Genomic DNA, 144179 nt, shown 5'->3' with positions numbered 1-144179 from the left:
TTCTAACCAATTTTTTAAGTACTTGCAAATTAGGGATTTTTTGGCAAAACATTCAATTTGTATCAAGAAGGTTGAAATTGTTGAATCCATTAGACGACATGCTAAGATTGGGGTCGTTTATAAAGTATTGCTAGAGGGCAGAGCAAATGACTTAGAACAGTACAACTTGAAATGGCGAACTTGGCTGGGGAACACCGGAATCTCACTGGAAGAATCTATCGAGTTGGCGGGAAAGATCCTGGGTGCAGCCAATCTTCGCAGTCAACATTATAAAACGATATTCAATTTATATCACACTCCGCTAAAAAGGAAGTGGGGAGCGCAGTATGATGGGAGGTGTTTCCGCTGTGGTAAAGATAGTGCTGACATTGTTTATGTTTTTTTTGCATGTCAGGTCTTGGATCCCTTGATAGATTCTATCGAGAGGTTTCTGACAGAAATAACTGGAGTTGGGGTAAAAATTTCTTCTCAATCTATGATGCTACTTGGTATAGGGGAGGAGGTCAGGGATCGGCAGCCATTATACAGGCACCGGTATTTAATGTTTATGGCTATGGCCGTTGCACGGCTGACAATTGCATCTTTGTGGCTACAACAAGAGGCCCCATCCTTTGAGCTTTGGCGGGCTAAGTTTTTTAATGTTTATAATTTGGAATATAGTCTATATGCCTTGAAGGGATATAGGAAAAGACAGCTCGGATTATTGATATGGGAGTATATGGCTGGGTAATTTAGTTTATTATGTATAATATTGGGAGGATTATGTGTATGTTCATGTTCAATTGCAAACCCAGGATACAGGTTTTTTTTTCATATCTGTATTTACTTGGAACTTATGTGTTTGTTTATTTGTGCTGTTATATTTGGTGCTGCTATGGAGCTTCAATAAAAAAATTAAAAAAATAAAAATTAAAAAAAATAAAAGTATTTGAATACAACGAAATGTCATCCAAGAAAAGCAAGACAAACAAAGTTAAGATATAAGAGAATACTGAATCCACAAAGCACTGAAAAATGGCAGGAGCTATGCGTAACCCAAACAGCATCACACAATATTCATAATGTCCAAATGGGGTGTCGGAGGCCACCTTAAACTCACTGCCTTCTTTGATATATAGCAGGTGATAGGCTCATCATCATACGTCTATAGCTTTGTAAAAACCTATGATTCATGAACTGATTCCAAATTGTCTTTTATAAGAGGCAAATGATATCTATTGTTGACTGTGATGTTGTTCAAACTCATTCCTCTATCATTTCTTGAAGGTGTTAAATCTTGAACCTTCTTCGGTACAATAAACAAAGGTGCCCCAGCAGTTGATGAAGGGGGAACAATCATAAATTTTGTAGAGTCACCTGTAAATTGTGGAAAGCACACTCCTGCGTCCTGGATAATACCACTCTTGTCCACTTAAATCCAAAGGAGTACAGGTAGTAGGAGGTAAAGCAGAGCAGTTTAATCACACTTGAGCAGGCATAAACCAACATGGGAAAAACATGTCTGTGAAGGGAATGAACAACTGAAACAATTCTCCTTTCATATTTATACTATATTACAAACAGGTCTCCATTCCCCTCCCCATGTCCATTGGAAATTCCCTTCCAGTTATACGTACAAAAAAACTGAAAATAGCTAACCACACTACATTTTCAAGGTAAATAATGGGAGCATAACTTGCAGGGCTTGACTAACTGCAAATTGGATGGAAAAAAGTGTGGTTTTCCATCTTAAAGAAGCACAAATGATTAACAGGTACTTTCCAAGGGCATGGAGAACAAGAAAATGCACAATTCAGCACGTACATGGAAAAACTTCTCCAACGTACAAAGTTAGGTAGATACAAAAATGACTGTACTCAAGTTTATATCATACAACCTTTTCCTCCAAATGAGCATTTGAAATGCCCTACTTTCTTTCTAATAGAGACTACGTGCATCCAACAGGAGCAATTACATCAAATCCAGCTGAAATAGCGTCATCATACTCCCTATGAGGAGAAACTGAACAGGCTTTAGAGTTAGGGAAAACTGGAGAAATTGCATGCTACTGCAAAGGCACTGTAGACAGACTAGCCTCTATATTCTTAGATATGGCATCTCCTTATTTAGCAGACAGTGTCCACTAACTGCCTGAGGCATAACAATGATCGCAACAAAAGCTTGGTGACCAATTCACATAAGGATTATATATTTTCAATCAAGGAATTCTAAAAATTACTGCATAATATGGATTCACTGTATGGTCAAAAGATTCAGGGCCTGATTTAAATTTTGGTGGATGGGTTACTCCGTCACAACAGTGACGGATATCCTGTCCGGTGAAATATAAATTGGAATGATATTGTGGCGGACGGGATATTTGTCACCATTGTGACTGAGTAGCCCGTCCACCAAGATCGAATTCAGGCCCAAAATCTCAGTATGATCACTAAAACGTATGTGCCACAGAGAAGAAATGTCATGCATAGGGCGTAAAATCAATGGAAACCCATCACCAGTTCTAATAATGTCAGGGTTTTTCTTACATATTTTAGAAATATTTTTCCTTATGATCCAATCTTGATCAATGAACATTACACAGGCACCACTATCCACCAAGGCAAAGGTGTTAACAATCTTTTCCTCTTCTGTTTCTGTTCCTATTACGATTATTAACAGGAACAAATTATTATTAGCATTATTCTCAGAAGACCCGATATAAGGGAGAAGCTTGAAAACTTCCAGAATGCTTCACAGTCTGTTTAGAACAAGTCTAGATCATGTGTCTGCCATTTTCACAATAAAGGGCAACCAAACCAGCACTCCTTCTCACTCTCAGACCAGAGACCACTTAATAATCCAAATTATATAAGTTCTTCATGGGATAATGGGTCCACAGGAATCTCTGATTTACTAAGCAAAAAGACTATAGGGAATGGTGAGTGGCCAACTCAACACTTTCTACTTTCCCTACGTCTTTCTTATTGTTTTTTTAAAATTCTTTTTATTGACATTTTCAATAACAAACTTAAAACATTGCTTCATACTGCTGCGTATGTATTTCAGGCAATGACGACACGCCCCCCCCCCCCCAACAAGGCACAAAGTACGGAATGTAAAGGACATCAAGTCAGTATTACATGGCAATCTCTGCTTTAGCCAACCGTCAATCCGCCACATCTGCCCATCCGTGTTTCCCACCCCGACAGCCACCAACCCGCCCCACGAGCAGCAGCTAGTATTAACGTTCCCCTCCCTCCCGAGGGGATAACAGCGTGCTACAGCATTTGTAGCGGAGTTTGCTCCAGCCAGTGTATGAAGGGCCCCCATATATCCCTAGGCCTAGATCGCATCGGCATAAGCTCCCAGTACAGGGCCAACTGGGTCTGGCAATAAACAACGCTCTGAACCCATACCTTAATGCTAGGGGACGTGCCAGCCCCCCAATGCATAGCAACTTGTCTCTTAGCCAATATTAATAGCATTGCTGGCAGTTTACGGTGTTTGGGCTCAATCATGTGCAAAATCCCCAGCAATGCAACCTGGGGTGTGCAGGGGATCTGTAGGCCCGTGATAGTGCATATTATCTCCATTACCCTTGTCCAGAACAATGCTATTGCAGTACAGCCCCACGCCATATGTATAAAGGTGGCCCCCGATGTATGACAGCGCCAGCATTCATTGGTATCCCTTAGACCCATGCGGTGCAACCGGCTTGGTGTGCGGTAAACCATGTGTATGTACTTGAAGTGGATCAGGCGCAGCCTGTAGTTGGGGGATAGAAGCTCAAGTAGCCTACAGCACAGATCCCAATGTATATCAGAAATATCCGCTCCCAATTCCGCCGCCCACATGCCCCGCGCCGCCGGAAGCATCACGGGTGGTTAGCCTGCATTCGCACATACAATCTGGAGACCAGCTTGCGGCCAGAATCCACAGACAACACGTTCTCCAGAGCAAGCAGATCCGGCGGTGGCGCCGGGAAAGTGGGGAACAGCCTCCGGCTTGAGTGGCGGAGCTGGTAATAAAGAAGCGTGTCCAGTAGCGTCGGTGCCTCCGATCCACACATCTGCTCCAGCGTGAGGAAGGTGTCACCCGGAAATAGATCGCCTCCAGTGTGGAGGCCCAGCTCCGCGGCCCACTCCCCGGTTCGCATAGCCCGCAGCGGCGGCCACATCGGGTTCCCGCGTAGGGGCACAGAGCGAGTATAGATCATATCTAATCCGGCCCTACGTCTCAAACCATTCCAGGCCCACCTGAGCGCGTGCACCGGGTCGATTTCCGTGCACCTCCGGACGTGCGGCGCGTAAAGGGCAACAGTCAGTGGCAACGGTGCCGCCCTGTCGGCCTCGATCGCCACGTGCGGTTGAAACGGTGTAGGGTGTGCCCAGTAGTGCAGGAATTGTGCCTGAGCACAGCACGCATATAAGGAGAAGTCCGGCGCAGCCAGGCCACCCTGTCTCTGTGGGAGAGTGAGGGTCTCCCAGGACACCCTCGGCTGCTTACCCCCCCAGGCCAGCTCCACCATCAGTGATCGCAGTCGTCGCAGAAAATGTGCGGTCAGGGGCAGCGGGATATTCACGAACAAGTAGAGGAGTTTAGGCAGGATCACCATTTTAGCCACAGCAATCCTGCCAGCCAGCGAAAGGGGCAAATGCTTCCAGCGACCAACCCTCTCCTCCACCCAACCGGTCACGCGCCCATAATTTTCTGTCCATATCTGCTGCATATCTGTGCTCACCCAAATCCCCAGGTATCGCACCGGCCCAGTCGCCCATTTCAGCGGGCAGTCCGGGGTAAAGCGGGGAGTCCCGGTGGTCAGGGGCAGAATGACTGATTTCTCCCAATTGATATTGACACCCGACAACCGTCCATAATCCAGCAGTTCTCGTGTCAAAGGGGAGAGGTTGACCTGAGGGTCAGAAACATAGAGCGTAATATCATCAGCATATAGCGATATGGTCAGCGCCCTTGATGAGAATCCAATGCCCCTGGCCGCATGATGTTGTCTAATACGGGCAGCCAGGGGCTCTGTGGCGATGGCAAAAAGCAGAGGTGACAGGGGGCAACCCTGTCTCGTGCCTCTCCGAATGGCAAACGGCTCAGAGATCAACCCATTTACCCTTACCCTGGCAGTAATGTCGGTATAAAGCAGTCGTATGTAACCGATAAAGGCCTCACTTACCCCCATGCGCTGCAGCAGAGGGAACAGGAATCCCCATTCCAGGGAGTCAAACGCTTTGGTGGCGTCCAGTAGCACAGCCGCAGCTTTAACATGTGGGGCCAAATAGTGCAGTACTCCGAAGAGGGTGCGGAGGTTATGGGACGTCGATCGGCCCGGTATAAAGCCCGACTGATCCGGGCGGATAATCAGGGGTAACACCGGCTGTAGGCGAGTTGCAAGCATTTTCGCAAAGATCTTAGCGTCAGTATTGATTAATGATAATGGCCTATAAGAGCCGCACTGCTGGACATCCTTATCTGGTTTCAGGAGGGTGATGATGACAGCCTCCCTCATGGAGTCGGGGAGTATACCCGTCTCAACCGCCTCCGCATATACCGCCAACAGGCGGGGGGCCAGGAGATCCACATATTCCTTATAGAACTGCGCCGGGAGGCCGTCCGGCCCCGGCGCCTTTCCAGCTGCTAATGACCCAACGGCCTCCCGCACATCGTCCGCCTCAAATGGTCGATCGAAATAACCTTTCTGGTGTGCATTAAACCATATAAGCTGTATAGTATCAAAATATTCAGACAGCTCCGCCTGAGGGTGGGCTGCCCGAGACCTGTTCAGATCCTTGTAAAAAGTCCGGAAGGTATCTAGTATTTCCGGGGGGGTATATACGGTATCACCTCCCCCAGTCATCACTGCGGAGACAAATGTAAAGGGCCGCTGTGAGCGCAGCAGGAGGGCGAGCGTCCTGCCAGGGCGGTCCCCCTCCCCATATCGGCGGGCCATCGCATGTTTAGTCAGGAATTTGAGCTCCCTGTCGGCCTCCGCTTGATATTCAGTGAGCGTGGCGCGAGTGGCCGCCAACGTGGCAGCCGAGGGGTCCGAGCAGTACTGCACCTCCAATGAGTGCAGACGGTCTTCTAATTTACCGAGCGCATCCCTTATGGTCTTTAGGACTTTGGCCTGTCCCGCAATGCAATGGCCCCTTATCACCACCTTAAACGCGTCCCACAGGGTGCCCAACGACGTCACGGAACCCTCATTGTGCTCAAAGTAGTCAAGTATGTGTTGGTGGATATCCTCTCGAAACACCGGGTCCAACAGGGCCTGTGTCGGCAGGCGCCACGTGAAGGGCGTGATGTATGGCTTGGGGACTTTCAGAGTCAGCTCAACAGGGGAGTGGTCTGAGAGGGTACGCGCCTTATGAGCAACTGCAGACACCCATGCATGGGCCTGCGGGGTCAAGAGCCAGAAGTCCAGGCGGGACCAGGCTCCTTTGTGTGGGGTGAAGCATGTGCCCTCCCTAACCGCAGGATGCAATACCCTCCACGAGTCCAGTAGGTTATAATCATCCATTAGGCCGCGTATAAGGCTTGCAGCCTGTGGGTGATGTGTGCGAGCAGCCCCCTCCCTATCCAGGTCCAGCGACAGCACGGCATTGAAATCTCCTCCCCACACGCAATCCCCTCCACCCAGTGATTGTGCCAAGTGCCAGACGTGACGGAAAAACCCAGGGTCATCCGAGTTGGGGCCATATGTATTAACTAACGTCAGCGGCATGTGAAATAGTTTCCCGCTCAGGATCATGTAGCGCCCCTCTGTGTCAGCATTTACCTTAAACGTTTGCCAGGGAAGGCCTTTACGGATAAGAATGGCCACTCCCCGGGAATAGCTGGAGCAGCCGGAAGTGTGTATCTCGCCCCATCTAGCACCTCGCAGCTTGTTTCCGGTGCTTCGAGGCAAATGAGTTTCCTGTAGGAAACATATGTCAATGTGGTGTCGTGACAGATAAGCATGCGTCAGGCGTATCTTGCGGTGGTCGTTAAGACCGCGGATATTCCATGTAAGTCAGCGCAACTCGGTCAGGGAGGCTTATATGCGCGTGTCCCATACGGTGGCAAGGATATCAACGTCCCACGGACCAGGGGCCGTCGGGGATCCCCCCGCCACCCAGTCCCCGGGATAATCAATAGTATACAGTCAGCCTGCTGTAAGGGTGCGACGCCATTTCGTGGTGCATTAAGAAACCGCAGTGAGATAGCAACAATCAACAATAACCAAAACCCTTCCCCACCCACTCCAACCCCCCAAACAGGTTGAGATACAGTCCCTCCCCACTTCCCCACCCAACAAGAACTTTCATGTACCAATGTCTCGGGAATCATCCCACAGGGCGTGGGGTCACCGGCTCACACCCCCGTCGAAAAGCGACAGGGTGGCCGAACAGTGCTGCCTTAGGTAAATACAGTACAATCAGCCACAGCGTATGGCGGCCCAACATTCCTCCCCCCGCAGCGCTCCGTAGGGTCCCAGCGGCGCGGGCCGCGGCAAGTCGAATCAGTTCGCACAGGTCCGGGACAAATCCCACGGCCCTCAAGGGCCCCATGGACCCCCATCCGCGGCTACAGGCCGTGTACCTTACAGTCACGGTGTCCAGCATCTCTGCACATCTCAGAGGGATAGCGCGCTGTGTCATTCAGTGTCGCTCAACTGGCCCAGCGGAGGAGTGCCTTGCTCAGCTCCTCGCCCACGTTGCGAGCGCTCCGCCTGCCTCGCAAATTTGAGCGCATCCGCTGCGGCCGTAAAGATCATTGGCTTCCCTTTGTGGTGTATCCGCAGCTTGGCCGGGTATAACATGGCATATTTAGTCCCCACCTTCTGAAATATTTTTTTAGCCGGTATAAATTCTCGCCTTGCAGCCTGCACCGCTTGCGTAAAATCCGGAAATAAGGAGATGGCCATATTTTGGAATCGGAGCTCACCTTTTTCACGCGCCAACCTCAGGATGGTATCCCTGTCACGGTAGTTCAGAACTCGTGCCAGGATCGGCCGCGGCGGATCCCCAGGCACGGGCCGCGGCCCCAGTGTGCGGTGCGCCCGCTCTACCAGGAACATGGCCGACAGGTCCGCCCCAAACAGGTCGCGGAACATTCCTTCAATAAATTGTTCCATGTTACCAATATTCGTGGATTCTGCAATTCCAATAATACAAACATTGTTCCTTCGGGAGCGGGCCTCCAAATCCTCATTGCGCCCTCTGATCACCTCCAGGACCTTGTCCATGCGGAGTAGCCTCTCCTGGGTGTCTCCGAGGCACTCCTCGCAGTCGGTAATCCGCGCCTCCGCCGCAGCGATCTGCTCCTCGTGCTGGTCGACTTTATGAGATATGCCATCAAGCCGCTGGGCCATGGAGTCGAGCTTGCCATCGATTTCCTTGAGGCACCCTTTAAGGTCGCGGAACATACTTCTAACATCGTCCTCCGGTGTTGGGTCTAGCTGCGTTTCAGGGACCACATTTGGCGATGGCGGAACCGCCACTGCGCCGCGGGAAGCCTGCTTCTCAAAGTTGAGCTTCCGCTGCTTGGTGTCGGATTTCCCCATGCCGCCCCACGGGCCTCTACACACCGGCACCAAGGAAAAGGGGCAGTCGGCACTCCGCAGGCCTCGGGCCCCAACCAGCGCCAGACCGCATAGGCCCGGCAGGTGCCTCTCCAAGTGGCCCTCACGCGTCTCCGGGGGCCGCTCACGCTCCACGTGCCACCAACTCTCAGTGCCGTATGTCAGTCAAAGGCCTGGGCACGGATCAGCATATGCCAGTAAACTGGGGTCGCCACATCGCAGGTATGGATCGGGCCTCGCAGCGGCCGTTTCCCGCCGCCCTAGTCCAGCAGGATTACCGGCTCAGTCAGCAGCGCCAGGCCGCGGCCCCGCCGGCAAGGCCCAGGCAGCCAGATCGTCAGGCCAGCACACAGCGCGCTCCGGAGCCGCCGCGAAGGCCGCACACAGCCCAGCAGGGGCCCGCCGCCACACCTACGGTTACAGTCGTCGGGCATCCAGCACTCTGCAGGAGTCCACGCCAGTCCCCGCTCGCCAAACGGCCAGCGACCCCCGACCAGGGCCTCGCGCGGCAGATGCCGCCGCCCAGCTCGGCACGCCCCAGCAGCCGGAGTCACGAGGGCCCGTAGCTCCGGATTTCCGCAGCCGATTTCTGTCGCAGGAGCACCGTCGGGATCCTCGGCGTCAGGGCATCTCCCGCCGTAGCTTCCCTGCACGGAAAATCAGGCAGAGGCAGGATGGGCTAACGGATTGGTTGTTCGGCCGGCAGAGCCCCGTTACACGGCGGCCATCTTGCAGCTCGGCTCGGCCACGCCCCCTCGTCTTTCTTATTGTTAACGTCCAATCAAAAGTGCCAAATCAAAAAGTTCAATAACATAGATAGGACACTGTGATCAAAGTAGCTCATCTTTAAAAAAATCCTTTAAACCACAACAAAATAATGTCATCTGAGTTAATTCAACCCAGGTAGTTTGTGAAGCGAGTTGGAGGAACTGAGTCCCATAAACCTATACATAATTTCCTGCATGCTGAACATCACAAGGCCATTCACACTAGGATATTCAATGATATGCTTGAAGGCTGACAAGAAGACATCATAGGACTCTAGGCAAGAATCTGCATTGGTTACGAACAGGGTTGCCCAAGCTGATGTAGATCCAGTTAGGCAACTAATCAGGTTACTCTCTCTGATTTCATCTTTTATTAACTGAGCTGCTTAAAAGACTAATGCACTGTAGGAGAGTAAAATAAAATGTCATAATTGAACAGGATCACCAGAAACATGTGGGTCACTGGGGGGTACTACTGAGATGTCTGTAGCCTGAAACACTAAGGTTTGCTTTAGAACTGAATTCAAAAGGTGCAGTTGTTCTAACTCGTGTTCCAGGTCCTCAAATGGATTCACAACAGTACCAAACCCACAGAGTTGGTGGCGCTATCACAATCCGTCAAGGACTGGATGCCGAGAATTGTGTTGAGGGCCCTGCTAGACTGCCTGAGCAAAGAGTAACTCCTCCCAGTAGCCACGGTGCCACCATTTGCTGAAAGATATATATCTCAGCTGACAAGTGTCTCATTCAGATGGCCACAGCTTGGAGGTAAACCCCACAAAGAGGAAAACACTTGCTTCAGCTATCTTACTAAATCTCGATTGAAGATGAAGAGAGCAATAGTAAAAAGAGCAAGACACCAAACTCCTGCTGAACATCAGTAGGAAGAGAAAAGTCAAAGAGAACAAGAAGAGCCAAGGGGTGTTCCACAAGGAAGATGGTCCAACCAGCTAGAGAGAAAAATGACGGACAAAAATATATATCAAATGGATGGTGAGAGGGATAAAAATTGGGGAATGAAATATGCTGTGGTGCATTAGACCATTCCATGTGCTGCCTTTTGTACACCTAAAAGAGGATCTGACATCACAAGAAACATTTTTGCAACACCTTGGATTGGGATACTCCAATACCTACCAATAAACTGAGGACCATCTTGGAAAGGACATTTTATGAGGCTGAATTCTGCCGCTCTTTGAAAATTCATTGTGTTCCTTCCATTTCGGAGAAGCACTTTGAAATCCAGTACGCCATTGAGCATTCTGAAAGTCTGCAGCCACCCACGTTGTATGATGTCTGCAACCCACAAAAAACACAACCAGGTCACAAAAAACTATAAAGAAGTGGAGCAGATGTAGTGGCAAGGGAGCTCTGCCACCCATATGGGACAAGGCCTTCTGCAAGGCAGTGAAATGAAGCACATATGAGATGTATCCCTCTTCTGAATCTACATGACCTCAAGTGAGTTCTTGGAACTGTCTTCCTCATGAATGTTGCCGCTGCCCCCTTTCAGTAGCTTTGTTTAATATCTACACCACCCACCTAATTAGCCTCTTCAAGAACTTTTAAGTCAACATAATGACACTCAGCACTCAGGTGCACATTTGGATCCGGTAACCAATGATTTCAGGGCAATTCATTTCCTTCGGGCATATCAGTCCACCATGGAAACAGCACCTGCTCCTGGAGTTTCGAGACCCCCTGTGATACCCTGCTAGTACTGATAATCATGATGTAAAATCCAAAACATACGTGTGGTCCTCGTGTGCAATAGAGAGAATCTCTTATATATCTTTCCGTGATGCTCTATATAGATACCCAGCTGGCACTATAGCTGTGATGCAGATTGGTTTATTTGTTTTATATTTCATATCATCAGTATTATCTATATGACCATTTCCTATTGCGAAAAAGTACTCTTCAAATACCATATTCTGTTCAACGCATGATTGGGTAAAATTGATGGACTGCAATACAACCCAATGAACTGAAGCCCCTTCCCGTGGCACATTAGCACTGACCCTGCATCTCACTACGGGAAGAGCTCAGTATCTTCACACTGCACGCTCCTGTGGACACACATGCATCACTGCACCACGGCCCGAAGGTCCCACCGATGACATTCAAAGTCATAAGAATTCAGAATAAGATCATAACTAAAAGGCGTGAAAGCCATGCCTGGTGCCAGGGACGGGCCACGGCCGCTATATTTGCATACACTCCCGGCGCTGGCCTTTAAACACAGCTTTTTCTTCTTCAACTTCACCCACTGAGTCTGGGTCATTTTACTGTTTTGATTGGTGTGCGCTTGACACTTTTATTGTAAAATACCCATCAGAAAGTCTCCTCTGGGAACATGACGCGTTTCCTCGCAATAAGACTTTCATTTTCTGATAAGCAGCAGGCGAGCACTTTTCATGCATTTCAAATGGTTTTCTCTGCTTGCGTTCGGCTGCGGAGCACTGTCTCAGATGGCAGCGTTTGGAAGTCGCCTCAAACTCCGATTGCGTTTCCTAATCTTAGTGTAATGTAGAGTGTTTATTTCTGCAAGTGGGGAGAGACGTGGACACCAAGCAGCAAGGAAAGCCATTAACATCTGGTTAGTATATCCTGTATGTGGGAACTTCCTTTGTATACAAATCAAAATCACCTTTATATCATACCATATATCATATCATATCAATCATTGTATGGGGTAATATTCTGTTAACATCTCATCTTCAGCGCCAGTGGCGGCTGCCATGCACCAAGGGTGGTGATGCAAAAAAAACCACACAAAAAAACCACACTTCACTTGACAAGCGATGTCCTTCTCCACCAGTTGTCTCTCATCCACGGGACCCAGCCACCTCCCCTAACCAATCCTAGCACTCCTCTCACCAGCATGAGAGCGGTGCCAGGATTGGTTGGAGCACTGAAGGCCTGTGCTTTCTCTAACCCAGCTAGGACAGCTAGGTTAGTGAAGTTTAAACTATGCATGTCTGGGTGGCCATCGCTAGACGGCCGGCCAAAGAGACATGTGTATCTTAACCTCTTCTGTGCCCATGACGAGATAGTCTCGTCATGGAGCACGGTCGCGCTGTACCCATGACGAGACTATCTCGTCATGAACCCCACCCACTAATGTAACGCCCGGCACAGGAGGGGGAAAGGGCGTGGCACTGAAGGGGTTAAAGCGCACAGCTCCCTGCTGCCACTCGGCAGCACTGGCCCCGCCCCATCCTGTCACTCAGTTCAGGACGGGTGGATTGTTGAAAAATAAAATGGTAAGAAATAAACTTTATAACCATTTTATTTTTCAGCTCTGGCCTGGGGCTTTTCCATGTGGGGCGACACTCCTCCGCTCAAATGGAGGAGCTGCCCTTGTTCAGTGCCGGGACAGTCTCTGAGTAGCCGCACACTTTGCAAGTCTGCTCATTCATTCAGTACTTTTGTATACTCATAATGTCAACATTATATTAGACAAAAGTACTAGGAATGTGGCTTACTACACCATGCAGCTGTATTACTGAGGGCTGGCTCCAGTGTCTCCCATTTGCTGGTCTGATTATAAATTTTACATCAAGGAGCTTTAAGATCCATAAAATGTATCATCGCCTTGTAAAACACTCATGAAAACACTATCCCACTGAAGGAGCGCTATTGCCCAAGTGCAGTGGTTACAAGGTGTGAAAATAAAGAAAAGAGTGCAAAGAGAATTACAAAGAGCAGAACATCCATGCTTACTTAAAGAAGTGACAATTGTTTAAATTACCTTCCATTACAGAAGTCCTAAAGTGTCAGACCAGGCAGCGAGGCTTTGTCAAATTCCATATTTCAGATATATCAACACTATGTAAAACTCGTCATTAAGTGCCAATGTAGCACTTCCATCCGAGAAGGAATAGAAAACCTTTCTAGTTTTAATACACATCACAAGAAAATATGATACTTATTCACACAAAGAAAAGGTACTATTGGTGTTAACTTACTTTGGGGCATATTATCAACGGCCAGCGATAATTATCGCTGGCCGTACATAGCGATAGAAATATTATCGCCGGCCATTGCTGAATATTATCGCCATGATAATGCTATATTTACAACGCATAGCGCTATGGCGATAATATTTCAGCGACAGCGGTGTTTTCAATGGAACATCGCTGGTTTTCCAGCGATGTTCCTTTGAAAACAGCGATAACATTGCTGATACGACCTTGTGGTCCTATCAGCATAATCCATCTCCCATTAAAAGTATGCCTTAGTCAGGAATTTAACAGACGTTAAATTCCTGAGTTAAGGCTGAGGTAGCGTGATTTTTTTTATCGCTGCACCTCCTTGTTAATATCGCAAAGCTGCTTTCACGATATTGACATGTGTTGTTTTCACAGCCACGCCTTCTTTGCATCTCACTAGCAATGCGAGGCGAGGCTGTGAAAACACGGGCTCTACGTCAAGGAAACACGCGCTAGCGTGTCCTTGATGATATTGCGATATAATTATCGCTGTTTTTCGCCCAAAAACGAACGCTAAAGTGGCGGTAATTATATCGCCAGCCCTTGCTAATATGCCCCTTTAATCTTAAAACATAGTTTAACACACACAGATGAAGATGAATAAATAAAAAGAATGATAAAGAATAGAAAGAGAGAGTATTTTGGCACATTAAAGTATTGGCCCACCAGCACTGGCATTGAAGTGTAATTCTTTGTAGAAGGATAAAAAAATGTGTTTAGGAAAAAACTCCTTAAGATGCAAAAGAGCCAATGGTTGAAGTGGGCTGAACCATTGACCTATACTTCATGCTGTGGTGACGGAAGCAAAATCTGAATGACAGCTGAACAGACCAATGAATGAAGAAAGGTGACCCAAAGCTCTATGTAACGATATGTGCATGCATTTTTTTAATGTATTTTTTCTATTACATGAGGCTGATGAGAAATTCTAAAGCTTTCTCGAGGCGAGACCTGGAAATGTATACTTTTTAACATTAGTGTTTGCGAGTGGTCTGTCATATAATTCCTGCCTGAATTAAAATCACATGTAACATCACTGATAACTAACTAGATCAGGATCTCTTGGGTTCACCTCCATGCATGAGGGTCAATATAGAGAGGTGGCGTGGCTAGGAGGCCAATATGACGGATGCAGACTGATTGAGCGACGTTCCTGCGATCCCACCATCCAGTTAATGATCCTCGGGTGGGTGGCCATCGGGACCCCAAATTATTCAACGATTTTGGGTGCACCGCTGCGGAGCCAACTGGACTGACATTGTGAGCCTTCTGTGGCCGCAGAGACAGACATTGGTATCGGCATTCTACTTTCTACATGCTGCTACTAGGCAGTGCCTTTGGGCATCGACTGCTACTCTGGCAGCTGTGAGCCAAGCACTCGGGGGGTTCACGCTGCCACCTCTGCTTATGCTTACATCGCGAGAAAGCAAAAGACACACAATTGATGGACAGAATGCAGAACAAATCAAAACATTCAATCCCAGTCAAGAGATATGGGTTACATCCATCATTCTTTTGCTCACCATGCCACGCCAGTTTAGACCTGGCCATATGCAAATCAGTCTTGACCCTGTGCCTCATGGGAACAGTCCAGCCCGAACTGCCAAGCCAGGTTCTCCCTGGACCGGAAACAATCATCCTAAGGCCGGTTTCGGGGTTTCACCCCTCTTCAGCCAGGATAGCTTGATTCTAGTGGCACAGTGAGCCCAGGACCCACGTCTGGGCATACCTGGCAGACTTAGGGTGAGAAAGCGAAAGACACACAATTGATGGACGGAATGCAGAACAAATCAAAACATTCACCCCCAGTCAAGAGATCTGGGTTAAATCCATTATTCTTTTGCTCACCATGCCACCCCAGTTTAGACCTGGCCATATGCAAATCAGTCTTGACCCTGTGCCTCATGGGAACAGTCCAGCCCGAACTGCCAAGCCAGGTCCTCCCTGGACCGGAAACAAGCATCCTAGGACCGGTTTCGGGGTTTCACCCCTCTTCAGCCGTGATAGCTTGATTCCAGTGGCACAGTGAGTCCAGGACCCACGTCTCGGCATACCTGGCAGACTTAGGGCGAGAAAGCAAAAGACACACAATTGATGGACAGAATGCAGAACAAAACAAAACATTCACCCCCAGTCAAGAGATATGGGTTAACTCAATCATTCTTTTGCTCACCATGCCACCACAGTTTAGATCTGGCCATAGGCAAATCAGTCTTGACCCTGTGCCTCATGGGAACAGTCCATCCCGAACTGCCAAGCCAGGTCCTCCCTGGACCGGAAAGAAGCATTTTAGGACCAGTTTCAGGGTTTCACCCCTCTTCAGCCAGTACAGCTTGATTCCAGTGGCACAGTGAGCCCAAGACCCACGTCTCGGCATACCTGGCAGACTTAGGGTGAGAAAGCAAAAGACACACAATTGATGGACAGAATGCAGAACAAATCAAAACATTCACCCCCAGTCAAGAGATATGGGTTAACTCAATCATTCTTTTGCTCACCATGCCACCACAGTTTAGATCTGGCCATAGGCAAATCAGTCTTGACCCTGTGCCTCATGGGAACAGTCCATCCCAAACTGCCAAACCAGGTCCTCCCTGGACCGGAAAAAAAGCATCCTAGGACCGGTTTCAGGGTTTCACCCCTCTTCAGCCAGGATAGCTTGATTCCAGTGGCACAGTAAGCCCAGGACCCACGTCTGGGCATACCTGGCAGACTTAGGGCGAGAAAGCAAAAGACACACAATTGATGGACAGAATGCAGAACAAATCAAAACATTCACCCCCGTCAAGAGATCTGGGTTAAATCCATCATTATTTTGCTCACCATGCCACCCCAGTTTAGACCTGGCCATAGGCAAATCAGTCTTGACCCTGTGCCTCATGGGAACAGTCCAGCCCGAACTGCCAAGCCAGGTCCTCCCTAGACCGGAAACAAGCATCCTAGGACCGGTTTCGGGGTTTCACCCCTCTTCAGCCAGGATAGCTTGATTCTGCATTCTGTCCATCAATAGTTCTTTTTGCATTCGTCACCCCGAGTGGGACGGGTAAGCTCAGACGTGGGTCCCGTGCTCTCCATGCTACTGGAGTCGGACTATCCTGGCTGAGGAGGGGTGAAGCCCCGAAACCGGTCCTGGGATGCTTGTTTCCAGTCCACGGAGATCCTGGCCTGGCAGTTCGGGCTGGACTGTTCGCATTGGGCACAGGGTCGAGACTGATTTGCATATGACTGGGTACAAGCTGGAATGGCATGGTGAGCAAAAAAGCAATGGATTTAGTCCCAGATCTCTGTACTGGGGTGAATGTATGACATTGTTTTGCATTCTGTCCATCAATAGTACTTTTTGCATTTGTCACCCCAAGTGGGATGGGTATGCTCAGACGTGGGTCCCGTGCTCTCCATGCCACTGGAGTCGGGCTATCCTGGCTGAGGAGGGGTGAAGCCCCGAAACCGGCCCTGGGATGCTTGTTTCCAGTCCAGGGAGGACCTGGCCTGGCAGTTCGGGCTGGACTGTTCCCATTGGGCACAGGGCTGAGACTGATTTGCATATGGCTGGGTCCAAGCTGGAATGGAATGGTGAGCAAAAAAGCGATGGATTTAGGCCCAGATCTCTGTACTGGGGTGAATGTGTGACATTGTTCTGCATTCTGTCCATCAATAGTTCTTTTTGCATTTGTCACCCCGAGTGGGACGGGTATGCTCAGACGTGGGTTCCTTGCTCTCCATGCCACTGGAGTCGGGCTATCCTGGCTGAGGAGGGGTGAAGCCCCGAAACCGGTCCTGGGATACTTGTTTCCAATCCAGGGAGGACCTGGCCTGGCAGTTCGGGCTGGACTGTTCCCATTGGACACAGGGTTGAGACTGATTTGCATATGGCTGGGTCCAAGCTGGAATGGCATGGTGAGCAAAAAAGCTATGGATTTAGGCCCAGATCTCTGTACTGGGGTGAATGTATGACATTGTTCTGCATTCTGTCCATCAATAGTTCTTTTCGCATTTGTCACCCCAAGTGGGACGAGTATGCTCAGACGTGGGTCCCGTGCCCTCCATGCCACTGGAGTCGGGCTATCCTGGCTGAGGAGAGGTGAAGCCCCGAAACCGGTCCTGGGATGCTTGTTTCCAGTCCAGGGAGGACCTGGCCTGGCATTTCGGGCTGGACTGCTCCCATTCGGCACAGGGTTGAGACTGATTTGCATATGGCTGGGTCCAAGCTGGAATGGCATGGTGAGCAAAAAAGCGATGGATTTAGGCCCAGATCTCTGTACTGGTGTGAATGTATGACATTGTTCTGCATTCTGTCCATCAATAGTTCTTTTTGCATATGCTTACATCACAGCATCATCCCTCTGGACTCACATTGTGAGCTGCTGGGCCCCGGGGAGAGACATTGTTAATGATTTAGCGCAAAATTCATTTTTATTTGTAGGGGTGCATTATAATCATGAGTAGTCCACACCCAAACATGTAATCCTTTGTAGTATTAACCTGGGGCAGTGGAACATGAACTGTAATGACATGAATTGTGGTGTATTAGGGATGTTTTGTATAAACGTGAAGAAATTAACATTAAAACTGGATGTGTTTAGCTGAAAACATGAACATGTTGAATTCGTACTTACTGCTGACAATTTTTTTTTTTTTTTTTTCAAAAAACCTTTATTGGCAAAAGAAGAATACACAGGGCAATGCCCGCCGCTTGATGAACACAAACAAAGGACCTCCAAACGGGCAGGACCCTGAACAGTCAATAACACAGCCGTTCAGCCGACATCCCGAAGGACCGGCGGCATCTTGATTACCAAATGCAAGTCTAGAACACTCTACCAAGCCTGACTGCGAAATGCCACAGCAAGCCTATATAGTGGTCCCAGTGTACCCCGTAGAGCCGAAGGCTGTCATCCAGAACTGTTGGACCCAACCACTCCCTTAGGAGGTCCTATCACAACCCAATCACCCGCCCCCCCACCCGCCCCACGCACGCACACTGTCGATTCTGACTTACTGCTGACAATTAATTACATATATATTGATGTGCTTATGTAACGTGTTAATTTAGAAGTGCTCAGTAAAAGTGTTCAAGTTATATGTAATTTTGTGAGGCCTTTGTGCTACTCTTTTATGTTGGCTGATTTCTGTAATGTATTTACCCTGGGAGCCTTCGCATTAGATTTAATAGTCAAATTTCATGTGCATGCTGGATGTGTTCTTTCTTACGTTTCTGTTGCAGGTGGAAAATTCCTCTTTGTTAGCTAGAATAATGTCTTTGATTTAGGAGTTAGGCTTAAGGAGAAGAGGATACATTGAGTGTTGATACTGATAATGGAGAACTGTTGTACTTTCTCCTCGGAGCAAGCCTTTGAATCAAGGTCATTTTGCCAAGGCCTGGTAACATGTCTAATGGAAAATCACCTACGAGGAGGTGACTTGACTGGATGAGGTGATACTGCAATGTATCATGGGATAGTCCCTGTGGTATTGATGTTTTTAAGTTAGGGAAAGTATCTCAGGGTCTTCCACCTTGCCTTGAGAGAGAGAGCATATTAGAACGAGCTCTGTAGCTTCATGCTACTTGACCCATCTAATGGGAAGAGACTTCTTAGGAAGGCTTCACATGCTGACACCTTAATGGATCTTGCCTTGGGAAATGCTATGTAGGGATGTCATGCAAGTGGTAGTGTAGGGACAGAGTAATGCTTTATACCCACAAACTTCCAATGAAGGGGAATCTCGATGTCTGCACTGTTATTTTCGGTATTCTGATTCTCAAACTGATCATCCTGTGCATACTGCACCGCCTTAACGTAATTCGTAGATTTGGCTTTGTATTAGTTCCAATGTATTTCTACACCCTCACCTTGAGATGTCTGTACGTCCAGCTGTTTTTGGCTTTGTAATAAACTAACTAAACTTAACTGGAAGTCTGTGATTCTTAGGAGTCATGGTAAATTGGGACTGAATTGTTTGATTGGTTAACGATTTTTCTCCCTTCCACGCTTTCATGCTGATAAAACGTACCAGTGACCTGGAGTTCCAGAGCAGATCTAGAACATGCTCCGGTTGGTAGTGTGGAAATATGGATTTTTCTGATCAGTTATGTCCCCTATCTTGGACCCCAACGGTTTCATGTATGAATCACAAGTACATGTATGTTCCCTCCAGTTCCAGTTATGAAGACGCAAACACATGTGCGTCCACCGTCAACATGTCCTCTTTCAGATCCGCCATGAATAGGCCGGATATTCCATTCCTAAGTATGAAAGGCCACCGGCTTTATATGGTTCACTTATGCCATTTTACAGTCCAGGCAAGTAGGCCCTGATTCTGTCATCAAGCTTTTCTTGCCTTCTGCCTCTGAAAGCTCCAGTCTGAGCCTGCATCTGTGACCATGAACTTTGTCTCATTCCCTGCGCGGCTCACGATGCCTGACATCAGCCTGTTGCCTGCCAAAAACTGTATTTCACCTTCGAAATTATCTGCTCCGCTCCCTGCCCAATGCATTCCTGTCTAGTAGTTTAAGTAAACATTCTTCCAGCTACCGAGCAAAGGCCCGGCTTCTCTGTCTTTATGCAAGTAATTCATAGCCCTATTATTATGGAAGACTTCTGCCCTCGCATCTAGTATAGACACTTAGACGCTTGTACACGCACTAACAGTCAGTATAGTCAGTATAGAATAAGATTCTACTCTAAGAGACCTCTCTTTTGGATAACATAGTTCTTTAAACATAGGATGTTAGATATGATTAGGCTGTCCGGATTTCGGTTTAAACCGAATCTGACTGACACTACACTACCGAATGAAAATCAGCTGACCCGGTTTAAACCGAGTGTCACTGATTTTCATAGTTGACGGGGGAGAGCAGCTGTTGTGGTCTGCCGTCTGTCTGACTGCGGCCGCGGCCGCACCCGAGTACTTCACAGGTCTTTAAAAAGACCATTTACATAACGAGGCTTTGTTCTTCTTTCGCCCCCTTCTCAGAGCCCCTGGGGGCGGGGCTGAGCGCAGAAACAGTGTTCGTTGCTTGCAGTTTTGGCCTGTTTCAAGTATACTGCTGTAGCCTGCCAGCCTCGAGCGGAACAGGACACTTCCTTGTTCAATACTGAACAGAACTAGTTGCTGCTGGATGGAGCGTCTGGAAGTGAACCCTTCAAGAAGGGGCAGTCTAGTAAATTAAGCTTGTGGCTGAGGTTTTACAAGTAGCAGCAGATTTAAATGCATGTTTCTGACAGTGGAGTAAAGGACTGAAAGAAATTTAAAATATCCCACTTTCTGATTCAGTAGCTACATTGACAGCAAGTGCACATAATAAGCAGGGGCGTGGCGATCACTAATGCAGCAGGAGCAGTGGCACCGAGGCCTCGATGGTTCCTGCCTTTCTCTGTCCGAACGGCAGTCAGGGACCGGGGGTTCCCTTGCCGGAACTACGGCGCGTGAGTCGTGACGTGGGCCTTTATGCCACTGGTAACAAATGCGTGTCTGCTTGTAGCACACTCACAACGAGAGCTCGGGGCGCACTGCTCGTAGCCACGCAGTTCCGTGAAAGGGGAGGGCCCTGGCCTTTGTTTGGTAACATACTGGGGAAGTGTAGGGGGACGGGGAATGACAATGGGGGCATGCCACCAACAGCCGCGAGGTGTTCGGAATACACGCTTGAAAGGGATTAGCAATGGATGCCCCTGGAGGAATGCGTGGCATCGGGCAGTGTATACGTAGCAGCAGGGCGCAGACTAACCTATTCACAGCTTTTCCTCAAGTGCTCAAGTTCAAACGGCCGACCTTGTTCCTTAGGATAATGAATATCACAACAAGTGCAGATTGCAGCCACATGAAAGTGTGACAGTGTGTTCATTGTTTAAATAAAATTAGCTTGGCGACAGAAAGACTTCCTAGGTGTGAAGCTTAAGGAAATGCTGACCTCTCCTCACTGTACAGGTCCTATCGAAAGATGTAAATGCATTTCCTGTGCCCATCACGTGGATTTATAAGAGGCACATAGAAATATATCAGGATTGATACGTGACAAGGGACGAAAATTGTTTTCAAAGTTCGACTCTTATTTTGCAGAGCTTCTACTGTATCATTTAAAATTTGACTGAGGGTTCCAACTCACTTTTGCATTGCAATGCATTGAACACAATTACCAAGTTAAGGTCGCTACGGAAGACAAGTTGGTTATCTGTATGAGGTAAACGAAAGAAAACCATTTTTGCCGACAAAACAGGGAGGCCCCGCCGAAAAGAGAGCTTGGGCGTGTGCGGGGTCGTCTTTCCAGCGTAGAAAACCTGTGACACAATTTCTCCGAGGCTCTTGGAAATGGGGTTACAGCCTGCCTGATCCCTCTGACAGGGGATGCGCCCTCTCTCTCTACTGAAGAAGAAGCTGGCTCGAGTCCCAAAGGACAGGCAAGAGGTGTGATGTGCTATAAAGCTCGACCTACTCATTTCAGCCATGAGCACTGATAGATTCTCACATCGGGACTGGACCAAAAAGTACTTAAAACTAGAGACAGAGCATACAGAATGAACTAAAACGTGCAGACTAAAACAATAACGATGAAACTGTTTGTTTGGAAACCACGTTATCTTCCACTAAATATGCATTTAACCATCGGGAAAAATGTATGCATTCCATGTACTGTAAACCTCTGTATCTATAAACCAATGTTATACAGTAAACAATGTGTTCTTTTATAAACCAATCAAAACACATTGTTGACTTTTGCCTTGTGCTCTGACACCTTTCCTCTGTAGAGTGCTCTGAAACAGCATTGGGTGGAGTTTGCGATCTATAAGACAATAAATAAGAGGTATATTATCAAGACAGGCGATAAAATTATCGCCGCTTTAGCGGCAGAAAACTGCCGCTAGAACGGCGATAATGGGTTTGATCATATGCTCTATGGAATTCCAATTGAAGCTCAGGTTAGACGTCCTTCACATCTAACATGGGCTTCAATTGGAATTCCATAGAGCATATTATCAAGCCCATTATCGCCGTTTTAGCAGCAGTTTTATGCCGCTAAAGCGGCGATAATTTTATCACCTGTCTTGATAATATGCCCCAAAATAAGGGGCATATCTACAAGGTGGCGATATAAAATTATCGCCGCTTTTGTGGCCGGTTTCGGCCGAAAAGCGGCGATAATTTTATCGCTATATTAGCAAGGTCACGCTATCGCGTGAAACCTTGCCTTAGCGCCTGAATTCCTAACGCCCATCTTTGCATCTCTAATGAGATGCAAAGTGGGCGTTCCTCCCCAGGATAACGGGAGAAATGTCACTAAGGACATTTCTCCCATTATCAAGCCTCACGCAAAGCAGCATGGCGACAAGATATGTAGCGATAACCTCTGTTATCGCTAATTTCCTTACGCCTGCTTTGAAACTGACTTAGCCATGATATCCTATGTAAGGTGGATATCATGGCTAAGTATGTGAGGCCCTATCAGCAAGCTATCGCCAAACTTCGTGGGATTATCGCTGGGTTTCCAGCGATAATCTCACGTTTGACAATTAGCGCTAGGATTTTTTATTGCTTTTGAGATAAGCGTTGCTAATAGCACGCTATCTCAGCAATAAAAATCCACGCTAGCCGGCGATAATTATCGTAGCGCTTCCATAAACCTTGAACATAACAGCAGGAGAGGATGTAGTCTAATGATTAGGGCGGTGGACCTCAAATCTGGCGAACGGTGGTCAGAGTCTCGGCAATGACGCTCAACATCCTGTGATTCTGGGCAAATCATGTAATCTACCCGTCCCTAACAAAAATGAATGTGCCCTTGTATAACGCAACAGGTGCTCATGTGAAGCGCTTCAATACCTTCAGGTCAAGTTAGCACTATATAAATCTCAGAGTGGAAAAAAAACAGCAGTGAAAACCAGCCTAGCTTTAATCAGAGCCGTGCCATCATGCTACATGATTTGTGAGGAGTGCCCAAAACCATGAACATTTCACCAAGCTCTCACTTTCTTCAAATGACAACACATTGATTCTAAATGAACTATGAGAACTGCCTGCCTTGCCTACAACGCCCAACACCCCCAGAAATCTCTCATTTCCAAAACGTTCTCTCTGTACCCCGCAGTTCAAGAGGTGTGCCTTGCACAGAGCCACCCTTTTCAGGCAAATTTCTGAAAGTGCTGACTTAACCTTCGAGTTGTAAAAATGTATTTGGACCTCATCTACACTGTACGTACACTGTCTATATACCATGCATCAATGAAGAAAGCAAGCAATAATAAACGCAAAGCGTTCCATAATCACCGGTAAAACACCGTTTCAGTTGTTTTTTATGGCGCGAAAATGAGTAACCACTGAAAAGCACAGTTTTTTTGAGGTTTTGAAATCACTGGAAAACACTGAAAAAACACCACCAGAATTCACCAAAAATAGAAACTGAAAACAGGAAAGCCTAGATATGATTTAGGATTAGGTTGACTTGACCCTCCAGACTTCTGTCGCCACATGTAGAGCTAAATGTCAAGTCCCCTTCACCCCCTAGTTGCACGTCAATCACACGTCATGCTGCTGCGCGCGCATTTCTGCCAAGTATTTCTGCTGACATTGCGAAATTCTTTCATGGAACCACCCTATTATGACATCACACCTGATGACGTTCTTAGTTACACCTAGTTACGCCCACTTTTGCTACGTATGTATGTTTTATCTTCACTATCAATTGTTACGCCTCCTGCATTTGCTTCACTGTAATGCCTATTGTATAAAAGTGATTACTTATCAATAAAGTATGTACTTCACTTCCTGAACCTCCGTGGTGATGGAACTTGGAGTCAACGATTCGAATCGTCCATTGGAATAAAGCCCATTCCGAACCTCTAATACCACGGATTTTGCCTCTTATTTACTGAGCTATTTTTATTATGTTTCTGTATCAAATTAAGTCCCGGTAATTAAATTATTTACCACAGTAGCAGAGGATAGTTTTCACAAGAAGCGGGAGGAGAGTCTAGAATAATCTAGAAAAGACCTAGACCCTTAGAGCCCCAAATTAGAGCCCAATGATCGAGAGTGGAGAACCACGAACTTTGGCGGAGACCAATGGAGCTTTATGGTGCGGTGAGAACAGCAACGAATGGAGGGATGTGTTGTGTGTTAGATTGCAGGAGTGTGATGGCTGTATGAGGTCTGGCTGAGTTTGTGTGAAAGTCGAATGAATGTGGTTTCAGGCCGGACGTGGTCCAAGGATTGAGATTTGAGTTTCAGGTCCCAAGGATATATTAAATGGTATAGAAGACACCAAGGGCCAGATGTACGACCCTTACATTTTGCGACTCGTAAATTGTGTTGCTATGCGACTCGCAATTTGCGACTCGCAAAATGCAATTTACAAGTGTCTCAGATGCTGTTTGCGAGTCCTAAAGGGGTCGCAAATTGCCTGCCCCATTAATATTCATGAGGCATGTGCTATTTGCAACCCCATTAGGAATGGCTAGCACTCCCAGGGATGGTGGTCTGCTGGAGTCAGCAGACCACCGTCTCTGTGACTGATTTTTTAATAAAGCACTTTATTTAAACGCATCCCCTTTTCCTTCAAACAAAAGGGGATGCATCTAAAAAAGGAAAAATTGAACATTTCAGTTTCGCTTTTTTAAGAGTAAGGCAGTGATCCCTGGGACCACTGCCTGCTCTTAAAAATAATATTTTCACACACACTCACAAAGGGGAAAGGGTCCCCTGGGGATACCTTACCTTTCGAGAGTGGCTTACCAACTACTTCAAGTAGATGGTACACTGCGAGTGTTTTGCGGCCGTAAATGTGGTCGCAAAACAATGGTACATTCCATTGTGACTCTCCATTAGGAAGGGATGCCCCTTCCTAATAGTGCGATTTGCAACATGCTATTTTGAGAGTCACTGACTCACAAAATAGCATTTGTACATGCCAGGTCCCTTTATTGCGGTCGCAAACGGGCCAAATTTCCTTTGCAACTGCAAAAAATGGTCATACATCTGGCCACGAATTATTGTGATTGTCGGACAACAGATTTGAGGAATTGTCATGAGACGTCATCAGCAGTTCCACCTCAGTCAGGGAACTTTGTGTGAATGGGACGTGTTGGAATCATATGGTAAATCTTGTGTACAGGGGTGGACTATATTGATTCAGGTGACCAGCGAGGGCGAGGGTCGCTGCGTGTGACTGTTCTTGAGTGATTGAATCTTATTGTTCTTTTAGAAAGGCAGAGAATTACGGAGTGGTGATTGTGTGAGTGAAAGACGAGGAAGAGATTGTGAAGGAGGGTGAACCGCTGCAAGGAGGAAAAAGGTGACGTCAGAGTGTGCGGCGCTGCGATAGGTTGGTTGGTGTAACGCCGCATTGGGATTGGTTGGTAGTCAACAGAAAGTTGTAACTGAGAAAATCTTGTATATCGGAGGGAAATTTTGATTTAACCATGCGATGTTTTAGGGTATTGTGTGATCTGTTCAGAAGAGATCAGGGAGTGGTTACTTAAGTGGGTGAGGAAGCACCACCCGAGGATACTCCAGCACACTAAATGGCCACAAATGTTGGACTCCATACTATAGTTTGGCTTCAGAATTGGCATAAAATCACTGAAAAAGAGGGGGATTTGTCATATCCACGTTGTGGCTCATTCAGACTGGAGGTATTGTATCAGTTGAGGGGAGTGATGTCGTCGCTATGGCCGCTGCCCATACCAACACAGTCTGAAGCATTAGATGCATGGATGTGAGTAGTATATGCAAAAAGTAGGGAGAGATTCCATGGAACGATGAAAAAAGGCAATGAAGGCATATCAGGATGCATGATGGGACGCACAACTTAAAAATGGAGAGTAGAAACCTTTGAGGGAGATAAGTTGTCCCCAATGCTGGTGAGAGAGGGGGGATACTCAGAATGGGAATAGAGGAGAAAATATAAATTTTGGGAGTGAAATGGATGACAGCTTGTAGGACAGGTTATTGTCAGAGCGTCCTTCAACTTACAATCCACATTCAGAGGAAGGAAGACGAGAACTGGCAAATGCAGCAAATACGGAAAGAGCTCTAGGGCAGGGATAGTGGGAAGGATTTCCACAGGAGTAGAAGGAACAGGAATACCTTCCTTGGGGGTGCAGAGTCAAATGGAGTCAACGCTGCATTACGGTTACCGGAAGCTCTTACCGGTCACCATTGTACCTGTAGTCTCTGTGTATGACCCAAGCTTAGTGGAAAACTCTAGTCAGCAACAGTAAGGGTTAGAAGAAAGGTTCAGCCCAGGAGGGAACATGACCATGACCAAGAATAATCAGTTTCTGGTGCCTGTAGAATCTAGTACCCTGTTGCCAGCAACTGCAGATCCTTAGAGAGTACATGTTGGGTCTAGTACCTTACGATCTGTATCCTTGGTGATTCAAATCCCAATTTGAGGATGTGGGAACCCCCAGTCAGGGGACCCATGGGAAGAATACCAGAAGCAGGCGCAGTTCAGGGAACATCTGGGAACCAGCATGTTTTAGAGACCCCCAAATTCGGAGAACTGGCAAAGAAATTGGAGCAGTGATAGAGAAGGACAGAATAGCACGTCCAGTCAGGGCACGATCAAGGCTGCGGTAAAGGCAAAGTTGATGGATATAGTGAGGTTGAAGACTGAGGTGAATGAAATAATCAGTGGGAACTTGGCTTTGGAGAGAATAGAGATCTATGAGCAGGACGAGTTTTTGTTTGTGGCAAAGGATGTTCCTCGTAAGGTAAGACGAGCACATGAGAAATTGACAGAATTGGTTCAGAAATATGATGTAGACTTGTCTAAAACAAAACTGTTTCAAGCAATCCATAGGTTGAACTACAGTGATCAGGAGATTGAAGAGAAAAGAGTAACAGTTTTGAAAACACACATTTGAGAACTGATTATAGCGATGCGCGCATAGAGCATGCTTGACAAATGGGAAGAAAGATGGTCCAAGAAAAAGAGCATTAGGAAGGTGACAGGGGAAACGCTGCCTCCGGGAGGGGGAACAGCAGGGGTTGAGGTTTACCCACTGAGAGAGGTGCCTACCGGAGGGTATGTGCATGTTCCTTGGAGTAGGGGTGATTTAGCAGCCTTCACAAATGATTTTCCTTGGCTGGGGGAGAAGCCTGCTGAATGGTACAAGCAAGTTGATTGTTTTGTAAATATCTCAAAGTTGCTGCGGATTGATCTGAACACTGGAGGTGGACTTTCTGTCATCAAGCGAGCCCTAAGGAATTGTAGCCCATGACACTGCTTGTTATTATTGCCACAAAATCGGTCATTGGAAGCGCGAGTGTCGATCAAATCCAGCAAATCAGTTGTAAGAGGGAGAGTCAGTGCAAGTGCCCGATGTGATAAACACCATGACATGAACCAGGTCCTACAATTGTGGAAGTCAGAATCTGTTAGTGCAAGTACCCCAACCTTTGAGAGTTCCACAGAATAATCGAGCGTTTCATAAAATGCTTTTTATGGAAACGCTAGATGGATTCTATCAGGACCTGCCACAATGACAGTACCGGAGGGGGGAGGAAGACTGTACCCTTGGAGCAGTGTTAGAGTTAGACCAGAGTGGACCGTATGTGGAGGCAGATGTAGGTGGTCATCCCAATACATTCTTTATTGATATTGGTGTTACCCATTCTACTGATCCGTAGTAGTCCCAAACCTACCCCACTTGGAACAATCGATCCAAGTTGTAGGAGTTGCCAATAAGAGAATGACCAATCCATTAACATGGTATCGTACCTCACAAGGGTATCCTGAAAGTCCATCTATCTTTAACCAGATTTTGAAAAACAATCTTGAGAGCTTGGTGCTGCCACAGAATTCAGTGCTTGTGCAGTATATTGATGATCTCTTGATTGCATCGGAGATATAAGAGGCTTGTATGGATGATACCATTGCTTTGCTGAACCATATAGCTGAAAATAAACACAAGGTGTCGCCGAGCAAGCTTCAGTACTGCTTGACAGAAGTTCAGCACTTGGGTCATCGCATTGAAAAAGGCAAGAGAATGGTGTCACTAGACCGCACTGAGGCGATCATGAAAATTAACGCGCCCACCACTCAGAAGGAAGTCAGGATGTTCTTGGGAATGGTTGGCTACTGCTGACAATGGATCCCAAACTTTTCATTGGTGATGCCTTTACAGAGATTGAAGCACAAGGATGTGAGTGATCTGGTACCCTGGGATAACGATTGCTTGGTTGCCTTCTTAGAGCTGAGAGATTGTCTTGTCGTGCTCCAGCTTTTGGAATGACCGATTACAACAAAGCATTTGTGCTATTCTACTGCGAGAGGGAGGGTTGTGCTCTATCTGTACTGACCCAGACACATGGGGGTGTCCGTAGACCAGTGGCCTATTTCTCAGCTACATTAGAACCTGTAGTTTCAGCGTTGACCGGATGTCTCAGATCCATTGCTACAACAGGTGTCAGCATTGAACGATGTGAAAGTATTGTGATGGGTCATCCTGTTACTGTAAATGTAACACACTCAGTTGAGCTTCTGATGATTAGAACCAAGGCACAGCATTTGATGAATAACAGGATGACAAGATACGGACAGATACTGCGGGACGCTGAGAATATCACCCTGAAGCAGTGTTCTTTGTTAAATCCTGCTACCTTGTTGCCTATTCCAAATGCTGATGGGGAAGATTGTGAGGGCCATGACTGTCTGGATGTGACTGAACTTTGCATCAAACCGAGCTCCGACATTGTCGATGAACCACTGCCTGACTCTGACCAAATCCTCTTTGTGGCTGGTTCATGCTTAAGAGACAATGAGGGTTACGTAAGAGCAGCTTTTGCTGTATGTACCATTTCTGGAGTTGTGGAAACTGCTTGTTTACAAGGCGTATACCCCACACAAGTAGCTGAAATCATTGCTTTGACCCACGCATGTCTTGCTTCTGATCAGATCCGAGTCACCATCTATACCGATAGCCAGTATGGTTTCGGTGTCGTTCATGACTTCGGACAGCTATGGTCACAGAGTGGGTTCTTCACATCATGAGGATCTCCCATTAGGAATGGAGAGGACGTCAGCGAAGATGGCGGCATGAGCCTTCGTCTCCTCCCAACTAGAATTGTAGCAAACCAGAAAACACCAAGGCCAGTTTATGCAAACCTCTCCGTTACCAGCATGTAGAACAGATCCTTGCCTTCATGCGCAAAACAACCATATCCTGTGGAAAAACAACAGAATTTTTATCTATCAGACTACAGCAAAGAAACTGTGGGCACTAAAAAAGGGTTCTTAGCACTTCGACCAAGACTACGAGCCTTGAACTATCAATATGTCTTCGCGGGTCCAGCAAGATTCCGCGTAATGATCCAGGGGACTCCGCACTTTTCCACGGACCACCAACAACTAATAAGATTCCTTGATGGGCCAGATGATCCCTTTATGGACACGGTGACCCCGGGGCCTTCTACCACAGGCTCTTAGATCGCTTTAACCTAACTTGTTGGTTTGATGTGATAGTCCACAAGCTCATAAGCTAGTATTTTCTATCCTTAAGAAGGGTATTTCCTTCTGGATACGGCGAATTCCGAACTATGCACCGACCAGTACAATGTTGTTCCGTTGATCCGTACAGCAAAATTTTGTCTGCACTTAACCTCACTCAGTTACCTAGTATTCACTTAATCCTAATTTGAATATGCAGACGTTACTTTAGACTGTCTTTTACAACGACAACTTGAACTCTACCATACTCTTCTAGCTTCATTGACCTCATCTGAATGCTGGCCTCTACTGGGGTTTCGTGGCCTTTCTTGGCCATCGTCTGATTTATATAACATTTAAGTCTCTTAAAGCCAGTTTAAGCTGATCTGATATGTAACTGCATTCTGTTCTTGCTTATTTCATACTTATCAAACTTGACCTCTACCTAGGCCTTAAACTCAGGTAGCCAGGTAACTTGTTAATGTTTAGCCAAGTAGCTATCCCTAAATGTCTTCCATTAAATATTGCTAGATTATTGGGTAAATCACACTTGCTTCACTATGTGTCATACTGTTAATTTGCGTAATGCATACACTAACAGTACGTTATGTATTGCAATGATCCATACTACAATCTAACCGCACTCAGTTCTTGTTTCTTAAACATTGACGTTTTTCACTCCTTAAGCCACACAATGGTCCCATGCGTCCAATACACCCTTGTCTGGCTCCCATGGGAGGGAAGCTCTCTTTCCTTGTCACCATGCCTGGTATGTACCTTCAGGGTGGGGTGGGAGGGTTAGGGATGAGGGTGGGTAGGGTTTTGGATCTTGTTTTTCTTACATTATTTTTCAATGTTTGCTGTCTTTTCCATGCTGTTCTTAATTGTCTTCTTTGCTCAAGTGCCTTGCCTCTCTTTTTAAGTGATGATCTTCGCAGTGATTCCCACAGTGACAATCCCGCACAGACAGGTGATACCACATTGTATGAGATGCCCTATAGTTGTGACGAATATTTTTACACAGGTCTTCTTACTTAAGGGCAATGTCTTACAGTAATAACTCAGTATGTAAACGGTGCACCTCGCTGAGCTGTAAACACCAAATATGTGTCATATCTCTCTGTTTGCATTCCATTCTTTTTCTTTTAGATACCACGTCTAGCTATGATATCCTTGTACACAAAGGTGAGTCCACATTGATGTGTATGCCCTATGTAAGTGACAAGTCTCTCAACTCAAGTATCATGCCTTGTGTCTCAAGTCTATCGTTTAACAGTGATAACCTTGCAGATGTAGGTGGAACCCCTTTGAGTGGTATGCCCCATATATGTGACATGCACACACGGCTAACCAATTTAACGCAACTATGTCCACTAGCTTCATTGCATACACAAAATGAGTCTACAACCTCTGCTCGTATAGGGGGTAAATCGTACAAAGATTACTACAGAGCCAGTGAATCTGTTATAATGATTATAACACACTTATGACGCCACAAACTTCCCCAGGTGCCTTAGCCCCCAATAGCCTCAAGATAGTCTCACTGAATGCTAAGGGCTTAAACCACCTTGTCAAATGGAGGAAGATACTTGATTACCTTCATAAACAAAAAGGTGACGTCTTCCTACTTCAGGAGATGAAGATCGACTCAAAACAATTTAATTCACTTAGAAATAGGTCTTACAGCGACGTTGCTGGCTCTGACACAATAGGAAAGAAAAATGGTGCCCTGACTCTAGTAGCAAAGAAATCAAATGTTGACATGGTGGCAAGCACACCCGAAACTAAATGGAGGTGGGTTACAACAAAATTGTCAAAAGACAACACAGAATTTTACATTAATAATACTTCTGCCCCTAACAAGGACGACTTGGAATGCTGGGGAGATTTAAGCAAACAAATTGACACAATCCCAGATACTGCTATGCACATACTAGCGGGTGATTTCAATCTACCCATGGACCGGCATTAGACAGAGACTCACGCTGCCCATTTCGCACCAACAACTCTCACAAAGCCCTTCTTAATCTCTGCACATGTTTCAATCTGATAGATACTTGGAGGTTACAAAACCCCACAGGAAGGGTATATACATTCTACTCGTCCCCACATGACTCCTACTCACGCATTGACTACCTACTTATTTCCGGTAATGCCATAGCCAGAATCGAAGAAACTTCGATTGAGCCAAGAGTGATCTCGGACCACTCATGCATCAGTCTATCTATATCTGACCCGAAGCCTTTCAAAAAACAACCTCTCTGGAGGCTCAACAACAAAGTTTTAGAAAAAGAGTCCCACAAACAAAACATTGAAAGCGCAATACAGAATTACCTTATGGTCAACAAACAGGGTGACACATCGGACCTCACACGATAGGAGGCTTTGAAGAGTACCATCAGAGGAGAGATTATTAAAATTAGAGCCGTCATAAATAGGGACTACAATAACAATCTTGAAAAGCTAGAAAAAGAGATTGCTATATTAGAGGGGAAACATGCAATATCAAGAGATACCTCAGTCCTGAACGAAATAGTGAAAAAGAAAGTATAATAAAATTCTCAGTGACAGAGCAGGGATGTGGATAAGTAAACAAAAAAGCATCAAGCTTTGTGAGTCCAACAAGGCGGGGAAGAGCTTAGCTTCATACTTAAAGTTTAAATTACAGAAGAACACGATTAAGAACCTAATAGATCAAAAAGATTTAGCTTACTCTGACCCGGACAAAATTGCAGAAATTTTTAAGGATTTTTATAGTACTCTGTATACCAAAAACAGGATTTGAACAACACAAAAACACAAGATTATCTAAATTAATGCAAGCTTCCTGCCCTCTCAGATAAAGAACAACTAGAAATCAATAGCCCATTCACCGCCTCAGAAATCGAAAGCTCAATTAAGTCCCTCAAAATTGGAAAGGCTCCAGGACCTGCTGGGTTTAATGCAAAATTTTACAAATGCTTCTCCTCGATACTAACTCTCCCACTTTTGAACTTGTTCCACGAATTTAGTAACTCTGGCCAAATTAATGGGACACTAGCAGAAGCCATTATAGAAGTAATCCCCAAAGAGGGGAAGGACCCAGCACTCCCCAAAAACTATCGGCCGATATCTCTAATTAACTTAGACTGCAGAATTTATGCAATGATCCTCGCCAAACGCCTTAAAAAATTCTTACCCAAACTTAGCCATCCCTCACAAGTTTTTTTTTTTTAAACAGACTATCTAGTGACAATACCCGTATCCTAGCTCATGCCCTGGAGAAAGCCCAACTTACTGACTTGCCAACAGTTGCTTTCACTTTGGATGCCGAAAAGGCTTTCGACAAAGTAGATTGGGGCTACCTGAAAGCAACGCTGGGTAAATGTAACTTGGGCGAGAATTTTACGCGCATGGCAATATCACTATATTTTAATCCCTCGGCCAGGGTACGAGCGGGAGGCTCCCTCTCATCTTCCTTCAAACTAGAACAAGGAACAAGACAAGGCTGCCCTCTTTCCCCCTCCCTATTTCTACTTGCAATGGAACTCTTCCTATATCAACTTAGGAATAATAACCAGATCTCGGGATACGTTTCAATGACTCTACGGTCAACATTACTGCTTAAGCCGATGACGTATTAGTTGTCTCCGAGAATGCCGAAGCTGCTATCCCTGCTCTCCTGTCCTCAATAGAAGACTTTGCTGCAGTATCCGGGTATAGATTAAATAAAGACAAGACTGAGGTTAAACTCCTGAACAACCTTGGTGGTAAAGAAATTATGGGTGACTCGGGTCTCCTGTGGCAACCTAAGTGCTTCAAGTAACTGGGCTTGGACTTTACAGGAGATCTGATCACCACCCTCCAAACCAATGAGAACGCACTCCACAAGAAAATCTCTCTAGATGGTTGGTCACCTAAATTTCTATTGTGGTGGGGAAGAGCTGAGACTTTAAAAATGATGATTACTCCACGTGTTACCTATCTAGCTAGCATGCTACCAATGACGTTTTCAAATTACTTCCTGAATAGAATCTATAACCTTTTCAATACGTTCCTTTGGCAAGGGAAGAAACCCAGAATATCAATGAAAAAACTTCAATTACCGAAAGAGAAAGGTGGTCTGGGCCTTCCGAACTTTAGGAACTATCAAACAGCTTATCTTTGCAAACAAGGTGCCAACTGGCTAATCCCTCAGCCTGACTACACTCCAGTCTGGATAGCTATAGAGAGGTCAATCATCAATGATATGCCTCTACCTGTTCTCCTCACCACGGACGTATCCCATCTACCCCACTCAAAATACATTTTGCTTAATAAGAGAGCCCTATTACGGCTGGAACACCTCTCCACACTAAAAATCAATAAGTCCAATTTGTCCTCTCTCTGGCGCAACCTAAGTCTGAAGATTGATGGAGAGACGCTCCATTTGGGAACATTGGTCTAAAGTCGGCATACATCTAGTCAAAAATCTATTTATAGGGACTCTCCCATTACCTTTTTCCATCCTGCAGACTAGTCACAGGCTAAAACCGATTGACTTTTATAAATTCCTAAAGCTGAAATCTCTTCTCTCAATGTGCTCCATTAAACCCTCCGATCTGTCAATAGTATGAAAGATGTCACAGCTACTAGAGTCAAGACACACCGTCTCCAAAATATATAAACTTATTTCCCCTAAGCATTGCAAATCTCACATGAAATGTGAAGTTAAATGGGAATCTGAACCCAACTACAGCAACATCCCATATGATTGGGAGAAAATACATATCACCCCATTTTCTAACAAAATATCTCAAATATTGTCGCAAACCAAACTTATGCGAATAAATAGGACATACTGGACACCCGAGAAAATCTTTAAACTTAATCTTAGTGAGAGCCCGACGTGCTGGCACTGTAAATCTAACGTCGGTAACCTCGCCCACATGCTCTTCTATTGCCCTACCTTACAAACATACTGGGACATGGTTTACGAGTGTATAAGCAATACTTTCAACATAGTTCCTCCAAGGGAATTTTCCTATATTATTTTAGGTGCTTTGGACCCTAAGATCAAAAATGTGGATGACCGATACTTGCTAGATCTCATGCTCACCTTAGCCTGTAAAATTGTATTGAGTAAGTGGAAAAACACCAATGATATTTCTTTTAGAATGTGGCAAGAATGGCTCTCTTTCCTTAGAGGAGCAGATAATGTCGCAATCCATACCTCTCCATGGCGTAAAGCCCACAGGAAACTATGGAAGTCCCTTGATGCCTCATCCTTCTCAACTGATCCCCCGTGAAAATCGACATAAGTCCCCAGACTATAATGTGTATTGTATACTACATTTGTGGAGATACTCCTGTACTGTATTGTATTTCCTGCCTCTGCTACTGTGTAAAATGTACTTGCTTGACACACCTGTGCTATTTATTGTATTGTATATTCTTTTAAACTCTTGTAGGGGAATTGTGTTTGTTTGTCCACCTGTACGTCAATGCGGGTTCACTGCGAATACCTTGGCTGGGCACTTGAGTAATTTGTAGTTTTTCTATTTTTTGTTTCTATTTATTTACGTATTTTGTATTTCTCATGATCTATTATTATTATTATTATCGTTATTATTATTATTATTGTTCATTTCTTGAAACTCAATATAAATGATTTGAATTTATTTTAAAAAGGAATGGCGAGTATGTGAGACAACTGTTGGGAGCCTTACAAATACCAAATGAAGTGGCGGTCATGAAGTGCGATGCCCATAGGAAGGGGAAAGATTTTGTGACTGTGGGAAACAGATATGCGGATGAAGTCACCCGCTTCTGTGCAACTCATGCATGAATCTTTGATGGGGAATATTCAGGCGAGAGCACAGAGAGAACCGAGTTCAGCATGATGCTAGCCATCGCAGATATCTGGGACGAGATCAGACATCTGCAGGGAGAAACGTTGGGTCAAGAACAGGCTGATTGGATCAGATCAGGATGTGAAAAGAGGGCATGCCAAGCTTTGAGCATTCCTGAGGAGGCTGGATACCCACCAAGTCGAGCATAGGGGGGTCACGCTACACAAGGCCCAGGTATAGACTCTGAGGGAGACGGTAACGTTGCGATAGTATAGAGTCTCACTCAGCTGACGAGACTGGTGTGGAAAGTGGTCGGGTGCTACGAAAGAAAACTGAGGTCGCAAGAGAATTGTGGCCTGTGAGACAGAAAAGGAGGAATCTGAGACTAGCACCAAAAAAAGATTTTGCTCCCATATCTGAATCATCTAAATCGGATCAAAGTGAGACAGAACAAGCCCAAGGGAGTGTAAGGAGATCAAGGAGAGTAAGATTACCGTGCCATAGATACGCCTCCCCAGAGTGGACTTACTTTGCTACAAATGCCAGGGAGAGTGAGATCTGGGACGCCGGTACTGATAATTGAGATCAAACTGTTAGTCCCTGGACTAGAGGCTAATGGAATTCTGACATTGACTCTACCATATCCACTGAGACTGTGTGGCTTACGGAGCTTGATTCTGGAAGATCTCACGTTTCCTACCTTTGGAAATCAGCCATCAGCTCAGGAGATTGAGGCTTTTCGCATTGAACTTTTGCAAAGTGTCATTGAAGAAGTAGTCTCTGACCTCATAAGGGACGAAAACTGAACTTTAAACTGTACAGAAAACCCCTTTTGCTCAAAGAAGATAACCTAGGCCAGGGTGGAAGAAGACTTAAAATAGGGACCTTTCCGTAGAAGAAGAAAAAGGGCTAGGGAAGTCTTTCAAACTGTGTAAATATTGTGCCATGAACTGATAACCCTTTCCACGATTTCAACAACTGTTTACGAACTCTATTGTGCAGCAGTGAGAGGCAGAGGAAGAGACTTTGCATTGATCCTCTTACAGCCACAAACTGAACTCAATTGAAAATGGAGTCTAGAAATCCGAACCGTAGGCACAAATGTATAATAGGTACACTAAGTGTAGGGGTAATCATAGTAATAGCTGTAGTCATCATTATGTCCACTATAAGTTCACACAATGCTGTGGTTAAGGGCGTGGGAGTACATGGGACATCCGCACCCACCACTTCTAGCACGAAAGAGGGTACACTAGGAGTTGACAGTGCAATAATTGATCAGACTAGTCGCTTTTTGCACGTATAGTTCTCTAAAGGGGATTACACGTTGAATGTTTATGCGAAGCTGTTGTATGAGTATGTGAACACAATGGATGTGAGAGATTGCTATGTGCGTATGCAGGTACCTACGTCTGTCGAGGAGGGTATTAGGTACCATCATTTGCCTCTGACACATGGTATTACTTGTAGTCTGTTCCTTAGATGTTTTATGGTAAAGGTCATTACGAGTACTATTTCTCGAATTATGATGTATTGCTATCAGAGGTTCCAGCTTACAAGCATCTGAATAAGTATAACTATTACAAGCAAGAAAAGAGAATGGGAAAGTATTTCATACCTACTGTTACATAAGACACACTTTTGCGCATAGACATAATTTGACCTGCATGTTGGCTGACATAAAGAAGAATTTTGTAGATCAAGTAGAAGATAGACATAGGTCACTAGCAGCTAAGCTTAACAATAGAAAGGGAAATTTTGAATGGACCAAGAAAGAGTTATCTCACAGAGCTAAGCAAAGTTACGGTCCAATAGCTTCAGACTGGGAACAGTGAGGAAGGCTTTGTATTAGATAGGTACAGAGAGACTATGCCAAGATCTTTGTGGGACAGAGTGTGGGTGATCACACATTCACAATTTAAGCCACTGCAAAGAAGTTCTTACAAGAAGCAGTACAAGTGGTGCCAAATGAGTATTTTGTGTGTGAGAAGAATGCATTTGTCCGATTGCCATTGAATTGGTATGGCACATGTTATGTGGCTGTTGTGTTTCCGAAGAAATACCATGTGGAGGAATTGAAGAGTCTGGAAGTGAAGCAACCGCATAGAGAGAGACGTGGTACAAGTGCGGAAGAGATCGTAGGAAATGTGTTTGGAGCATTGATACCAAGTTTGGGAGTGGTTTTAAATGATGTTAAGATTAGGAAGTTGTCAACTATAGTGGATAAGTTGTCAGTCAATACAGCTCAGTCATTGCTACTCGTAGATGGAGAGATGGCTTTGATAAGGGCTATGGTGATGCAAAACTGTCTTGCTTTAGATGTGTTATTAGCATAAGAGGGCGGAGTCTCAAAAATGTTGAGGGTTAAACAGCGCTGTACTTATATCCCAGACCATTGTAAGGAAATATATAAGTAACATCACTGAGATACATCATGAGATACATGACTTGGCAACAAAGGGAGTCTCGAGCAAGGTTGGTAAAGGATTACGAAAGGTTGGAAGTTGGTTTGCAAACCTTGGAAAGGGAATTCTTGGTTATGTCTTGAAGCCAATAATAATAGTTGTGGTTTGTGTCATCCTTCTGATGGGAACAGTAAAAGCTTTCAAGTGGCATAGGTCCAGACAAGTTGAGAATTCTCTTAGACAGCGAGAGAGGAGACGGGAGAGACTGCAGGACAGTCACTATGAGAATTTCAAGAGCCTAGAGAATTTTTGACAGGGAAGACTGGCTACAACTTCTGTTTAGGCCAGTTCTTTCTACAAGGAGTGTAAAGTGAATAGGATGACACTAGTCATCAGAGGGGGGAAACTGACAGAGCGCAGATTTGCTCTGTCATTTGTAGGGGTGCATTATAATCATGAGTCGTTCACGCCAGCATATAATCCTTTATTCATTGTGTTAACAATGGGTCATTACATCATGTACTGTAATAACGTGCAAAGTGAAGTGTTAGGGGTATTTTAGTGTATACATGAAGAAATCAGCATTACAATTACATGTGACTAGATATAAAACTTAATGCATAGAATTGTGCATGTAGCTAATGAAGATTTCCATAATTTGTGCGCTTATGTAATGCATTGATTTAATTGTGCTCAGTAATAATGTTCACTTATACATGCGCTCTTTGAATTTACGTGCTGTTTCTTAGGTTGGCCGAATTCTGGAGGCCTAACACGTATTTCTCCCTGAAGCTCTCAATGTTAGAATTGGTAGTAAAATTCATGTGTATGTAGAGTTTGTTCTTTCTCACGTTTCTGTTGCAGGTGGAGAAATTCATCTTTGGTAGATAGAATAATGTCTTTGTTTTAAGAGTTAAGTTTAGGGAGGAGAAGATATATTGAACGGCTGATAATGGGATGATGTTCTTTCTCACCGGACAGAGCCTGAGAATCAAGGTAATGGGAGCATCGCAGCCGCATGGAAAGTTACCTACAAAGAGGTGGCTTGCGTGGATGGGGTGATTCTGCATAGCATTGTAAGACGTCTCTTACAAGTTCATGTATTAGAGTTAGGGACTGAGTTAGGAAATCTTCTGCCTTGTCATGAGAGAGAGAGCATCTTAGAATGAGCTCTGTAGCTATATGCTACATGACCCATTCAAAGTGAATGGTCTTCTTAGGAAGCCTTCACGTGCTGACACTTTTTCAGAACTTGCCTTGTGGAAACGCTAAGTAGGGATGTCACTATAGTGTTATAGTGATAGAGTAGGGACAGACTAATGGTTTTTTACTTACAAACCTCCAATGAAGGGAACACTCGATATTGGAGACGTCATCTTTTGTGCCCTGATTCTACAATTGGTTATTCTGTGTATGCTGTATCGTCTTAATTTCACCCGTAGGTTCAGCTTTGTGTTAGTTCCAATGTATTTCTATACCCTCGATTTGATGTGCTTGTATGTCCAATTGTTCTTGGCTCTGTAATAAATCAAACTAACTTTAAATTGATAGTCTGTGATTCTTCGAGTCATGGTTCATTGGAACAGTGATGAGTAAATTGGCTAATGATTCTTCCTCCCCTCCACACTTTAATGCAGACAAAAAGAGACATCGGCCAAGGGTTCCAGAGTAAATCTAGAACATGGAACCTGGCTCCTCCAACATCAATGGCTGTAGGACAAGGTGTCCCTCAAGGGTCGATCCTTGCACCCACCCTGTTCAATCTTTACATGGAACTGCTGGGAAATCTCCTAAAACAATCTGGGATCCATTATCACCTATATGCTGATGGCACTTAAATCTACCTTAAGGTGTCTTACGCACACAACTCAATCCTCAACAACACTCTCAACTCCATCCAAGATTGGATGTCAACTCATCAACTAATTCTGCATCCTTCCAAAACTGAATTCATTCTTCTTTCTACCTCACTCTCTCCTCCTCCTGTTCAATCATGGATGGACAATCTGAACATACTTAACAACAAACCTATCATTGTTGACAGCGCCAAATCCCTAGACATCATCCTAGACAAAAGGCTCAACCTACATTCCCATATCAATACCATCGCCAAGTATGAACGTTCTCTGGGGAGTTCTGCATTTCTTTCGTGAGCAAGACCTAAAACTTTGGTCCAATCATTGGTTCTCTCCACACTGGGCTACTGCAACTGTCTCCTCGCTGGCCTCCCCAAAACCCACCTTTCCCCTCTAAAATCCATCTTCCATTCAGTGTCACGTTTAGTATATGGGGCCAAAAGAAATGATCACATCACACCCCTACTGTTTTGTGTTCGCTGGCTTCCCATCGAAGCTAGGTCAATTTACAAGACTGCCTGTATCACCCACAAAGCCTTGCACACTTCCACCCTTCACTATCTGGCGAATAAGCTCAAAATCTCAGGCGGGTCTAGACCTTCACTCAATGCTGAAAACTTACTGCTGGAGCCCCTACTTTCAAAAGGGAAAGATTTATGGGTCAATCCTTCTCAGGCAATACAGCTAGAATTTGGAACTCACTTCCTCCAATCCTCCGAACCATGCCTCTATACGGACTTTCAAAAGAGATCTTAAAACCCTTCTCTTCAAAAAGACACTTCCAAGAATAATTCGAGTTCCCGCTTTATAAAACTGCTTTAAATAAATAAAATGTATGCTTAAGTGATCTCCCCACCAGATCTTCATTTTCCCCCGCCATTGATGTTTTAACTGTGTAGGACCTTTGACCAACTCTTATGATCAGTGCTTTAAATGGAAAAAAATAAGTGCAGGTACTCTCCAAAAGGAGCGATGGACTGGGGGTGGAGTGTGGGGTGGGACTAGGGGTGAAGCCAGGGGCAGGGCTAGGTTTTCAACCTTTCCAAACTTTATATGCAAGAAATCTTTAACTGTCTGAAAGTGTAAGGCATTCAATGGAGCTGCCTGTCTCATTTGGATTATGTATGGTTTCCCATACGAAACAAGGGGTTTAAATGCACCAAACCAAACAAATTGTGTTGCCTTTAGGGTGTTTTTTTGTTTGAGGGTAATCAAACAAGGGGCTAGCAAGGGCCACCGAGAAGGTCAGAATGACGTGGGCTTCAGATTGGTGCTGTTGTTAGAAAGGCCACCAACCCAAATACTCTGTATCATGGGCACCCCTGCCTCAAACCCCTGGCACTGGCATCCTAGCCATCCCGGCAGGCTGTGTCAAAACACCTGGGCATCAGCCACAAGAATTGACTTGCTCAGTTGTGTGAGTGCACACTGTCGGCTGAAAGCCTCGCAGCCCTTGGGGCATTTAGGGAAGTGTGAAAGGCACCAGACGTGAACACAGACGAGCCACAGTTGCAAAAACATGCACCCCCACCATCGCGTTCTGCTGAGGTAAGGCTGCCAAAATGGAGAGCACTGGGGCTCATTCAGTTCTTGGCCTCTCTGCTGAGATTGCTACAATGGTGTCGGTCACCAAAGAGGCCACTCAACTGTATACAACTGGATGCGAAACCACCAATGTTTAGGTAACTTCTGCCTGCCCTGATAAAAATTCAGCCTTTCAGCATTATACAGGTTACTAAAGAGGATCAAAATGTTTCAAGGGGAACTCCTCGCACCTTGCTGACTTTTTTTACCGGACACATGAAACACAGCCATCTCAAAGCACCATTTACTTTGAGTTTGAGGAAACAAGTCATCTGCCTAAGATTACAGGGGCATATTATCAAGCACGGCGTTAACATTATCGTCGCTTTAGCGGCAGAAAACTGCGGCTAACGCGGCGATAATGGGCTTGATAATATGCCGTAGAGAATTCCGAGAGAACCCATGTTGACACCAGAACATTGGCTTCTATGGGAATTCTCCAGGGCATATTATCAAGCCCATTATCGCCGCTTTAGCTGCAGTTTTCTGCTGCTAAAGCGGCGATCCTTTTAACGCCGTTTCTTGATAATATGCCCCTCAGTTTGATAAGTGGTCGAGCTACAAATAATAAAACCTACAAACTATGCATTTGGCAGAAAAATGCCTCCTGCCCTCTTCTCTTCCGCACACCGAGCCCCCAGCATTTAGTAATTGAAGGACGTCTATTGTCTGATGCGTTTAATTTTTTTTATTTTATTTTTTTATTTATTGCTTATTAAGCGCAACTGTCACCCAAAAGGGTATCCTGGCGCTGAGACCGTATCTAACCATCAGGTGAGGTGTATTACATTGCTCTTGGGAACAGGTAGGTCTTAAGATCCCTTTTGAAAAAGGGCAGATCTTGGCTACTCCTCAATGCCAGAGGTAAAGTATTCCATAATGTGGCGGCCGTGAAACTAAAAGCGCGGCCGCCCATCCTCACTCTATTAATCCTGGGAATCCTCACCAGGAACGCCGAGGAGGATCTCAGAGGTCTGGCAGCTTGATACCAAGAAAAAAGATTTTGGAGTGGTATTGGTCCTAGTCCATGCAGAGCTCTGAATACAAGGCATGAAGCCTTGAAGGCAATCCTTTGCTGGACCGGTAGCCAGTGCAGATCGGCTAGTGCTGCAGATGAAGAAGCAGAACGTGGCCGAGATAGAGCCAAATTAGCAGCCATGTTTTGGATCCTCTGCAACTTTAGGATCAGGATCTTAGGAGCTCCCAGAAGTAGTGCGTTGCAGTAGTCTAGCCTACTGAGGATAGAACTTCGCACTACCTCTGCTCTGGCTCCCCGGGGGAGTATTGGTAGGATCTTACGTACAACAAACCAGACATAACTTTTAAAAGGGGGTTCTCACTTAGGAACATCTTGAGCCCGAGCTACCCCACACCTAGGAACCCAGACAACTGGCTGACCACATACTCACGTGGTTTTTCCGGTTGTGGCAAATGCGTGGCTTGTAAATGGGCACACAATAGAATCACTGAATTTAGAGGCCCTGGTGGCAGAACTTATAAAATCATGACCAACATCACTTGCCTCACCAAATTCACTGTGTATGTTATTGTATGTAAATGTGAACGAAAATACATTGGTAGTACCATCAGACCACTACGCGAAAGAATTGGAGAACACATGAGAGCAGTTAAGAATGGGGACATGAGATACCCCATAGCTGCCCATATGTCTATCTGCCCTAAGCAAACGACAATGAAACGCTTTGAGTACTATGGCATTGACCATATACCGAGACACCCCCGTGGTGGCAATCGGGAACTAACACTGAGACGCAAAGAGGCACTCTGGATTCTGAAATTGAGAAGTACTGAGCATGGGATGAACATTAACCATGAGCTCCATTACTTCCTGGGCAGATAGACTTAACTGAAAAACTCAAACAGAATAGCTTAAACATGATACATGAACGTACTACCACTGTTCTATGTACACCACAGTTTGAGGGAGAAAAATAAAAATAAATGTGGCACAGAAAGTTACCGCCTTAGACAAAATAGCTTAAATAAGATATATGAGTATACTACCGATGTTATTGCATATACTAGAGTTTTGAAAGAGCACAATGAATGTGGCACATAAGGTTACCGCTTTTCTTTACCCTTTTTGAAAGAGCAAAATGAATGTGGCACATAAGGTTACCGCTTTTCTTTACCCTAATGTTGAACAGCCATGTATATATGTATATTACGTAGAACTGAGTGATGTGCTGTTTATACTAATGGAATAAGTTGATATTGACCTATTCACGCACAGGTTATACCAATCATTACTTAACTAGGACTCCTAATGTTTATGTTCACTGTATGTGTGTATTTCTTAACGCAGGTATCTGTTAATACCTACAGCGTACACTGCATATATATGTAAATTTGGAATCTGTTGGAACTATTTAGAGCCTGGATTGCTCTTTACTGAACCATTTGTAAACCGTATTTATGGAGAGATCGGAGGGCACTTAACTAAAGGTAACTCACAAACAGGCACAAAATCGGCCCATTCGTGCACAAATCACGCTCATCTTGACCTGAAGATATACGATTTGAATTCCCGTTAATTGTTAAAGGCAACGTATTATTTACGGACGTATCGAAGCTCTGATTGAAGGAGCATGATCTCTGAGACACTTTGGATCGGAATTTTATTTAAACAAATAGAATTCCCTCAGCAGTCCATATTTCAATTACTGATGGGACTGGATTAAATATTTAACGCTAGAATTAATAGTAACCATGGGATGCAAGACGATTCATTTACCTGTAGTCTTTTTACCTTGTCAGTCGTTCTGACGAACGTGCTGAACACGTAAACCCGGATATATCCCTGGTTTAGCTTCCTGTCACATGACATCAATACACGGAGGACGGGTGCCACACTCGGCGGACCTACGTCTCGCACTAAAGAGATTCGTGTAGAAACGAGGGCACGATATGTGAGACAACGACAGGTAGGACAATTACGCTTACTGAGACGCGGAGACTGCCGCATTTGGGACATTGTAATGTTTGTTTTAGTCATAATCGAGAACATATAAGGTATATAAATAATGTTTATAACGGTACCTGAACATACCAGGGGCAATATGGTGCCAGCAATATATAGACCATGGCTTATACTTTAGCCTGGCTTATCTTATAATAAATGTACTAAAAGAAATTAGGAATAGTCGACACGAGATGTCTAACAGAGACTTGGAGTTGTATTATTGTAAATGTGGTATCTTTGGATCGCCACAGACAGGCTATAACAAACCTGGACCGTGATACTCTATTCTATTATATTTTTCCATAGAGAAGCGTTTGTACACGAACACCTCCTTGTTGTTGCCGTGTTATTCCTCGTTTCCACGCACTGAAAACAGAACCCCTTGTGGGCCGGAATTACAACCACAATTAAAGTAGGTTCAACCTAGATTTAGCACGTGAACTTGCACAAAGATACGACGGTTTGATCTTTATCTGATGTCTTTTATTATCTTTTAATCCCCGTGTCCAAACAGAGATTTCACGAATACCAAGAAAGGTAATCAACCCACCTCGGTATTTTGGGTGTTATTCATTTAGTCTCGTTATTCCTAACGATGACATGGCACTTTCATCCCACGACGGCGATATGGTTACTGATAATGAGCACAAATAGTAGTTCACTTAGTAACCACGTAGTCTCACGATCGGGCCTTTTCTCTCTCCATATATTTGGTTGCTTCCAAGACTTTTTGCTCATCATTCCCCTTATGGGTTCCTATCTTTTGGAAAAACGATTTTCCAGCACGCAACTACTCACTATGTTTGGAATCACGATACCAAACTGTATGTTGACTACTGTGGATTGCATTTACTGTATGTACGTTCACGGTATGAGTTGGCATTTTTTCTGTTTATTTGTACAGCCTTGAGGAAGTCGCGGGTTCACATTCCCGATGCGACGAAACACGTGTTGGCTGTAATCTCGACACTTCACCTGGAATGGTCTCATTAAAGAAGACAAGAAAGAGATTGTACTTTGTTTTTCAAAAAAAGAAGATATGCTTTATGTACTCATATTTCATGTGTATATTTACTTAAACACTTATATTTGTCACGTGTGCTGAGGCTTCAGCAAGAAGTTTTGTTAAGCTCCGGCTTACATTTGTAGAGTGTGTGGTGTCTCTACGCCTTTCAGCACCGTCCTATCAGAGAACGGATGATTTTTTTGTGCACTTTCTCTGTAGCGCCGGATACCTATGACACATACCACGCATCTCTAAGCTCGGATCTTACGTAGGGCACGAAGCAGGCCCATACAGGTCGCTGCAGTCCTATTTACAGAGGCATCCAGCTGTAAATTGGGTTCAAACCAAACTCCTAAATTACGAGCCGATTCTGCGGCTTCCACCGAGCCCGGATTAGAGGTTGGCCAAAAGTTATCCGGTAGCACGCGAGGGAGACGATCTAGGGAGCAATGGAGTACTTCCGTTTTCGACCCATTAAATTGGAGTGAGTTAGCTCGCAGCCATTCTGCTGTAGCCGACATACAGCGGTGAAAGGTGTCCCTCGAAACTATCTCAGTGCCCTCAAATGAAAAAATCAATTGAGTGTCATCGGCATAATTGATGACTGATATGCCAAATGACTTGATCAGGTCTACCAGGGGTCGGAGATATAAGTTAAAAAGGATCGGGCTGACCGCCGACCCTTGGGGGACACCATGGTTCACCTGCGTGTGGCTGATCGAAATGGTGGTAACGCCACAGCTTGCTGTCTGTTGCAGAGATAAGATGTTAGCCAACTTAGAGCCAGACCGTTTACTCCCACGCTTTGAAGACGGCCCAGAAGAACCTCATGGTCCACCGTGTCGAACGCGGCCGACATGTCAAGCAGCACTAAGAATGCTGACTTACCCCTGTCGTCACGCGTTCGTAGACCGTCCAACACGGTAACCAATGCGGTCTCAGTGCCGTGGGCCGGTCTGAAGCCAAATTGGGCTGCATCCAGACAGGAATTTGTTTCCAGGAAGTTGGACAAGGCTCTCGTGACCCACCTCTCGAGAATTTTTATCGCAAATGGTAAAAGCGAGATGGGTCTATAATTGGCCGAGCATAGAGGGTCTAGAGAAGCCTTTTTTAGCAGTGGAGTTACTATTGCCAACTTCCAACGGTCTGGGACTAGCGCTGTAGTCAATGACTGGCAGCAGATGGAATAGAGTGGAGGAAACAACTCATCTTGGAATGCCTTCCAGATCTTATGAGGCATTGGATCAAGTGGTGAACCTGAGGATACGCCATTGGCCAAGACACAGAATTCCTCTAGCGAGGGAGTAGGAAAACAAGACATCTGAGAGGAGTTTACCTTGTTGTTATCCCATGCGGGTACCGAATGACAGGGGGATTCCAAGGGGAGGGATAAAGACGGCACAGACTGTCCGGGTACTGAAAGTCCATTCAGAATGGTCCTAATTTTCTCCTCGAACGCGAGGGCCAAAGAATCACTAAGTTCCTAGGAAGCCGGAATGGCTGGTACTGTACAAGACGGGTTAGATAGGTTGTTAACCAGCTTGAATAGAGTCTGCGATTTATTAGAGGCCTTCGCCAAGGTATCTTCTAAGAACTTTGCTTTAGCGCTTCTTAGCTGGGTCTTATATACCTGCAGGGCCGCTTTATATGCTGCCCTATCCAGCTCCTTATACCCTCTCCTCCAGGTACGCTCCGCCTGTTTGCAACGGAGCTTGTGCTGTCCAAGATCATCAGTGATCCAAGCATTGGCTCCTCTAGGTCTGTCCCTCACCCTTCGCAAAGGGGCCAACTCGTCCAGAGATGTTAAAATTTGCTGGCAAAGGACAGCATAGCTCTTGTCCACACTATCCTCCACCAGAAAAGTCCTAGGCAATAGAGTGGGTCGAATCGGCTCCCTGAAAAGGCGAGACGATTGTCGATTAAACTTAGTGCCGCCCGGGTTACTTGATTTTAGCGGAGCAGGCAAAACAATAGACATATTGATCAGTGAATGATCGGTCCAACACTGATCCATGACCTCTTTCACTACAACCAATTCCTTCTCAGCAAATACCAGGTCTAAAGTGTGCCCCTTGACATGAGTGGGTGACAAGACCAGCTGTGCAAGTTGAATATTGCTACACGCTTGGCAAAGTTCCCTATAGGCCAGATCTTGAGGGCCAGAGGGCCGACGGCTGTTGTGGTCGAAGAGGGAGGTCTGTAACATAAAAGGCCTGCTATCAAGGTACCGCCCTGGGCCGTAATAGAGAAGCCCATGAGCTCGAACCCTAACACCTCTTTTACCACCTGTTCCGAAAGGGAGATTGAGTCTCTGAAAATGTAACCTACTCCACCCCCCCTACCAGAAGCTCGGGGAGTGTGTCTTATGAGGTAGCCCGGCGGGCAAGCCCAACCGAGTTCCATCCCACAGTCTGCCGAAGCCCAAGTTTCGGTCACAAATAATATGTCCAGATGTAAAGATTCTATTAGAAGAGCAATCTCAGCATAATGCTTAACGAGAGAGCGAACATTCAGCAGGCCACAGGAAAGAGTCCTATGAGAAGATGGGATAGACAAACATTGAATACCAGCCGCAATAAGGCACGATGAATCGTAAGAATCCTCACGAGTATCTGCCAAATGAGAGGTAGCAAGCATGCCGGGAGCACCCGGGACGCGAACGGGCTTACCTCTGGCGCACCTCCGGCGCATCTACGGTGCTTCCGCTGCGCGCATCCGCTGCGCGCCTGCTCGCCCATATCTATTTATAGTATAACGCCGCGCGGGCTTCCGGCTGCTAGAGCCTCTAGACCCGACCAATATGGCGCCTGAGAGTGGCCCAAGCGTCAACACCCACCCAAGATGGCGGACGGAGCACCACGACCCTACTACCTAAGTCCCGCAAAATGCGAGTGAGGACACAATTATTATGCAGGTAAGCCTAACTATGCCCCTAGTTGCTGTACTGACAAGCGCCTGATCATTAGGCAAGGAAAACAACAGCGCGATTACAAGCAGCGCAATTTAAAAGTAATATGCCCAGGAATATACAAATAGGATTAAAATCTGTCCAGCAATGCGCGCGATGAAAGAAAGGTCTGTAAAGCGTGTTGAGAGAGCAGCTTAAATAAGCTCTCCAATGCGCGGGCTTCCGGCTGCTAGAGCCTCTAGACCCGACCAATATGGCGCCTGAGAGTGGCCCAAGCGTCAACACCCACCCAAGATGGTGGACGGAGCACCACGACCCTACTACCTAAGTCCCGCAAAATGCGAGTGAGGACACAATTATTATGCAGGTAAGCCTAACTATGCCCCTAGTTGCTGTACTGACAAGCGCCTGATGATTAGGCAAGGAAAACAACAGCACGATTACAAGCAGCGCAATTTAAAAGTAATATGCCCAGGAATATACAAATAGGATTAAAATCTGTCCAGGAATGCGCGCGATGAAAGAAAGGTCAAAGGGTTGGGGAGGGTGTGGGGGGTCTGCTCAAATGCCTTTCAAACCTAAGGGTCTACTGTATGGGCTTGACACAGGAACTCAGCACTCTTGATAAAGCACCCTGCCTCGCCCCTTCGTTCTGCCTCTGCCCCGGTACCTCCTAATTTAATGTACTGTAGATCTATTTGAAAAGGAAACAACAGTGTTGTCGTTTGAATCACCCTGCCGCCCCACGCTGCTAGAAGAGTTGCAGAGAAGCACAACAAGATTGATGTTTCCAGGTGACAAGAGCTGCTTTTGTAGCTCTCCTATGCAAGCTCAGCTCAGGATTGCAGAATCGGAGCAGGTCATGTGAAAAGTGTTGCCGAGGCAGGAGAAAATGCGAGCAGCACCACCTGAGTACCGGTACTCTCCTTGTCCTGGAAGAAGTTCCGGTACTCCGGTGAGTGCCGGTCCATTTAAAGCACTGCTTATGATTGTCTCGTGCTGTGATTAACTCCAGCACCATCTAAAGGTCCGAGTTTAATTACTGTAACTCGATGCAGCCCAAGTAACCTGCTACTGCTGTAAAGCGCTTAGAAGCCACCGGGCAGTGTCCGTACAATATAAAACTGCAAAAATAAATCCAAAAAATTAATTTGTCGGAAGCATAGCCAAATTGTGAAAAAGTATTTCAGCACGCTACCTCATTATTAAATCTCTTGGTTGGTTACCAGGTTAAGATGGCCGCCATGGAAAAGCATTACTAGCTTCCAGTTAGTCCCATTTCTATTGCCATGTTTTCCTCAGACCGGGCTTCCTGGGTGTCTGCTTCCTTCGGCTCAGGTTCCCTGCAGCAAGATCGGGGGATCTGCGAAGAGTTTCTACACTGGGCGGTCTATGTGGGAAGGAAAATAGGGTTGTTCCTGCGGTAGTTTGATCGGGACAGATTGGTGTGAGACTTCCTTCCGTCCTTGGTGGCTGCAGCAAGCTGGTCTTTGTTTAACAAGAGGGAGCCCCGCTCTGTCTGCATCGGGTGAGTTATTTGGAAGAGTTCAGCGTGGAAGGTTGCCTCTTAAAATATGCGTGGATTTGGCTGTCGTGGGCCCATTCGATTAACATCTCGGAGATCTTGGCCCTCAGCTCTGCTTTACTTGGAGTGTCAGACCCAACCAGGCTAGTAAAGCATATCACACAGGAGACAGGACGCACCAGACCGTCCTACATTGGTGTCACAATCGCCATTCTGAAACCAGGAATTATTATGCGGATATCATGAGGCCCCTGTGTGATATCAGGGAGACCCATCGTGATTACAGGAAGCCTTGTACAAGCGGAAATTCATAATATACTGTCACCAAGCCATATTCTTATGTCAGTCGTTTTTGTATGACATGTAGCTTATGATGCAGAAAAGCCCTGCTATGAAGTATGAAAGCCTTGTTTTGATGGATTGAAGCCGTCTTGTGGTTCTATAAGCCCTGTTGTGATATGAGAATTACCCATTGTCGGGGTGGTGTGTTACCGTTCACAGCGGGACGTATCCTTGGATGTTGAATCCAATTGCATTGTCATAAAGCCATGTTGCAAGTTTATGGAACCTTTTTGTGATGACTGAAATTCCTATATTCATACAAAAATCTGTTCCTTTGATGTAAAGAACTTTTTTTGTGAAGTTAGTGTTATCAATGTCCATATTGTGAAGTTAGAAAAAGCCAAATTGTTAGGTGTTTTTTGGAGTCTATTATGAGGCTCTATCTGCCATCCCTAACTCTTTGAGTAAAAGCTATAATGTCCGTTTGGTTGTATATGTGTAATATTTGTAGTGTCCAAACCTAGCCAAAAAGGCAGCAAGGCAAAGGTCAAAGGCAAGTTACAGTTAATGAGTGATAGGAGAGATGGTTATTGGATGTTTACTCCATTGTGATGTAGTGGTCTTTGAAGAGTTTATTTGATGTTCTACTGATTTTTATAGCTCATGGCTGCCCGAGTAGGGGCTTCCCAGCGCTACCTACTTCTGCTATGAACACCTCCAGCACAAAACTCAGCCTGCAAACTGCCAAGTCTTCAACAGTTTCCTAAAACACAGGTGATTAGGGATTTTATGCAGATCTGTAGGCCAATTATTTCACAACACCGGAGCTATCGCTCAAAAGAAGTGTCCTCCCTTCCTCGCCAGTCTAAAGCAGGGTACTACCACCACATTTGAGTCAGTTGATCTTAATGTCTTGGTCATTATCATCTGCATCGAGTACTAATGATAACCCAAATGATTTCACCACATCTGCCAGTGGCCTAACATATATATTAAAGAGGGTAGGACTTAGGGCTGAGGTGCATCTTCAATTCTTTTCTAAATTGGAGTAGCGCTGGGGCTGTCTTGATAGACACAAATGTTTCAGTTCCTGGTTGCGTAAATGGAAAAGGCCTGCTGCCTTGTTTTTTCAACTTTACACTTAGAGGCCCATTAGAATGTCAGGCGGATCGCCATCACCCGCATGGCGGTGGCGATCCGCCCAACATTCTTTCCCGCCCTCATGCCAATTCCCCCCCGCCATATTACTATGGCGGGGGGACCCCGGCGGACGGAAAGACCGTCTGTCCGTTTTCCGCCAGTAGGCAATCCGCCCGATTGCTTACCGGGCGGAAAAGCTGTTAACATGGTGGCGGTGTCTGGTAGACACCGCCATCCATAATAATATGCTGGCGGGGACATGCCTTTCCGTGGCGGCGTGGCATGCGGACTTCGAAATTGGGGGCCTGTAGCGGGCCCCCAGGGATTCTGGGGGGTGCACATGGGGGGTACCTATGGTGCCTGTCACTTTGTGTATTGAAAGGCACAACTTGATTTTGTGGTATTGCGGCGGGCGGTGCTGAAAGCACCACCCGCCACAATGTCATGAATGCAGGATGCGCCCGCCAGTGTGGCGGGCGCATCCTAACTGTTGTTGCGGGACCGCCGCATGCATTGCGGGCGGTCCCGTTTCCCGGGGGTATGGCGGGCGGACATAGTCCGCCCGCCATACTAATGACCCCCTTAGTCTCCAGTCTATTGGTGTCCTGGCTGCGGGTGTGCCAAGCCACCAGAGACGTTGAGCTTCTCTGCAAGAGAAGCAGGGATGTTGCTCGTTATGCCTGCTTTTTGGTTTTAAACTTTCTGTAAATATGAAGACAGTTACTTTGTCAGTAGATCAAATTGTGAGGAAATCTCGTTTAAGTTACGGGCAATTATTCAAGAGAACCTCCAGTGATGTTACAGTAGTCTACAGTGACCCAATATTATCAGTATAGTACCATAACATTATGGCTTCAATAATGTCTGACAAAAGAATTCTGCCCTAAATATCTTTTACAAAAAATATTGCCAATTGGAGTTAATAATAGAAAATGCACAGCCAATGGAGAGACATTTTTGTAAATGATAAAATAATATTCATCCTACAATATGTATGTCGGACAATATTTTTTGTAGTCAAGATTTTGGCAACCATAATACCACAAGAATTCACATGAGATGAGGTTCAAACACAATAAATGGTGAAATGGTTTTTGATTGTTAGGAGTGACATTTACTGTTGCCATCCTTGGTCTCATTAACACACAGGCAGTAAGTCCATACGTAGCAGTATGATGTCCCTCATAAATCAATAGGCTTTACCTTTCTCATAAAAGCAGTAGCTTATTTCCTAAATTGGCAGTGTTGGCAACTTAAAGTAATATGCTCCTTAGAGCAGCTGTTACCTTTCTTTCTTGAGTGTCAGTACCTTATCCCTCATCTAGTTCTTTTGCTCCACTTATTTTTCATCGGATTGCCTGTCCTACGCTTTCCATAATCTTTTATCTGTTAGCTCCCTGAAGCACACAGGGTTACTTTTGTCCAGCAGCATCCAAAAATGCCCATCAGCATCCCATTTTTGAGAATGGCTTGGTCCTCTAGAATTGCACCATACTGTAATAGCATGTCACACCCTCAGGCTTGTGATATAAGCCAAGTTGATCAAAAACGTAAATGGCTGGATCGGGAATCGTCCATTATTCACTGCAAATTGTACTATGAGATCAATATGAGGATCACAGTAGCATTTGCGATACGTTGTGTTGTACGACGGGGGCACAATGTGAGGGTAAGAGCAGAGTCTGGCACTTAATAAACATTGAATTGAAAAAGCATGGGCAAAAATTGTGCTAATCTTCTGGCTCTACATTAAGTAAAGGAAACCCAGTTGTATCAAGTGGGTAGGAGTAGGCAGTGCATGGTTGGGGAGGGGGGCATGGAACTTGTGTTAGGTGGGTTGGGTGATGATAGATAACCAGGGCTACTTATGGATGGATAGGTGAAGAGAGTTCAGCAACAAAAGTTGAAGAAACATGGGTGATAATACTTTGTTATTTTTTACTATCATGCACTTGATATCACACTTATGCCATCTGTAAGTGCTGTGCTAACTGGTGAAACTATTGCCCTCTTTTATGCTACTAATTTTACTGATCTCTGAAGGATGGACGATTGATTTGGGATTCAAACTCATGACCTGCAAATTACTAGATGTCCGCTTCAAGCATTCCATTTATTGTCCTGTCTTGGAGATAACAAAAAAGGTGGTGAACAAAACGTACAGGGACAGGGTAATGAGGTTGGCGGTGCAACAAGAAGGACGACCGGAGGGGTTAAGAAATGACAGAGGGGCAGTTATGGATATCATGAATAGGGTTTTCACAGAAGGGGTTGGGAATGGAGGGTGGCTGGTTGGTAGGTGAAAGCAGAACTGTGTGCTATTACATAAAGAGTGAGCCTTTCAGTAGTTTGATAGGAAGAGGTGTGCTTGAAGCAGGAAAGGATTGTGAATTCATGGATTAAACATGAGTGGCATTAAGGAGATGGGTAACAGGTTGCAGCAGGTGATGGGTTACTCAGAGTTAAGGATTGGTGAGAGCCGATTAGTGACCTAGGTGGTGGGTGGCAATAGAAGGCAAGCTGGGACAGGTGGCAGATTTAGGGGGGCCGTCGATAATAGGAGATGCAGTGAACGGGTGACAGGAAAGACTTTGAGTTGCTTAACAGGTTGGGTGATGGAATGGATAAATGAGAGAGGGAACAGCCACGGGACGGGTAACACAGAAGATGATAATTATAGCTGGCAGGAGGACCAGGAATAATTGACTGAAGAGCATAGAGATCTAGGGGACAGGAGAGTATGGTGTTATAAATAGGAGGGAAAAACAGTTAAGTGCCAGGTGGTTAAGGGCGGAGATAGGAGAGGTGTCTGAGATCTGGATTTGAGTGGCAAAAGAGGGCAAGAAACAAATGTGTGATGTAGGAAGTAGAACAGACTAGGAGACAGGATGGGGATGAGTGATAGGAAAGTGTATTGAATCACCAGTTACTGTGATTACTGTTGGAATTCCTACATGGCACTTGTTGGAGGAAACATTTTTTTTCTGCTGTGCTGTTAAAACATTTTCCCCTTTCACCAGATTTCAATCGGAAGTTAAAGCACCATTTTAAAATCGTAGAAGGTTTACATTGCTATATTCACTGACTAAGAACTCAACTGCGTGACTGAAGAATACAGGGATTGGGTGACCTTGGAGTGTGCAGGTGAACAGGGTGTTACAGAGCATGGACAACATCCCTCTATTACCATAGATCATCCTTGAAGTGTGTGCTGCTTGCTGGACTTTGTATGTAGATGAGAACTTGTCTTACCACATACCTTCATTTTTAGCCTTTAGACGTACAAGATAAATGACCAATTCTGTCTTTTCTTTCTCACTTTTTCAGTTGCGCATCAGGGAGCTCTTCCCCAAGGTATGTGCTGTGCTCAAGCACAAGCATCCCGATTCTTCGGTTCTTGTACAGGGTCAAATAGTTCTGGAACTACTAAAAGGTGATGACTGATGTCACCACCACACTAGCTGGGTACACTTATGTTGCAGCTGATTGGCTAGTAGGAGATTTTCCAGTCTTAAGCAGTGATTCAGCAGAAGCAGTGTAAAATTGTGTGCACATACACAAGTTACCCACCACACCATAAACTTTAATCAGTAATATAATTCACAACAACACAGAGTTTGGGCCCATAAAACTCTATAATCACTTACAAATCATGAGGTCCTCCGATAGATCTTGGTAAGAGCTAATAGGGACTCATAATCAGAGACGGAAGCCATTCCTGCATGAGGATCTGTAATGAAGAAATGCCTGTCTAACAACCAATAATCAATAACCATAACTTGTCGACAATATTCATCAATAAGTAAAACAAAACTCAGTATAGTTATCAAGGAACTTTTATCTAAACTTCAATATGAATGGTCAATACACAAAAACACATTTAGAATTTTTATTTCTTGGTTATTCAATTGATTACAGGTAAATTCATAATGCAGTCATGAGTTTAAAGCAAAATACATCATAAATCAAATAACGAGAGAGAGAGAAGGAAAAAAAAAAAGAAGAGAAGAATCATGCATTGCAATTTCAGTATGCAATTTTCAGGAATAATACGAACCGAAGTTCTAATGTAGATTATCAGGATTGAGACGCAAAGGTGGACTAATGCATAGCATGCAATAGTCTGAATAGTTAACCCTTCAGCCAAAAGGTTTGACTTGCTCAGCTGCACCAACTGATAAAGTGCAGGGGAAATCAGGAGAGTTCATTTCAGGATAGTCAGAGTTTGGACTGACAGCATGTCATGTCCAAGAATTGCAAGGAAAGCCGCCGCACTTACTTTTCCCACAATCTTTTTATACCTCGAAATGTTCATCATTCAAGCCCACAAAGTAACTTCTGCACAGTTTTACTTGATTTTATTGGTTGAGATCCATGGTGTGATCGTAGAATGATCATTCTTCAGCCCAAATCGTCCAGAACCCTCACGTAATACCTTTGTTCCTTGTATACAGTTTTCTAAGAATGTACAATATTCTTTTCACCTCGGAAATAGGAAGCACGCTTGCAACTTAACATGTCCACACTCTCGCTTCCGAGTTAGCTTGCAACAAAGCTGAAACATTTGTTCATAGAGAGAGGATATTCAGACTATAAGAAAGAAACTTCAGTGATAATACTTGTAAAAAGAGCATTCAAGTCAGCAATTTATTCTTGTTTGAAGGAAATAATGAAGGACAAGATACATTTCTCTGAGGCCTAAAGTAGAAAGACATAATACATTTTAAGGCCTACATGAAAACCCCAAAACGTACTAACTCTTTAAAACATTTGAAAAAACTTAAACGCATAAGAATCTAATATATCTACCATTTCACTATTTTCATAAGCATAGTCTAATCATATTTCATTAACATACAGTTTCTCTTTGCAGTTTCAGATTTACGTTTTGAGAAAACATAGCAAGACACATTTGTAGTGAAGACTGGAAGCAGGATGATAGTTGAGATGTTTATTGTAGTAACATAATACAGGAACACGCAAGTGCCAGGGAACACGACTTCACTCCTCCACACCGTATCCTCGACTCGCTACACTCTCGAACCTTGGAACCATGACACTTCTAGTAATGACATACCAGTATTCTATGAGGTAAGCATACCCACATAGAATACATAGATATACACAACACATCCCCCCTCCTTAACAACACATAAGACAACACTATGCAAATAATAAAGCATACAAACAACAACATCTAAAAAAAATGATAAAAGAGAAAAGAAAATAACAAATACAACTAGATAATTATACAATACATCACTTTATATAATCTTTTAACCAAACTGACGGAACCCTATTTCTTTTGGAAACAACTACACCTTGAGTATTAATAACTGAAGCATCTTGAACTACCTCAGGAACAACAGGAGAGTCTAGCACAACTTCAGGGACAACAGAAGACCCTTCCCCTCCTGTTGCAACAGAAGCAAAACCACGCTGAGAATCCTGACTATTCAAAAGCGTAGTATTGAGGTCACCCCTAGGCTTAGAATTTTCCAACAAACCATCATCTGAAAATATCTGGGACTGTATACTACTATTATGAAAGAAATCCTCCACCCAATCATTATCCGAAGCAGCAACGTCCCGTTCATCATCTCGTACCTCATGGTTACTATGGTCTAATGCCACACTCTTAAGATTCCATACTTTACCATCAGATAACCTAACAGAATTGCATAGCACCTCAACAATTTGCTTCGGTGTATCAAATTTACTCTCCCCCTTTGGGACCCTAATAGGTTTCTTAACTCTAACCCAGTCCCCCACCTTCACAGATATAGGTTCCACACCATGACAAACATCATAAAATATTTTACTCTTTGTGTGAGTAAAATCCAAATCATTTTTGACTTGTACAGGAGACCAACTCTGTACTTCACCTTGGAAAGACCAAAACGAATTAAACTTACACCGAGGAATTCTACCCCTCATCATAATAAAAGGAGACAAATTTGTAGATGTTTGAATGGTGACCCTATACGCCCAGACCGCCTTTTGTACCTGTAGCTTCCAATCCAGTTTTTTATTCATAGCAGCTTGGATAACACCTTTTAACACTCTATTAAATCGCTCCACAGTACCATTACCACTCGGGTTGTACAACGAGGGGGTTTTGTGTCTAACACCACACCTTTCAAAATACTCCTTAGTTAAATTAGATGTGAACTGCACCCCATTGTCACTAAGTACACACTTCGGAAGTCCTTCTGTAATAAAAATGTTATCCAAAAACTCTAAAACTACCTGGGTGTCTACTTTATCCACTATTTTGACCACTGGCCACTTAGAAAAGAGATCAAGTAAGACCAATCCATACTCTTTTGATTCACCAACCGGTCCAAAAATGTCCATGGCTACCGTCTCCCAAGGAAGATCAGGAATTAAACCATCAGACATCGGAGGTCTTAGGGTCTTTAAGGATTTATCAGCAGCAGAACAAACAGAACATGACTTGACAAACTTTTCAATTTCACTATCGACCCTAGGCCACCAAAAATCCTTCTTAACCACCAATTTCGTCCTGACAATTCCAGGATGACCCTCATGACACAACTGTAACACTCTCTTCCGTAAAGACTTAGGAGGAATAATACGATCACCTCTCATCAATACATCCTTGTCACTGGATAATTCAGTACGTACCTCCCAGAAAGGTCTCAACTCTGCTTTAACTCTGTCTTTCCTAGGCCAACCCTTACATATAAAATCAGAAACCAAACCCAAATCACCATCTTTATGCAACTCTTGTGACCATTCCGTTTTGGTAATAGCTGGAACACCTGAGTCAAGAACCAAGGCAATACTGTAACTACTCCATGGATCATCAACACATTCCTCCAAAGGAACAGGTAATCTGGACAAACAGTCTGCAACCAAATTGTCTCTACCAGGTACATAACAAATGTTATAAATAAATTCTTTCATGCGCATGGAAATCCTTGCCAACCTGGCCGAAGCTCCCACACTACCCTCCGTAGTTAAGATACGCACTAAAGGTCGATGGTCAGTGCGAATAATAACAGGTTTGCCCCAGAGAAATGCCCGAAAATGCTCTAAACCCCATGCACAAGCTAAAGCCTCTCTTTCGATTATTGGATATTTGCTCTCTGCAGGAGATAAGGCCCTAGAAGCAAATAAAATAATTCTCTCCTTACCACTTTTACACTCTTTTTGTGAAAGAACAGCTCCAAGCCCTTTATCGCTCGCATCTGTAGTCAGTAAACAATCTAAATTCGGATCAAAACTACTTAGGGCACTAACATTTTGTAAGTCGCACTTAATCAGTGAAAACTCCCTCTCACAATCTGGCGACCATTCAAATTTAACCTGTTTCTTCAAGAGAGAACGAATATTAAACACTTTTGATGCAAAATTAGGTATGTATTTCGCACAATACTCAGCCATACCTAGAAATGACTTAACTTCGTCTTTAGATTCTGGAGCAGGTGTCATGACAATAGTGTTGATAAGCGAAGGTTTCGGTTTCACCCCTTCTTCACTTATAACATGCCCAAGATACGAAACACTTCTTTCACCAAATTTGCACTTAGACAACTCCACAGATAACCCAGCCTCCTGTAAAATGTGCAAAACTTTATGCACAGTAGCATCATGCTCCTCCCTATTTTTTTTTGCAATAAGAATGTCATCTTGAAAAAAAGAAACTCCATCTAATTTCCCTAGAAGTTTATGCATTAATCGTTGAAAAACCGCTGCCGCTGATGCCAGCCCAAAAGGCATGCGTCTAAATTGGTAACAACCAAAAGGAGTGACAAAAGCAGTTAACTTCCTTGATTGTGGTTCTAACACAACCTGATGATATGCTTTAGAAAGATCTATAGTGGAAAACCATGTAGCCCCTTTTAGTGAGGATACCATCTCATTGATTTTTGGGAGTGGAAACTTTTCTACTACAATATTATTATTTAAATGGCGCAAGTCAATGCAGAGACGGATTTTTCCATTCGATTTCCTTGCGACAACGACTGGAGAAATCCACTCAGAAGTGTCAATTTCTTCAATGACCCCTTTTGATAACAACTCTTTGAGTTCATTATTCACCTCCTCCCTTACCAACATAGGAATGGGTCTTACTTTATGTACCTTGGGTTCCGCACTATCTTTAAGTACGATATGATGTTCGAATCCTTTAAGTGCCCCCAACTCCTCGTTGAAAACAGTAGGGTAATGTTTCCGTAAAACATCACCCATTTTACTCGTTTCATCCAATACCAACACTTTTTCGTGACTATTGGGATCTAACACAATGTGTAAGCTCTTTTGATCATGCCATCCCAAAACGGAGGGTCCAAGTTTAGAGACATATAGCTTGCCCCTAGCTAACCTTCCCTTAAAAAGAAACGTAAGCCATCTGTAACCCAACATGTCAATTTTCTCCCCTGTGAAACTTACCGGGTTGACATCAGAAACATTGAGATAATCACCTATTTTATCTACAAAATTTCTTTTCCATACCTCTTCACATACAATAGTATATGGTGACCCAGAGTCGGCATATACTTTCGTGACTACCCCTCCCAGGGATACTTCACAAATAGGTTTGTTCCTTAAATGACTCTCATCAATGTTTAAAACAAAATTCCCTTGTAAATTTTTAACACAAGTCTCCTCTCCTTCTACTATTTCCCCTGTAAAATGCTCATCATCATACACATACTTCACACTACTACGCCTACGGCACATTTTACTAAAATGTCCAATTAAGCCACAAATCCCACACTTCTTCTTTAAAGCCGGACAATTTTTGCTGAAGGCTAAATGTTCACTGCTGTCACAACGATAACATTTCCTTGCATCACCCTTCCTGTCACTCGTAGACACTCTTTGTGACTGGCTAGACCACTTTCCTGCAGCTTGTTGACCTTGGTTCTTTGGCAAAGTCTGTAACTTGAAGACACCAGAAGAGTCTTTCATAGGATCTTTATCCGACTCTTTAAGAACTGTAGCACATCTGCCCGACAATTCCGACTTCCTCATTATGGCCAGAACATCTTCCAAAGGTGAATCCCCATTCACCCATAATCGATCTTGAATAGGTGAATTGTTGTTGTGTACAATTAACTGGTCTCTAATCAAGTCATCATGGAGATCACCGAATTTGCAATCAATAGCTAATTTTTTTAAATCATCTAGCCATTCGTCCACCAATTCCTCCTTGTTCTGTTTCCTTTGAAAGAATTTATGTCTTGTTACTCCTATACAGACTTTTGGCGCAAAATACCTGTCCATATCTTTAAGCGCACATTCAAAAACATCCAATTCAGCCACAGCTACCTTTGTCATTCGAGAATAAGTCTTTATTCCCATTGGTCCTAACGAGTGCAGGAGAATTCTTTTCTTTTGATCAGGTTTCATTTTACCTGCTTCATCAACTGCGCAAATATAATTTATGAAATATTCTTTCCACTCCAGCCATTTCATGTCAGGCTGTGGACCATTAACCCAAAAAGAATGAGGTGAGCTGATGCTAAAACTCTGCTGTGCCATCGTGCCTTCAGCTAAGCACTCACTCCCCGTTGAAGACTCCGTTTGATCACCTTGATCCATGCACTTATAATCCCAGTTGTTATGTTAAAACTATGTTTCAACACCTTATGCCAAAATAAATGTATTTTTCCTTTTAAGTGCAACGAAAACAAAATGTCAATATTTACGTGCCCCGACAGTCTCACCTGTTCCTGTACTTATTCGTTACTTGTATCCCTTGTTCGCGCTTGTAAATTATTTTTTTTTTTTTAACTCACAGCGCTCGTCTTCACTGATCGTTTGTCCTCCACTTGTCGTAAACTCGCACCACTTCACCCAAAATGGCCGCCACGTAAGGTCATGAGGGTGAAATAACGTGCTGACGTCACGCGTAGAAGTTGTCAGCGCACCGTCTCAGCTCGAGACTAGTTCAGCGCGCGTCCACATCGGAACTCCATCGTCATCCGAAAGAAAACTTCCAACGGCAGTTAACAACGGCTCTCACACCAGGCTTCCTGCCCCCAGGTGATCTTACCGTATACTGTTTCTTGCCTGACTTGAACCGTCACTTGCTTTCTTCTCGGTTTATCTTCCGATATATAACGAATCCACACGCGATGAGTACACGCCTCAATCACGCCTTTTTTTTTTTTGACTTGTTCCGCAAAAATACAATCCTCACGATTTTGCACTGTGGCCACCTTTCAAATCCCATCCTCGTCGCCAGTTTGTAGTGAAGACTGGAAGCAGGATGATAGTTGAGATGTTTATTGTAGTAACATAATACAGGAACACGCAAGTGCCAGGGAACACGACTTCACTCCTCCACACCGTATCCTCGACTCGCTACACTCTCGAACCTTGGAACCATGACACTTCTAGTAATGACATACCAGTATTCTATGAGGTAAGCATACCCACATAGAATACATAGATATACACAACAACATTTCAATAGAACAATCTTTTCAAATCAATATTTTGCTAAAAACTCACTAACTGCATTATTACATTTCACATTATTATCATAACACATTAATAGTTTTTCTCTCTTTGTCGTAAATCTCTCAGTATCATGAGTTTGCGACCCTACTGCATGCTTTTATGGTGCAGCTTTAAAACTTTGTGTTAAACCGGACACAATGTTAGTCATGTTAAGTATGTTTTAGTAATTCACACGCAATGAGTAGGATTTGACCAAGCACAACCATTCTTAAATATTCAGGCTCCATCAGCAGCCCCTACTTTTAGGGGGTACTGCGACTTGTTTGTACTTTTTCTCTGACCAACGGCAAGATTTGCCAAGTCCTCTCCTTGCCTCATGGAAAGGACGAAGGGATAAAATCTGAAATTCGTATTGCTGGTGGGAAATTGGTGTCACAAGTCTAAATCTGTATGATTGTCAAGCATGCTTTGGGGGTAGGGTGACGTTTTAGTAAGGCGAGGATAATGTGGAGTCCCCCTTTCTCCTGTGAGCTACAAGTGTACCGAAACTGACTTTACAAAGTTGAAATTTACAGCTGCCTGCGTCCACTTCTGATACACTGCGTTCTGAAACCAGCACTGATCAGGGTATTCCCAATGAGCAGCATCGCTTTCTCTCACTTGCTTCACTGACGATGCACATGCATAATGCAATAGTGAAAAACACATGGTGACCGACACAGAGAATTTTATTCAGTTTAATTGAATTTTAATTTAACTGCTATCTTGATGTTGGCACTGCAAGTCTTCTATTACAGCAACTATACATTGAACAGGCTGTGGTTTTAAGAACTAGTATGTTTTATTATACTCAATTTCCTTCTGCTGGTCTGGATTTTGTGCAGGTTTGAAAATAGGAATTGCAATATTGTGAGAGGGAAACTTGCTATTTTTCCCAAACTAGAACAACTGTTTGTATACAACAGCAAATGGAAGTACGTCATTGGATATTCATTCTTCATATGTGCAGCTGTGTACATGTAAGCAATACTGCACAGTGCAGTGCAAAGCAGTCAGTTTAACCATGCCCGAAATCTATGTTTGTGCCTAACGGCGCAGCCACACATTTTGCTGCATTGTCAGTGTCCTAGACTTTCCTTTTGCAAAGCAGTGCTTTCAGGCGTGCTAGTCCAACTCATTCAAGGTAACTGAAATAAAACCACACCTCCCAAAATACGTTAAATAAATCCTAGGGCTGGAATCTTTGGTCCCTGTAGCAGTAATATTGTGGCCCTGTAACCCATAAAATGTACCTCACACTCTTTACATCCTCATCACCTTAATTAACACACAGGACTTCATTATCTTTTCACAGCAGCTGCTGTATCTTCATACCACACACCCTCTGTCTTCATTGTCCTCTCACAGCCCGCTCCCTGGATTCATCATTAACTCCCCACAGTCCGTTATGATACCCCTCACTTAACTGCAGTCATCCACAATAACCCTGGTTCATCACCTTCCCCAGTGTCATTTGCAACACAATTGTGCTCAAATCACTCATAGCCTCTTAAATGATGATCCAGTTAACCACATTTACAGAAGTTACTTCACATCTCGCCCGCTCATGCACAGCCACTCATCAGTAACCATAGATGCTTGCCTTTTGCATGTTTTTCCTATGTATTGACCCTCAGCTGTTATCTTTAATCAATCCACTCTTCATTCATTGCACACCCATGACTTTATACAGCTATTCTGCTCTCCTGCAGCCATTTGCAGTACAGCTTGTGGGAAGCCGCCCAAAAGGCAACTTACTCACTCCTTCAGGCCTCTCACAAGACTGCTTTCCTCATCACTCTGATGCTGCCACCCACTGATATTACTCAGCCATTCTATACACACTCTACAACTTCAAGCTGACACCACACTTGCACTGTACTGGTTACTCAGACCCCGTAACACCATGTGGAAGCACTTACCACGCCCACTTAGATGGATACGCACGTCCCAGCACCAAAGGCACTCAACCTCACACACTTGGCGCTGCTCACTCTAATCCTTGTCATATCAAGCACCTGCATACCATCTACTCATAATACCTCTCGCACCTTTTCCTTACTATTCATCAATCCTAATACTACTCCCAGTTCTCTTGCGATTCCACCAAATCACTCACAGCTCCACTTCTTGTAACACAACAACATCTCTTACTATAAAGCTCGCTTCAGCACACCACCCCTTACCAAACCAAGTTTTGAGGTTAGTCCTTCACCATCACTGGATTATAACGGGAAACAGCCATTACAATGCAGCTGTTTCCCCGCATAGCCTTACCATGCATGCGGTACAAAGCATGCGCTGAATGGGGAATAACATGCGATTACACATTCACCTCAGCTGAAATCTGCTAATTTCCCCCACTAGTGACTACAGGTATATCTGGGTGAATTTATGTAAGGAAAAAAAGCCTGTGAATACAGTAATTTCTATATAATCTAATTTGGGAATCAGGCCAAAACACTGTGCCTCAGTCCGTATTTACTGACCTACTCAGAATCCGGGTTTAGTTGCCTTATAAATCTGTCTGTTTTTTACATATTAATCACACTGACTCCTTAATCTCATTACTCAGCCAACCTGGGTCCGACCACAGTCTCAGAAACTAGATCTATAACCTGTGGAGAATAGTGTCTTTCTACTCTGGGTGCTCTGGGCATTATTCTACCGAATACATTTCCACTCAAACCTTTGCTTACCCATATCAATTCAGGTTTTTAAGGTTCTCAACATCTGTTTTCTACACCTTGGTGGTCGGAGTTGCAGCAATCTCATGGATGTTCTTTTTCAGGTTGCGATAAATCCAATATGCTCTGATGTACATCCCATATTAAATAAGGTAAAGATATATGAAAACCGAAACACATTTAGACAATTTACTTGAATTATTGTAGCTGGAATACTAGATAGCTCAGCACCTGGGGGTATGTAGTTTTCTCACTTGGTTCAGGTAATAGTAGAATTTTACTTGTGGGATCTTAACTGCCAGTTAAGCTGTACAGTCTCTTGGATTGTTGCATAGCATGGAGGACAGGATTTGCTGATTCCTCTCTACTTTACTACAGAGGTTCCCATTATGACTTCTGCTGTACTACCGCACCAATATTACCAATGCTGGATCTGGTTTAAATTCTACTAATCTTCCACAATTTGTCATACTTATTGACATTTGTTATTTACTTCAATGTTGCTGCTCACTGTGATTTTTGTTCTTTTAAACTGGACATGATTGTCAGTGGGGAAAAAAAGTTGACCCTCAGTCTTCCCTGATTGCCCTTTCGTATGAGGATTGAGACAACTTCCTGTGGTTTTCTCATGTGTGTGATTTGCTAGTGAGAACTACCCTCCAGTCAAATGCCTAACCATGATCTTCAGTTAGAAAAATTGTGTCTTCCAGGCAGGCATTTGGGTAGATCCCCATCAGTGGAGAAAGATGTCACCAGACTGTGCTGTAACATTCCTCTGTATGCATGTGATAGTTATATGGTACAGGCCTAACTGAAAGGCAGTGAAGCCTTGAACAGGGTCCAAGGCAAAGACACAGCATGTAATTGGGCGGATAGATGATTTGTAAGAGAGAAAGAGGACTGTTACTGTATCTTGATGTAGTGTTCTTTAAAGATGTGTGTTTTCAGCTCCTTCCTAAATTGGAGCAAGGTTTAGGTAACACTGATGGATATAGCAATGTTGTGACAGATACTCTGTGCATAGATGAAGAAGGCCTGCTGTCTTGTTTATAGGTCTCGCCTACGCAGCGCGCATGCGCTGCAAAGGAGGAGACCTTTAGCCATCGGTTTCCTTTTTCGCCCAAAAACGTTCACGCGTTCCATTGCCTTCAATGGCAACGCGTGCACGTCTGGCGATTTCCTTGCGGCAGCGCGCGGCAGCACCATATGGTATCAATTATTGCGCCTTGCCGCTCGCTCCCGCAAGAGAATCGTGCAGGCCCCCTCCTCTCTCCCTGCTGCCGCGTGGGCGCCTTTGCTTATTTTTTTTTTTTTTACTTTGAGCGCGAGGCGCGCGCGCGGCCAATGTTTGTTTTTGGAGGGGCAGCACCTGGCACGATCACTCGCCGCTAATAGCGCAAACTAATCGTGGGACTCACCAGCAGGCAGTGGACACACATTTCGGGAATGCTTGCAATGCTCACAGCGAAGCTGTCGGTTTGCCAGGGCATATCTGAGATGCCTCCTTAAGTGCCTAATGAAATGATCAAGACAAATGCTTTGAAACTGGTGGCACCAAAGGGGTAGAAGGCTCGCTTTGGGATGGCCAAATACTGACCGCAGGATGGACACTGCCACACCAAGGACCGAATGCTTGTCTGTTTTGTAAACGCTGTAGTTCTTACATATTGTGTTAAGTCTGCTTACTCTATACTTCAGGCTGTGCTGTCTCCCAACCACACACATCCTTTAATTGCTGATAACGTAAGTGAACATGAGTCCAGCATGTGGGCTTAAAAGAGTAAGTGGACATGTTTCAAAACTTAAGATTGACCTTCTCGATCTGTAGTTGGCATGTGTGTTTAATGCCCTAGGGCTTTTTGCCAGCTACCAACCCTCTTCCTAATAGCCCATGTAGCACAATTCGCAGATCGCCTGGAAGACAAAGATCCACTTTCCAGGCATTCGCTTTACCTCTTCAGTGGTTTCACTGAGTGCGAGAGGCTCGAACCTGGGGTAGTTGGAATGGGGCGAGTGAATGCATATGGCTAGGTATCGCCGAGACCCAGCCTTTTTCATCAAAAGAAGAGGCGCTGTATCTTAGCGCCTACCTCTCACAAGCTCACCGTGGGGTAACCATGGCAGCTGCGAGGATATTTGACACCTTGGGGTACAGTGACCTTTGCTGCCCTCGTGTGAACAGGATCACATCTGCCCCTAATGGAGGCACTCTGGTGCCCTCCGGACATTCACCGGCAACAAACCTAGTGAACCTTTGTAGGAAACTTCCATCTGAAGCGGGTTGCATAGCACCGAGCGCCTAGAGGATTAGATGTGAATGACGTGCTTTAGAAATTACAACATTGTCACTGCCCTGCCCCAAAACTGGCTCCGATGACGGAAGTCACACAGTGGCGTCATGAACCACACCGCACTGATCTTTCAAGGCATGGTCTGGTGGACAAAGTGGCCACTTGCCTAGGGCCCCCACTTTCCAAGGGCCCCCAGGGAAAGTGAACTGTCTCCTAGCTCAGTTTTGTTTCTGCAGCGCAAACGTTTACATATCATCCGATATTAATTGGCCACAGTAGGCTGGATTTAGCAGAAAACGGGTAACACCATTCTAAGTTGTTCCAAATGACAGCTCACACGGGGTCCCTAAGGCATGCCCGGAGTGCAGTAAATGTCCGTGCGGGGCTGCTAGAAGTCTGGTCACGGGGTCCCAGGCGCAGCAGGTGCTGGACAGTGGTGTGGAGCCCCTTGCTGTCCGGCGGCATGCACTTTCCCGTGGGGGGTGACTGTCCTCTCAGGCCACCCTCCCCCTGCTAGAAGGACAGGCTTCGGCCCCTCAGGTTCATGACTTGTTGATTTAAATTCGGGAGAACTGCTCTGACCTTTTAAACATTTACTGTCAGCAGAGAAGCTCCGGGCCCCAAGCCTGGCGTATTTATAGCACCAGTGGCAGCAGTGACAGCGACCCCTAAAGGGCAGACACCAAACTGAGAGCCGCAGAGCTGTACAGTGGGACCCACAGCAGGCCCCACCCCTCTGACAAGACATCACCTCCCGCCCGCCTCCCACCAGACAGACCCAGATATGACCAGAAGCAGCATCTACCCTCCTGCTGAGGCACCCCAACAACAAGGGGGACTCCCAGAATCTGCAACTGCTGCTAGTCTCAATGAATGCACGCACAAGACTCCCAAGCAGGTCTCTGATTGCCTTCAATTCCCGCCCCTCAACACCCCCCATACCCCCCCCCCCCCATTGCATTCAGCACATTCATATCCATGCAATCTTACCTCGCAAATAAAGCGCATCTTTAAAAAATCAAAACTGCCCGATGTGCAACAACAACACCCCCCTTTTTTTGGCTTTCTAATTTACTAATGGGGGGCCTTTTTAGGTCTCGTCTGACCCAGCGCATGCGCTGGTCTGGCAAGACTTTTTGAGAGGGCTTCAAAAAGTGCTACCAGGCCAGCCTAGAGCTACAGTGCATGTGCGCGGGCGCGCGCGCCGTGCTTGACCTCTATTACTTTCACTTTCACGGCCGCTTTGATGTTTGATCGCGATTGCGATCACTTTCGTGGCCGCAGGGCCGCTTGTCCTTCCTTCTTTCTCTGCGCGTGCACACGTAGTTCTGTCTGTTCTGTTTTCACTCTTACTACCCTTTCCTCAATCTGATTTTCTTTCCTTGCCTTCCATCCTCTTGTCCTTTCTTCCTTTCATCCTCTTATCACTTGGCTTCTCGCTTTAGTTCATTTGTCAGGTGTCCCAGGAACCCATTGCATTTTAAAATACATATTTTACAAAATCGTATTTTTGTTGCGAGATTTCCCAAGTTGGAAAACACCGCAGCCTTATACATCCCGAAGAAAGACTTCTGGGGCCAGAGAGTCGCCACACTCGCGCCTGCACGTCGAATAGTGTTTCAAGACATGACTTAAGATCGTTCTTCGAGGACGGGTGGTGAGCTTCTCACCACAACAGGAATTCTCGGCAGCCTTGTATTTATTCTCTCTCTGTTTTTACCCATTTATTTATCTATTGAAAGAGCTATCGTTGTACAATAAATTATTCTTGTGTATAGACATGCATATTTTATGGTTTTTTATATATATATATATATATATATATATATAATACAGACACACTTATTTTATTGTGCGCATTACACACTCCGCGGCGCCACCGATTGGGCAGTGAATTGGTGATATTTTGTGTGTGTGTGTTTGTGTACACGGCATTGCGTGTGCGCGCGCATTCCTGACAGGTTGCTGAGCATCGACACCCAACAGTATGATAAATTAACGGGAGAACATGTGGTGGAAAATGCAGCCGTCATCACTTTGTTGCCTTTTAGACAAAACTGGCTTGCCTGATTTGTGCATCAGTAGTCCGCGTAGAACCACGTCTTTTGCGCTCAAGAGTGAGTGTAAAGAGTTAAACTCCAAGCACTGACCGCCCCTCTGTGCTCCCTTCTTGCCTGTGAGGTGCTGGTCATCGACCGACCGAGTGTGACTCGCGAGTGACATTACACGGTCTGCTGATGCAGAAGGTCTGTGCATTTATACCTATAAACTATACATTTATTTTTGCCATAACATACAGCGTGAATCGCCTCTTAGCACACACAATTGCCATCAGATCATAGCTATAGCGTGAATAGCATGTAAATATCGCTTAATCTTTAGTATGTTGTGTAAAAAGATATCTAATGAACGAATATATCAATTATTTTGTTCAGTGTACACACATGCACACTAAAAGCACATGCGGGCGCGGGGCGTCGCATACTCTATGTATGTTGTATTTCAAATGTGACTAGGAGAGATTTGTCTAAATATGTAGACACTTGCACGTTTTGCCTCACAAACACGGCGCACACATGGCGCGAACTAAGGCACTGTGTGTGATCTTGGACACAATGACTTCCCTGGTTTCTGACAGCTCAGGTCATGTGAAGCTCGTGTTCTGCATAGTTTACGTTTTCACCCCTTCCCTTTGAGTGAAGGCAAATGAAACGGTTTTGTGTTTATATTAAATGACGCTTTTAATTCTTTCCAAGTGGTAGCTACATTAGCCTCAAACAGATGACTTTAGAGGCAGCACGAGATGTATAGACTGTTTTTCATTTCTCCTTCAAGTACAGAGTGAATTTAAAAACGGTATCTCATTTACAGAAAATAGCAGCAACTCCATACAACAACGCTTACTTTTATCCGGGTCAAGGTGACTTTACATTAAAGCATGCATTGTGAGAAGACCTATTTTCTTTACATATTTCGTAGATGTATATGATCTTCCAAAGAGTCCTTGCAAGCACAATACGCTAAAAATCAATATGAAAACATATGCTGCTATAAACAGTAGCATATCTATAAATACCTTTCCTGTAACTTTGGCTGTACTACACATTTTACTCAGCATATGTAGGGCACATACATCCTACTGCAGCCGCTCTTTGAGCTACTTTACCAAGCATAACTTTACTAAAGACACCGACAATACTGAAATATTGCTGAAAATTGCATGTAGACGTACTGCTACGTACAAAGTTACTGTAAATGTCATATGTTTAATGGGTCTCCCTGTTCACATTTGTAGTCTGCACACAATCACATACAAGTGTATAGGACAGGAGTTGGCCTAACAGCTAGAACGATGACCTCGAATCTGGGGAACTGGGTTCCAATCTCGACAATGACGCTCAACATACTGTGATTCTGGGCAAATCACTAAGGGGCATATTATCAAGAAATGGTGTTAAAATTATCGCCGCTTTAGCGGCAGAAAACTTCCGCTAAAGCGGCGATAATGGACTTGATAATATGCCGCAGAGAATTCCCAAAGAAGCCCGTGTTCTGGTGTCAACCTGGGCTTCTATTGGAATTCTCACGGGCACATTATCAAGCCCATTATCGCCGCTTTATCGGCAGTTTTCTGCCGCTAATGCGGCGATAATTTTAACGCCGTGCTTGATAATATGCCCCTTAATCTCCCCCTGCCTAACAAAAATGAATGTGTGCTCATAGAATGCAACTGGTGCTATGTAAAGCGCTCTAATACCCGATTCGGTTAAAGTTCGCGCTATATAAAACTCTGTTAAAAAGAAAAAAGTGTACACACCTAGGTTTCGTGTCTTATGCAGGCTGCACGGTCCTCCATGAATAACAACCTTTCCATATACCTATTGAAACCACATATTTCCAAATTGAATGCACATGTTCAGACTTCACTGCAGATCTTGAACTGTTTGACTCCGAGCTGTAATCCATGCTACAGATTTTGCGCAAAACATTCTGTTTTACCTGCTACAAGCAAAACATTGGGTGAATGTGTCACCTATGTAATATGTTATCTTTCGCAAAACGTTATTACACGTAAGTTTTATCTATATATTGTCTGACTAACCATGCAAAATGTACTGTGTTCAAGGTTGCTACTTATTTAGAAGTGTCCAACCCTACCTAGCATCATATGTCACAGGTAGCACTTCGAACAAGCCAATTTAACTTCTGTACCTTCCAAAACTAGACGGGTGCAAGAGAAAAGGTGTCGCGTGTAAGTAAACAAATAATTACTTAAACTTTTTTGGGGATTAAAATCTTGTCATAAATGCTAAAACAGCCCATTACACAGTGCCTGTAGAAAAGATGGCTGCAGGGCTCAAATTTAGAAGTCACAAATAACACAATTATTACATTGCCATAAATGGTGGTAATTGAGAAGCCGCGTAATTTGTATTATCTGAAGATAATGGTTTAGATACAAAGGGTGCAAAAAAGAGAAGTTGTTGGTGCCTTATAAGTCATGATCAAATACCACCCAGCTTGCAATAAGTAGAACAGAAAAAGCAATGTACTCCGAAACAGACATGAAAGTGTCAATAGTCTGAGACTATAAACAACAAGCATTGGCATAGCCAATAGGTCTCGCCTTTGGGACCTTATAAGTGTTTAGCTATGCAACACTTGATGTTGTTGCACCAAGGATATTGTGCTGGATAACTAAACACTTATAAGGTCTCAAAGGCGAGACCTATTGGCGATGCCAATGCTTGTTTATTTTGCTACCCAGGCCTATTTGTTCCCAGTCCGACCCTGTTTAACTTACCCTTCTATCCCCACTTTCCGAGAGCCTCTTACCCCCTGCTTTCTCTTCTCACAGCCCTCCTCTGTGCTCCTTCTTTATGCTAAAATAGGGGGTCAGTAGAAAAGAGAGGGTATATAATCACCTTTCATATCCTCCGCTCTTTACTATTTTCACTCTTTCTGCCTGAGGTGCTGCAAAGCGGTCCTATGTCAGACCTCTACGCGCTTGTTGAGCGTGGACCACAACAGCAGCCTTAGAAAAGAATTCTTCTCTTCTCCCTTCCTGCCTCTCTCTGTTTTTTTTTGCTAAGCACCTTCTCTCTTTCTCGTTCCCCGCACTCCCCCGGTTCTTCTAATATAATAATGCTTTTACTTCCAAGAATTTCACATACGCCTCTCCCATTAGCACATTCAAATTAACCACATGGAGAGGAAATGCTTATAAAAATGATTTGCTTTGCTAGACTCCCGTGAAAAACAGGTGCTGGCGGCCCGAGTGCCCGATCGTGTTGTACATTCGCCTGCTCAGCTCACAACCACCAACATCTTAGGGTTTCTGAGGGAGTACTGTCCGCGCACAATGTTATGGACGACATGTTCTACCCTACAATGCAACAGTCACACACGACCTAAAATCATGCTGCCAAGTGGCTATGTGACATGTTTAGCCAGTTCTCGCATTTTGGCCACACAAGACAGAAATGGGTAGGGGTGGATCCTCAAAAGTCAGGTGCAAAGTGGACACTCGCTGATTTTGTTTACACTGGGTCCACAAATTCGGGGGTTCACAAATTGTGCACGATTCCAAGACTGATATCTTGGAATGTAGAATAAAATGAGACATTTTGTCCATTTCAAGGTGTGTGTATAGCACTTGTGAACTTCTTACTTACATATCGCCGAAGAAAGCACCTACATCTTGCACTGCTCCTCATCCTGTTTGGGTTCCGGAGTAGCGGGCTACCCGTTGAAAAGCACTTCAACACCTCATTAGGGGTAGCAAGCGCTATATAAATGTAAACCCAGGTCTTTAAGTGGGATGAAAAAACTGGGGGGTCTCTCAAAGGGGAAAGGCTAATGTAATTAAGGGCGTGCCTTGAAACACGCAAGCTAAAAATCTGTGCTTAGCATAGTGTGCCGCCCGACTTGTATTTTGCTGTTTCTGTCATTGCATCCAGATATGATACAACAAGTAACGTCATACCTACAAGAAGTCAGGAATATTGCCTTTGTCAATGGTTGTAAGTTGCATAAGATAAATAAGCAGCAACCATGCCTGTATATAATATCGAAAAAGCTTCCACTTACAGCCCTGGTGACACCACAATAATGTTGCTAAACACTTGTGAGTTCCCAAAGGCGAGACCTATTGGCTATGCCAATACTTGTTGCACTTTGTCACCAATCTGATGGTGTCCTGGCTCCAGGTCTCTGAGAGCCACTAGGGATGGTGAGCTTCTCTGCCAGATATCCAATGATGCTGGTCATAATGGCTATGATATGAACCCTAATTTACATTATTGTATGACATCATATCCATGCAGAAAGAACTGGCATTAAATGTAGTTATGAATAATTACAAGACAGGTGCCCAGTGTGCAATATTTGGAATTTTTACAGTAGCATGAACCCCAATCTGAGTAACTCTTAAATTCATTACAAAGGGTGATGGTTGTAGATTAATGCCTGAATGACCAAGAGTAGGCATGGTTGCGCTTTCTTCATATATATAATCTAATCTATTCACCACAAATGTATTGGCGTAAAATGTCTGCAGGCATCAACACCATTTAAATTGTATGTTATTTATTATGGCCTAATAAATACACATTGGCAAAGCGAATCAGTCACCGTTGCCGATGTTGATCAATCATCGCAATCAGCTTTGCCACTCGACTAACTTTGTTAAAAGCATAGAAGGCAGTTAAAACATTTTTATATACTTTCAAGATGTCTGTTGTGTCACATGGTAAAGCGTGGATTGTGTCATCATGATTATTGCTGCAATGATGCAATGTGACATCTTGAAAGTATAGAAAACAATGTTTTCATTGTTTTCTATACTTTTAACCTGGCTGGACATCAGCAGTGGAAGACTACACCCTAGCCAATCAAAAGCCAGGGTAAAACAGCTATGCAGCTGGGAATGGACAGAAACAAAATAGGGGAGGAAAGCCACCAGTGACAAGCAGGGAACTGAGATTGACACAAAAGGCCTCTAATCATGTGCAATGATTGATTTTACAGTTATGTCTGGTACAGACTGTTGATCCTGCCTGTAACGATACTCCAAAAATGTAAAACAAAAGGCATGTTTTGTAAATATGCTGCTGTGGATGACTGGACTGCTGGCTTTTCTTCTCTTTCCTATATGTTCTCCTAGGGGTATTATTGATGTCCTATTAGAAGCTTGTGGTTGGTGATGACTGGTGTATAATATATCATGTCAGTCTAATTCTGGCAATAGGGTCAATTTATTAAGTGACTGTAAAGCGAATCTAAATTATAAATATACTCGATTGTCTGTCCTCCCACACACTGTAAAGCACTTGCACCTCTTTCTCATCCTCTCCACTCCTATAAGTAACCCTTCAAAGGTACCACTGGTGCTGCTGGTTTTAAGGCAGTGCGCAGTAAGACACCACAGTAACTGTCTCCGAGACTTCAGGACATGATTCCCTCATCACACATTTCAGCTGCAGTGTTGTGCCTCTAAGCTTGGGCCATGTAAACCAAGCTAAACAGTGTTGTAAACACAATGGTTTATGTTATGGCCTGAGTGCTTGAATTTTATGCGAGTCGGTTGTCCGCTGGCTGCTGTAGGGACACCAAGCTCGGGTCAGTATTTCAATGAAAAGTTTATTTACTACCAGTGACTGTTGTTACTACTTACAGCTTCTTCTCATTTTGATATTTAATAGTAAACACATTCTATCTGTTAATACTGTAGGTAAAATGTAAATCCAGTATTTGTAAAGCGCGAACAGCTACCCGAAGGTATCCCTGCCCTGGGGGCGGTCTGGAAGATTAAGCGAGCTATTGCCCAGAGTCACATGGTGCTGGGCAGACCCCTGCCGCCGGAGCCAGTGATCGAACCGTGATCCCCAGTGTCAGTCGCCCTGGCCGCAGCGCCACACCTCTTCCCAGCAATTGTAGGTCTTCCCTATAATTTCTTTTACCCAAGGGAATTACATTTATCGCCCATCAGTGAAAGGGTATTTGACTTGGTGAGGCTGGTACTCGTGACCTGCTAGTCACAGACCCTTGACAGTAGTGAGCCTTTAACACCCCCAGCCATTTATCGCACCCTAATATCTCATCGATAGGAATGTACGCAGTGTAAGAGAAAGACACTGTTAAAGTTTTGGTCTTTGAGTTTCAGGAATAGCCAAGCGGCTTTACATTAATTAGAATTTTCCTATATGTTTAACATTTTTGCTATTTTTGGAATTCGTATAAATATATGTATCTTTTAGGCATATATAAAGTACATGAAACAAAGTGCTCCATTGCTTGTGCGCTACAACTACATATGTACGCAGATCCCAGATATTTGTGTTGTCCATATAAAACCAGGAGCCTCCTATGAGACGAGCTGCAGGGAGGTTTCAGCAAAGTCATGTGGCATAAAGGAGCTGAGAAATATGAAATCCATCAACTGTGCCTCGTGGGGAGACATGACTGCTCTTAGCTAGATTTAGGAGAACTGCCAATTAAGGAAGTAACAAAACTGTCTAAAAAATATAACAGTAATTGACTTAATCGCCCTGCTTCCTAAAACACAAACTCGACTGCACTTGAAATAGGTGCAAGTGTAGAAAGTGAAATTTGCTGTAAACCTCCGCAGACCTCTTAAATAGTATTCCGTATTAATTGTATTTTTAAAACCGTACCTTTGTCTTGCTATGTAGACTCCAATCCCCGAGGAAGGAAAAGGACTTTAACTAGGTCTATAGAACCTCCAGCATATGCAGCCCTTTTGAAAAGCAGGCATTTTTTCTAATGAGTATTTTTAACTTTCAACATTTGACAGACTGTCAGCAGAAGCAGGTCCATCTACAATGTCTGTTTCCTGCTTTCTATGTGGGAGAGCAATCAATAGTTCCTTCCTAGCGTTTGACTGCTCGGAAAAGGATCATCTATTTAAAAAAATAAAATAATAATGTCAGCGCCTAATGAGGCCGACATTCATCGAGACTAAGCTGGTGCTGGAGCAACGGCCGCGAACTGGAGCGGCGCGTGGCCTCGTGGACACATTCATTATGCAACGAGGGGCGTGAACTGTGTCGCGTCAATTCGTGTGTGACCCAGCAAGTGCGCACACATGTCCTGTTAATTCAGTCTGAAGCCACTGTATTAAAACACACACCAGTGAGCACCAGAATATTTAGGAATCCACGACTGGAAAAGAGGAGAGCCGCAGTAGCAATCCAATTATAGAGAGATCAGGGCAGAAGTGTGCTACACCCAGACTTTCAGGTTATTCACTTCACACGTTAACGGGGATTTTTGTGAGCTTCGGGTGCATAGTGGTGATGAATGTTACACTTTTTCGTGATGAATGTTACACTTTATCGTAAGTCACTTAAATCTTGTTTTTTTAATCAGTAAGCTTTACTCCCCTATCTTTTGTGGTTTCCGCCATGCGCCGGGAAACCCTTTTGGGTAGCTGGTGCGCCTAGATATAAATTTACATAACATAACGTACCTGATGGTGTGAACTGGGCACTATTACTCCTCGCCCACCCAGTGGAATTAGTCAGATTATTTTTCATGTTCCTTGTGGTAATGAAAGGTGGACACCCTACCCCCCATTACCCGATTGTGCCCTACGTCATTCACTACTAAGAAAAGGAATTGAGGGACAAGAGGGAGCCAAGGTCCAGGCGGGTAAGGGCAGGAAGGGAGGCAGAAGACAACCACACATTTCTAATCGTGGTTGCCATTATTGTTTTGCACGTTTCTAGTGTCGTTCATTTCCGCTTTGGAAACAATCTGCACTAATTACTCCTTATGTTTGTTATATTTTTGTGATCATTGAAATCATCTAAATAGTATAATTGTTCATCCCCACTGTGCTCTCTAGAGCATCGGTTCTTAACCTTTTGACTTCTGTGAACCCCCACTCAATCAATCTGGAAGCCCCGACCTATGGTGTTTCTACCATTTGAACCTAAAGGCAAAACACAATCAATCAATCACGACATTTGTATAGCGCGCTACTCACCCGGAAGGGTCTCAAGGCGCTGGGGGGGAGGGGTACGTTACTGCTCGAACAGCCAGGTCTTGAGCTGCTTCCTGAAGGAGAGATGGTCTTGGGTTAGCCGGAGGTGGATGGGGAGGGAGTTCCAAGTCTTGGCTGCCAGGTAGGAGAAGGATCTTCCTCCGGCGGTGGCTCTGCGGATGCCTGGTACTGTGGCGAGGTCGTGGCTGGTCGATCGTAGCTGGCGGGTGGGCGTGTAGAAGGTCATGCGGTCGTTGAGGTACTTGGGGCCCAGGTCGTGGAGAGCCTTGTGTGCGTGGGTGAGGAGTCTGAACGTGATTCTCTTGCTGACGGGGAGCCAGTGCAGGTCTCTCAGGTGTCCGGTGATGTGGCTTTGTCGGGGGACGTCCAGGATGAGTCGTGCGGAGGCGTTCTGGATGCGTTGGAGTCTTTTTTGAAGTTTGGCTGTGGTTCCGGCGTAGAGGGTGTTCCCGTAGTCCAGTCGGCTGGTGACGAGTGCCTTGGTAACGGTCTTCCTGGTTTCTGTGGGGATCCATCTGAAGATCTTGCGGAGCATGCGCAGGGTGTTGAAGCATGATGAGGAGACGGTGTTGACTTGTCTGGTCATTGAGAGGGAGGAGTCCAGGATGAAGCCCAGGTTGCGCGTGTGGTCCGTTGGTTTAGGAGTGGTGCCCAGGGCAGGGGGCCACCAGGAATCGTCCCAGGCGGAGGGGGATGATCCCAGGATGAGGCCTTCCGTCTTGTCTGAGTTCAGTTTCAGGCGGCTGTTCTTCATCCACTCGGCGACGTCTTTCATCCCTTCGTGTAGGCTGGCGGTGGCGGTGGCGGGTTCGCTAGTGAGGGAGAGGATCAGTTGGGTGTCGTCGGCATAGGAGATGATGTTGAGGTTGTGTTGGCGTGCGATGGCTGCGAGGGGGCTCATGTAGACGTTGAAGAGGGTTGGGCTGAGTGATGATCCTTGTGGTACGCCGTAGATGACTTCGGTGGCCTCGGATCTGAACGGGGGGAGGCGGACTCTCTGGGTTCTTCCGGCGAGGAACGAGATGATCCACTCCAGTGCCTTCTCTTGGATTCCGATGTTGCTGAGGCGCTGCACTAGGGTGCGGTGGCAGACAGTGTCAAACGCAGCAGAGAGGTCCAGGAGGAAGAGGGCCGCTGTTTCCCTGTTGTCGATCAGGGATCTGATGTCGTCGGTGGCTGCTATCAGGGCGGTCTCGGTGCTGTGGTTGACCCGAAACCTGTCTGTTGACGGTCTTCTCGATGACTTTGGCAGGAAAAGGAAGGAGCGAGATGGGACGGTAGTTCTTGAGGTCGGTGGGGTCTGCCGTAGGTTTCTTCAGGAGGGCGCTAAGCTCGTCGTGCTTCCAGCTCTCCGGGAAGGTGGCGGTGTGGAAGGAAGTGTTGATGATGTCCCGGAGATGGGGTGCGATGATGGCGTCGGCCTTGTTGAAGACGTGGTGGGGGCAGGGGTCGGTGGGGGATCCGGAGTGGATGGTGTTCATCGTGCGGGTGGTGTCTTCGGTGCTGATCGGGGTCCAGTTGCAGAGGGTGGTGGTGGCGGGCGTTGGTTCGATGGTAGGGTGTGTGGTCTGTGCGTCGAAGCTGTTGTGTATGTCGGCGATCTTGCGGTGGAAGAACGAGGCGAGTGAGTTGCAGAGTTCTTGCGAGGGAGTGATGTCGTTGTTTCCGGCGCTGGGGTTGGAGAACTCTTTGACGATGCTGAAGAGTTCCTTGCTGTCGTGGGCATTGTTGTCCAGTCGTTCTTTGAGTGCTGTCTTCTTGGTGGCGCGGATCAGCTGATGGTGTTTGCGGGTGGCGTGCTTGAGGGCGGTCCTGTTGTCTGTGGTCTGGTCAAGCCGCCAGGCTTTCTCGAGGGTGCAGCAGTTCTTCTTGGAGTCCTTGAGTTCGTCGGTGAACCAGGGGGTTTTTCTTGCTGCCAGGTCTGCTGGGAGGGTTCTTCAGTGGTGCGAGGTCATCGGCGCAGGCGGTCAGCCACTTGGTGAGGTTGCTGGCTGCTTCGTTGGGGTCCGTTGTGCTGGTGTGAGGGTTCTGGCTGAGGGAGGCGGTGAGCTGCTCGGCGGTGATCTTGCTCCGGCGAGGAACCTGTTGCGGGTGGTGGTGAGTCGTGGTTCTTCTGAAGCTGAAGTGGACGCAGCTGTGGTCAGTCCAGTGGAGTCCGGTGGAGTGGCTGAAGGAGATGTGCTTGCTGGATGAGAAGACGGGGTCAAGCGTGTGGCCGGCGTAGTGGGTGGGGGTGTTCACGAGTTGCTTGAGTCCGAGGTTGGCGAGGTTGTCCAGCAGGGTGGTGGTGTTTCTGTCATTGTTGTTCTCCAGGTGGAAGTTGAGGTCCCCTAGGAGGATGTAGTCAACGGAGGGAAGGGCGTGCGGGCTGATGAAGTCTGCGATGTCTTCGCTGAATTGTGTGCGTGGTCCCGGGGGTCTGTAGATGAGGGTGCCTCTGAGGGTGGTCTTGGGGTCGGTGTGTATCTGGAAGTGGAGGTGTTCGGCAGCGGTGAAGGTTTCGTCGGAGTTGGTCGAGATGCGGATGGTGTTCTTGTGTACGATGGCGATGCCTCCTCCCGTCTGGTTGACGCGGTCCCTCCGGGTGGTCTTGTATCCGTCCGGGATGGCTATGGCGATGTCGGGCGCTGAGGAGGCGTTCATCCAGGTTTCAGTGATGAAGGCGACGTCTGGTGCTGTTGCGTCGAGCAGGTTCCAGAGTTCGACGGCGTGCCTGTGGACGGAGCGGGTGTTGAGCAGGATGCACTTGAGGTGGTTGTTGCTGGTGTCTGGCTTGGCGGGAGCGGTGCAGGTCCGGAGGCAGGTGAATTTGCAGTCTTGGCAGGTGAAGGGTCCGTGGGTGCGTCTCGGGGTGGCTCGGTAGCAGGCGGGGTTCAGGCCGGCGTTGAGTGCGTTGAGGGTGGTGGGGTCGTAAGTCCGTTGTGTTCGCTGGCGTTCTCAGGGGCCAGGGGTCCTGGCGCTGGGCGCGGTCCAGGCGCGGACGGGCGCAGACGGGCTTACCTTCGGCGCGCATTCGGCGCTCCCGCTGCGCGTGTCCGCTGCGCGGCCGCTCAGGGGGCGTCATAAGTAAGGAGCCGGGAGGGAGGGTCAGCTGGGTGGCGGGAGCGGGGCAGCGAATGGGCAGCATGGGGGGCGTGTCCGCAGGGGGCAGCGGCGGGAAGCGAGTGGCGGCGATCGGGAGGAGGAGGGCGGCTCAGCGGTGGCTGGGTCGTCCAAGGAGGCAGGAGGTGGTGAGAGCAGCAAGGGATGGGAGCGACCTCGCCTGGGGACAGGCGAGGTCGCGAGGACACAAAAATACCGAAACAAGTAAATAGCAAATTCACAAATTAAAAAATATTTTATTTATTTCATGAACAAAAACTATACAAATAACGAAATATTTATTTAAATGGGAAGGTTAAAGTTTCTCAAAGTTTGTTTCTAATTCAAAATGTCAAAGAAATATTCTATCACTTTATCGTGTTTGCTTCTAATCCCTCTTTGGGTCTCGCTTAGGAAGCACATGTGCTGTCTCTCGAGACACACTGTATCTATGGACTTTCAGCACGCCCATCTGGTTTCATTTGTTCCTTCATTTGCCTTTCGAAATTACTTTGTTTCATTGGTGAATCGTTTACATTTGTCCCTCCTTTTGATGTTTTGGTCACGCCCGGGAGACTGGCCCTGTTACATGGATCATTTCCCTATCAGCCATGTGTCAGTTTCTGCCCCTATTTTTTCTTTTGCCTGGGCTTGTTTGGCTTTTCGAATGCGCTCAGCCGAGGGCTGCAAATTATGTTCTTATCTTGTTTTCCACTGTCTTTGGTTTCACTAGAGCCTTTTCAGCTGGAGGCTATGTTGTTTCTCATCCTATAACATGTTTGGTTTCATTAGCTCAAATGTCCATACCTTAAATAATATGCTTATTTAATGGATTAAAGGAAATGTAGTTTAAGAAAATGGCAGATAGTAGGATTTACCTATTTACATTGCACTTTTGACAGTGTGATTATTTGGATACGATTAAAGAGGTAAACATGTCATTGCTCCATTTTATGAAAATGGAAGCAGCTTTAAGTTGCGCGCTTTCAACTTTGATGCTTTCTTTTACGTTGTGCTCTCCAAGCGTTGCATGTGAGGTTACTTGAAAATATATCCTGCAAGTAGACCATTCAACACCACCTCAGCATCAGCGCACCACCACTTCAGAAGCTCCACCGCAGCAGCACCTGAGCACCATGAAAACACCAGCACAGCACCACCTTAGCTTCGCTCAGCCCCAGCGCAGCTTCTCCTCTGCATCAGTGCAGCACCACTTTACTACCAGCGCAGTGATATCTCAACATCAGCGAAGGACCACCACCTCGGCGTCAGCGCAGCACCACCAGCACAGCATCACTCCGGGCCACCACATCATCACTGAGCAGCACCTCAGCACCAATGCAGAATATCTTCAGCATCACTCAACACCACCTCCACATCAGTGCCCCACCAGCAGCGCACCCCAACTCAGCAGCAATACAGCACCACTTCAGTGCCAATGCAGCACCACTTCTGAATCGGTACAGAACCACCTCAGCATTAGTGCAGCATCACGTCAGAACAACACCACTTCAGCATCAGTCAGTGTCACTCAGCACCACTTTAGCAGCACCACCTGCACACTACCAAAACACCAGTACAGCACCTCAGCATCACTCTGCCCCAGCATAGCACCACCTCAGCACCAGCACAGCACGACCTTAGAACCAGCACAGCACCAGCTCTCCACCAGTACAGCACCCCTTACTACCAGTGCAGCACCACCACCTCAGCATCAGCGCAGCACCACTACCTACGCTTCAGCACAGCACCACCACAGCATCAACCGGCACCAGTGCCACATCACTCAACACCACCATAGCACCACCTCTGCATCAGTGCACCAGCGCTGCACCAACTCAGCACCAGTGCAGTTCCACCTCAGAATCAGTGTAGCACTACCTCAGCACCAGCACAGCATTAGCACCACCTCAGCATCAGCCCAACACCACCTGAGGACCAGCACAGCACCAACTCAGCATCACTTAGCCCCACCTGAGGACCAAGTCATCACCAGTGCAGTATGACTCCACACCAGCACAGCACCACCTTCTTACCAATGCACCACTTTATTAACCTGCACAGTACCACCTCAGCACCAGCGCAGCCCCACTTGAGCACCAGCGCAGCCCCACCTCAGCATTACTCAGCATCGCAACAGCATCCCTCAGCGCCACCGCAGCTTCATTCAGCAATAGTGCAGCATCTCCTCAGCATCACTCACCACCTCAGCATCAGCATAGCACAACCCATGCATTAGTGCACCACCACCAGCTTAGCGCCAGCACAGCACCAGCTCAGCATCACTCAGCACCACTAAAGTATCACTCGTCACCACCTCACCATTACTCAGCACCATCTCAGTATGGCTCAGCACCACCTGAACACCCGCCCCGCACAAGCACTCAGCACCACCTGAGCATCAGCACAGCACCACCTGAGCACCAGCGCAGCATCATCACCTCAGCATTACCTGAGCACCACATCAGCACAGCGCCACCTCCTCATCATCCGCATCCACGCAGCACCACCTCAGCATCCGCGCATCATCGCCACAGCACCAACTCGGCACCAGTGCAGCACCACCTTACTACCAGTGCAGCACCACCACCTCAGCATCAACGCAGCCCCACTACCTCCGCATCAGCACAGCACCACCACAGCATCAACCGGCACCAGTGCCGCATCACTCAACACCACCATAGCACCACCTCTGCATCATGACTCAGTCCAACCACAGCATCACTTAGCACCACCTCAGCACAGCACCATCAGAGCACCTTATCTGTATAGCACAATCTCAACATTCGCACAGCACCATCTCAGCATAAGCACAGCACCACATCCGCATCAGTGCTACACCACCAGCTCAGCCCAACCACAGCACCAGCACAGCGCCACCTCGACATCAGCGCAGCATCACCTTAGCACAGCACCAACTTGGCATCACTCATCGCCACGTGAGCACCAACTCAGCACCACCTGAGCATCAGCGCAGTACCACTTCAACATCAGCACCAGCACTGTGCCATCTCCGCATCAGAGTAGCACCACCCGCGTGTCAGTGCACCACCTCCAGTGCAGCCCCAGCGCAGCACCAACACAGCACCACCTAAGCATCAGCGCAGCACAGCACCAACTCAGCACCACTTAGCACCACTTGAGCACCAGTGCAGCACCACCACCACTGCATCACTCAGCACTACCTCCGCATCACTCGCACCACATTAGCACAACACGATCTCAGCATCAGCACTACCTCCTCATCAGTGCACCACCACAGCTCCACGATCTCAACAATTCAGCACCAACGCAGCACCACCTGAGTACCATCGCCGCACCACCACCTCAGCATGACTGCACCACCTCAGCATGACTGCACCGCCTCAGCATGACTCTGCACCGCCTCAGCATGACTCTGCACCACCTCGGCACAACTCTGCACCACCTCGGCACAACTCTGCACCACCTCGGCACAACCCTGCACCACCTCGGCACAACCCTGCACCACCTCGGCACGACTCTGCACCGCCTCGGCACGACTCTGCACCGCCTCAGCACGACTCTGCACCGCCTCAGCACGACTCTGCACCGCCTCAGCACGACTCTGCACCGCCTCAGCACGACTCTGCACCGCCTCAGCACGACTCTGCACCGCCTCAGCACGACTCTGCACCGCCTCAGCACGACTCTGCACCGCCTCAGCACGACTCTGCACCGCCTCAGCACGACTCTGCACCGCCTCAGCACGACTCTGCACCGCCTCAGCACGACTCTGCACCGCCTCAGCATGACTGCACCGCCTCGGCACAACCCTGCACCGCCTCGGCACAACTCTGCACCACCTCGGCACAACTCTGCACCACCACAGCATCAGCACAGCACCACCTCAGCATCAGCACAGCACCACCTCCTCATTAGTGCTCCACCACCAATGCAGCACCAACACAGCACAATCTCAACACCAGTGCAGCCCCACTTAAGCACCACCTCAACTTCAGCACAGCACCATCAACATCAGTGCACCACCACCAGCTCAGCGCCACCTCGGCAGAAATGCAGTACCACTTCAGCATCAGTGCAGCATCACTCAGCACCTTCTGAACACCACCTCAGCATCACTTGGCATCACTGCAGCATCACTCGGCAACAATTCAACAACACCTGAACACCACCACAGCACTACATCAGCACAGCACCATCTCCGCATCACCACAGCACCTCGTCATCAGGACATCACAATCAGTGCAGCACAAACTCCGGATCAGCGTATCACCACCCGAGCACCAATGCAGCACCACCTCGGCACCAGTACAGCACCACCTCAATATCGGCACATCACAATCTCAGCATCAGCACACCACCACCTCTGCATCAGTGCACCACCACCTCTGCATCAGTGCACCACCAGCTCAGCCCCACCTCAGCACCAGCGCAGTCCTCAGCAACATCATTTCAGCACCACCTCAGCGTCATCCAGCACCACCTCCGCATCAGCTCAGCATCAACTGCACCTCATCAGTGCACCACCACCAGTGCGGCACCACCTCCCCATCAGCCCAGCACCACCACCCCATCAGCCCAGAACCACCTCAACATCAGTGCAGCACCAGCAATGCAGCCCCACCTCCACATCAGTGCATCACCTCGGCACAGCACCGGCTCAGCACCACAACCTCAGCATGACTTAGCACCAATACAGCATCACCACAGCATCACTCAGCACCAGGGCAGCACCGCCTCAGAAGCATCTAAACACCAATGCAGCTCCAACTCAGCATCACAGCACCAAAGCATCTCCTCAGCATCACGCAACACTACCACAGCACCACCTCCGCTGCATCACTCGGCACTACCTCAGCATCACTCGGCACCACATTAGCACAACACGATCGCAGCATCAGTGCACCACCAGCGCAGCTCCACGATCTCAACAATTCAGCACCAACGCAGCACCACCTGAGTACCATCGCCGCACCCCCAACTCAGCATGACTCTGCACCGCCTCAGCATGACTCTGCACCGCCTCAGCATGACTCTGCACCGCCTCAGCATGACTCTGCACCTCCACATCCGTGCAGCGCCACCTCCACATCCGTGCAGCGCCACCTCCACATCCGCGCAGCGCCACTTCCACCTCCACATCCGCGCAGCGCCACCTTTTCTCATTTCTTGTTGGTCAGTGAATAAAGATTGGTTCATCCACTTCTGCAAGTGTTTTCCAATGTGTCCCAATGTTAATTTTGGAATGTGTTATTGTAAATACATATATGTTTGTAGAACAGGTAGTATTTGTTTTGGCTGTTTTTGGGTCTCCATTTATCAGTGTGCCTATAACCGCCAATTTATTTCTTCCTTATCTGAAACCCAGGCAAATTGTATCGAACGGACTGGCTTGGCGGGCACCAACAGGCGAAACCGGCGTGGTAGCTTACCAGGGACTCCTTCATGTGTGCTGACTAGGGCGACCGGCTATTACATACAAGCGTTACTTAAATCGACTTGTATCTGTGACAGCTGTTGCAAAATATCGAAGGCACCATGTTTGGTCTTGCTCATATAAACGGGTATTGTCTATCAATACGTTAGAGAGCCGAAAAGATCCACATTCGGCAATAAGGCATCTTGGTTTTAAAGATTTTTCTTAAACTAATTTTGAGCTGCCAGTTTTGAGAATAGACCGTATAACACCAGGATCGGTAACATTTAACTACCTTGAAAAAGTCTAAAGTCAGGAAATGTGTTGGCTGATGTTTCGCTGGAAGCGTTGTTCCTCAGAATAAATCAATTTTGGACAGAAACTGTTTCGTGCTATTTTTTAAAATAAACTACTGCTTGTGCTATGATACTAATTGCGATGCGTAAGGACATATGATCTACATTAAGCATGTGATTGTATTTACAAATATCCGCTACTGCTGTGGGTTAAGCAACTGTTCAAGAGTGCTGGGTGCGGTTCCATCATATACGTAAATTATATGATGAGCTAATTTCCAGGGATTGAGGTAGAAATGAGCATTTGTTATGTCAAAAGGGAGTTTTTGTTATTGTTCACCTCTAAGTCCTTACACTACCTGCCCACAGTATGGCAAAAAACACAAAGAATTCAGTGTATGTTATTTTGTTTTCTCGAATGGATCATAATTTTCATTTTACCTAACAACTTTCAGCCACTTATCAGGGTGTTGTGCTTTTCCATGGGGTTAAAGGCAATTTGACTGTTGTCGCTCTAGCAAAATATGGTACCTACTCCAATAAAGTACATCAAGCTTTGAACATATTTTAGGGGCAAGAAAACGGATCTTATTTAACCCACTTTTAAATCTTTGCATTGGATGTCCTTGGACTATCATATTTAAGCCAGGTTGCTTTCCCACAAAGCTATAGGTTTGATTCAACTACCTTGCGAGAATGCTGGTAAATAGACAATGGTTATCAATTTACCCAAAGTAAAAAATATTGTTGGATAAGTCATTTTCAAGTTCTCACAAATGCAGCTCTGAAATTGATGAATGTACCTCTTTACCAAAGCTAATGATTGCTGTTTGGTTTAAGAAAAAAAAGAACTAAAACGTTTTATGTTTACTTTAGCTTTCGGCCGATTTGTGTAGGTTCTTGTACTGTTCTGCCCTGCTTGTGACTTTTTTTGTAGTAGATCGTAAATTGTTGGGGATGTTGTATGTTTGGAAATTTTTATTTGAGATTGTGAAAAGAAAACTTGTGGTTTTCGGTTTTATATGGAGTTATTATGTAAATTATTATGTACTTTTCTATGATATAATGCTTTTTTGTTTTTTGTTTGGTTTTTGTAATGGGGAAGCTTCACCTTACTGATGTGGTCCAGTATTGCTGAAGCATGTCTGTGGTTTCCTGTGTTCCCGTTCAGAAGGATTTATGACTTGCCATTAATGCTCCTATGTCCTTTTTAGGGCAGTGCTGAAGACTGATTTGCTCATTGCTGATCTGTCTTGGCATAATAAGTAAGAAAAACACTGGCAAAGCCTATAAATGTCCCCTACGAGAGGGCTATTGTCTTTGTCGATCTGCTTAGACATGTTGTACAGCAAAGCAGGTGCTGTGAAGCATGGCACAAAGTAAAAAATGTTTACAAAGTTATGATGTGGCAAGCATAATAGCATTATTTTTGTTTTTTTATTGCTGGTGGGGCAACACGGACAATGGATGATGTGGGGGGGAAGCTCTATGATGTGGCCAGTGTCGGCCGCGTCCTACTGCTTTTTAGGTCTCGGCTGGCGTTGGTGCGCGCATGCGCTCCTCGCGACTTACAGTAAACAAGCTTTTTTCTCTAGCCCGCCCCTCTTTTCCATTGGGTAGCGTCAGCGTTTATGGTAAACGCTGGCTTCCCATTGGAAAGGAGGGTTTTTTGTTACCTCCCTTTGGCTTTTTTGCCCGGCCCATCTGGACTGGATCGCCTGCATTACGGCTGTCATGACAGAGTTTCTTATCAGAAGCTTCGTCACGCTGCCTTGCATGCGCCAGTCCAGCTCTCTGATTAGGCCGGACAAAAAAGGTGTTTATTTTTGCATCCCTTGCATGCGCCAGTCCGGCTCTCTGATTGGGCCGGACAAAAAGGTGTTTATTTTTGCATCTCGCTTTCGCTTTAAAGTGAAAGCACGATGCAAAACTGTTTCTTATCTTTATGGGGCCATGTGTTAAAACACATGGCCCCATAAAGACAAGAGATCGGCTGCAGCGCGGTCCTTTTTTCACTTTCGGGACCACGCTTGTTTCAGCTGGAGTATAGGCTGCGCTGCCCAGCTGCTTCCCGTGGCAGCCCAGAGCATGTCAGGAGTCGTGCAGCCTAGAGAAGGGAGACTTGTATGTAGAAGACAGGAGCCCAACTGCGGGACAGGAGACTTCTCTCTGTTGCACAGGACATCTTCCGTTCGGGACAGGAGACGCTCGGCTGGGCAGGAGAGTTCTCTGCGGGATAGAACCGCCCATTCGGCGGCACAGGAGACCCCAGCCTTTGGATACCCTGCGCAGGACCGGGCACTTCACACGAAACAGGGGAGAACCAACCCCCCCCCCCCACACCCTCCTTTTCAGGATCGGAGGCCACTCGTATCTCAAGAGACCACGAGGGACAGTATCTCTCCTTCCTCTTCTGCTTAGGGGGGCACGTAGGGTAGGGACCCCCTCACAGGTCAGGAGACCTCCGCCACAAGTGCGAGGAGTACCATGACAGCATGCACACCTGCTCCCCCCCTCCTCCTGGCCTTGACCCTGCAGGTCTGCTCCCTGGAGACGGAGACTCCCACAGGGCAGTGTGCGAGGCTTGCCTTTGGGGCTGGGGCGAGGGGTCGGGCGGGGACTTTGTGATCTACGTGTTCTCCTCCTGCCTAGTGGAATTCACTGCAGACAGTTGTGCGTAGAAAACATCTTACAACCATTTTGTCCTGACCCTATCATCACACCCCTCGAACCCCTTAACACCCCCCCCCCCCCACACCATAGTCCACCGCAAGGGAGTTTTTGCTGTGATTTAGAAGCCAATCTGGGGGAAAGGATGTCAGGTGTGAGACCTGCTGGGGGAGGGAACAGGGCAGTTAATTCCACCGTATTGTTATTGCGCGTATTTATCACTTGTATAGCACCCAATCTGGAAGTCGATTGGTTTCGCAGCGCTTTCAGAAGTCAGGGGAGGACTTTCCAAAGAGTTCAGACCAGTACCATGGGGCGCATCTCCTCGTCGGTAACTCGTTTCTTGGTCCCGGTGGACCACTATGAACAGGAGGAAGTTGCCCGGGAGCAGTGGTTGCCACAAGTCCGTGTGGGGGACGGCCCGCACTGTGTCTAGCGGAACACGGCCGACTGAGCCCACTCTAGGCGCTTTTTGGCTGAGGAAGTGCTGGGACACGGGCTGGGAGTTACGGGGTTCCTGTTTCTTGATTACGGCAGGTGGTTTTCTCAGTGGGGATGTCCGATTGATCGGCGTCCACTGGCTCGAACTCCTGCGAGCATGTAGGGAGCTGTCGGTCCTTAGATCGGACTGGATAGACGGAACGCCTCACGTGTGCTGTGTATGCCAGTGCACTGTAGGTGCGCACGAGCTGTTCCAGGGCTGGAATGCCTGGCATTCCGCGATCAGGGGGCCTTCGAGTATGTCCATCCATCGTCCGGTCTCTGGGAGCGTGTTGTGTGGTCAGGAAACATGTAGGCTTGCCCAGGAACCCACCTGTGGTCGGGTCTCTCCAATCACTGTAGTTTGGCCCCTGGGTGCACAGCCCTCAGCCCACCACATAGGAGCCCGTTCCATGCTCTGCACCCAGGGGTCGTGTTGCATGCTCTGGTCCCTGAGGGCACAGCCAAGTGCCTGTCACCCGGGGGCATGCGCCATAGTCTGGCCCCTGGGTTCTTGTTGTATAGTGGTCTGTGACAGGGAACCGGGTCTCGATTGGCCTTCTGGGTCATGGGAACCCCCCCCCCCAAGGACTAATGGCTGCCTTTCGTATGAGTGTGAAATCATCGTCTACACAGCCTGGCAAATAGCCCAGTGGAACACACACCATGTATACGTAGAGATGTAAATACCCCCCCCCTCCTCCCCCCCTGAAATCCTCCTGGAGATGGTAGGGACCATCGCTCGGGACAATATTGGGCTGCATCGAGTCCACCACTTCCGGGTACCTAAGAAACAGGTTCTGTAGTCAAGTTCATTTTAACCGTGCTTGGTCGTGGGGTTCCTTACATGCATCTTCTTGGATCTTATTTCTTACAATTGTGCGCTTTAATTGGGGTTCCTTATAAACATGTCTGTAATTGGGTCCTAAAAATGTGCCTGGCAGTCCATTCCTTGCACGCATGCGCACTAGTCGAGCTCTCCTATAAAAGTGTTCTGTAAGGAGCTGAGCTTCATTTAAACGATGGCTGCATTCTGGGTCTCCAAGCGTGCTCTCTTCTCGAGTTCATGTTCACGTTCCTTCAGTGTGTCTTTCCACCATGCTCAGTAGTCCAGCTCGCCCAAGCGTGCTCTGGGGTCAGGTTTGTCTAAATGCGTTCTAATGCCAAGTTCTTCCATGCAGTGCCTTCGCGTTCCCTAAGTGCGCTTTTTAGGTAGGTGCCCTAGAAGCATGCATGCTCTATGGCGAGATTCGAATACGCATGCTCTCTGGTCGGGGTCCTTATAAACGTGTTCTGTATTCGGGTTCCATGGCACTCATATTCTCTGGTCTCATGCTTCCATTTGTGCAGCAGGTGCAGTCGCACCGAAGCCCACTGAACACTGATGATTGCTGTATTTCACAGCCCAGACTGCTGCCAGGTCGGCCATTTCCTGTGCTGCGCACGGGTCGATGGCCCACTGCCTACCCAGTCCATATAAACCTGCTGCGTATTCGTGTTCCATGTACGCATGGCCTCCAGTTCGGTTTCTTATATGCGTGTTCTACAGCCAAGTAACACGTAAACGTGATCTGGGTTCGTGTAAACAAGTTTCTCACTGTAAACCAGCAGCCATGTTCAACGCGGGCGTCGCATTCCCGGTGTGTATCAATATGTAGTAGTGGGGTAGATGACTCTGTATGGATTTGTTCTTACAAGGGGTTGTATACCGATGACCTCACACTGAGCCCATTCCAAAGTTGGTACCCTTATGACTGTCCAACCGTATTTATACAGCACTCACTCCCCGAGAGGGGACACCATGTTCTGGGTCAGTGGGTGTGCGTGTGTGCTTCCAGGTCAGCGGTAGGTCTGTATGCGCCCTTTCTCAGCGGTTCCTCGGTATACCCATGACCCCCCTAATGATCTGTTACGCTTCCACACCTCTTTAATGCACTCTGCGACATGGAGTAGTTTCGGAAGTGGAGAGAGCGTGCGACAGAAAGATTATATCTTTCGACCTAGTTAGAGTGGACGCACGGATATATCATTTATTTCCTGTTACAGATCAGAACTCACATAATCGGACGGCCAAACAGTGATGAAGGGTGTTTTGATCACTCAAGACAAACGGCCCTGCAAACTCCTGGGTAGTAAACTATAATGGAGGTGCAGAGGGTCCCTCTCCCTCCTGGGCTCCTGTGCCGCAGCACCTGCTGCACTTTAATGATAGCTACTACGCACTAGAGCCAAGACCAAGCTTTAATCACGACGCATCATTTTGAGCTCTGTGTGAAGCCATTGCTTTATACCACAGATTCCCCTGGAAGTTGTTTTAAGCCTCCAAACTGTGCACTCTTCCAGTCGGCCCTTTAACGGCATCCCCGTCAGTATCCTGCCATGGCGGGGCCTCTCGGAGCTAAGCCAGAACATCTTTAACTAAAATCCCGGCTCAAATCTCTCTCTCTGGGCCGTTAGGAGGATGTTTGTATTGGTATGAAGGGGAAGGGCGCCAGTTAATACACCCGGATCAGAATGGGTTCGTCCCAGGACGACACACCTATAATAACATCCGGAGGCTATTTCACGTACAGGATCAGGTGCGGGAGCGGTTTCCACGGGCGGCGTGTCTGGTGTTAGACCTCGAGAAAGCGTTTGACACTCTCTCGTGGGCGGACCTGTTTCAGGTCTTGCGTCACATGGGCATAGGGCGCAGACTGCTGGCTTATACTAGGCTTGGATACTCCGCGCCCAGTTCTAGAGTGCGGATCGGTCCCATGATCTCGGAATCCTTTCCGATCTGTCGCGGTACCAGACAGGGGTGCCCGCTATCCCCCTTGCTCTTCGCTATGGCAATGGAGCCGCTAGCGGCCGCGCTCCGTGTCGTGGGGGAGGAATGGGGCATCCCAATAGGGGATTCCACCCACTCGGTATCGTTATACGCTGACGATGTACTCGTATATGTCCAGGACATCGCAGCTGACCTGACTTCGAGATCACGCATTGTTAGCAGGTGACCCCAGGGGAGACAGGGAGGTTGCCTGAACACCCTGAGACCCACCCTCGGGGTAACGTAGCCGGGCACTGGCAGGAGACTCCTCAGGGGAAGAGTCTCGTATCTAGGATCGCACACACGGCACCACACGACCAAGAGACACCACACGGTAGGTTCTTGGGAACAGATCTTTTATCTATTCAACTTCGTCGGATCTTTATGATCACCAAGGAGGGTATGTACAAAGAGAGCACGGGCTCAGAGAGTCTCGGTAGGGAAAGGGGGTAGCGGGACAGTCTTTGGGGATCCGGATCAATGCAGGGGCGTACCCAACGCACAGCTCACAATCCTCGAGCTGGGGGATATGCTGTGGTCCAGCCGGACCGAGGGAGTCGTTAGGAGCCGCGAGTTACTCAGCAGGGCCCAAGCACAAGTTCGGAGGTCTTACGATCTTCAGGGGAGCCGCGAGTCACTCAGCAGGGCTCAAGCACAAGTTCGGAGGTCTTACGATCTTCAGGGGAGCCGCGAGTCACTCAGCAGGGCTCAAGCACAAGTTCGGAGGTCTTACGATCTTCAGGGGAGCCGCGAGTCACTCAGCAGGGCTCAAGCACAAGTTCGGAGGTCTTACGATCTTCAGGGGAGCCGCGACCACGTCAGCAGGGCTCTCCTCGTTCCAGAGTCGAATCTGCCTGATAGTCCCAGAGCACCCCTTGTTATAGGACCACCCCTCTTTGATGTCCGGGGTCCGTGTAGGCAGGGGTCTTAGCGCCTGGGGGCCGCTCGTTGGAGTTTCCTGCCGTTGTCCTTTGATCCTTTCAGGGCCGGGTCGGGAGGAGTCCCAGACACCCAGCAGGCGTGGAGCCAGCCCTCAGGGAGGCCGGAGGGCCGATCGAAACCCATCTACCGAGGGGAGGTCAGAGGTGCGATGGAAACTGCTCCTCCCGCTCTCACTCCATGGGAGCGCGATGTTCCCCAGCCGGGGCGGCGCCTCTAGGCCTGGGTTGTGCTGGGACCGGGCGGCCATTGTAGGGGCATGAAGTGGGCACACAGGCCCTGTGGTGCGGGGAAAATGGAGGGCACGGACAGGGAAGTCCGGGTCGGGTGTGTGTGGGTCCTGGCGGGCAGGATCGGCTAGGCCGTGTACTGAGGGACTGAATGAGGTGTACAGGTCAGGGGATGTGGCTAGGGGTCAGGGATGGCCATGCCACAAGGCCGGATCTAACACGCATCCTACACGACTTTGAGGAGGTGGCGGGCCTCAGGGTCAATTGGACTAAATCCACGGTCTACCCCCTGACACCAGACGGGGCCCCGTGCCGCGTGCGGATCTCTCCTGGAGCCCCTAGGCGGTACGATATCTGGGAGTTCGACTATATCATACACCGAAGGATATATATGAAGGGAACTATCGAAAAGTGATGGGTGGCATTCGATCGTCTATTCACTTTTGGCAAGATCTATCACTGGCGGTCCCGGGAAAGATAGCAGTCGCGAAAATGATCCTGGTGCCACGTCTGTTATATCTATTTTCCAACCTCCCGGTGGTTCCCCCACGTTCCTTCTTTCGCGAGCTCGATACCTTGTTGGGGTCCCTCATCTGGGGTTCTGGCCGCAGACGTATTGCTTTGGCAAAATTACAACTGCCCCTGGACCAGGGTGGGCTAGCGGCTCCATCGTTCGAGGCGTATTTTCTGGCTGCACAGCTGCAATGGGTGGCACGCTGGACAGCAGACCGGGCACGAGGAGAGCTGACCACCACTACTGGGCGTATTCCTACCTCCACGATTCACCGTATGCTGATGCCAGGAGCAGCGCCGATTCCAGGTGGACCCCTACAGGTCAGCACGGCGTGAGCCTGCCTGGCCCGTGTTCATCGGATAGACCGGGCGGCGCTACCGTACTCTCCGCTTCACCCGTTGGTGGGTTTCCCGAGGGGCAGAGCACAGTATACAGAGAGCATGTTGCAAACCTGGACAGACGACGCCGTGACGGAGGTGGGGATGTTCTATTTTGAGGGGCGCCTACGGACGTTTGACGAGCTGGTGGAGGATTTTGAGCTCCCTAGGGGTCAGTTCCTGAGGCATAGACAGCTTCTCACGGACTTTCCCACACAGTGGCGAGTGATTGATACGGAACCCTCCACACACCCGGTTATCCACGCAATACTACAGATGGGACCCGGGCGACACCTAGTTACTTGGTTATACAAGGCCGTACGCACCCTAAGGCAACCCACACTTGCACCCCTCAGGGAAAAATGGGAACAGGACTTTTGCAGGCCACTACACGACAGGGAATGGATCAGGGTCCTTGAATACACAAAAAAAGTGTCCCGTAACTACCGCTTCAAGAACATACAGTTACATATCCTACACAGGGCGTACCTCACTCCTGAAAAACTGCAGAAATACTTCCCTGATACACCGTTCGCCTGCCCTAGGTGTCTTGAACCGGCTGCCTCTTTCGTACACATGCTATGGGATTGTCCGACACTCCATAATTATTGGGAAGCGGTGCATACCGCCATTCGGGCAGTCACTGGGTTGCAGGATCTCTACACATGGGAGGCCAGCGCCATAGGCATACATGGGCGACACAAGAATAAGAAGGTGGAGAGGCGTTTTGCTTTCTTGGGACTTATCCTGGCTAAACGATGCATTACTATGCACTGGAAGGCACCGGAGGGACCTCCCATGGCGGCATGGGAGGGGGCAGTTAAGAAGTGGGGGAAGGCGGAGGAGACGTTGCTTCGAACGGAGGAGGCTCGGGGACACCGCAAACACCCGATTTCCCTGCCCTGGGCGATGCTAATGCATTCCTTCACACAAGAAACACAACCGGCGGCGGGCCTGCGAATAGTTGACTATCGGGAGGCCTCCGCGACTCAGGAGGGAGGTGACCGAGAGTCCCGGGTATCCGATGGGCCCTAACCTTAAACTGTACCTGGTACCATATTCGTCCCATGCGCGTCCAGGGAGCTACACTCCCGCCATCGAACCTTGCCCCTCCCCTCCCTAGACCCTTCCTCGCGTCTGAGAAAACCTAGCGCTGTGACAGGCACGGGCACTGCTTTCCGACGATAGACTCCCAATGTCTATAATTCCAGATAGGGTGCACTCCCCAGTTTACATGGCCCCAGTTGGTTCATAGTACTTAATTGGCCGCGCTTCAACGACCTGAGGGACAACACACTCAGGGGGATATGGATACCTATAGCAGCCCTCATGTAATGCGGCATCCACAGCGCACGTCAGTGGGATGGGCCTAGACATAGGATAGGGCGGGGACCCTGACACTCTAAGCTGTGCACGTTGATCCAAGGGCACATGTTTACTGCAAATCCGTATGTGCAAATATTTGCAATTTGTTTACTATAAATGCCAATAAAAAGAATAAAAAAAAAAAAAATGAAGGAGGAGGGCGCAAGGGCACGCAGGAATTCGGAGGAAGGGCTGGGGTTCGGAGGAGGGGCTGGGCGGGTGGTGTTCAGAGGATGGGCGGGAGTACGTAGGACAGGGTCGACATTAGCGCTGGTGGTGACCAGTGTGACAGTTTTTATTGCCGCCCCCTCCATGACCTTCGCTACATCCCTCACTACCAACCCCCCCCCCCCTCATCTCTTACTAGCCCCTTTTCACATTGATTTAATTTCTTTTATAGAGATGTTCATACCAAATTAGTGAGTCGGAGAGCTTTACATCAACACACAGATAATTATGAAGAGCAATGAATCATTAAAGTGTGTGAACTAATGTATAAGGCAAGTTATATAAGACACATTCCTGTTACAAAGTGCAGTAAATACATATACGTCCGCCGTTCTGGTTGGCATATGTTAGGAGTGCTTAGTTTGAAGAAACACAAAAACAGCCCTTTAAATGGAACGCAGTAGGGAGATTGAGAACATTAACCAAGCCTTTCTGGGCTCTGCGGTTTGCAGCAGCTCTGATGCTGCTTCTCGGCTCGCTGTCTTATATTCGAAGGATTGTCATTTATAATCTACAAATAACCAAAGGATCGCTGTGGCAAAAACAGACTGGCCTATATAAAACTAAGATCTTCTAACTGCGTTGTGCTTTAGAGCAAGAGCACAAACCCTCTATGCTACCCCCGGTGGCCCCGGTGCCACTGCACCTGCCACATCAATGTGGACTTTTGTTTCCCGCCGCCAGTAAAGGCAGTCCCCGCGTGCACATCTTCTGTCTGCAAAGAGCCGTTCACGTCCCATGACCGGACGCGCTGCATAGCCAACCCCTTGTACTATCTGCAGTTTCTAAAAGTGGAGTGGTGTGGTATGGTGGAAGTAAATGCTCAGTTTTATCAGCACCACCCGTGTACGTGTTATCATCTGGTATACAAAAGGGGTTATGCTCCTGTGCCAACTGACCTCAAACTGGGAATGGGGGAAATGTATTGTAGTGAATCTATGAACTCGCCCTCTTTCCCTTCTGTCATAGCTCGCAGTTGGTTGTAATGCAAGGCTGTGCACTGAGTTTCTCCCCTATCAATAAATGTGCTTCAGGGCAGGGCTTTGCTTTGGGTGGTCCCCGGTGTGATGCTTATTTGTTGAAACCTCCCCATGATAACCTTCTCAACGGATTGCCTCCTCCATCACTGCCCGCATCTCTCATAGCCCATCTCTCACATTTATTTAATTTATTTTGTAGCGCTACTCATGACTATGTAGCAAGTCAGTGCTTTACATTCCGCATAAATTATACAGAGAAACAGAATCATGACAATCACTGTATAGGAAATGTTACAATGACAAGGTGTAGAAGTCGCATGTCATCCATTCCGGTAGGCACCATATGTTAAGAGTACAGCTCTGCAACTATGCTATTCCGGAGCAGTGGTGTTTTCCTCCTAATTATGTGTTTGCCACATAATTTATCATCTGCTGCATACTTTGCAGATTTTAACGAAAAAAAAATTCTAGCTCAAATGTCTCAAACGTTACTTAAAATGCAGTGACATTGTGTTACCATGCTAGGGAAAGTCTTCCGCAAAGCTTGATTGGCCAACTAGTACTAAGTAGGTGAAACCTTTGCACAAAAAGTGTTAACATATGTAACAAGCATTGAAAATGCAATAGGTCTCGCCTTTGATTAAGTTAAAGCCATTTACTTTGCTAATGGTATTGTATAGCAAAGCAAATGGCTTTAACTTAATGAAAGGCGAGACCTATTGCATTTTCAATGATAGTTTTTGTTTACTTTCAGCCATGCCTCTAATACACGTTCTTGTCGGAGCCATTTGGTTACCTGAAAAATCAAATAATGTATTGTGGTTGCACCTCAAAACCTGAGTTTTTATAACAAGAGAGATCTAAAGAAATGTACCAAAGATTAGCTTTTTTATTTTGCCATAAGACACTTTCTCCAGCAACTGGTTGCGCTTATAAAAGGCATACAATACATAATGTACAGCTTTACCTTTAGGTGGGACACAATGTTGCTCATTGTGGTGCATAGTGTATATAGCTCATTGTTGTAAAAATTATGCCATGATATTCTTGAGAACAAGTCGAAACTACACAGAATTAAGCGTTGTGGGAAAATAAGTTATCTGTTTGAGGCAGCTGAACTTTGCGCCACCTAGGAAAAGTTCTATCAATTAACTGCTAACCTGAATGAGTCAGTAAATAGTAGTTCTAAAATTCAACCAGGAAAGACCTTTGTGCTCTACTACAGGCCTGATATGCAGAGAAAACGTGCACTTGCAACAGTTCTGCAGAGTGGGATCCTAGGCCTTGCAGCTCCTTGAAGCTGCTGGTTATCACTGACTTTTGCAAAACGTTTGTTTTAATTGAGAAAATGAAAACAACATATAAAGTGTTAGACATATGAATAGAATTGCAACAAATCAATGACAGTTCAGCAAGCTAATGCGCCAAAACTAGAGTGCTGTGAAGAAAATGAGGTTCAGAGTTTCTAAACTTTGTCACCTGCTTTAGCCATTCATCCGGCAAAGGTTGAGACAACGCAAACAAATCAACCTGGGAGGGCACTGCTTGTTGTTTATGGTGGTAGGAACCTGCAAGACTAGCAGCACTTGGCCTCTGGTAGCAAGTTATTATTAATCTATGAACAAAAATGTGTCAGCGCAGTCAAATTTGAAAGAGTGTGAACAAGTCAAGTGGGTCCTTGTGTGAATTTGCGGGTCTCCTTGGAAGACCACCCAAAGGTGCAGGGTCCACCCTTTGTTGCTGCGGCAGACGCGACGATGAAGAGGAGGAGCAATATAGGCAGGAGGAAGGAGAAACGCTATATAACATGTGCCTCCCCAGTTTTTGTGAAGCCAGGTGTATGCTTTTGTTCCACACATGAAGTAGGTGTTTGGGGAGGCAACAAGCGATGGTGGAAATGTCGTGTTCAGAGTTGCTGTTGTGGCACAAGTGCTGTCCCCAACGTACTCAGTACCTAGGCCTTTGCTGCATATAAGCCCAGGAATGTGAACAACTGATAGGGGCATTGTTCGCTTGGCGGGGCCTTCTTTTTGAAGCTAGAAAAGCGGAGACGGTCAGTGGTGTTGAAGATCAGCATTTCCTCTTGTCCATCTTCCGATATTTTCATGGGTCTGTTAGCTGGACAGAAAGGGTTGATGGTGTTGCCGGTCTTGTTCCACCATAATTCGTCCCGGAATTGCTTTAGAATGGTATCAGCGATGTTGTTAGTCTGCTGGGCATCCATGATGGGCATCATCCAGGCAAGGCAAGAGGCATGTACAGAATAGGGGTAAGGAAAAAGCGAGTGTTCAGTAGGTGTGGCATCAGTTGGCAATATGGTACATTTTGCCAGCGCTTTTTCCTCTATAATCCAGAAGATGATGGTAAGAATAATCATGAGGCTGAGAAATACTGTTAGCACTATTGACCTTCGGTTATACAGTCTGTTATGGAATGCCTTCTTTTGGTCTGCGTTTTTAGGCTTAGTCGATCTTCTTTTGGGCTCTACAGCTGTCGGAGAGGGGGGGACTGAGCCCTACGCGTCGCCGGTAGCTGGTGGTTGCTTCACTGGCTAGGCTTCTCAATACCCCACTATAAGGAGTATCGATCCACCCCACCAGACTGTACTACCGGCCTGCGACTTTTGGTCCAGCCCTCCTGTCCAGTCGCTGGAGCCCCAGAGGTCGTGCGAGGACGGAGGTTGTATCTTCCTTTGGCTGGCACAGTGTGGTCTTCGAACAGTTCGAGCTCTGGTTCTTGGAGGCCATACACTGGGCGGTCGTGTTTCAGTACTTCCTTGTAGGCAGACAGAGTTGGGTCAGTCTGTGTGATGCTGGGGACCTTCTGGCAGTGAACGGCATGCACCCACGATTTCTTGCCTTCCACTCGTAGGGCTGTTCGGGTCGTCAGGAGGACTAGCGGAGGACCTTTCCACCGGGGCTCCAACGTTTTCTTCCGAGCAAAGCTCTTCACCAGGATGTAGTCGCCTGGCTGGATGGTGTGTCCTGGCCCGGTGGATTGGTCGGGCAACGCTTCCTGAACCTGCTGATTAATAGAAGACAAAGTTCGTGTAAATACAGACAAGTAGTCGCTCAGCATTTCACAAGGAGACTCCGACAAGGTGGTAACAGGGGGCATGCCCCAAATGCTCATTGGGCGTCCAAAAACCACCTCGTATGAGGTCAACGTGGTGCGAGAATGCGGGACAGATCTTATTGATCGAAGGGCACGTGGCAATGCGTCGTGCCATCTAAGCCCCATAGTCTCCACTATTTTGGCTAGTTTTGATTTGATGGTGCCATTGTATCTTTCCACCAAGCCTGCTGACTGAGGGTGGAAGACTGCGTGGAATTTTTACTTGACCCCTAGTCCAGCTAATATGTGTTTGACTACCTCTCCAATGAAGTGGCTCCCGCTGTCACTCCAGAGCACCCGGCAAAGGCCATAGCGGGGAAAGAATTCTTTCAACAACATCTTGGCGGTTGTTAGGGCAGTGTTGTCTTTGACCGGGTAGGCTTCCACCCATTTGCTGAACGCGCAAACAACCACTAGGACATATTTAACGTTGTTGCACCATTCCATTTGGATATAATCCATCTGTAAAACCTCGAAGGGTGCCGTGGGGATGGCAAACCCAGATCGTGGTACCCGGGTCCCTTTTCCTACATTGTAACGGAGATATACTAAACATTGCTGTACCAGCCTTGTGGCGGTAGACTGGAGTTGGTTGTTATCCCACACTTCCTGTAATATTTTAGTTATGGTGGCAGCATCGGTATGGGCTGGTAAATGAGTCCCGTTCAACAATGGGAGGAGATAGGCATTTGGCAGTTTCCACAATTTTGTGTCCTTGGACCGCCAACAATTCTCCTTGTCAAGCATGCCCTCCTTTTTCCATTGTTGAAGTTCTCCAGGAGTGGCAGTAGACTGGATGTCCCTGATCTGTTGTCCAACGTCACGCCACTTCTCTGCTTGGGATTTTATTATGTACATGGCGGTATGTGTTCTTTCTTGTGCAGTGGCTCGGGCTGTCTCATCAGCGAAGGCATTTCCCAGTCCTATTTCGTCTGTGATTTTCTTGTGGGCATTGCATTTGACAATAGCTAGTGTTCGGGGCAGTGTCAACGCTTGGAGTAATGCAGTTACTAAATCACCATGCCAGATGGGCGTACCATGTGACTTCAAGAATCCTCTCTCTTTCCAGATGATACCAAAACTGTGTGCTATTCCAAAGGCATATTGGCTGTCGGTGTAAATGGTGACAGCTAGACTCTGGCTAAGGATACAAGCGCGGGTGAGAGCTATAAGATCTGCTGCCTGGGCCGATTTCTGAGGTATGCGTGCAGTTTCAACAATGGTGTTGGTAGTAGTGACGGCATAGGCAGCAGATGTGGTACCATCTGATAGTTTAATACAGGAACCATTCACCCATAATTGCCCATCGTCTTCCGTGAGAGGGATGTCTTTCAAATCTACCCGCCCCTTAGTCTGTTCTTCTGTTTGAAAGAGGCAGTCATGTGGAGTGTCTGTGGTGTCTGAATCTGGTGTGGGCAGGAGTGTGGCGGGGTTCAAGGTCGTACATCGCTTTAATGTGATGTGGGGTTCTAACAATGTAAGCTCGTATCCTGTCAGTCGTGCACTAGTGAGGTGTTGCGTCTTTGTCTGATTTAGCAATATGTCAACTGCGTGGGGAACTAACACCATCAGTTTAGATCCCAAAACAATTTCCTTACTTTGTCGAATAGAGACAGCCGCAGCCGCCACCGCTTTACACAAGAGGGCAGACCTCGGGCCACAGGGTCTAGAGTGGCCGAAAAGTAGGCGCACGGGCGTTGTTTGGTGCCGTGAATTTGGGTCAAGACCGAGAGGGCGCATCCTGAGCGTTCATAGGTGTAGAGGCAGAAAGGTTTAGAGTAGTCAGGTGTGCCCAGTACTGGTGCAGAACAAAGAGCGTGGCGTAAGTCTTCAAAGGCTTGGTCGTTTTCCTGTGTCCAAGGGAGGGGTGTGGGTGTGTCTTTTGTAAGTAAAGCAAGGAGTGACTTAACTATGAGGGAAAACTTTGGAATCCATTGACGACAAAAAGAAGTGAGGCCAATTAGTGCACGAACATCTCTTTGGGTAGTAGGAGAAGAAAGGCGTAGTATTGTCTGGATGCGGTCAGGTGTGAGTGTAAGTCCCTCCTTAGACAGCAGATGGCCGAGATAGGTCACCTGCTGTCTACAATACTGTAACTTATTCTTGGACACCTTATAGCCCTGTGACGCCAAAAAGTGTAAATTAGTAATAGAGGCAGTGCGAGCCAGGGTCGGAGTATCTGCAGCCAAAAGAATGTCATCGACATACTGAATGAGGACAGCGCCGGGTGGTAACTGTATCTGGTCGAGCTGTTGTTTAAGGGCTTGGCTGTATATGCTCGGACTCTGTGTACCCTTGTGGAGCCCAGCAGAATCTGTATGATCTGTTTCTTATGGTAAAACCAAAAAGGATGTATTGGATATATTGGTATGGAGAAAAAGGCGTTCTTGAGGTCTATCACCGTGAAGGTGGTAGCAGTTGAAAGGATCATTGTTAATATAGTTGTTATGTCAGAGACCACAGGGTATTGCGGGACCACTATTTTGTTGATCGTGCGAAGGTCAATGACGAAACAGTATATTTTCTCAGAGGTGGACGTGCGTTTCAAGACTGGAAGGATAGGACTATTGCAAATGTTGGACTGAACTTCCTCAACTACCTCTGATGTAATCATATCCTGGTACTATAGTCATGAGGGCCTTTTCTCCTTCTGCAGAAATCTTATACTGAGGCAGGCGGGGAAGAGGTGCATTTTGTTTTACTGTTATTTGGACAGGGTCCATAACAATCTCCCCCACATCGGTGTCCGTGACAGCCCACAGGGTGTCTGGTAATTGGGACAAATCCTGCTGTTCCGAATCAGTGAGACAATAAAAACGTGATTCATAACCGATGGGGCAATCATTGTCAAACAATATGACTCGGTCATTTTGGGGAGAACAGCGAATGGTGGCTCTGTAGTGTTTTAACAGATCAATGCCCATCAGGTTAACTGGGCAATTTGGGGAGAGCAGAAAAGAGGCCATCGCTGTGTTCCCTTGTGTGTCCAGGGGTACCTTAGTAGAAAGGGGATTGGTAGAGGGCGTGGCGTCAAATCCTACGGAGGTGATCGATAAGCCGGACAGGGGTGCCCTAGGAATCAGTTCTTTTGATAGGGCACTTCTAGAGGCCCCGGTGTCAACCAAACATTTGCCCTGCGTACCAACCACCTTAGCTGTGACATAGGGACCTGTTTGATCAACAAGAAGTTCTACGGGTTCCTTCCCCTGTCCCTGGCTGTCTCATGCATACTCATTGTCGGGGAACTGATGGGTGGTAAAATCTTGGGTAAGAGCCTGCCTGGAATTATCAAAGACGTTTGGACGCTGTCTGCCAAAGGGTGGCGCAGGACCTCTCCCTCTAGGTGCTCCTCGCCCTCTCCCTATGGTATTTCGCTGCAAAAGTAGACAATCTGCACGCCAGTGGCCTGTTTCTTTACAATACGCAAACTGGTCCTGGGACAGTAGCAGCCGCAGGCATATAATAGTTCTGTTGGCCCCTACCATTTCCTCCCCGTCCCATGCTTATTTGGGAAAGCATGACCTTTTCTTTGAGGTCTTTTCTTTTTCTGTCTTTTTCCTCCTCTATTTTATTTTGCAGATGTTCGTAATATTGGTCATTGTCAAGATCTGCGCTGGTGTTGCCACAGGCCACGTCCTTTCGCTACTCTGTAATCTAGTGGAGATCGATAGCAACAATCCCTTAACAAAAGTCTGAACTAGTAAGTGTCGGCCTGTCTCAGCCGTCGTGTCCTGTCCACTATAGTCAACAAATACCTGGCTGAGTCGAGAGAAGTAGTCAGATGTAGTTTCCTCAGACTTTTGCTTGCACGCAGTAATGACTGTCCAGTCAGCCTTTCTGGCCGGAATGGTGGCCTTTAGCTTCGTTACTGTGCGACCTGGTAGTGCTAAAATAGCTTTCGCTGGCCTTTCCCCTGGTTTTCTATCCTTATCCATTGTTACTAAAACTTCCCACTTGTGACCGAATACAGTCTGATCGTCTATTTTCCTTATTGGTCTCCAGATGTCTGGCGGCAGTATTAGCCCAAAAAACTGATCTATGTCTGTTAAGGTCATGGTGTAGGTGGCAATAACGGTGTCCAGCCCTTCGTAGAATCCAATTGGATTCTTCCGGGGGTCGGGTAAGTCCTTTTTAAAAGCTAAGATGTCAGCTCGAAGACACAGAGTGTACGCCCAATTATATAACGTCCTGCTCTTCGCATCTGGACTATCTAATCCCTCAGCAGTACCCTGTCCTTGAGCAGGGACAAAAACTGTAGCAGCTTCCCTTATCAGTGCCATATGACCTCCCATCGCTCCCTCCACTACTGGTTGTTTTTCCTCTTCCTCCTGGTCTCTCCTCAAACTTTCCATCATTTGTAGTGTAAATGCTAACAAGCTGTGGCTTTCCTCAGCACATCCTCGTCCCTCTGTCAACTTACGATACAATTCTGTAATATGGCCTGCTGGTGTTACTCCGTGGTGTTTCTCATAAACAGAGAGTATTTCATAAGCAAATTGCTGTAGGAAGTAGTCCTTGCAGGGTGGTGCATAGGCTTCATAGATCGCAGGGATCTGGTTTGATGTGGAAAGATCCTTCAGGCAGGTGCGAACAAGATCATTCAGAGCCTGTTTCTCTGTAGGTTTAATGCGAGCAGTGGGGGCTAACTCGGGATCAGATGGAGCAGGAGGGGCAGTGTGATCGGGAGGTGGAGGTTGGGCATTAGGGGGTGGTGCATTCTCACCGGCCGGCTGTGGGATAGGATGGGGAGGGACATGGTACGGTGGTGGCAATGGTTGGAGGAGAAACTCCTCCTCCTTGGGGTCCGTTCGTGACAAGGGAGCGTAACGTATAGAGTATTGACCGGACATATTTCAACTATATTCCCTACCTGCACATGTGATGTTTGAAGCAACCTTTTCACTTCGCAATTCCTCTAATGACTGTTTATCAATTTTCCTAGCCTCTGTCTGCAATCTAGCCTGAGCCCTTCTCATCCTCTTAATTCCGTCCTTTTTCCACTGACCCAAGGCATCAAACATCGCCTGTCGGGATCTCCTCCTATGAAGTTGTGCCTCTACGGCCTCAAGTTTCTGGGGTTCGAAAGAGCCATTCATCAGCCATTGAGTCTCTATATCTTTAGACGTGTATTTATGCCATAATGAGTTATACATTATGGGAGAAATACCATACTTTATGTACATGTCCTTACTAGGGGTACCTTCCGGAGGAGCCTGCTGACTAGCCACCAGCACCCTTGATCGAGATGGGCAACAACAAAACCATCGTGCAAATGTACTAAACACGGGCATGTTTTTCTATGTTATCTTACCAAGCATCTCTACAAGTTTCTAGGCCGGACAAAAAGTCCACATTAACCGTTTCACATTTTGCGAAGAGTGAACAAAAGCCAGATAACCAAACAAACAAAAGGTATCGCCAACCGGCGATCCTACCAGAATCCTTTGTCTCGTTTTCCAAGCGGTCTCTTTACTGCAAAGCTCGTCCAAGTCTATCGGGGGCCCCAGTCAGGACCGGCACCACTTGCAGGGGTCTTCTCAGATGCAGTGAAGGTCGGTGGTGGCTACGAAGACGAGGGTCTCTTTCATGTAGGTATACCCCACCACCGTCCGTTCAAACTTCCTCGTTGGGACCCCTCGACCGGGCAGCCGCGTCACTGAATGGGCCCCACGTTTGGGTGTCAATTGTGGATTTGGGGATCTCCTTGGAAGACCATCCAACGGTGCAGGGTCTACCCTTCGTCCACGGGTCCGGGATACAAACTGAGACCAACACTGGAGCGCTGAGAGAAAGGATATTTATTACAATCTCAAGAGATGGAGAGAGAGAGCATCGGCAACAGACACCCGCAGCTTGTCTGAGGAGGCAATCTGCCAAGCACTTTGGTTCCACGTCTTATATGCCCTTCATCCCCACCCCCTGCGTGTACAGTAAAGAAAGAACACCATGATTATGCAAAGGGAGACGTGCACAGTAAAACAATGAACACCATAATTATACAAGCAGAGGTCAATATGATAAGTTAGCAGATGGTCACTGTTGGGCCCCTGCAGGGCATAGGTGAAACCCATAATTACACAACAAGCAGAGGTCAATCTGATAAGTCCGAAGATGGTAGCTGTCAAGCCCTGCAGGGCGAAGGGCAGGGTGAGGACAGTAAGCGCGGGCGAACAGTCCTGTTCAACTGGGGTTAGCAAAGTGTTCAGTCAGATTGTGGCAAACAAGGGCACGGACAGTCCTGCTCGACTGGTTTAGCATGAGTTCAGGCAGGTGGCGTTAGGTCAGGTGAGAAACAGGGCAGTGCAGAGGTGAGGTCAATCAGATGGGAAGCCACAGAGCATTTGTGACCCCTGTAGAGAGGTCGCAATGGAGGATGAAGCGCAAAATGGCTGAGCTAATGGCAAGACAACAGACCTACTTTCCCACACTTGTCACTCCTTTTTAGTGAATGGGAAACGTATGCGGATTCAAGAATTAAAATAGTTACATTATTAGAGCCATACGTGGACAGAAAAACACTTGTAGAGAAAATACATATCACTGTCATGATTTATTAAAGTGGCACGGGGGAGGAAAAAAGCATCACTGACAATGGAAAGGTGAGCGTTAAGAAGTGACACGGACATTGCCAACAGCGGCAGAAGAAAGAAAATAGAATCTCGAATAACAGTGCAATGGACAGAAGTAATCTAATCACAATGAATCAATCAGTACTTAGTCTATGCTCCAGGCGAAAGAAGATGAAGTAAAATTAGCATGCACTGAGCTTCTAAAAGGCCGCAAATAAGAGTTACAATGAAGCCGATGAATGGTAGGCTATGGGTGGACTCCAAGCCCCTTATAGTAAACAAAATGTCACACAAGCAAGACCTCATCTGCTGGTTTAGGGAGACCTATAAACTGGAATGTAAACAACCGCAATGGAGCGCACACCGCTAGCCCCTCCTCCGGGTCGCCCCAAGGGAAGCTGGTACATGAAGTTCCAGAGTGGTTCACCCCAGTGGGTGCAAGTAAGTACTTGTTTGATCTCTAGACCCGATACATGTCCCGGGTTTTAAAATATCGCCCGAGACATGGCTCGGGTTTCGGGATAACTTCCCTCCTCAGTAGAGAAAATAGTTAGGGGTGGAAGAGAGGGCCACCAAGCAACCGTCAAAGGCCTCAGTGCCCGCACAGGCACGCAGGTGCGTCGTCCAGGAGCTCGTCAGCTCAAAGCTCGAGGGAGCCATTTTTATAAACAACCGCAATGGAGCGCACACCGTTAGCCCCTCCTCCGGGTCGCCCCAAGGGAAGCTGGTACATGAAGTTCCCGAGTGGTTCACCCCAGTGGGTGCAAGTAAGTACTTGTTTGATCTCTAGACCCGATACATGTCCCGGGTTTTAAAATATCGCCCGAGACATGGCTCGGGTTTCGGGATAACTTCCCTCCTCAGTAGAGAAAATAGTTAGGGGTGGAAGAGAGGGCCGCCAAGCAACCGTCAAAGGCCTCAGTGCCCGCACAGGCACGCAGGTGCGTCGTCCAGGAGCTCGTCAGCTCAAAGCTCGAGGGAGCCATTTTTATAAACAACCGCAATGGAGCGCACACCGCTAGCCCCTCCTCCGGGTCGCCCCAAGGGAAGCTGGTACATGAAGTTCCCGAGTGGTTCACCCCAGTGGGTGCAAGTAAGTACTTGTTTGATCTCTAGACCCGATACATGTCCCGGGTTTTAAAATATCGCCCGAGACATGGCTCGGGTTTCGGGATAACTTCCCTCCTCAGTAGAGAAAATAGTTAGGGGTGGAAGAGAGGGCCGCCAAGCAACCGTCAAAGGCCTCAGTGCCCGCACAGGCACGCAGGTGCGTCGTCCAGGAGCTCGTCAGCTCAAAGCTCGAGGGAGCCATTTTTATAAACAACCGCAATGGAGCGCACACCGCTAGCCCCTCCTCCGGGTCGCCCCAAGCGAAGCTGGTACATGAAGTTCCCGAGTGGTTCACCCCAGTGGGTGCAAGTAAGTACTTGTTTGATCTCTAGACCCGATACATGTCCCGGGTTTTAAAATATCGCCCGAGACATGGCTCGGGTTTCGGGATAACTTCCCTCCTCAGTAGAGAAAATAGTTAGGGGTGGAAGAGAGGGCCGCCAAGCAACCGTCAAAGGCCTCAGTGCCCGCACAGGCACGCAGGTGCGTCGTCCAGGAGCTTGTCAGCTCAAAGCTCGAGGGAGCCATTTTTATAAACAACCGCAATGGAGCGCACACAGCTAGCCCCTCCTCCGGGTTGCCCCAAGAGAAGCTGGTACATGAAGTTCCCGAGTGGTTCACCCCAGTGGGTGCAAGTAAGTACTTGTTTGATCTCTAGACCCGATACATGTCCCGGGTTTTAAAATATCGCCCGAGACATGGCTCGGGTTTCGGGATAACTTCCCTCCTCAGTAGAGAAAATAGTTAGGGGTGGAAGAGAGGGCCGCCAAGCAACCGTCAAAGGCCTCAGTGCCCGCACAGGCACGCAGGTGCGTCGTCCAGGAGCTCGTCAGCTCAAAGCTCGAGGGAGCCATTTTTATAAACAACCGCAATGGAGCGCACACCGCTAGCCCCTCCTCCGGGTCGCCCCAAGGGAAGCTGGTACATGAAGTTCCCGAGTGGTTCACCCCAGTGGGTGCAAGTAAGTACTTGTTTGATCTCTAGACTTTTATAAACTGGAATGTAGCCCAAAGCAAATTATTGCATGTATTACACTATTACTTTTTGGTCTTTTCAGGGGAAAAATCAGTGACGTGATTCAACAAGTATTGGCAAAACCAGTAGATCAGCATGTTTAGTTCTAAACCACAACCCATTAGCTATGCCATAACTGATGCCTAAATGTGTGTATTTTTGTGTATAGATATGGAAAGGAAAGGTGCAGGCAGAGGTATGGTTGGGAAGAACTAGCATGGCAAGGTGCATGCTGAGAATGGCATGGACATTAAGAAGCTGAACTGGACATGTATGAGCAGAGACAACAACGAGCTGGGATAGGTGCAGGAAGAGCTGCAGTTAGGGAGAGGTGCAAGGAGAGCCAGTGTATGGAGCAGGATAAGACATGTTAATCTAGGGAGAATGTAGATTCTCCAAGTATGTGAAGAGAGAATCTGGATTTCATTAAAGACACGGAGGCTAGCATTATGCATAAATACTTTTATTACACTACTCCTTGCAGCACTTCAAAGCAATACATCACAAAACCCATAAACTCTAGAACTTAGAACGTCCAACATTATATATTCCAATACACAGCAGCCATCTTCCTCTTTTTTACGCTGCTCCTGAAGCAAAATCCAAAACAGACTCCTGTTGCATATCTCCAATTTTTCCCGATCTACTGAATCTCTGAAACAAATTCACAAATAAATTCATTAAAAACCAATCCCAAATAAACATTCCTTAACAAGATATAATATCTGAAAACAATTTTCAATACTCCCAAACCCTCCTTAAACAGGGAGGGAGGGAGGGATAATGCTAGCCTCCGTGTCTTTAATGAAATCCAGATTCTCTCTTCACATACTTGGAGAATCTACATTTCATGGCAAGACCGGAGGCTAGCATTATGCATGTTCAAAGCTGTGATAAAACCATAGACGAAACATGACCTAGAGGTTTTAAATAAAACTTTGCAAAAACATCCGCACTGGACCAATCTGCAGCACGCAAAATCTCCTCCAAACGTCCACCAGACATAAAAACCTTGCTCGCCATCGCACCCCTCACTGAATGCGCACCAAATTCCTTCAAATCTACACCAGCTTCAGACATACAAAACCTCACCCACCTCGCAATAGAGGCTGAAGTTACTGGTCTAAAAGGACGAACAAAAGAAATCAAAAGCTGATCATCACCATGCCTCCTGAATTCACTCATTCTACCCTCATACTCTTTCAAGCACCTTACCACACATAATTTTGGATGCTCATCAAATCTCGGATAAAAAACTGACCTTGACATACATTTTGTCCTCTTTGTTATGTTAAAAATTACTCCATCTGGCGACAAACATCGTCCACTAATGTCTAAGGCCTTACGTCTGATACTTTTCTAAACGAGATCAGACATAAAAGACTCGCCAACTTGCCAGACAATTGCTTCAAACTCAAACGTATTAGTTGGCCACTCTTCAAATAACTTTAGAATCTTACTAACATCCCATAAACCATTATGCTTAGTGTTGTAGATTACTTGTTAGCTTTTCTCTACTGCACAGCTCTGTTGGTGATGGAATGTTGCATGACATCATGGAATGCCTGGGTGCCTCTCTGGAGAGGAGTTTGGCAGTTGGTGTACTCAGGCTGAGCTGAATGGAGCTTGCTCCTGGTGGGGCTAATCTTGTACTATCTTACCTCCTCCTGTTACCCTGACCACCTGTGATGGAACTAGGCTACCATTAAAGAAGTATCCTACATGAACCAATGGACCCCTGTACTTCTTTATAACATTTTGGCGACGATCTTGAGGACTGACGTGTGCTCTAAGGAGTAAGGACTTCTAGCAACTAAGGAACCTAAAGGAGAGGAACTAAGGACTTTAAGGACTTTCAACACGTCAATTGAAACCCAAAAGTAACGCCCTTGTCAGCCCCACCAGTGTCCTGTACCACCTGGACAGCCTGCAGCCTGGGCGTTTGTATTCACTTCACTCTGGAACCTGCTGTCATCAGTGAACAGTCTCTCTCAACAAGCCTGCTGTGTTTTCTGCCCTTCCCACTAACGTTGTACCTCTTCAGCTGAGAGCGGGGGTGTATTTTAGGGAAGAGAAGGACTTTGGTGATCACCTTCAAAGCGATTCGTTTTCAATCTTGCCCATCTATGCTGGACAGCCTGCAGCCTGGGCAGTCTACTGTCACCCATCTGTCTGCTGTCACCTGCATGACTTCCTAGTCTCTTGCTTCAAGCCTCTCTGCGCGTCAACAGTGAGTCTGTCCCAGTGTCTGGTCTGGAACTTGTATTGTGAACTTTGTGGAGCCAACAACAACGACTAGCACCCTTTCTGTGTGGAGTTCGGGGCAGCGCTTTATTTGGGACAGTCGTAAGGCTTTCAGCAACTAAGGAGCACTTGCTGTGCGAGTTGTGGCACCTTGTGGGACATTGCGCACTTTTTGGTAATCTGATCTTTATTTACCAGGATTCATTTTTTTAAAAAGTGGATCGCTTCGGCAGCGCATCGTTTATTTTCAAAGTTGGTGCTCGCGCTCCTCACCGTTCTCCAGCGTCGCGCGGATCCTCATCGCTCATGGTGACGTCTTCGTTCTTTCACTGCTTCGTGACGCCTGTCTGCAGTAGCGCGCTGTGAGCCACTCGGCTCAACGTGATGCGGCGTGCCGCCATCTTGTGCTTGGTAACAGCACATACTGGGTCTCGTTGTATTCAGTTGTGAAGTCCTCTTTGCCAACCACGTTTTTTGGCTTGAGCGGTTTGAAATACTTTATTCGGAATCGCCATTGACTGCAACGTTTGGACAATGGACAAGGTTACGCTGTGGTGTTGGGTGCAGAGTTTCCAGGACAACCCGCTCGATTTTTCATTTTGACTTCCTTGTGGTCAACGGGCAGGGCGGCACAGAAAGGGGAGGACATTGTGTAATTCACGATGAGGTAATGGAACTTTATGATCAAACGTGTGACTCAGCATGGAGCTTTGAACGTGGGAGCACTTATTTGTAACGGCAGGATTCAGCGAATGTGCACTAGAGGGACTCAGATTCTCTACATTGAAGGTTGGCAGCTGTGGGAGGTCTTGTGTGGAATTCTCGGGTGATAGACCGATCACCGGTGCTTAGTATGTCTTCTTGCCTTCTCTCACAGCATTGCTTGTATTGGCTTGTGAGAGCCATGGGGAACTTAATGTTTCAATTCATTCAACAAGTCTGTTGTTTTGCTTAGCCTTATTATGCTGTTTTCTACTAAAGTGAAGTTGTGTGTCTTTCTCGTTGTATGTTCTTGTCGTGTACCGTGGTGTTTTGTCACTGCTGGCTGGTCAATGTCCTGTACTAGTTCGCTAGACAAGCACTCTGTGGTGTTTCCCACAATACGTAGGGGTGGTGGTGCTGTTTCTGGGTAGTCTGAGTTTTTTTTGAGTGTACCCATTTATTTGGGGAGGTTGTGGGGGTAATTTTTGGCCTCTGATTTAGTTTTCGGTGCTTCTGGGTTAGTACCCTGCGTTCGCTTCCAGGTGTAAACTTGTTAGGGGATGTGGTTTTGGTTGCGTTTGTAGGTAGTCAATGCCTTCAAGTTGTTGTCTTTGTTCTTGTAGTGTACCCATTCCTTTGGGGAGGTTGTGGGGGTAGGCAATGCCTCTGTTTTGTTTTAATGTTTAACTTATTGTGTACTCATTATTTGGGGAGGTTGTGGGGGTAGTTTTCTAGTTTCTAGGTTTTGGAGGTCTCCTCAACTTGATCCCTTTCAAAACTCTACAAATCAACGGCTCCCTACCTATTGAACAACCTCCAACCAAACCATGCCCTGCTGCAACAGCAGATCTATAACAATTAATAGTCCTATAACTCAAACCTTTCTCATACAAATCAGACAAAAAATGTGCCAACTCTATGGCAGATGCCTCCACGGGATCCAAACCCCTGTCCAAGCACCAACAAGACCACTTCTTCCAGGCTGCCAAGTACCTCTTTCTTGTACCGGGTGCCCAAGACTCTCTGAGCAACTCCTGAGCCTGGACCGAAAGTTCCTTGAACTGCTTTCCTCCCCTGAAATCCTCCATACAAGAAGGCTCAAAGCCCCTTCTCGTACTAAAGGATGAAAGACTCCTCCCTCTCCTAGAAGGACGTCTTCTGATTCTGGAATCAATAAAGGCTCCTCCATGGCCAATTCCAACAGACCTGGGAACCAAGCCTGAGATGCCCAAAAAGGCGTCACTAACACCACCTGACACTTCTGACGTCTCACCATCAAATGCACCCTCTGAATTAATGCAAATGGGGGAAACGCATAACCCTGTATCATTCTCCAATCTTGCTGAAATGCATCCACCTCCTCCGCTAAAGGGTCCGGTCTCCAACTGAAATAATGATCCAGCTGATACGTCAACCTCGGCGCAAACAGATCCACTTCTAAAGGGCCCCACATTTGATCTATTCTCCTAAAAATCTGTACATTCAACTTCCAGTCGCTGTAATCCCTCAGATACCTTGAATTCCAATCCGCTACCACATTGCACTGACCTGGAAAGTACTCCGCCTGCAAACCAATTTTCTCTTCCAAACAAAAATTCCATATTTCCTTCGCCAACTGTGACAGACTCTTCGAACTGCTTCCACCCAAACGATTTATGTACCTCACCGCAGACACACTGTCCATCTTCAACAAAACATTGAAACTCCTTAACCTCTTTCCAAAACTCTTCAACCCATAAAGGCCTGCCATCATCTCCAAACAATTTATGTGCACTGTACTCTCCTCCATGGAGCATCTTCCACCTGTCTCCTGACCCTCCAGATATGCTCCCCAACCTTAAAGGCTTGCATCCGTCTCTAACACAAAATCCGGACAAATCCCAAAAATCGCACGACCATTCCATGCTTCCAGATTTTCTAACCACCAAACCAATTCCTCCCGAGCCTCCTCCGAAATTAATATCTGGTCTCCACACCATAAACCTTTCATGAGAGCATCTGCTTTCGATCGTTGCAATGCTCTGTAATGAAGAGGCCCTGGAAAAACAGCCTGAATTGAAGAAGAAAACAAACCAATCACCATTGCCAAAGATCTCAAAACCCCTCTCTCCTTTTTTAACAAACCTTTCACTTCCGACTTTATCTTCTTCACTTTCCTTATTGGTAAACTTAAGGTCTTCTCCACAGTATCCACTTCGAAACCTAAAAACTCAACTCGTTGAGTTGGCTCCATAACAGTCTTCCCCTTGTTCACTATGAATCCCAAACTTACCAAAAGATCCACTGTCAAAACTAACTGGTCTTTCACTAGATCCTGACCCTGAGACATTCTAAGAAAATCGTCTAGATACATTATCAAACGCACTCCTCTCTCCCTGAGAAATTTTGCCACTGGCCTCAGCACCCTGGTGAAACACCATGGAGCCGACGCCAGGCCAAACGGAAGAGAAGTAAATTGGTACAACTGATCCATCCATCTGAATTGCAAATTCTTCTGACTCACTTCCTCTATCGGAATTGTAAAATAAGCGTCTTTCAAATCCAGCTTTACCATCCAGTCTTTCTCCTGTAAAATATCTCTCAACAGATGGACACCTTCCATCTTAAAATGCCTGTAAACCACATAATGGTTTAAACCCCTCAAATGTATAACTGGTCTCCATCCCTTTCCTTTCTTCTCCACCAGAAAAATAGTACTCACAAAACCCTTCTGATCCTCTAAAACCTTTTCTATTGCTCCTTTTTTTAACATTTCTAACACCTCTGATTCTACTACCTTTTGAAATTCTTTTTTGAATACCAACTGAGTTGGCTCTTTCGTCTGAACCGGGAATTCCACTAGTTCCAATGCAAAACCCTTTACAGTATCTAAAACCCATCTGTCTCCTGTTATCATTTGCCAATTTTTCACGAAAAACCTCAATCTTCCCCCTACCCTTTCTAGGGAAGAACCAGTAAAAGTCCCCATACTTACCATTTGAACCTTGAGCAAACTGTGCTCGGCCTCTTGGTTGGCGACCTCTGCCAGCTGCTCTTCCTCTTTGGGGAAAAAATCCCGTTGCAGATTGAAATCCCCTGAATGCGGCTCTTCCGCCTGACTGGTATTGCGCCCTAAATGAAGCTCGGCCAGGGAAACGGGCTCTTGCCCCAGCCCTTTCAAAAACACCTCTCCCAAAGACTCGTCTAAGGGACTATTGTGCTCTATCCAAACTTGTGAAGGTATTAACGTACTTGCCAACCCCCTTCACCATACTTTCTCCAAATAGATAACCTTTTGGATCGTCCGTAGGCTCTTTCTTAGCGAAATCCCCTAGCTTAGGACTAATCCTCATTAAAACTGATTTACGCCTTTCAGACGATATGGCCGCGTTGGCATTACCCAACATACATATTGCCCTCTGCAACCATCCTCTCAATAAGTCAACATCCACATTAACTTTATTCATCTTGGCTTCTTCCGCCATGTCAACCATTCTAGCCACAGGCCCCAAAATATCAAGTAACCTGTCTTGACACTGTTTCAAAGCCTTCTCAAGACCCTTCTGTGGGTCTCGGCCCATTTTAAACAAAAAAATTATTAAGTCTGGATCCAAATCAGGTGTTAAACAACACTTTCCCTCAGTCACTTGGCGAGAACACTCTGCCTTCAGCACCGCCCTTGATTCTTTTTCTAGAGGTCTCCTAAATCAGAATTTTATAAATTCAGCAACGTGTGGCAAAGGCCACCATTCTGCGCTTCTTGGATGCCTTATTAGGTCGGGACAAAACATATCCTCTCCCTGATGATCTTTCACCAAACCTTTCTCTTTCCTCTCTTTCTCTACCTTGTCTCTATCCATGTCCCAACCGTCGTCAAAGAAATCATCCAGGACAAACTCGTCCTCCTCATCCACACTTCCTTTGTCAGAGCTCTCATCAAATGATAAATTAACATCTTTTGTGCCGCTATGGACACCCTCTTTTGTGCCGCGGTGGACACCTTCATCCCTTGTGGCGCTAGGCTCACCATTTCCTCTTTTCAACATCCTTATACCCACTTCTACGTTTTTCACCTTCCTTGCTCTTTTCATTTTTTTTCTATTCTCACCTTCTTCTTCCTCCTCCAAACTCCAAAACTCATCCTCTGAGTTTTCCTCAATTCTCCTCTTTATTTTCATTACGTCTTTTAAAACACCCTTCATTGAGTTTTTAATCTCCTCTTGCACCATCCTCCTCAAATCTGCTTCACTCGACATTGTCTTTTCTACCACCTCTGCTGAATCCATTCTTTTTCTTCCTATTTTAACTTATTTCCTACTCAATCTGTTATTTAATACTCTCCAATAAAACAACTTCCCACCTTTGTAAACGCTACCTAACTCCTCATCAAAAAAAATCAACGTAGTAACTACCGATGCTCGAGCGCTTCCAAATATCCCAGTCAGCGCTCTAGATTTCCTTCAACATGGCCGCCTTGCGTCTCCACGCCCAGGGCATGATAACGGCACGCGGCCTCTCGACTCCTCTTCCCTACCGGAGCTTCATTCTTCCTGCCTCGCGAGCTGCGAACGCCGCGCTCGAGGAACCTTCAATCAAATATAAAAACCGGTAAAACTTACATCTTACCGTATCCACCTTCCTTTTATTTATTTTTTTTGTTCCGCTTCGCAAATTCTTAAATCAATTAAACTTCAACTCCCTCACGATACCTACCTCCGTAAAAAAACAAACCCTTTAATCCATAAATTGGGGTACTAAAAATATCACTCACACACTCTAAATCATTTCACTTTCTAAAACATATCTTAAACAACCATTCCTACCATTAAATCTTCATTTACATCGTACTCTATAAAATATAACTCCCCAACTGTCACTCTGCTCATACACAGTATACTTATCTGCAAGGAGCAGCGAACAAAAGAGGAAGATGGCTGCTGTGTATTGGAATATATAATGTTGGACGTTCTAAGTTCTAGAGTTTATGGGTTTTGTGATGTATTGCTTTGAAGTGCTGCAAGTATTAGTGTAATAGAAGTATTTATGCATAATGCTAGCCTCCGGTCTTGCCATGAAATTGCATTCAGGAAGAGCTGAACGTTGGGAGAGGTACGTTCACAGAGAAGTAGAGGCTGAGAAATGTACAGGGAGGCTGGAGAGCCAAGGACATTCGGAGAATGGAGCATGAAGAGGTGGGGAAAGAGAGGTGCAGGCAGAAAGAGTTAAAGTGAAATGTGCAGCTAGTGAAAGGTACAAGAATGAGTCTGGTGGACTGGGAGAGATAAGTGCAGGCTCTAACAGGTGCTGGTAGGAAGAAGTTGTTCTTGGAGAAGTGTTTGTGAGCCGAGTGAGGTGCATGCACACTGAGGTGTGAGCTGAGAGGCCCGTCAGGCTGTGGTGTGGAAGAGGGGTGCTGGCTAGTAAAAGAATGGACTCTGAGGTGTAGGCAGAGAAAGGTGGAGCCTGGGAGAGATACGGACATGCGAGGTGGTTTCAGGTAGGGTCAGGGAAAAAAGGACAAAGAAAATTGTGCAAATGTTGCCTTATTCATAAAAGAAACCGCAGTAATTAATCCCTTAAACGCTTCATTGTTGTCTAAAGTTATTATACGCCACATATGCAAGACACTGTTTCAATGAATGCAATCTGTTTTAAAAAAGGTTGCACATATATTTGTATTTTAACTAATGTACAATCTTGAAGAACACTTGGACAAATTACCGGCTTTTAATCCTTTGTCGGAAAATCTATGTCCAGACCAGATATTTATGTTGGGGCTGGATGGTCTCACACCCCCCCCTCACCTTAGAGCAGCAGCCGTAAATAATGCAACCACTGGGAACCATCCTAAGGTGTGGGAGGTTATGGAAGGGGCGCCAGGGAGTAGATCATTGGAAGACGTTGAGGTCGTCACTGTAGGTTCTCTGCCGGTGGCTTTCTTCAAGACACCAATTAGAATCTCCCTACTTGTAAGGTGCGTTGGGTTAACCTGCGACTGAGCAATTTCATTCAGGAATATGCTGCATTTTGAACGAGGTATGTGTTGAGGATCACGGAGGATAAGCTAGACAAGATTAGATTGAAACGTTCACCACATCAGTCACAGACACTCTTCCTGAATGCTTTAGAGTGGTTTATGTCGATTTGGAAGTTCTAAATAGACTTGTATTTGCCCAATCCGCCTCTTCATATGCTTGCTCTCAAAGTCTCTCATTCACAGTCTCTTCTTAGTGAGAAAGGTGGAAGTACAGCTCCCCTACAGCAAAGAGCTACTCTGGATACAGATTTCATAGTGTCAATGAAAAGAGTTTTCTCCCTCTCTAGCAACAGTAGTGTTAGAAATTGAATGTTCCCTGTTGTAATACTCTAAAAAGGGTCAAGGGAAGCAGTCTTCTCTCTCCCCAACAGTAATAATCCGAGGTCTTTAATGTTCTTTAAGATTGCCAAGAGTGTTCATTTGTATTCCTGGCTTTACTAATCCAGTCTCTGTTCAGGCTCGCTTTAAAAGGTATGATCTTCCTTACCCAATATGTTCCACAGTGTCTTTGAACTAGAGCCCCTATGGTGCGATCTCCTTTGCAGAGATCCTGGCTTTATTGCAAAGAGCGAGACCACTCCAACTCGCTGCTCTTTGCTCACCAATAACCGTGTTAACTAGCGGTTCCTGTATATACAGCGACTGCCTCCATACCGGGACGAGATCTTGAGAGATTCGAAATGGCTACCTGGGAGCCATCACACATCAGGGCACACCTTAACTAGGCCCTTAGCACCTGATCCAAAGTGATTCAGGCCACATCCAAGAACCCTGTGGACATCTCCTGGGGGGAGGGGGGTTGGGTTCACAATCACTACCAGACCCTGGTTTAGCCTGTGTTAAAATCAGGACTCCTGACAGTCTATGTGCCTGCGCGTCTTGTTACAAAAACACACATTGTAACTGACGTTAGTTATGTTTTATGAGTAAAAATTGCACAAAAATACGTCTAGTACTTTTTCAGAAAACTTGTGTGCAGAACTCTTGTTACAAAAGCGTGCTGTATGAATGCAGATGTTTACTTTGTCCATTTCTGCCTTTGCTACTATATTGTGACTTTCTTGATATTGTAAGAATATCCTGAATTAGATTCCTACAGCTTCTACTGGGCACGGCTGTAGAAAAGATAAGCTACGCTTGCCTGTATCGCTGTACTGTTTAAAACACAATGACCTCGTTTAAAAAAAGAACAATGAATATGACTTAAAGACAGCCTAAGAATAGCACGGTCTGTGTATGGCCTGGGCCTGTGTAGTACCACTGTGTATTTAAGCTGTAAATACAACAGGACATTATTATCCCGCCAAAGAAACGCAAATCAAAGCGTAGGTGAGATGAGTGATTAGCCCTGTGCAGTGGCTCTCACTTAAAAGCTACAGGTCACGTGCAATCTGACCAAAGATTGCTGTTTGCTCCACCACCAAACCCTAATTGGAACAGAAACAGGGCATTGAAACCATCCTCCGAATGCCTTGGCCTTGACAGATAGCTCATCCAAGCAATTGCAAAGCATTGAAAGCGTGCAAGTGAGTGGTAGAAGGGTGGGAGAACCAAAGTCCACACTGCACTACTTGTATTATGCAGCCGGACCTGTTTTTGCTCTAGTAAGAAGTGAAGACTCCGCTTGATGACCGAGAGACTTCGGTGTCAGAGCAGGCAACCAAATTGGGTTGACTAGGAGGGCTGGTCGGCTCCTTAAATGCCATTTTACCTGTTTAACATGGTTTCGCCTTCTGTTGACCACATTTGTACTTCAGCTGTGTGCTTCCTGTGTGACGATTACTTGACACTTTCCTTTTACTTTTGCAGGACCCCTGGAGACATGATTGATATCAAAGCCTGGGCTGACTACGTTGTGGAATGGGCCGCGAAAGATCCATATGGCTTTCTTACCACCGTCATCCTGGCCCTTACCCCCCTATTCCTGGCAAGTGCTGTGCTATCCTGGAAGTTAGCAAAAATGATAGAAGCTAAGGAAAAAGACCAAAAAAAGAAACAAAAACGCCAGGAAAACATTGCTAAAGCCAAACGGACAAAGAAGGATTAAGCATCATAAGCAATGCTTTCATCTGTATATAACAGATTTTCAGATGGGGGTCGATGTGGTTTTATATTCTTTTTAGAGATTGGACATCCTTTCTGCGAGACTTGTTTTGAAATTCCTGGTTAGTGCTTTGAGCTTGGACTGCCATTAAAGAACCCACTCTTTTCTGACCAAACACTGTAAAATGTTTAAATACTTTGTCAACAGTTTAATTGGCCGCGTTCTGTATGTATTTATACAGTGTCTGCAAAGAATGGGGTGACCTGTTAACTGTGACCGTCGCAGCAAATTGGTCTCCTGGGCACAAACACAAGTGAAAAGTATGATTCATTATACTAACAGCGATTGTTTTGTAACGTGTGTTGCATTTTACCAAATATCAAGGGACTGATATAATGCTCAGCTTCATTTCTATTCAGAAATAATCCTGAAAGCCATAGATGTACAGCGAAGTAAACCATGATTGAAATGCCTTGTCTCCTTTTTATTTGGTCTTTGGATGGCCTTCTGTATAAGGAATAAAAAGGGGAGGCATCGCTTCTCGTCAGTTTTGTCTGCTATAAAAATGTCATCTTTTTCTCTTCATTTCTCGTTCCTCTTACTCGGGCAGTGGAGTGGTCTCCAGAGTGCATTTCAGATTGGTGAATCTAACCCACCAAACCTATTTCCTTGAAATTTCTAAGGTAAATACCATTCCTCAAGTTTTCAAATCAAGCTTCGTAATTACTCTTTCTCTTCAAATTGTATTCACCAATTAGATTTTTTCCTGTGGATCACAGTTCTGTTGTCGATTACACCCGAGATCGATCTGGGCCTGAGGGTCCAGATAGAAGTGCTCCGACTCCTGCTGAGGTAAAAGGGCTGTGGTCAAACATACCCTGCTGAGATTCGAGGGCTCAGGTGCAGGAGATGAGCTGCAGTGAAGGAACCAGGCTCCCATCGACAGCCTCATTGGCATTGTGTTAGGGTGTTCTCCTGCCGGTAGCGGTGGGGTGTCCTTTGATGGTTATAAGAGGACTTCTCATCTTTACAGTGAATTTATTCTGCCTCTGACCACTCGTTCCACTTATGAGTGCCTGCGCAGTTTGAGGGCTGGCGATTTAAGTCATCTAATGTATCCGAACACCTCGGAGGCTCGGTGCAACGGGCTGTGTATTTGTGACATTAGTAACCACTCTAAAACATGTTGAAAGATAAATAGAACTCCAGCAAACAGGGCACTCTTGACATATATGCTCAACTGGGGTTGAAAGGTTAATCAAAATCACCTGCGTCATCTGCAGAACCCGGGGGGTGGCTGCCCTGGGCTGTTCTCTGGCGCGACTACTATCCTGCAAGCCACCAATGCCTCTAAGGTTGCCCTGGAGGCCCAGATAGGTGTAATGGGTTCCGAATTAACGTTACGCCAAGATCTGTGGCAAGCTGTCCAAAAAATCGCATAGGCTGAGGATTGCACCTCAACTGTGAAGATACTGTTATGTCCCTGCAACAGTCAGTTAGCTCATGGCCTATGCGAAACTCCTCGAGGCCAGGACAGAGGATGCGTAGGATGGACACAGCACAACAAAGTGAGGTTTGTGATGTTTCTGGAGGAATCTGGGGGAAAGAGCGGGGCTTTGCTTTTGCAGTTCCTCGATGCCTGGTTGCGATTGAACCACCGACCGGCCAAACTAACCACATGCTTTGTAATTTAGCTGGCTCACTGGGCCCTGACGCCCAGGCCTCCTCCAGGAGCTTCCTATCCAATAAATGCACTACTGCTGAATTTTAAAGACTGGGCGAAATCCTCAGCTTTTCATAAGAGTATGACCCAGTTCTGTGTGAATCTCACACCATAATGGTCTTCCCATACTACACCTGACTCGTGCACAAGCAAGATAAATCATTTGAGGAGGCAAAGAGTAAACTGAGACCCCTCAACATATGCTTTGTGCTCTTTTTTTTCTTGCAAAGCTGAAGGTCATAGTTCAGCCCAAAACGTTCTTCTTTTAAGACCCTGAAGCAGTGTGGGAATGGGTCGAGGAGAGACACCCGGCAAGTTCACATTCACAGCCTCTCGTGGGGGAGAACTCTGGATTCATTGGTACAGACTTGCCTTTTAAAAATACCTGCATTAGATCTCATGCGGAAACACTGCCTGTGCAGCTTGGTGGGTCCACCGTTGGTACCTAGGTAAAGTGCTCGGACCTAGATGCAGTAGCCAAGTCACAAAATGAATGAAGCAGACACCCAAATCCGCGACAAGAGGAAACAGCCTTCACAACACTGTCTTTTTAGGGTTATCGGTTGGGTAAGCATATAGGGTGGTAGGGGATTCCTAGGGTTTAGAGTTGGTTAGGGGTATAGGGTGGTATGGGTAAATGGAAAGTGTTCTCCACTCAACTAAAATTCATTTAAAATTACAGATAAAGATATAGGTAGGAGTTTGACTTACCTTAAATTTCCTTGCCTTGCGGGCTAAAGGCATTGCGTGGTAAAGGCATTAGTTGTAAAGTCATACACTCCACAACAAGATGATCCACTGAAGATCACCTTGGTTTCTTGAAATGATCAAAGCAATATCTGGCTGGCTCTGAGCCTGTGGCCCCTACTCTGATGCAAAGCTATGCCTCCATAAGTCAGAACGGCTTAGACCACCGCAGGAAAGCATGACAGATGGATGGTACAGCGATTTAGTTGGACCGGAGATATCCCTCTCACTTTAAGAAGGGCAAAATATCTTCCAGCGTGCTGACCACTACCACCATATGACCTTTTTTTTTTTTATAAACATTTTTTTTAAACTTAGTTTAGGGAGTTTGAGGGAGTGGATGGTAAAAAGAACTAAGTTGTTGTTTTGCTGTTTCTTTACTACTGGTGCCCGTTTCATACCATGACAGATGCTTCCAGTTCCAAAAGTGATGGGTTGAGGAGTGGAGGGAAGAGATACGTTCAGTGTTGACTAACTGGTTTGGTTTTTGCTTCATGGAGACACACGATAGGACTGAAGCGCTCTGATCCACCACATAATCAGACCTCTTTTCTCCCCAAAGGCTGATTGTCTTCCCTGACGAACCCACATCACACCCTTCGTCAGACAACTCCACTGGCTCCCCGTACAGAAGAGATGCAAATTCAAGCTGCTGACCCATGCACAGAGGGCTCTGTACTACCAAGGACCTGCCTACATTATCCACTGCCTGAACTTCCACCAACCGCCGAGAAGACTATGCTCCGTCTCCTTTTCTCTTGCCCATAGACCCCGCATCTAGCGAAGCCAAAGTTGAGGACACTCCTCCCACATCGCACCAAAGACCTGGAACAGCCTCCCCACGCAATTCCAACCATCACCTCACTTCTGGAATTCCGACATGGCTGTTCGACTAAGCCTCAGGGACCTGCAAGCACCTGAATACCCTATTGGGTGATTAGCTGCGCTTTATAAATCCTGATAGATTGATTGCCTAAAGTCCGTAAGCCTAGTGCGAGTCCTTACATGGAAGGACAATGACCTCTTAGACTGCATTAAATGCAGACCATTTTTACAAGCTGCCAAACGCTACTACCCTGACTTTTTGTTTCTGTATGAGACTCATTTGATGAGTACTAGATGCCCGTTCTTGGTCTGCATGGGCTTCCCTCAAGTATTTCACTCTCAATTTCACAAGGGGCCTTGAGGGGTGGCTGTCCTGGTCCATAAGACTTTTCCACATAAGGTCGACCCTATACGGCACGATAGCTTGGGCAGCCACTTGGCAGTGACTGGAATGCTGCAGGGCATGTCCATATCCTTACTTTGTGTGTATACCTCGTCATTAACCTCTGTTTTTCTATATACTATTGACGCCCAACTTTCTCAGTTCCCCTTGGTACCATGGGTCATGGGTGGAGATCTCAATGAGGTGTCGGATCTGGAGTTTGACCGCTCAAATGGAAGGGGTGGGTCACCTGGTAAACCACTGCCCTCTCTAGGTTTATGGGCTCTCTGTTTGACATAGACACCTGGAGAACCTACACATATTGTAGATGTTACACAAATTATTCTGGGGCCTATAGGACGTTTTCTCGCCTGATTTGTTTTCTTATGCCCAACTCTGATATTCCCAAAATTGCTGAGATGCTGATTCTCATCCGAGGACTCAGTGTTCACTCGAGCTGCAATGGAGATTTTGTTTGGAGTTTGAGCTGGCGGCTCGTTTCCTGGGTGTTGAAAAACCCTGTACCCAAAAAATACACTACCAGGGAGATTTGGTCCTCCTTTACTATTAACAACAACACAGTGGAATCCCCTGAAGCCTTGTGGGGGAGGCATTTAAGGACACGTTACGGGGAGGCATCGTTAGTTATCAAACTGGAGTCAAAACAAAACCAAGAAGAAGAGATCATTGACCCCGAATCCCGTGTCCTGGTGTTGATGTCTGAATACCAGACCACTCCTGTGTTGATCTAGCTAGAAACCTACACACATCAACTCATAAGGCAGACAGTGTTGCAAGACGGAAAACGTGCATGGCAGAGCCACATATGCCAATGCAGTAATCAAGCCAGTAGTCCATTGCATTGCCATTGGTTCTGCGCTAACATTGTCAGACATGACAACATTTTCTCCCTTGCCACCAAAGAGGGATGGTAATTACAGGAGACTGCATCACCCAAGAATTCAAGTCCTATTTTACCCTATACTCTTCTTGATGAGTCAGTAGACTTGACAGCGCTATGTGAATTTAGGAGAGATTTCCCACTCCCATGAATGAATTAATCAGAAAGTGAATCACTGGAGGGATTGCTCATGGAGAGAGAACTTACTGAAGCCCTCCACCAGAAGCATCCTGGGAAAACCCCGGAACCCAATGACTTCCCAGTGAATTTTTTTTAATGATCCATGTCTAAACTCACTGGCCCAATGTACCAAATTATTTCGGAGGCATTAGAGAAGGGATGCTTGCCTCCAGCTCTCTGATTGGCTGAGATCGTGGTCATACACAAACAGGGCCGAGGCCCCCAAGTGCTGCTCTTCATATCACCCTATCTCTATATTAAATCTGGAAAGCAAAATTGTAGCAAAAGCCTTTAAAAGGATCAATCTTTCTTTTTTTTTTTTTTTTTTAGTTGCCAGGATACGCAACATGACACAACATTCGACGGGTCTACAATGCACTTGCACTGGCTGATAGATTGCAAAGCCCTTCGGCTCTTTTCTTGGCTAACTTTGAAAAAGCCTTTTACTTGGTGGGGTGGGATTACCTATTAGTCTTCCTCAAGAGACTTAATTTCCGCACCCAATTCTGTCGCTATGTGCATCTCCTGGATTCTTAGCAGACCAAATTAGGATTGGAATGGTCACATTGGATGTTTTTGATGTGAGGGGAGGCACCAGTCAGGTTTGCCTTTTGTCGCCTCTGCTTTTCACTATTGTGATTGAACCACTTGCAGATCAGAGGTTTCGAATGGGCACCGGGGATAATAACATATAGGGTGTCACTCTAGACTAATGACTTACTGTTTTCTCTTAGCAACTAAAATTGGTCAGGTCAGAGACTACTACAAATAATCTATACTTTGGGGATTTTTGGGGTCTTCATCTTTACAACTTCAAATCATTCTTATACCTGGTGGGCGACCTATTCCCCTGATTTGCAATGGCCAAGCAACATTTGTAATTTCACTTCTGAATTTAAATATCTTGGTGTACATATCACACATGACCCCCAAAATGCTTGGGAGCTGAATATGCAACCACAAATTAACCCTAGATATACAGTTTTGGGCAGTGCTTCCGCTGTTGCTTCTCGGCCGCTCGGCGATCTTCCAAGATTGTCGTGTTACTGAGGGTGCTCTATCAGCTGGAAAATTTTCCATATGCTCTACCACAAAACATTTTCGCCAAATTAAATTCGACCCTCAGAAGTTTTTTCTGGAAAGATGGGGTGGTCAGAATCCACATATGATAAAGGCCTAGCTACACCCGACTTCAACTCGCACTATAGTGTTGATGGTGACCTCAGCTAGGCCTACCAGTGCAAGGGGTTCGCCCTTCTCTGCACAGAGTCCTCAGACCAATAGGAAGAAGTTGGCACAAACTGGAATAGAAAATACAAAGTTTAATAAACCTCATGAGGTGGAACTACATTCAAACAACACCCTTCGGTATTGAGTGAAGTAGCACACTGAACAGAAAGAGCATGGTCCTTTTATACCCACACAGGGGCTGAAAAAAGGTGGTACAAGTATACATGAGAAGAGTTATGCACATAGATGGTCATACAGAAATGCACAGTCAACAGTAAAGGAGGAGCTAGCAGTTGCTGACTCTGGTAGAAACAACCTGACAGCTACAGACTAAAAACAGATGCATGGACAGTTAGACTCTTCTGCGCATGTGCAGAGTAGCAGAGTCTAAGTATAGCCAGTCCTTTAAACAGTCAAAATAAAGGGTAAACCCATATATAGTCACTGGGACCTGGGTATAGAACAGTATGAGAACAGTGGTCCCAGTGTATAGAATCATTTAATACAAAACATTTAGACAAACAATGTACCAAGAAACCTTTTTAAAGGGGTTCAAATGCCTATTTAATCACATTGAACACAAATAATTTGTTATTACTGAGCTCCATAGTACAGACAATATTTGAATATCATAACAGTGCCCAGGAAAGAGGAATGGGGGTAGGGAGGTGAGTGATAAAGTGTAGGATTTGGAAGGAAGTGAATACAAAAATTAGATGCATTAAGAACAAAATCAAATTTGTCGGCAAAATTAACTCTCTGCCGTATTTACATTCCGATCAAATCATGAATCTAATATCGACAATTTTTGAAAAAGCCATATATATAAAGAGAATCACAGTACATCCTGAACTGGTGATAATATTGGCAAAGATGTTGTGTCGACGTTTCGACCCCTTAAGGCATGTAGGTACTCATTGCGACCTTACGGGATGGGGTCTTCATCAGGACTGGGGTGCATGTGGAAGGGGGGTGTGTGGGCACCTAAAAAACAAAGTTAAACATGCGTAAGGCTATTGGATCTATAAAAAGGAAAAGAATCTAATCAAATGGTTTTAAAAGAAGGTTACCCTATCTGTCAGAAGACAGGATTCTGAGATGTCAGAGGATCATCAAAGGTAGAGGGTAACAGACTCCTCGAGGGTAACGACAGAAGCGGGAAAGGCCGATGTATCCACCTAAAACGAACATGTGAGTTAGTGGATTAGGTGGAGATTGAGATTTCAAAAAAGTTCGCTCAAATATTGAGCGCATAACTTACTGCGTCGCAGAAGAGCTTTTCTGTCGAGTTACATCAGGAGGCTCCTATTAATCAGCACTCCCGGAAAGAAATCCATTGTGAGCAAGGCAAATGGGGATAAGTCACCACTAATTCACCATCAAGGAATTAATCTAGTAAAGGGAAGGGAGGGAGGGAGAGGAATTAACAACCAGTAGTCAAACAGGACCTGCATAGATCAAAAAACATGAATGAACGCCCCTAATGTGCGCGTTGCTGTCAGAATCACGAAGGTGGCGTGATCTCAGAAATAGGACCCCGAGGGTTCTTAGGTGTATTAAAAAATACCCAAAAGGTTGGCCGGTCACTGCAGAAGGTAGGACCGTGACGAATAAAGGAATAATCAAAAATTAAAAAGAGCGGCTTAAGTCTAGGGTGGACACAGCACTACATTAAAAAATATACAGTTGTCAAGGAGTTAAATGGGCAAACTGTATCGAGCATTGCCGAAATCTGATTGAGCGAAGCTACAGCGATGCTCTTACCCTGCTTCTCCGGTCCCGTGTGAAGGATGAAAGGGGAAGCGAGCCGAGTGATCGTAGGTTTACTTGAGACGCGAGATCATCACGTGATCTCCGTTACCGTGCTGGCGCTAGATGCCGGTGACTTAGTGTAATGGAAAACAGACTTTGGTTGGAAGGATTAACGGGAGCGGTGGACGTAGTTCTGTGGTTGGCAAAATTCTCTACAAGGTGAAAGTTGTCCTAGTATGGTTCCAACAAAGATAAACTAAATGTATATATACACACGTTATAGCAGCAAATAATAAACATTGTTCATAGGTAGTTTAAATATAACAGTCAAATATCAAGTAAAGTTTATCACAAAATCATATCGCATATGACAATAGTTCCTACAGAAAGTAAATGAACTAAATACTCGCTAGTATTAGTTGAGAAACAATGAATAAAGAGGTAATTTGGAAACGATGCAGGAAAAAGTTACAAATCCCTAGGATGGCCCAAGAAGTTAAATTCTAAGGACTGCTAACTGGGCATAGCTACCATCAAGTTCATTTAATCCATTGATTACAGTGTCCATTTTAGTCATCCATTTAGATTCTCTTACATTTAGAATAGCTGAGAGATTGCCGCCTCTGGGGCCCACTTTTACCTTTTCCAACACCAACCATTTGAGATCATCAGGCTTGTGATTTTTTATGGCACAGTGTTCAACAAGGGGTGCACCCATTACATTACACCTAATACGGCTGTGGTGTTGCAGAATGCGAGATTTGACTTTTTGTTGTGTCTGTCCAATGTATAAGAGTCCACAGGGACACATAATGCCATAGATTACATGAGTAGAGTTGCAATTGGTAAACGAGCTCAAAGTGATCGAGTGTTCTTTGTAGCAGAAAATTTTGGTGACAACAGTAGATTCACAGGCCTTACAATGACCACACTTAAAATGCCCCAACACCGGTGGCAAGTTCCAAAGCTCTTGGATGGTTGACACTGTAGCTGTTTCAAGGAAGGACCGAACTACATAGTCTTTCACACTTCTGGCTTTCTTGAAAGAATGCATAGGTGGGGTGTGTTGGTCGATGTCATCCGCTACCAATTTCCAGTGTTGGTTAATCACTTTCTTGATTGCGTTGCTACGTGTTGAAAATGTAGTAACGCAAATCATTCTCTGCAAAGCCGAGTCTTGTCTAACCTTGGGTGTTAGGAGAGTTTCTCTCGGGTTGTACCAAGCCCTCTTAAGTGCTCTCTTGATCAGCCTCCTCGGGTAACCCCTAGTGATTAGTCGGTTACTGAGATCTTCAGATTCTTTGAAATAGTCATCCTTTTTGGTACAGTTTCTGCGGATCCTCAAGAACTGACCAAAAGGTAGATTATCCCTTAGGCCACGTGGATGATGGCTGTTGTATCTTAGTAGGGAATTTCGTTCGGCAGGTTTGCGGTACAGTGTTGTGTGCAGTTTATTGTCCTCACTGTAAATCTTAATGTCCAGGAAAGGAAGCTCATTGGCATCGGAGTGTATGGTGAACTGAATATTATCATTACAATGATTAAGCCACTCGTGGAAGTTCGCCAGATCCGCCGCATTCCCATTCCAAATCATGAGAATATCGTCGATGTAACGTCTCCACAAATCAACTTTGTTAGAAAATGGATTGTTATTGAAGATGAACGACCGTTCAAAGTGATCCATATAGAGTATTGCTAAATCTGGAGCAAAGGCAGCTCCCATGGCTACGCCCTTGGTTTGGACGTAGTATTCTCCTTGGAAAACAAAGAAATTGAAAATGTATCTTAGACGGATCAATTAGCTTTTGATCCCAACGTCCAGCTACTGGTGACCTGTGACATCGTGTCCCTCTACACAAGTATTCCACAGATACCTGCTTTGGCTGTGATTAGTGAAGTTCTGGACAAACGACCAACCCCGATGAGAGTACCAACGGAGTTCATAATCTCACTCTTGACGATTGCTATGAATAAGAATTTCTTTGTTTTCCAAGGAGAATACTACGTCCAAACCAAGGGCGTAGCCATGGGAGCTGCCTTTGCTCCAGATTTAGCAATACTCTATATGGATCACTTTGAACGGTCGTTCATCTTCAATAACAATCCATTTTCTAACAAAGTTGATTTGTGGAGACGTTACATCGACGATATTCTCATGATTTGGAATGGGAATGCGGCGGATCTGGCGAACTTCCACGAGTGGCTTAATCATTGTAATGATAATATTCAGTTCACCATACACTCCGATGCCAATGAGCTTCCTTTCCTGGACATTAAGATTTACAGTGAGGACAATAAACTGCACACAACACTGTACCGCAAACCTGCCGAACGAAATTCCCTACTAAGATACAACAGCCATCATCCACGTGGCCTAAGGGATAATCTACCTTTTGGTCAGTTCTTGAGGATCCGCAGAAACTGTACCAAAAAGGATGACTATTTCAAAGAATCTGAAGATCTCAGTAACCGACTAATCACTAGGGGTTACCCGAGGAGGCTGATCAAGAGAGCACGTAAGAGGGCTTGGTACAACCCGAGAGAAACTCTCCTAACACCCAAGGTTAGACAAGACTCGGCTTTGCAGAGAATGATTTGCGTTACTACATTTTCAACACGTAGCAACGCAATCAAGAAAGTGATTAACCAACACTGGAAATTGGTAGCGGATGACATCGACCAACACACCCCACCTATGCATTCTTTCAAGAAAGCCAGAAGTGTGAAAGACTATGTAGTTCGGTCCTTCCTTGAAACAGCTACAGTGCCAACCATCCAAGAGCTTTGGAACTTGCCACCGGTGTTGGGGCATTTTAAGTGTGGTCATTGTAAGGCCTGTGAATCTACTGTTGTCACCAAAATTTTCTGCTACAAAGAACACTCGATCACTTTGAGCTCGTTTACCAATTGCAACTCTACTCATGTAATCTATGGCATTATGTGTCCCTGTGGACTCTTATACATTGGACAGACACAACAAAAAGTCAAATCTCGCATTCTGCAACACCACAGCCGTATTAGGTGTAATGTAATGGGTGCACCCCTTGTTGAACACTGTGCCATAAAAAATCACAAGCCTGATGATCTCAAATGGTTGGTGTTGGAAAAGGTAAAAGTGGGCCCCAGAGGCGGCAATCTCTCAGCTATTCTAAATGTAAGAGAATCTAAATGGATGACTAAAATGGACACTGTAATCAATGGATTAAATGAACTTGATGGTAGCTATGCCCAGTTAGCAGTCCTTAGAATTTAACTTCTTGGGCCATCCTAGGGATTTGTAACTTTTTCCTGCATCGTTTCCAAATTACCTCTTTATTCATTGTTTCTCAACTAATACTAGCGAGTATTTAGTTCATTTACTTTCTGTAGGAACTATTGTCATATGCGATATGATTTTGTGATAAACTTTACTTGATATTTGACTGTTATATTTAAACTACCTATGAACAATGTTTATTATTTGCTGCTATAACGTGTGTATATATACATTTAGTTTATCTTTGTTGGAACCATACTAGGACAACTTTCACCTTGTAGAGAATTTTGCCAACCACAGAACTACGTCCACCGCTCCCGTTAATCCTTCCAACCAAAGTCTGTTTTCCATTACACTAAGTCACCGGCATCTAGCGCCAGCACGGTAACGGAGATCACGTGATGATCTCGCGTCTCAAGTAAACCTACGATCACTCGGCTCGCTTCCCCTTTCATCCTTCACACGGGACCGGAGAAGCAGGGTAAGAGCATCGCTGTAGCTTCGCTCAATCAGATTTCGGCAATGCTCGATACAGTTTGCCCATTTAACTCCTTGACAACTGTATATTTTTTAATGTAGTGCTGTGTCCACCCTAGACTTAAGCCGCTCTTTTTAATTTTTGATTATTCCTTTATTCGTCACGGTCCTACCTTCTGCAGTGACCGGCCAACCTTTTGGGTATTTTTTAATACACCTAAGAACCCTCGGGGTCCTATTTCTGAGATCACGCCACCTTCGTGATTCTGACAGCAACGCGCACATTAGGGGCGTTCATTCATGTTTTTTGATCTATGCAGGTCCTGTTTGACTACTGGTTGTTAATTCCTCTCCCTCCCTCCCTTCCCTTTACTAGATTAATTCCTTGATGGTGAATTAGTGGTGACTTATCCCCATTTGCCTTGCTCATAATGGATTTCTTTCCGGGAGTGCTGATTAATAGGAGCCTCCTGATGTAACTCGACAGAAAAGCTCTTCTGCGACGCAGTAAGTTATGCGCTCAATATTTGAGCGAACTTTTTTGAAATCTCAATCTCCACCTAATCCACTAACCCACATGTTCGTTTTAGGTGGATACATCGGCCTTTCCCGCTTCTGTCGTTACCCTCGAGGAGTCTGTTACCCTCTACCTTTGATGATCCTCTGACATCTCAGAATCCTGTCTTCTGACAGATAGGGTAACCTTCTTTTAAAACCATTTGATTAGATTCTTTTCCTTTTTATAGATCCAATAGCCTTACGCATGTTTAACTTTGTTTTTTAGGTGCCCACACACCCCCCTTCCACATGCACCCCAGTCCTGATGAAGACCCCATCCCGTAAGGTCGCAATGAGTACCTACATGCCTTAAGGGGTCGAAACGTCGACACAACATCTTTGCCAATATTATCACCAGTTCAGGATGTACTGTGATTCTCTTTATATATATGGCTTTTTCAAAAATTGTCGATATTAGATTCATGATTTGATCGGAATGTAAATACGGCAGAGAGTTAATTTTGCCGACAAATTTGATTTTGTTCTTAATGCATCTAATTTTTGTATTCACTTCCTTCCAAATCCTACACTTTATCACTCACCTCCCTACCCCCATTCCTCTTTCCTGGGCACTGTTATGATATTCAAATATTGTCTGTACTATGGAGCTCAGTAATAACAAATTATTTGTGTTCAATGTGATTAAATAGGCATTTGAACCCCTTTAAAAAGGTTTCTTGGTACATTGTTTGTCTAAATGTTTTGTATTAAATGATTCTATACACTGGGACCACTGTTCTCATACAGTCCTTTAAACAGAGCACACGGGAAAACAACAGTGAAGAAGGAAACAGCTCTTGGTGAGCACATGGTAGGCAAAATGGCTGCCAGAAATACAAATGGATTCCACAAAATGGACAAGATAGCCTCTAAATACGAGATGGATTCCGCTAATGCTAATCCAATTGCAGTCAATTTACAACAATAGAGCCTCCCATTTGGTGATCAATAATGAATGGTGGTACAAAAGGGTCGGCAAGCCCACCTCGAAGTCTGAGAAATGTGCATTGCAGGGGCTCCAACTCCTACATTTACTATATGGGGGAACAATACACCTCTCCCTCCCAAGTGTCACCAAATTGGTATTACAAATCTCTCCCAAGACACTAAAAGTTCTGGGCTGGAAAAATTGATTCACTAGGGAGGGCGCTTTATGGGATGGGAGATGGCTGCAACAGGTGTCTCAGCTGTCTAGTTGTCATCAAAGGGATATTGGTATCTCTAAGCTGGGAATATTATGACCGGGACTACACTGAAATCCTTCTCTGTAGTACTGATTGATTTTAAGCTCCATCACAGGTATTTCTTCAAAACCTAGAAATTTTGCATTTCCTCGGACCCTATATCCTATACCAAAGTCCCTGACTTTAGTTCCTTACAAGCAAAATTATTGATAGGGGAGCTCAATGATCATAAGATCTCCCAGATATACAGATCATTAATTAATAATGCACCAGATGTTTTTATGTTTACGTAAGACCTGGGAAAGGATTCTAGGCCCTCTGTCCGAAGAGGACGGAAAAGAAGCACACTCGTCCCTATGAGAAGCTACGATTGCCTCACAGTTTCAGCACGTCCAGCTGAACTACCTACATTGTATATATTTAACAAGGTACAAACTATAACCAGCATTTGCAATGCAGTAGGACTCGCATTACTGAAAGTTTGAGGTATTGGTGTTGCATTATTATTTGCAACGCCAATAGCTCAAACATTCAGTAATGCGAGACTCATTGCACTGCAAATGCTTGTCCAATTCTGCACTTCTTTAAAAAGGCCCAGGCTGTTATTACCCTTGCATGGTCACGTTTGTAGTACGTCAACGCGTTCAACCTTGATATACATGAGAACCTGCTTCACATACTACAAAGAATTAAAAACACACAGCTAGAAGACCACTGCATTTAAAACCACAAGCTTGCATCCAGCCCTACACGTCCTGCAGTGGCTACCAGCTGAAAAAGGCTCCTTAAAGTCTGTCTGTATCGCCAATGATGTTCTACATAAAATACAACTATCCTTCCTATGCCGAAAACGTCATACATATCGCACAAGGAAAAGTTCCTCTTCAAAGACACACCTGAATTGAAATATCAATGTACAACTAACCGCTACCTGGATGGTTAATCTTTTCTGACCAGACAGCAAAATGTTAGTTTGAGTTTTGCATATATAGCAGCTTTCATTATGTTTAGCTTGACCTTTAGCAAAGCATTGATGACCTGGCCGTTTGCTTACATGTGAACCAAGCTATAAACCGGTCATCGTGGCATTCCCATTCCTATGTGGAGCTACTGATGAAATTGCACCTTATGTTAGGTAATCCCAGCACTGGATGGAAGTTATCAGACGAGCAACTATGGAGTAACACACTAAGGAATCCACTACATTTACACCTAGATCCCATAGTAACTGACCCATTCTTGATAAACTGGATTACATAATCCCATCATTTTAGCTCCTTCTACCACTCGTTCCATAATAACGGGAGTTAATCTCTCACCCTCACGTGCCACCTACACCCACAAGTAGACAAGCTCACTAGAAATTCGCAATTCTGCAGTTGCTGGAGTTGTCCTATAATTACTGATTTACCATATAATTCAGGATGTACTGCATAATTTATAGATTTGACTTGAAAAATATTCATAGCTGAAAGGGATAACATGTTACTAAACAAAAAGTGCCAAATGTGGTTTGTCAAAGTGGCAGAGACTTTTCAAGGGTTAGCTGGTCACTTTGCAGTTGTCAACTTCTGTGTTCAGATTTAAACCAGTACTAATAAGGTGCAGTTTTACTAAAACAATAGTAATGGGGTTAAAATGAATAAATACCACTGCTACAGATTGTGCAGCACTAGTTTGCAGAATGTGCTTTTTTTTTTTTGTTTACGCATATGTCAACCATGCTGCATAATTTCGTTTACAATGCCACATAATTCCAGTGGTCCTGCCCCCCCCCCCCGCCCCCCCATTCAATCCAGCACATATGCATCACCAACCTCCACCACTCTCCACACAGCCGCTAACACATGCAACTGTTGAATATGCTTTAGCACTCCTTACTAATACAAAAGAAGCAAATCTACAGTATTCTCCTAACACGTCGTTTTACAGACAGTTTGAAACATCTAACACCTTTTTCATCCATGTCTGCATGCATCGGAGGATAAAACAGCAAACCTATGAAGCCACATTATTGGCAGCAACACATTATAGCAGTGCAGTGACAATTTAGCACTTTCATGAAAAGCCTTTCCAATAAATGAAATTTGTTTGCTGGACGGTGAGAGCTTTAATTAGCTGAAGAGAACGTTATATTGTGGTAGCATAACAGACTAGTTACAGGAAGTGTAAATAAAAACGTCCCATTGCTAAACCTGTGCAGATAAAATGTTAATTTGTATTTTCTGTAAAATAAGGGCTTTGAAAATACCTAGAGAGACCTGTGTGCCACACAGCTTGTAGACAAAAAGTGCCACGGTGAGCAAGCATATAAGAATAACTGTGATAAGAATGCATTAAAAGAGTATATACACCAATATTAGAAACATCACAAGCCTTCTCCACCTCGTGTGACAGGTGTTTGCAAGCCAAGCCTTGTCCGCGTTCACTGCTCACATTACTGCCAAATAATCATAGAATCGACAATTACGGAACATTTCTAAAAAGCAATTATACTGAAAAACCAGGCTAAAGTTTGCAATGCAAACCCGGAAATTGTGCACATTACCTTGCAGGAGGCAGCTTTCAGCTAGACATCATGTCCCGTGACTACAATTCCCATGATGCTTGTAATGCAAACCCAGAAGTTGGTGCACATTGCCTTCCAGGACGTAGACATCACGTCTCGTGATTACAAGTCCCATGATGCCTGCGCAGACTGGGGACTACAAGTCCTATGCTGCTCTATGCACATTAACCTTTCTAGTGCATCCCAAAGAACGGCAAATAATATTGGGTGAAGGGGAGAGGGGGCGATGTATGTGCTGTTAATGGCATGAATAATCAACTCCTGTAAAAGAAACCATGCATATTTGTCAGGCGCCGAGGGGCGGCGCATTGGTATTGTTTCTTCTGGTGTGTTTATTTCCCAGGGCCGTGTCGGGTTAAAAATTGTGTTTGACAAGTGCTCCCAGATCGATCCATTAATATAAAAAGAGCAAGTTATTACCCAGACATAATTCAACTGCCACCGTTGATGGACGCCAATGGCATTAATGTCCTAATGGCGCAAGATAGTTGAGCGCCAAGAAGGAAACGTAGGCAGGGTGAGCAGCCCAGATGGCGTTGAGCTTGGTGGGTCAACAATTCCCCAAAAAAGATGGCCCAAAAAACAGATATAGAATTTATCTGTAAGGAGATGGAACTTGGCCAGTGCTCCTCTGCCTCCAATGGAAGTGAGGTATCGGCAGCCAGAATGAGTTATGAGGCAGCAAATAAGACCGACAGGTGAGTGAACCAATGGCAAGCAACAGAGGGGAACAACATTGTTTTAGTGATTTCAACAGGTCTTGCAGACAGCGCATGTGCTCTGGCTAGCCTTGACCTAAAAAGGAGGTGTAGTAGACTCCTCCACATTGCCTCCATTGCTTAGCTTCCACTGGGTATTCGATGCACACAGTCTGGCCCTGAATGAAGATAGTCCCCTTTTGGGAGAAGGTGGTCCACCTCCCCCAGTGTGGACTGGGGGAGGTGTTGGGATGGCAACTCCCCAAAGAACACAAAATGGCCCTATCGTATATAAATATAGACCTGGAAACTAATAGATACAGGATTGCACTGCTATAGATCAGTCTTTTGATTGCCAAATGAGATATAGACCAAGCTTTGAAATAGGTGAACCCCCAACCTTGGAAGGCTGAAATCAGGTCTGGACCATTGTATGGGGTTAGAAGGCACTTTTTAAGCCAGGGGATGTCCAGGTTGGCACACAAAATTTGGGGCAATTGGGCCCATTACAAAGACATCACACTTAAACCAGTTGGACCCCATGTCCCACAAGGCAGGGATTTTGGCCTTTTTTGCAGCAACACGATCTATAGTAAATGCTGTGTTCAACGGGGCAAGGGTTCTTCCAATACAATCTGCAAAATATATTTTGTCTCTTTTACTTTTTGTCATTATAAAAATCAATAAAATGTGTTTATGTTAATCATCTATTCCTCTTAACGTCTGTTCACTCTAGTTTGTTGATGGACTTGGTATGTGACACTGATTCAAGACACCTGAACTATTTGGTACAGTGATCCATGATTTCCCCCCCTGATATTTACTTCATACTGGCTCTGAAAGGTTTTGTGTTTGACTGGCTACTGCCAACCTGGCCAAGCAATGTCATTCAATTACAAATCAATAGGGACACTCAGTAAGATGCAACACACAGGTAGCTAATACAGTTCAGCTTTAATAAAATAATACGTACACAAACACATATCTTCAGCAATGATAATTATACATTAGCAGAATGGTTGCATGTATATTTTTTATGCAATGCCAGAACTGGGCAAAAGCACAAACGTATGTCTGTAGCACAGGAAAATATAAGCTCACTCACAATGCAGTAACTCAAAAGTAAGTCTGTAGCACAGGAGAATATAACCTTTCAACTACTGAGATTTTCATTTATATATATATATGTGTGTGTGTGTATGTTCAGTGCAATGCTAGCTCAGTGATGGTGAAACATGCAGTCTTGAATCAATTGCAATGCAGTTCAGTGAAGATGCAATAGTAATACTCTAATAAGTTAAGATAGAGCAGTTGAATCAAGCCCTTCACCCCCTGGGACTTAACTTTCTACACCGCCGGGAAGCCCGCTCCAATCTCTCGGACACCCTCCCTGGAAACGCCATAACCGGAGGCAGTAGCTACGGGGAATGGCAGTTCTGCACAACTCCATCTGTGAGCTTCATTCGAGGCCTCCCGCTCGCCTCCTTTTTAGACACTAAAACTGGCTTGCACAATATTCTGATCCCTTCACGCAAGTTCTAGCCCTGTTATCAGAATTTACAACTTTACTCTTTCTGGTACTCATCAATTAACTTACCATGTCCTCCCTGGATCAGTACATCATCAATGGTATGTCTCTCCCATGAACCACCTGGCTGCACAGTGTACCATAAACAGAGCTTCTTTGCAGATATCTGCGAATATGGAATGTAAAAAACCAGCATCGTAAGCTCAACGCAGCCTGGTGCCGTAAACGAAAAGCACCTTGGCAGCACATCTATTTGTGTCAAGTAGAAATTGCAAACAAGCATCGCAAGATTCTCTGCTAGCGCTGCGCGGTACAAGGGTTTTCTGCATGCGCTTTCACCGCCTAAGCTAAATAACCCTTTCGCGTCACAATGTCTTCCGCACACTAGGCCTGCATACTCCACAGGTAAGCTCATCTATTTAGACCTGTTTCATGAAGACTGCCTTTATGCCTGGCGGTGACCTGCGAAGTCTTCGTTGGTGATTTGCTGAAACATTATCAATGATCTACATATCCAGGGATCAGACCAACTCGTTAACCTCATCAGCTTTTAAAAGGAGGGTTTTGCCTTACTGTTTTCAAAATCACTGTATGATGCTCATAGTATGGTACAGCTACAAGGTAAATCTATTTACCAAGATGTCCACTTAGAACAATGCTTTAGTTGTGAGCTCTGTGTATTCCCCACTAAGTGCCAGAAGGCAGGGCTACCACTAGATGTGGGCAAAGGGGTGTCATGCTCTGAGTCTACCTGCTCGATGGCGGTATACAACAAATATTGGCATGGCTTCCATTTATGGATGTTATTCAGTGCTGTACTGCCCAACAATGAACCAAAGGTCCCCGAAGCCTCTGAGCTCTTACAAGAGTTGGCCATGATGGACACCATTGTGGATAGTCCAGTATAACTCCTTGTGTTTAGTAGCGTCTTGCTAGGTAATCGAGATTTGATCTGACTACTCCCAGGACCCTTGCTTTCTGGATTCATGAGTCTGGTTTTGTATGAAATATGTTCTACATTAAGAGTTGCTGAGAGACTTTGCGGTTTTCAAAGAAGTATTCTGGAATATCAATTTCGTTGGAAAAGAACTTTGAACTGTTACTTATACTTTGTGGTTAAAACATTGGAATTATTGAATATTATTTAAACTTCAATTAATTTGTGAAGTAACAGAAATTGATCTTTTTTTCAAGCATCATTGATCATGATATGTATATGTGAGGAGCACAAATCGGTTTATCTGCACCCTGTAACATCATCTTTTTTTTTATAACTCTCACCATTGTACTGTGGTCAGAATAAAAATAGGAGTTGCTCCACTCCTGTAAACATCAACAAAAAGGTTTATGCAAATGTAATTGAAAAGGTTCCATAAAATGTTTCCTTAGCAATGCTTAATCCCAAAAGCTCCATTCATAAAATGAGTCTTAAATGATATAGATCAACAATGGGTGTACCCGAAAAATTACCTGTAAGTTGCAAATTGTGGTTGTATTTATATAGCGCGTACTAACCCTGATGAGGTATTGAAGTGTTTTTCGGCTAGTAGCATGCTACTTCAGAACCCAAAAAGATTCAGTGGTGGATTAGTATAGGGAAATACGAGTTCATTTGAGCGGTGGACATGTAAGTCTGTTAGTTGGATTGAAAAGGATAATGAAGGTATAGAAGAGGGAAAAGTCTAGAAAGTGTTTATTGGGAGAGCATAGCAGTAAGATGAGGTTTGGGATTAGTAAAATGAGAGAGATAGAGGAGGGAAGAGTTTCTAGAAATGGATTAGGGTGATCATAGTAGCAAAATGAGTTTTGGGATGAGTGAAAGAAGGGATACGTTAGGGAAGAATTTAGAATGGGTAGTTTGGGAGATCATACTAGTAAAATGATTCGGGTGATCTAAGGAGGTATAGAGGAGGGAAGAGTCTAGAAAGGGTTATTTGGGAGATCATATGGCTAGAATGAGGTTTGGGATGAGTCATGGAAAAGAGAGGCTATATTGGGAGAGCTATAGGGTGAACCATAGGGTAGGTCATTGGAGAGAGTCAAAGTTTTTTTTATTACAGTAGAGGTAAAGTAATAAATATATAGATACATAAGTACATAGAGGGTATTCATGTGCAAAGAAGATAATATATCAAGATTTAAATTGTATTTAATTAACTCAGACTTTCAAGTGTTACTGTAATTTAAGCTAATTTATTTGTGTATTTTTAGGTCTCGCATAAAGCAGCGCATGCGCTGCCTCTGCGAGGCATCAAGTAATAAGTATTACTACTGAAACTCCACCCATTGCATCTCACTTTGTTTTGTCACTTGCCATTGGTTACATCTGGCATTGCTCTTTTTATGTAGCTCATTCATTGGCTGGTGGTCCGAAACGTCACTTCCGTTTTGCTTCCCTTGTGCAGGAAGCAGCACTGACCAACTACAGTTTAGTTCCGCTGTTCCGCATTATCTACTCAATTTGGGACTACTTCCTTGTTTATTTTCCACCGCCGTTCACCACTAGCTGCTGAGTTTGGAAGTGTTGGCATTTTCTTTTCCTGTTCCGCCCCCCTCCCGTTGGTCGTGTTATCCATCCTCCCGCCCTCTTTCCCGTTGTCAGTGTCACCGTTCCCTTTGTTTCCGCCCCCCTCCCGCTGTCCGTTTCCCCGTTCACTTTGTTCCGCCCCCCTCCCGTTGAGTGTGTTCTCCATCCTCCCGCCCCTCTCCCATTGTCAGTGCCCCCGTTCCCTTTGTTCCCGCCCCCTCCCGCTGTCTGTTTCACCGTTCCCTTTGTTCCCGCCCCCCTCCCGCTGTCCGTTTCTCTGTTCACTTTGTTGTGCCCCCCCTCCTGTTGAGTGTGTTCTCCATCCTCCCGCCCTCCCCAGAGGTCTCCTAGACGTCTTTTAGTCCTCATGCCGCTGGCAGCCAAGAAGCGATCATCCGAACTCCTAAGAAGCTGCGGACCTTTGCAGCAAGCCGGGCAGACCAGCTCATGTAGCGCGCACGATTGGACAGCACCCGTGGGAGGGAGAGAGCTGGCCCAATAAAGAGACCCCTCGACAGGCCCCAGCAGGGAAGGCGATATCCCAGTTGGTGTTCGCGGCGCCGCCTCGCTTTAAGGGCTTTTAGGTGCTGCGCCAACAATGGAAACGGTAGAGGAATATACCAGCTGCGGCTTAAAGCGGGTCAGTCCCTCGGTTAAAGGGCAAGAACCACAGATGCGTCTTCCGAGACTTAAGGAGTGACAACCATGTCCTGGGCCCGGTAAGTAACTTCCGTTCAGCCGCACAAGTGTATGACTGCTTAGAAAAGATTGGGGACGAAATAATATTTAACATTTCCAAGTGAACGTGATGATTTTAAGAATGTTTATGAACGAGTCCTTCTGTACTGTAACTGGTGCTTATTTAAAGCGCTCCAAACCCTTCGGGTCAAGTTAACGCTATACAAAACTGCAAAACAGACAATTGTATATAGTTTAGGTAATCCACCACAGCTGTCATGGTTCCAGGGTCAATGCGTGATGTTATGTTAGTTTGTATGGTGTTATAATATTTCATATGCCGAGTTATGTTGCATTACGTGCCATAGTACGCTGGGTTACGAAAAGGGCGTTTTTGAAGGATCTAAATAATTTTACAAAATACCCAAAGTCTAAAAAAATCGAAGTAAATCATAATGTTAATTTGTTTTCTGGGCGGGTCTGGAAAGGACGTTGTCTTTAAACCTGCCTGCCTGTTTCATTGAGGGATTTATTCCATTCTAGCCCATACCTTTAGGCTTTCAAATTAACAGTAGCTTTCAGTTTTACTGATTTGTGTTTGCCCTAACACCAACAGCAAAAGCCAAACCCAGCTTCCTGCCGTTCCCGCCCCCCACCTTCCTTTCTATGCCCTCTCGTGCCTACTGTCCATTCCCTACTCCCAGTGCCCCGTTCCCCTGCTCTGCCCAGGTCCTTGCTCTCTCCTCTCTCTTCTCCCTCCCCCCACCCCCGTTTCCGGCCTGCCCATATCGGACGGTGTGTCCAAAAATATTAATTTTTCCAAACTTATCGCTGCCTCCAAACCACTCTTGCCAGTTAAGCAGCTGAGAGGGAGAGAAGGAGGCGCCCTGTCCAGTGATACCTAGCTTTGTGGTATATTGCATCTGAGTTTGATATGTATTCAGTGTTCTGTTTAATGTGTTCTGTTGGTGGCAGGCGCGCAACACCCATTGGGCTTACCGGGCTTCAGCCCCCCCCCCGTCATGTGTGTCAGCCCAGCTGAGACAGCCTCGCGGGCTGGCGTCCGTCTAATTGCAGCCGGATCCGAGTACTTCACAGGTCTTTAAAAGACCATTTACTCGTTAATGAGGCTTTTGTTGTGTTTTCACCCCTTCTTACAGCCACTCTGCCTATGGCTGGAAGACTTAGCCCCCCCCCCCCCCCCCCCCGAAATCTTGTTCAGCCCCCCCCCCCCGAAATGTGGCTCTAGTTGCCCGCATGGTTGGTGGTGTTTGCTGCCTAAAAGAACAGTTGTGCCAGCCTCAACTTAAAAGTAATAGTATCAACCCTAACACCTTCATGACTTGTACACACAAGTGCAGGTGCTGTATTTGTGCAGTTGTGTACCATTTATGCCACTGTTTCCCAAACTGTGAGTCGCGGCCCACTGGTGGGTTGCAAGCTGGTTTTTGTTGGTTAACAAAAGTCCAGCAAAAAATAAAGATGTATTAAAATTTGGTGCCCCACCACCCCAAAATGTGTCTCTATTTGCGCCTCTGACTCCGAGTGTCCCACAAAAGGGTGTAAAGTGAACGAGAATTATCCAATGCAAATAAGAGCCACTAATTATTTGGGAGACTCGGCAGGAACTGGTCTTTGGAAGAAGGGTCAGCGTTTAAGTTAGTATTTCACTATGCTGGATATTTATTGCCATCACATGAGCAAATGCAATGCAATAGGTCTCACATTGACACAAGTTTCAGTTATTGCTATTATAAATGACTGCGTTTTATTTATGTTTTTTTATTAAAAACAAAAAAAAGGCATTGTCATTTACAATGCGAGAGTTTAAGCTATTGGCATTGTAAATGACAATGCCGTTTATTTATCTGTTTTCAAAACCAACACATAGATAAAAGTTTTGTCATTTACAATGCCAATAACTCAAACTTTTGCAAATGCGAGACCTATTGCATTGCAAATGCTTGTTTAAACTTTAGTATGGTAAAGGTATGACAATATTTACATATAGTGACGGATAAATAAAACGGAGAACCATACGCATCTAATCAAATAACTTATATGTAAACTATGCAGTGACCTATATACATGTTAAGCATAGAATATAGAGATTTAACCATAAGTAATATGTCCATTTGTTAAGAAGACCTAACAAATATCAAAAAACTTAAAAACATAATTATTATACATATTTATACAAAGAAATACACATATCCAGATACATACATATAATCAAATTAAATGTTTATACACGCTGTACATCTGTGTTTGAGTATGGTCGTTATGTAGGAAACAGCCAACTCTTGAGTAGTCTTCTGTAGATAAGAGAGTTATCTGTGGGTCTTATGTTTGGGTGTAATGGATTCCATAATTTGGTTGCTTGAACAGAGAGAGATGTGCCACCTATGTTTTTTTTCTTGTATGATGGTATTTTGAGTCGAGGTGCAAATCTGGAGATGAGGTTCCTTTGTTAAAAGTTTTTGGAGATTTTATTCCTGATGAAAAGTGGTCCTGTTCCATGTATGGCTTTGTTGGTGATGCAAAGCAGCTTGAATGTGGATATTCCGCAGGCCTGTGACTCAGGGCAGGGGAGATGTGGGCTTGTGGCTTTACATGTAGGAATAGTCTGGCAGCAGAGTTATGAATCCATTGTAGTCTTTTCATAACTGATAATGATGATCCGTGGTAGAGGCCATAGGCGTAGTCAAGTTTAGACAGTGAAAGAGTGATAGTAGCCTGGGCCTTGTGTTGAAATCCCAGGTGAGGGAAGATGCATCTCAGAGTTTTCATAGTAATGAAACTTGATCTTGCTAATTTGTCCACTTGGGCATTCCTTCATAACTTGGAGTCCATGGTAATTTCAAGGTTTCTTACTTCCATAGATAATTTAGGAGGTGGTCCCAGATAGTTAGGCCAGGCGTAGAGTGGGTCATAATTTTTCCAATAACCACATGTGAGTATTTCTGTTTTGAAAGCATTCAATTTGAGATGGCTCCATGTCATCCACTGATCAACAAATTTGAGGCAACTGAAGATTTTTGAGTTTCCATTGTCTTTCAGGGTTTCCAGTTTAAGGAGTATTGGTGTGTCATCTGCATAGTTATAGCATATGAGCTGAAATTCATTGGTCATTGCCGGTAATGACTTCATGTAGATGCTTAAAAGCGTGGGTGAGATGATAAGAGCCTTGCGGGACCCCTCCTTTTGTGATGTATGGTTTGGATGAGAAAGATGGAGTATAGATGACATTTGACTTGTTTTGAAGGCAGGATGTGATCCAGTCGAGAGCAGTCCCATCTCTGCCGGCTTCGTGGGGTCTTTATATTAGAGTGTTATGGTCAACTATGTCAAAGGCAGCTGAGAGGTCCAAGGAAAGTAGTGCAGCGACCCCGTTGTGGTCTACTGTATTTTTAAAGTCATCCCAGATGGCGATGAGGGCAGATTCTGTGCCTCTTCCTGGATGGAATCGTGTTTGGTAGCCTAAAAGTATGGAGTTATCTTCAATGAACTGTGAAATCTGGTCCAATGCTGCTTGTTCTATCAGTTTGTCCAGGAAAGGCCCATTTGTAATTTGGTCTGTATTTGAGATCATAGGGGTCCAGGTTTGTTTTCTTTAATAATGGGCTTATATATGTCTTTTTAAGGTTTTCAGTAAAGATTCTCATAGCTAAAGAATTATTGATGATTCTTCTTAATGGCGTGGCAGCCAAGGTAGTTAAAAGAATGTTTTTGAATATTTGTGTTGGGGAAGGGTTAGAAGGGCATCCGGCTGGCCTGCTTGCTTTGACCCGATCCATTAATTCACTTTGTGATATTTGTTTGAGAGAATGCAACGGCTGGGATAGTTTACTCGGGAGGGGATTTCTGGAAATGGGTTAGTGCTTGTGGTATGCCTTTGTTTTAAATAGGAGTCCAATATCTCTGCTTTGGTTGCTTAATGATTCGTCAGTGAATTCTTGAGTAATGGAATAAGTTCCTTCTGTGCATTTAGGTTTAATACGTTCAGTGAGAAATGTATACAATTCTTTATTTACATATTTATCATTTTGAATTTTTGTCGGGTTA

The 144179-nt window shown here is 45.8% G+C and overlaps 1 protein-coding gene across 1 annotated transcript; it reads left to right on the top strand.

Moving 5' to 3' along the window:
- Nucleotides 1-49679: 49679 nt before the first annotated feature.
- Nucleotides 49680-119465, top strand: SMIM15 (small integral membrane protein 15). The gene is made up of 2 exons (XM_085631502.1): nucleotides 49680-49819; nucleotides 118665-119465. The coding sequence occupies exon 2, from the start codon at nucleotides 118678-118680 to the stop codon at nucleotides 118900-118902; it is 225 nt and encodes a 74-aa protein (XP_085487628.1). The 5' UTR covers nucleotides 49680-49819; nucleotides 118665-118677; the 3' UTR covers nucleotides 118903-119465.
- Nucleotides 119466-144179: the final 24714 nt, after the last annotated feature.

The sequence above is a fragment of the Triturus cristatus genome, chromosome 2_1 (assembly GCF_964204655.1).
Source record: "Triturus cristatus chromosome 2_1, aTriCri1.1, whole genome shotgun sequence".
Classification (NCBI taxonomy): domain Eukaryota; kingdom Metazoa; phylum Chordata; class Amphibia; order Caudata; family Salamandridae; genus Triturus; species Triturus cristatus.
This window is presented reverse-complemented; position numbering and strand designations above follow the sequence as displayed.

Coding starts and splice junctions, on each gene's coding strand:
- SMIM15 (XM_085631502.1), top strand. CDS start 118,678: ATGATTGATATCAAAGCCTGGGCTGACTACGTTGTGGAATGGGCCGCG.